This window comes from Prionailurus bengalensis, chromosome C2 (genome assembly GCF_016509475.1).
Source record: "Prionailurus bengalensis isolate Pbe53 chromosome C2, Fcat_Pben_1.1_paternal_pri, whole genome shotgun sequence".
In the NCBI taxonomy this organism is placed as follows: Eukaryota; Metazoa; Chordata; class Mammalia; order Carnivora; family Felidae; genus Prionailurus; species Prionailurus bengalensis.
In genome coordinates this window covers 66,615,349-66,759,527 of record NC_057350.1, presented here as the reverse complement: position 1 = coordinate 66,759,527, position 144,179 = coordinate 66,615,349, and the positions used below count along the sequence as shown (strand labels likewise).

Sequence of the window (144,179 nt, the reverse complement as noted above, 5' to 3'; positions counted from 1 at the left end):
GGGGGAAAAGTCAGAATTTTGTAAGTGCTTTAGAAAAGTGGAAGAGATTCAAGATGTTTATGCTAATTAAGGATTGGAAACTAATACTCTGATAGAATGGAGCCAGTCCAAAGGTCTTATGTGATTGGTTAAAACAAGTGCCATTGCTCAGTTAGTTAAGCGTCCAACTTCAGCTCAGGTCATGATCTCACCATTTGTGAGTTCAAGCCCTGCATTGGGCTCTGTGCTGACAGCTCAGAGCCTGGACCCTGCTTCGGGTTCTGTGTCTCCCTCTCTCTCTCTCCTCCCCTGTTCATGTTCTGTCTCTCTCTTTCTCTCAAAAATAAATAAACATTAAAAAAAATTAAAACAAGTGCCATTGTTCATTGGTCTGGAGAGCCTTCAGCTGGATCCAGTAAGGGTCTGGAAGGTGGGGGGGGGGGGGTGGTCACTAGAAGTTAATATTCCTTTTTCACCTTCAGCTGATCACAGTAGCTAAGCACAGCATTCAGTTTTGAGATCTCAAACTCCCAAACTCCTCAAACATTCATCAGAATCACACCAATGGCTTGCTGAAACATTGCTGGGCCCAACCCAAGTTTCTGATTCAGTAGGTTTGGCTTAAAGTCTTAGAACCTGTATTTCTAACAAGTTCCCAAATGAAGCTTTGCAGCTGGTCCAGGGTCCATGCTTTGAGAATGACTGTCCTACTAGATACATAATGCCGAAAGGGGGTAGTTTTAATTTTAAACCTCATTGACATCAACCTCCTCTTTAAGATCTAACTACCAGATGACTCTCTCACAGAGGTCTCTCCTGACAATGACTTTCATATTCTACTTATGGAAGACCTGCCTTTTCTTCCGACAGTAGTTCTCAAAGGAGGGAACTATTTTTATGGGGGAGGAGGGAATGAAGAAATTGTTCATGGAATCCAAAGTCAACACAACTTTTACCACAACTTCACACCCTGTATCTTTTCATTTCCCTTCCTTAGGAAGAATCAGTACTGAATTGTTTGACTCATCTTTTAAAAAAAAAAAGATAGCATTACATGCATTGAATGTGTCTCATGACATTTAGAGTTTGGTTTTCATTACCCCACCTTCCCTGATCAATAATCACATTTTTCTATGCTCATAACTTTATCCTGTCTCATTTTTGGTCAGTGTATAATCTGATTTATTTCTGCTATGACTCAGCCAGATAGTTTTCCAAGCTTACATTTCTCCTTGTAAAAATCCAATGTTCTCCAGTTATACCTTCTTTGTTCCTTTGTTGGGCATATATCTCTCAGTGCCCCATGGAAGTTATTTGTATACTGGTTTGTGTCTTCCAGTGGATTGGTGTCTGTGGAGAGAAGGGACTAATTATAAAGCTTTGTTTTTCTTATACCACCAATCCAGGCCCTGCTCATAATACATGCTCAACAAACATTAGTTTGGATTCGTTGGCAGTTTTATTTATTTTATTTTTTTTTTAATTTTTTTCAACGTTTTTTATTTACTTTTGGGACAGAGAGGGACAGAGCATGAACGGGGGAGGGGCAGAGAGAGAGTGAGACACAGAATCGGAAACAGGCTCCAGGCTCCGAGCCATCAGCCCAGAGCCCGACGCAGGGCTCGAACTCACGGATCACGAGATCGTGACCTGGCCGAAGTCGGACGCTCAACCGACTGTGCCACCCAGGCTCCCCTCGTTGGCAGTTTTAAATCAGATATGCCTTTACTGATTCTTTTTTATTCACATAAGTAAAATTTATATTTTTGGCATATTTCTGATTCATAGAGACAGATAACCACCACCACCATTAATATACAGAAGAGTTCCATAAACTTTTCACATATGCTTCCCCTTTGTATTCAGAACTCCCCTTTTGTGCCTGGGCTGCTCAGTTGGTTCAGTGTCCAACACTTGATTTCAGCTCAGGTCATGAGCCCAGGGTTGTGAGATCGAGCCCCATGTTGGGGTCTGTGCTGAGTATGGAGCCTGCTTGGGATTCTCTCTCTCTCTCTCTCTCTCTCTCTCTCTCTCTCCCTCTGCACATCTCCCCCATTCATGCTCTTGCTTTCTCTCTAAAACAACAAAAACAAACTCCCCTTTCCTTTATTCCTTGGCAACTACCAGTCAGCTCTTTGTCCCTATAGTTTTGCTCTTTTCTGAATGCCATATAAAGGTGATCATGCAGTATGTAGCCTTTGGATTTGGTTTGGTTTCACTTAGAAAAATGCATATGAAAGTCATCCATTTTGATGCATGTATCAGTAGTTCATTCTTTATTGCTGAGTTGTATTCCATTGTATAACTGCACAACGTTTGTTTATCCATTCACCAGCTGAAAGATACATGGGTTGTTTCCAATCTTTGGCAATTATGAATAAAGCCGTTGTGAATATTTGCATACAGGTTTTTATGTTAACATAAATTTTTCATTTCATTTCGATGAATACCTAAGAGGGGATTTCTTCATGTTATGATAAATGTATATATAATTTATATAATATATAATAAAGGAACTGTACCACTTCATAGTATTCTTATCAGCAATATTTAAAAGTTTCAGTTACTCTATATCCTCATTAGCTCTTGGAATTGTTTGTTTTTAGACATTCTAATAGGAATTTAGTGTTATTTTGTTGCAGTATTAATTGGCATTTCCATAATAATTAATGATATTGAGCATCTTTCCATGTGTTTATTGCCATCCATGTATTTTCTTCTATGACAAAGTATGTGTTCAAATCCTTCACCTATTTTTTTAATTGAGTTGTTTGTTTTCTTTCTGTTGAGTTTTGAGAGTTTTATATATTTTGGATAAAAGCCATTTGTCAGATATGTGATGTGCACATGTTTCCCCGCAGTCTGTAACTTATCTTTCATTCTTTTAACAGTGTCTGTGTAAAGCAAAGTTTTAAATTTTAATCAAGTCCCATTTATCAATTTTTTTCTTTAGGGATGATGCTTGTGTCGTTCTAAGAACTCTGCCTAACTCAAGCTCACAAAGATTTCCTCCTATTGTTTCTTCTAAAACCTTTATAGTTTTACATTTTATATTTAGTTCTGTGACCCATTTTGAGTTAATTTTTATATAAGGTTTGGAGTATAATTTGAAGTTCACTTTTTATGCTTGCTGGCATCCAAGTGTTCCTGTACCTTTTGTTGAAAAGACTGTCCCTTCTCCATTGAATTTCATTTGCACTTGTGTCAAAACTCAGTTGGCCAAATTTTGTGGGTCTATTTCTGGATTCTTTATTCTGTTCTACCAATCTATGTATCTGTCTTTTCATCAATACCACACAGTTGTGATTTCTGTACTTTTTTTTTTTACAACTTTATTGGAGATATAATTTATATACCATACAATTTACCCATTTAAAGTTTGGGGTGGGTTTTTTTGTATTTCTTATTATCTTTTTTTTAAATTGTTGAATTTAAAATTTTAAAATTTAAATCCAAGTTAACATATAGTATAGTATTGGTTTCAAGAGTAGAATTTAATGATTCATCACTTACATATAACACCTGGTGCTCACCCTAACATGTGCCCTCATTAATGCCCATCACCCATTCATGCCATCCCCCACTCAATACCCCTCTAGCAACCCTCAGTTTGTTCTCTGTATTTAGAAGTCTTTTATGGTTTGCCTCCCTCTCTGTTTTTACCATATTTTTACTCCCCTTCCTTTATGTTCGTCTGTTTTGTTTCTTAAATTACACATATGAGTGAAATCATATATTTATCTTTCTCTGAGTTATTTTGCTTAGCATAATATACTCTAGTTCCATCCACATTGTTGCAAATGGCAAGATTTGGTTCTTTTTGATCTCCAAGTAATATTCCACTGTGTGTGTGTGTGTGTGTGTGTGTGTGTGTGTGTGTCTGTGCGCGCGCGCACTGCATCTTCTTTATCCGTTCATTAGTCGATGGACATTGGAGCTCTTCCCATAATTTGGCTATTGTTGATAGTGCTGCTATAAACATTGGGGTGTATGTGCCCCTTCGAATCAGCATTTTTGTATCCTTCGGAAAAATACCTAATAGTGCAATTGCTGGGTCATAGGGTAGCTCTATTTTTAATTTTTTGAGGAAATTCCATAATGTTTTCCAGGATTACTGTACTTTTTTAGTAAGCTTTGAAGCCTCCAACCTTGTTCTTTTCCTGAATCATTTTGACTTTTCTAATTCCTTTGCCTTTTCAGATAAGTTTTAGAATCAGATTGTGAATGTCCACAAAAAGTTCTACCCTGGGTTGATTCTTAAACTGTTTACTTTGGCTAACCTGTGGTTCTCAAACTTCAGTGTGCTTAAGAATTATAAAAATGCATGTGCTTGGGCTTGATTCTGAATATTCTCATTCAGTTGTTCTGCCAGGGGCCTAACCATTTGCATTTTTGACACTATCCATAAGATGATCTGATGTGCATGGTCATGGACCATGATTTGGGAAACATGGTCCTGGCTTCCCAGAACGTAGGAAATGTTCCACAGGCTTTGAAGAATCATATAAATATTATATCCATGAACTTGGTGAAAGGACATTGCATTGACTTCACAATTAAGTCTAACAACTGATAACATACATTACACAATATTATGGCCAATCAGTATTGTCTAGCCTGTGCTGAAACACAAACCAGAACCTCAAAGATGTCTAACTGTCCTGCTTAAGGTGATGAAAACAATGATGTGTATTTCCATGTCCTATGAGTAGCTCTTCTGGATATTTATCCCATGGACCAATTCCATGAACATTTTCTTATACTCGGGACACAATTCTTAAACCATTTTCAAACAAGGAGAAACTAGATTGGAGAGATGTACAAGGTAAGTAAGAGAGTTACAAGGAAAAATATTAACCAAATGAATCGAGTCTCTAGAGAAAAATTAGATTAATGATCATAAATATTAACTTTGTTTTACGTTGAAATATGGATTGACCAGCTTGCTCCGGGAATTGGACATTCTTGTTAATTCACCTTTCTGGGTAATATGAGATGGAAGGTTAACTGGAAAAACCTTCCAGTAGAAAAATCTTTCTAAAACGAATTAGTGTACTTTCCATGTTAATTTATTACTAAGCATTCATTGCTTTGCTTGTTTCCTAAGGGTAGGAAGTAACAGTACATAAAAAAACCAAAGTGAATTTGAGACGCTTCTCACAGGCCCCTAGACTAAGAGGCTCACTAAATGAAGAGTCCTGACAAACAAGTGGAAAGAAATTAATAAATTATTCTAGAATGCTACTGAGGAAATAAGCTCCTTTCCAGGTGTTAATTGCTTTGCCAGGAGGCCATGGCTACATATAATGGGGAGTGGAGAATAACAATTTAAAGGGAGACCAAAGTTCAGACTGAAAAGAGCCATCTCAGAAGGACTAGAATTAGCAGCCTTCATGAGGAGGACTGACATATGGCATGTTGGTTCCCATTGGGAGAAACAAAAGGGTGATCCCTCCCAGCAAAGGACCTTCCTTTGGCTTAAATTTTATCAAGTGACCATCTAATCTTGATTCTTCCTGTAAGATTTCTTGAGGCACCATAGGGAGGCTTGAGGAATCTTTAAATGGGCAGTGTAGTCTAGGAGTTCCTAGGGGGACTTGGAGCCAGGCTGCTTTGATCTACACCTTGACCTCACTGCCTGCTCTCCATATGACCTTGGAAAAGTCACTCCACTTCTCTAGTCCTCAGTTTCACCATCTGCAAGATGGAAACAACAGTAAATGGATTAAACTCATTAATCAAAAGGCACAAAGTATCTGGCTGTATAAAAACCAATACGCACTATATTGCTGCCAGGAGGAGAGTCATTTCATCTCTAGAGACACACATAAAGTGAAAAGATGTCAGATGACATTCCAAGCAAACAGAAACAAAAAGAAGGTTACATGTAGCCATACTTAGACCAGACAAAACAGTCTTCCAGCCAAAAAGGGCAAAAAGAAACAAAGAAGGTCCTTATATAATGATAAAGAGGTCCATACATCAAGAAGACGTAACAGTAGTAAATACATACACTCCCAACACCTGAGCCCTGAAATATGTTAAGCAATTAATAACAGATATTAAGGGAGCAGTAGGCAATAGTACAATAATTGTAGAGGACTTCAGTACTCCACTATCAGCAATAGATAGGTTGTCTAGACAGAAAATCAACAAGAATTGATATAGAATTGAAACATACTTTAGAATAAATGGATTAATAGACATATACAGGACCTTACACCCAACAGCAGCAGAATACACATTCTTTTCAAGTGCACATGGAGTATTCTCCCAGGTAGGTCATATGATAGGCGATGAAACAAATCTTAGCAAATTTAAGATTGAAATCATACTAACTATCTTTTCTGACCACAATGGTATGAAACTAGAAATCAACAACAAGAGGAATGTGAGAAGATCTACAAATATATTGAAACTAAACAACACTCTTCTAAACAACCACCGGGTCAAAGCAAGAATCAAAAGGGAAATAAAAAATGATCTCAAAACACACAAAAATGAAAACATGACAAATCAAATATTGGGGGATGCCGCAAAAGCAGTTCTGAGAGGAAAGTTTAGAGGGATAAACACATACATTAAGACATTAGAGGGACACCTGGATGGCTCAGTCAGTTAAGCGTCCAACTCTCGGTTTCGGCTTAGGTCATGATCTCAAGGTTCATGAGTTTGAGCCCTGTGTTTGGCTCTGCACTGATAGCATGGAGCCTGCTTGGAATTCTCTCTCTCTCTCTCTCTCTCTCTCTCCCCCTTTCAGCTCTCTCTTTCTCTCTCTCTCTCTCTAAACTTAAAAAGAAAAGAAATTAGGAAGATCTCAGATAAACATTTAACTTTGCACCTCGAGGAACTAGAAAAAATAATAATAACGAATTAAGCCCAAAGCTAGCAGAAGGAAGGAAATAATAAGGCTTAGGAGAAGTGATTTAATAGAGACCAGAAAAACAATAGAAAGTTTCAACAAAACTAAGAGCCAGATCTTTGAAAAGATAAATAAAATTGACAAACCTTTAGCTAGACTTAACTAAGAAAAAAAGAGAGAAGACTCAAAATTAGAGATAAAAGAGGTGGGGTGCCTAGGTGACTCCACCAGTTAAACAGCTAAACATCCAACTTCAGATCATGATCTTGTGGTTTGTGGGCATTGGGCTCTGCGCTGACAGCTCAGAGTCTGGAGCCTGCTTCAGATTCTGCCTCCCCTCTCTCTCTCTACCCCTCCCCCACTCACACTCTGTCTCTCTCTAAAAAATAAACAGTAAAAAAAAAAAAAAAAAAAAAAGAAAGAGGAGACCTTACAACTGATACCATAGAAATATGTAGAATTGGGGTACCTGGGTGACTTAGTTGGTTAAGCACCCAACTTTGGCTGGTCATGATCTCGCAGTTTGGGGGTTTGAGCCCCACATTGGGCTCTGTGCTGACAGCTCAGAGTCTAGAGTCTGCTTCAGATTCTGTGTCTCCCTCTCTCTCTGCCCCTCCCCTGCTTGCTCTCTCGAAAAAAACAATTAAAAAAAATTTTTAAGAAATATGTAGAATCATAAGAGACTACTATAAGCCAACAAATTACATAACTTAGACAAAATGGATATGGTTCTAGAAACACACAATCTACCAAGACTGAATCAGGAATAGAAAATCTGAACAGATTGACAAGTAAAGAGATTGAATCTGTAATAAAAAAAAAAACAAAAAACAAAAAAAAACCCTCCAACACAGAAAACTTGAGGACCAGATGGCTTCACTGGAGAATTCTATCAACATTTAAAGAATTAATGTCAATCTTCCTCAAACTCTTCTAAAATAGAGGAGAAGGAAACACTTCCAAACTCATTCTATGAGGCCAGCATTACTCTGAAACCAAAACCAGATAAGGATACCACAAGAAAAAAAAGTATATAGACCAATATCCCTGATAAATACAGATGCAGAAATTCTCAGCAAAATATTAGTAAACAAAATTCAAGAGCACATTAAAAGGATTACAGACTATTATGACCAAGCAGAATTTATCCATGGGATGCAAGGATGATTTAACATAGGCAAATCAATACATGTAATACATCACGCCAATAAAATGAAAGACACAAATCACATGATTATCTCAATAGATGCAGAAAAAGCATTTGACAAAACACAATATCTTTTCATGATAAAAACCTTAACAGGGGCACCTGAGTGGTTCAGCCAGTTGAGAGTCCAATTCTAAGTTTCAGCTCAGGTCACAGTCTCACAGTAGTGGGATGGAGTCCTGTATCAGGCTCTGCAATGGGCATGGAGCCTGCTTAAGATTCCTATTCTCTCTCCTCCCTCCCTCTCTGCTTCTCCCCTGCTTGTGGTGTCTCTCTTTCAAAAGAAAGAAAGAAAGAAAGAAAGAAAGAAAGAAAGAAAGAAAGAAAGAAAGAAAGAAAGAAAGAAAGAAACAAGGAAGGAAGGAAGGAAGGAAGGAAGGAAGACAGACTTAAAAAAAAAACCCACCTTAAGATACAGGTATAGAAGGAACATACCTCAACATAACAAAGGCCATATAAGACAGACACACAGCTAACATTATACTCAATGGAGAGAAATTGAAAACATTTCCCCTAAGATCAGGAACAAGGCACAGGTGTACACTCTCACCACTCCTATTCATTATAGTACTGGAAGTCCTAGTAAGAGCAATTAGGCAAGACAAAGAAATAAAAAGCATCCAAGACAGAAAGGAAGAAGTAAAATTGTCATTATTTGCTGATGATATGATCTTGTATGTACAGAATTCCAAAGAATCAGCCAAGAAACTGTTAGAATTAATCAATGACTTCAGTAAAAATGCAGGATGCAAAATCAACATGGAGAAATCAATTGCATTCCTTTACACTATTTATGAAACATCAGAAAAAAAAATCATCCCATTCAAATAGCATAAAAAAACCCAAAATATTTAGGAATAAACTTAAGCAGGGATATGAAAGATCTGTACAATGAAAACCACAAAACTTTGCTGACAGAAATTGAGGAAGACACAAACAAACGGAAAGACATTCTGTGTTCATGGATCGGTAGAATTAATATTGTTAAAATGACCATAATACCCAAAGCCATCTACAGATTCAACACAATCCCATTCAAAATAACAAAGGCATTCTTAACAGTAAATAAGTTACAGAGATCTAATGTACAGTATTGTGAATATAGGCAATAACATTGTACTATAATTAGATAATGTGATAAATATCGCTACACTGGCAATCATATTACAATATACAAATATACCAAAGTAAGCGCTGGACACCTTAAGCTTATACAATGTTGAATGTCAAATTTATCACTTTTTTTAAAGAAAAAAAGCAACAGCAGGACATCCCACTCCACTAAAAACTGAGGAACACATGTTCTCTTCACGTCCTAGAAAGATAGCTTCCTCATAAGACTGAATGCTTTATTTTACAGACAAGAGCTTCCTCCCTCCACCTCAAACTAGACTTTTAGGCCCCCTGATGATACATTACCTTGTAAAACCATGGTCAAGCAGGATGTGTGACCATGCCATCAGAGGGGGGTGCGAGTTGGCTCCCCAATGCCTTGGGGCCTGCGTTAGCATGCTGGAGGGATGGCGGGGGGTGGGGAGGGATGGCACAGAGGCCTTCAGCTCAGATTCCTGCTTCAAGAAAGAACTTGCCACTGCCTGCAGCTGCCGTACCAAGGCGGTGCTCCTGCCAGGCAGCCCCGGTCAAGGGCTGAGCATTGAGGGGCCGGAGCCTGGCCACTCCCACCACATGCAAGGACTCCTGTAACAGATCATTTTTGGTGCAGAGCTCCCACTGGGCTGGCCAAGACTGTCAGATCCACGCCACAGCCTGATGGTCTTGCTCTTCAATCCTGCTTCCTTCCCTCTTTCCTTTCGCAGATGTCAGATCTGCATCATGGTTGAAAGGCTTGCTCTACCTTGTTCTTCCTCCTTCCCTTTATCTTTCTCAGGCATTGTTTCCCCCCTCCCACCTCCCATAAATGTCTTACACTCCTGGCTGTGTCTCAACATCTGCTTCCTGGAGGACCCAGTTGCCATAAGCAATGTAGACAATGGTTCAAGAAAGCAGATGATAAGATGAGGTGCTGTGCCTCTATCCTCACTGTCTCACTGGCAATGAGAACCCCATTCTGGATGGTATTGTGCACCATGTAGGCTGCATTTCTTCCACTAGCCCCCCTCTTCTACATTTGCCCTCAGGAAGAGGGGTCCACTGGAACCATGGAGGGACTGCTACCTGAATATGTGTAGAGAAGGAGACCCTAATGCCAGAGGGAGGACTATGGCAGCCATGGAGGTACACCACTTGGATCTCTCATCAAGAAACAAGTTACCAGTCAGATGCAAGGAGTGGTTCTCTGACGCTCTCCAGCTGTAGCACCTTTGGGATCTGCCTCAACATTGAAGCCCAGGCCATGCACTTCGCAGGCAGTCCCCAGTTAATGAGCACCCTGAGCAGGTGTGCTAGGGCCCAGCTACTTGTGCTCATTGCAGGACAACCCTAATAAGCAGTCTTTGCTGCAAATCTCCCCCACTGGACTGGCCGAGACTTTGCTAGATCTGTAGCACAATCTGGGGCTCTGCCCAATTCTGCATCTGTGCTACTTTCCTTTCACAGGTGTCAGAGTACTTCACAATCTGAAATCTTTCCCTGCCCCAGCCTGCTTCCTCCTTCTTTATCTTGACTCCTGACTCTGTCCCATCATGCTCCCCAGAGGACCCAAACTGACACACAGGGCTCATTGGCCCCCAAGAACCCCTCCAATGATGTGAGCCCACTGGACCCTTCCTTGACAGGGTGCCTCATGCTGAATCCTCTCAGTGGAAGACCCTCAGACAGAGAACTCTGCTGGTTAGGGAGGGTGACAGGCAGAGTACCAACTGCACCAGCACTATCTTGGCTCTTCCGGCTGAAAGCTGTGCCTTTGGAGGATTAAGAAAGTGAAAAGCAGGGTGCCTGAGTGGCTCAGTTGGCTAAACAACCGGCTTCAGCTCAGGTCATGATCTCACAGTCCATAGGTTCAAGCCCCGCATTGGGCTCTGCTGACAGCTCAGAGCCTGGAGCCTGCTTCAGATTCGTTGTCTCCCTCTCACTCTCTGCCCCTTCCCCACTCATGCTCTGTCTCTCGAAAATAAATGAACATTAAAAAAAAAAGAAAAGAAAACCTGGCTCATGTCAGTGTCATATCATCCAGGAATACTGGATAACACTTTAAGGCTCCAATATTCATGTTTCAACATACAAGATAATACAATGTAACTGAAACTTTAAAACAAGCAGATAGTCCCAGGTTGGGTTTCTCAGGAAGCAGACTGAGCTGGAGATAAGCTTGCAGGGAGTTTATTAGAGACTGCTCTTGGTGTTAACACCTGCGGATGGGAAGGAAGAAGCAGAACTGAACAGAGGGGGAAGTGGTGCTCTGATGCCGTCTCCATGGAATGCCTCAGCCAAACCTGCTGAGGAGTTCTGAGGATGTGATCACCCTCCAGAGCTGTCCTGAACTGGAGCAAGAGGGGCTGACCTTTCATCCCCACATTAATCAGTCATTGGATGCAGGCCACCCTGCAAGGGACTTGCCTTGGGAGATGAAGCAGCTGTCTTCAACTAAGGCAGTCCTAGAAGAGACCAACGGGCAAAGACCCGCTTCAGTGACACTCCCAGGAGCTGGAGTAATAATTTGTTAGTTTTTTAAATATACGTTTTTATTTTAGAATAGTTTGAGATTTACAGAAAAGTTGCAAAATTAATACAGAGTTCCTGTATATCCCACATCCAGGTGCCCCTGTGGTTAACATCTGTATCTCTATCATACATTTGTCACAACTAATGAAGGGATGTATAATACATTATTACTAAACTCCATACCTTATTTGGATTTCATTAGTTTTATTTTTTCTGTTCAAGGATCCTGTCTAAGATATCACATTAAGTTCCAATCATGTGTCCTTAAGGCCCTTCTGGCTGTGACAATTTCTCAGACTTTTCTTGTTTTTGATGAGCCTGACATTTTTGAGAAATTCTTCTCAGGTATGCTGTAGAATGTCTCTCAATTTGAGTTCAGTTGACTGGGGAATAATTCCTGTATTCCTGAAGGGAAATGGGTAATACATCATGTGTGGATACACCACACATATAAATACAATTTCCTAGATGTCCCTGAAACTTGGGGAAATAGAACTGGTTTAAGCAATGAAATGGTATATGTTTCTCAATATAAACAGATCTGATAAAAATAGATATATAGTACCACCATGTGTCAAAACTGCAAAGATATGGAATCCACAAGTACAGCATATGGAGAAGATTAAACACAAGTGAGAGATTTCTGCCATTTGTAGGAGCGTGCTAAGAAAGCCAGGCTAAGAGGAGGAGCTGGGGGATGCTTTCCTAAATCAAATGATAAAAATGTCACACAGGCAAGATGTAATATTGATGTGTTACTTCAAGTACTTAGACATCTGTTCAAAATCTCTGCAACAATCTTAGAATTTAATACATTCTTGACTTGCCTGCCTGATCATTTTATCTTTCAGAAAGTACAAGAAAGAAGGAAGGGAAGTGCTACCCTAGCCTCGATTCTGACCAGAAAAGAAGGCTTTGCTGGTGATGTTTATATGATGAAAATATTTCAACGAACATATGAAATAAAATGTAGTCCTTGCTTTCCTGGAGATGAAAGAAAGGAAGCAGGTCCTCCTAGAATCTGTAGTAGAAAAAAAAGAAGAACCTTTGGCTATAGTAGACATGTAATTGAGGCTTTAGGAAAACAAACTTCCAAAGGCTCATGGAAATATAAACATAACCCCAAGATCAGAGGCAATCAAAAGGAATATACTGGGTTTTTTAAATTGTGATATTCTGAAAAATTAAACTCTCTAGTATAATAATTACCTGCAGAAACTAATATGACCCACCATAGAGTTCTCTGATGAGTCTATATTTTGAAATGACACGTACAAACGATAAAAGAAGACACCAACCAAAGTGAATAAGAAAATTGTACAAACCCTGTAAGAAAGTGACAGAAGGCTGTGAAGAGTGCCAGATGATAAGAGCCACAGAGAAGGCTTTGAAAATACACACAGTTTGAAGCAAGAAGATGAAGAAAAGTATAAGCTAACTGCTTAGAGAAGATCCTGTTAAATGATAACAGAGAAAAGGCAGAGTTACTCAATTGCTTCTTTCTTCTCCAGCAAGGAACGTGATCTTCAAACTGAGGAGGGTATAACAGATACCACAGAGAATAAATTGGAGTCCTACCTAAATGAGGAGAGTCAGAGAGAACCCAGTATACAGGCTTTGCAGACTCAATCAAAGATTATAGGTCTCAGAAACACTGCCTCGTGTCTCAGTGAAACAGAAAATGGGACAGGTGCCAGAAATCTAAGCCAGGCAAAAAACACAGATTTTTCTAAAAACAGAAAAAAAAATGGATTATGGAATCCTTAGAGTGAGCAAGCTTGTATTACTTTCTGCAATACCCTGGGATGCATATTACATAAACATTGGTGAGCTAAGGATTAAAACAGGTTAAATTGACTTCATATTATTTTTTGATAGAGATAAAAGATAAGAGTACCAGGCACAATTTTTTAATCACAATATTTTGCAAAGATGCTCATAGTATTTATTTGAGCAAGATGAAAGGGTGTTGCCCAGTTTGTAAACGGCCTGCCAGACAATTGCATTCAAAAATCTGTTAGTGGATCAATATCCAATCATATAGAAGGCCTCTAAGGCTAATTATATGTCCTTGCTCTGTACATATCCTTGTCTTATTCAACAATTTTTATGAGGTGTATATATAGACAATATAAGACATAGTTGAGAAAGTATTATGAAAAGGATAAGAATAAACAATTGAGGGGATGCCTGGGTTGCTCAGTCAGTTAAGAGTCCAGCTTCGGCTCAGGTCATAATCTCATGGTTTGTGAGTTCAAGCCCCATATCAGGCTCTGTGCTGACAGCTCAGAGCCCAGAGCTTGCTTCACATTCTGTCTCCCTCCCTCTCTGTCCTCCCCCGCTGACACTCTGTCTCTCTCTCTCTTAAAAATAAACATTAAAAAAAAAAAGATTGGTCTAAGCTGGTTGACCAATTAGGAACAATGAAATATATCATACAGAAACATACCAGATTTCTCTGAACTTCTCTCCATTGAATGACAGCAATTAAGCATTTAATATTATGTCAATAATTTTCACTGCCATTTCCATTATATTGTAAGCTCTTTGAGAGTAAGCACTGCATAATATTTCTTCATTTCCCATAAAATGTGGAGAAGATCTAGGCATGCAAAAGGCATTAGTAATATTAAACATAATAAAACAATTTTTTGAGATCATAGATAATGTAGTTCCATCATCCATCATTCTGAAGACCCATGATCACATACATAACTCCAAGAGTAGATAAGGAAGGGGCACAGTTGAACCTATACTAACAGTTGATTTTTTATTTGTTACCTTTATTTGACCTTGTTTCTTTGGAAATTTTTGTAAGCCAAGTGGAGTAGAATTTCAATTGACTCATTATTATATCATATTAGTAAAGGTTTCAGGTGTAGAGGATTCTATGTTACAGGTGGCAGAAATGGCTAAGACATCTGTTAAAATGTGAGAGGAAATTATCCATCAATCAGAAGCAACCGGGGAAAACAGCTATTTCAGCAAGGAAGTCCTTTGTAGAGTTTTATGAGAATTCAGACACACAATTTTTCTCTCTGTAAAAGAAAATCCACTCAGGGTATTAATTTTAGCCTCCTCATAGTTGTGGTACTTTGAAGGAGGCAATATGTCCATTGGAATATGTGGAAAGGCAGGAGCAGTATCTATCATTTTGTATTTTTTCTGTGACTCCTTCATCTTTAACATCTTTGTGTTTGCCTCAGGACCAGCCAAAACACTTTTTAAAAAAGATATATATGACCCAGTCTCCCTCTTGGTCTGAAATGGAAACCCAAATTCATGATTTGGTTGGGGGTACTTTTTATGATGCATGGCCAGGTTATAGCTATAGAAAATAAATTTTGAAACCCTAATGACAGATTTTTCCTACTGTCATATTTTTAAAATATTATTTTCATAGAATTCAATTATCTGTGATTTGGGTTTGAGAAGAAAACAAAAGGAAATACATTCTAGCACTTTGGCGAGATGAGAAAATAAGATTCCCAGCATATGTCACATTGGGGATGGAGATATTATTCAGGATCCTGGCAAGGAACTGATAGAACATGCTAATAGGATAATTGAGGAGAGTTTAAGTGAAGCTATTTATAAGATGTGGAAAGGGGAAAGGGAAGCTACAAGGGTTGGATAAGTGCCCCAGGGCTAGCAATAGCAAGAACCTGAAGGGGCAGGAAAAAGGAGTGGTAGTCAGAACCGCAGCTGTAAAAGAGGATCACCCCACAGAGACCTTTCAGGAGAGGAACAACCTGCAGTCCAGCCAGGAGGGAATTGGAGGACTAAATACCCAAACCCCGCCCTTCTGCTACCTTTCCATTTCCTGCCAGCCCCTCCCACTGACCAAACCCAACAGGAAGCAGAGGGCAAGGAAGCTGGTTGATGCAGTCCCTGTAGATCAGCCTCCAGATGGCACAGGGCAGGGTGGAGAAGAGTGGAGAGTGATGTCAGAGGAGTAAATAGAGAATATTTAGCGCTGGTCTGGCCCCATATGCAACCCCATGAGCATTTCTTCTCCTTCATTTGTTTGGAAAGTGTATTTAATTAAATGTAGTACATGTTAGCAAACTTCCTAGTTGCCTGGTACCTGAACATGGTTGCTAAATTTGGAGACATTTCCATATTCAGAGCCAGGGCAGAAAGAAAACTTGCTTCCCAGGCCCCTCGTTTACAGCTAGCTTATTAGCATACAAGCCAGAGTACATCAATTAGACATATGCAAGCACAGCAGATTCCTACTTAAAAGAAGGAAGCTCTGCATAGAATCCATATTGCTGCAGAAAATGGTAAGAGGAGACTGGTTTTCAGGATCAGCAGGGTTACTGCTCAGCTCCCATGACTGCACAATTCCAGAGGTATCATTCACAGGATGGTATGCTCTGCACACCAATGGCATTGATGCTGGGGACAACTGTAAAGCCCAGTTCCTGTAAGCATCTGGTTCACTATGCCAACTAGTGTTCAGTTCTTCAGCACTAGTGATTGTCTCAGCAGACTGGCTCTACAGTTTGGGGCCCCATTTCTGAAAGCTTATCCCATGGCCTGATTTTTTTTTTTAATGTTTATTTATTTTTGAAGGAGAGAGAGAGACAGAGACAGAGACAGACAGTGAGCTGGGTAGGGGCAGAGAGAGAGGGAGACACAGAATCCAAAGCGGGCTTCAGGCTCTGAGCTGTCAGCACAGAGCCCCATGAAAGGCTCGAACTCACGAGTCATGAGATCATGACCTGAGCCTAAGTCTGACACTTAACCAATTGAGCCCCCAGGTGCCCCCATGGTCTGATTCTTTAGCCTTTCAACAATTTTATGAGCTACACAAAATCCTTGTAATAAGTTACTTTCTACCCAGAGTCATCTTCTGATGCTTGTAACTGTAGACCCTGAAATATTTTCATATCTATTCTTATTTTTTATTCCCATATTGATCTAAAATACTTCATGGGATATAGCCATGTGAAGGACAGAATAAGGAGTGTATTGGCTGACTCTTTTCTATTACTAAGAAATGCTGGTACACACATATTTTCATTTGAAAAACACACAGTAGATTGAAATTGAGACCTCTAGAAAGCTAGATGTGGTTTGTTCTGTAAAATGCCTCCACTTTGTAAATAATTAAGCATCGTAGTGGATGTCATTTATCAAGCAGCCTAGTTCTCTCACTTCTGATATATACTGTGGACAACTTTGTTGAAGAAATGCAAATCTAGGAGAACCCAATTATTCAAGTTCCAGCTTTGCTACCAGGTAACCTTGAGCAAGACCTTTAATTTCTCTGTCTCCTTTTCCAGGTCCAGAAATGAGGAGCTAATGATATATGATCTTTGATGTTCCTTTGAGCTGTAAAATCCTATGATTACATATCTTTTTAAGAATCTTAAGAGAATATCCTTAGCTTTTTCTGGATTTTAGGTCTTGGGGGACCACTGAATTTGCAAATTGACTCAGATATACAGTTCTTGATCCAGTAAGAACAATTTAACCTCGATAAGGAAAATCATGCCTTATTATTTTTATAGCCAGCAAGTTGTTCTAATGCTAAATATAAAATTCTCATTTAATCCTTAACATTACAAACCATGGCCAGTGTATTAATTAAAAGTTACTCATCTGTTACAGAAAAGTAAAATCATGGCAAGGTAAATGTTTAAAAAGAGCTGCTGGACTTTTTTTTTTAATGTTTTACCTTACTTTTGAAAGAAAGGACGTGAGCAGGGGAGCAGCAGAGAGAGAGGGAGACAGAGGATCTGAAGCAGGTTCTGAGCTGACAGCAGTGAGCCCGACGAGGGGCTCAAACTCATGAACTGTGAGATCATGACCCAAGCCAAAGTTGGACACTCAACCAACTGAGCCACCCAGGTGCCCCATGGACTTTTAATAAATGGGACACGAAGTTCACATTTTGGCATTGCTGTTCTTCCCCTAACATGTGGCAAATATAAACTATAAAAAACAAAAATGATATTACAGAGTTCCGGGGGAAAGAAAAGATTGCTATCTCTGTGGACAAGGAAAAGCAACAGAATTCCAAAGACTGAGTTGGGCTGAAGCCATGGATCTGCTGGTCTCCAGGCCCAGAATTAGGAAGTGGTGACTGCTAGACAGGGAGCCTACTCCACTTGCAACAAGGGACCTAAATTGGGGTGACCAACTGAAAGAGACTGCCTGAGCTGTGTATGAGTTAGGAGAGTCTGTGTACCTGGGGCGATGAAAAGCGATCTAGTCATGAAACCAGGAAAAGAACCAAGCCATGTGTTGGCCCAGTGACTGGACCCAAGTTATCTCTGTCATCACTTTGGCCAAGAGCCTTGACCTGCCTTTATAGCAGCTGGTTCTGAAATGGAATTCCAGGGGCCAAGTAAAGAGACAACTATAAAACTAAATGGATTTAGAGAAATAGAAGAGAGGGGGGGAAAGCAGATTAAAAACAAACAACAGTAAAAATATTCCAATTCAAAATAAGCTCACAGATCAAAATTCTAAAATCCATGAAATCCTAACCTAAAAACATACAGTCAATAAAGCATTAAATCAGAACATGAATTCTCTGCAGAAAAAAAATTAATTTTAATGGATAGCATAACAAATTGTTTAAAACAAGGAAGCTGAAAGAGATAAGAGACTAACAGTTATAAAAAGCCATACGGAACAAAATCAGGCATAAATGAAGCAAGAATAGATAGATGTGCAAAATAACCAATAGAACTCTTGAAAATGAAAAGGTAGCCCTTGGAATTTTAAAAACGACTTAATAGGTGTAATGAACTTTAGACTCAGTAAAGGAAGCACCGGTGACTGGCAAGATCAAACCTAAGGTGCTCACCCCAAATTCAACAGAGAGACAGAGAGTTTAAATATACAAAAGAGTGATTACATGCATATAACATGAGACCCCAAAAAAAGAGAATGGGAAGAATGACAGAGAAGCCATGTAAGTTGCTTTGCATAAAGCAATGGCTAAGAATTCCCCAGAGGGAAAGAAAGCCATAGGTCATCAGATTGAAAGTTTGCTCTTGGTGACAAAGGATAAATAAAAATAAATTCCCACCTTGTAATGAGACTTAGACCATAAAGAATAAAAGGAAATCTTAACGTGCCAGAAAGAAAATACAGATTCTCTCCCTCTCTCTCTTTCTCTCTCCCTCCCTCTCTCCCTCTCTCTCTATCTCTCTCTCTCTCTCTCACACACACACACACACACACACACACAGAATACTACCAGATTTCTCAGAAGCAACATTAAATGCCACAAAATGATGGAAAAAGCAGCTTCAAGGTGAACAAAACTGGATGAACAAAACTCTCAACTTAGACTGATCTATCCAGCTAAACCACCATTTGAGTGATGGAGAAAAATAAACATATTTTTCAAACACACAAAACTAAAACTATAATCCACAGATCCCTGTCCAAAGAACCTCTACTTTACCCACCAAGCCTCCCACCTGACCGTCTAGCAGTTCTTCACCCCGCCCCCTGCCCCGGGGCCACCCACCCACTCTCCTCCCCACCTCTGCGCTGCTTGGTGCCCCGACCTTGCCCACGTTATTAACCCCCTCTCTAGTCACCCTCTTTTCTTCCTCACTTTACTCCTCCGCTCCTCTGACCTAGATCTCCTTATCCCCATGGTAGGGGCACCCGGCCACTGCATCCTCCTGTACCCCACCACTCCACGCCACCCTGCCATGCCTCTGTGGCCTGGAGTTTCTGCTCTCTCCTTCCCTAGAGCATGCAACCAGGGCAACCTACGGCTGGAAGCACAGAGAAATGCTGCTCCATCATCCTTTTTGCATGTTGGAGTGCAACGTGGAGGTAGGAAACATGAAACATGACGCGCCGCCACAGGTCCTGGGCAGACAGCTGTGGTGGGAGGAGCACTAAGGACTAAGTATTGCTGAGTCGTGATTTTAGAATGCCCCTCTTTGTGCTGTTTGGGGGGGTGGGGGTGGGGATTGAGTAGTTTTTTTTGACACATGTGTCTCAAATCAAGAGCAGCTAATACAGTAACACTGTAGTTTCCCGACAATCTTGGATAATAGGGCTTAGTAGGATTTCCCATCTAACCAAGAGTCATTCACATTGTGCTGTGAAATTGTGCACAGGGATCCTCCCATACAAGAGTGGTTTAACCTAAGGCCTGATGTTCACCCAGATCGGTCTTATGGATTGAAGCCTCAATCCTGCATCTTCAACAAGTGGTTTCATCTGTGCTCTGCATGCAGAGGCACTCTGGCTTAGCATATATGTCTTCTTTTGAGTTTCTGGGGTTTGTATGTTGCTCCGAGGGTGGAGTTTATCCATGGAGGTTTTTGCAGTGATAAAAAACCATTTTATTTCAGTGCTGGTGGCCTCTTGACCAATCTAACAGCCAGCCTATTCACACCAGCTAACAACTTTTAAAGAGGTTTCACACAGAAACAAGATTAAGGCTTTTCTGATGACTTTGACAAGGTCAAATTTAATTTCCCCAGGGCATTGTGTAAATGGAGAGCAGAAAACTTCCAAATATGATAGGAAATGACAGATATTTTTAAACATTGATGAGAAATACAAAAGTAGATGAATCTCTAAAAAGCCACATAATTTGAGAGTTCTAGTTTAAAAATAAGAGATTAAAAGATTCACCACCTCTTGGCAGATTTTGCAAACAAAATATATTTTTGTGGCATTTATTTCTCTTTTCTTTGATTACAAAGGATTTATAGAAAAGGGCAGAGAGAAAAATTCAGCTTTTTTGGCATTGCCCTAGAGACAGCCACGATTAACTTTTGGAGTCTACTATTTTTTTAGCCTGCTTTTTTTTTTTCTCTCCATATATAAAAAGTAGCTTAATATATCCATAAAATTTTCTAGGGTGCCTGGGTGGCTCAGTTGGTTGAGCCTCCAACTCTTCTTGATTTCAGCTCAGGTCATGATCTCAGTTGGTGAGTTTGAGCCCTGCATCGGGATTCTCTCTCTGCCCTCCCCTGCTCATGCTGTCTCTCTCAAAATAAATAAATAAACTGAAAAAAAAATACTAATCATAAAATTTTCTTCTGAGTTTTAAAATTACAACATAACATTATTTTATGATTGTGTAGTATTCCATGGTGTAACTGTACCATAGTTTGTTTAACCAATCCCCTTTCTGGCTCTTTGGCTGTTTCCAGTTTCTCACTATGATAAATAATGTTGCAATAAACACCCTTCTACAAAAATTGTTTCTGTATATCTTGGATTATCTTTTAAGGTGACTTCTGAAACTTTTCTTCTTCCAGAAGGCTGGAGTAACTGACTGGAGAGAAAGAACTTATAACTGACAGTTTTTTCTAGCTCATACTCTCCCTGGAGTGTTAACCTGCTTCACAGTGGTGTCAAATTCTACAAGGCTTGATGTTCCTGGCTGAGATGGCTGCATCATTCTTAATAAATGGGCTCATGAATAGTAAACTCTTCATTTCCATCTCAAAACCCTAGAATTATTTTGCCATTCTATTCAAACCAATTAAAAAAAAAATCCTGGACTGACTTGCATGCCAGCTTTTTGATGCAGCTGAAATTAATTCTGATGTGTTTAATATGAGTTTGAGAACTGTTCTCTGAGAACTGTTATTTTTAGAGTTTTAGGAGCTGTTCCTGTGCCTTCCCAATGCCAATTTATTGTTAAGTTTATCAGATCTATAATGTACATTTTAATGAACTCCATGGTTGGGCCAAGTAGAATTCTGCAACACTTAATTGAAATGTTGGAGAAACTTGCTGTATCTTAACACACAGTTCAGTCCTATTTAACATGAGTCAGAAAAAAAAAGACATCTTTGGCTCACAAATCTGCCGCCCTTACATTAGCAGTCTCTTCGAAATCCCAGCAGGCAGAAAATGAAGTCACTTTGGACCAAAGCCCAAGAATACAATGACTTCAGAGCACAAATCTTCACTTAGGAAAGAATAGTCATCCTAACAAGAAGAATTTAAACTCCCCTGGACATTAATAAAACTGTTTATGTTCAAATAGCCAAAAAGGGGCATGGGGAGGAGAGGGGAATCGAGTTTTCTCCTATACGTTTCATTTCATTTCATTTCATTGTTTTTCTTCTGTTAGTGCACAATATCCAAATGCATAATCATGGGATATAATAGTTCTCATAATGTAATCACCACTAAAAAAGGGTGGGGGGATGCAGATTTATCCCAGCTGACCTAATTACCGGTAAAGTAAACCTGATTGATTACAATAAAAATTTTTCCTGAATATAAATAACAATGGTCTAAGTGTCTTAGGTTTCCAAGGTGCAGCAGCTAAAAATTAAGTTTATGGCCTATGGCAAAAGCAAGCAACTTAAGATATGTCAGATTTTCTGGCTGTAAACAAATAAACTGGGGAAAATGAACATAATGAAGTGTAGAGTTTTCAAGTCAATTCCTAATATTTTTAGCAGTCCTTACCCAGAAAAATTCTAATCAGTTTTTAATAAAACCTATTTCTAAAGCAGCAGTATGAGAACTTGATGTTCATGGTCTCTTTCACAACCAGGGCTTGCTTTCTTACAAACCTCTATCGTGGAGTTTATAAAAATCGGATAATGCTGCCTGGCTCATGAATAGTTTACATGAGTTCAGACTGAAAGGATGCCAGAGAAAGAAAGAGAAGCCTTCAGAAGGGCTGGGAAGGGGACTCAAAGGAGAAATAGAGGCTGTGTGGGAGAGCTGGGGGGTCTTGGGGCATGACTGCAACCACACCCTCCTCTCTGACACCTGAGCCAGAGCAATGTGTGGGGAGCAGGGAGGGACTGCGGGAATACATGCTCCCTCAAGTTCTCTCTTTATAATCAAACAGAAGAAAACTATGTGATCTCCCATCACCCGTGTTTAACTGAAGGTGAATCCAGGTTGGAAAATGAGAGAAAGTGCCTGGGGTCAATGTGCATGGGCCTCGCTAGGACTTTGAGGAGGAAAAGCACAATCAGGACCTAATGAGCCTGGGCCTCCTGCCAAGGCTGGCCAGGCTACAAGAACAGGATTGGGCTTCTCCTCAGGGAATATGAGCATATAAGTCACCAGCTGACAGGGCCCTGTTCCCTGACTCAGCACACAGAATATAGGGACCACCAGGGGAGCGTCCATGGGGTTTATATAGCAACAACAAATAAACAGCACCAGCACTTTAGAGTTTACAAATAACTTTCATCTTCTTTTGTTTTCATTTTTATTCCATGGACTCTTCACATTTCCAACCATGGGTAAACTCTTAAGAGAAATAATGCCTGAAATACTGTTTAATTTCCAAGTTGCAAGGGAAAGATTCAGTAAGGCGTTCTACATATAATCACGTGAGACCTGGGTTTTGAGGAAGTAAGTGGTCAGCACACACTGGGGACTTGCTGCACTGGTGGGCTCACTCAATAGGCTCAGTTTTGTTCTATACCCTTGCGGCTATTCAGAGAGCTAGAATGTTCCACCACGTATAGAGAAGAGCATGTGCAGGCTAGTCCTACTCGAAGTATGGCAAAAACCTGCCAGATGGGACTGGGCAAACCTTGCTGTCTACAAGCCTTCCTTCCTCTCTCAGGTGGACACGTGACATTTCCAGAAGAAAAGAACACTGTTCATCCATTTTCCAATCTAGTAAGGCTGACATTCCCAAATAGGTGAGTCAATAACCAAGACTAAACTCTCTCCCACACTTTAGACTCCCAGTGCATGATTTTTCCCTAGGGAAGAAGTTTCCATGTTGATACAGTCCCCTTCATGAAATTTTACAAGCAGCCTACAACTTTCAATATCTACTCTTGCCTTCAATGTCAAAGCTCTGTGTGTTGCTGACACAAATCTACTCCACCTATGCGAGGCATGAACTCCTGGAGAACCATCTCATCCAAAGCAGACAGCTCTTCAATGTTAGTACTTGCACCAAGGTGCTAGCATTTGCTTTGGCCTTGAAAAGCCTGTGACTCTAAATGGGTCCTGGACCATGAATGCAGCACCACCAGCTATGGGACCAACAATGTGAGCTATTTCAAGCATTAATTCCTTCATGGAGGCATAGAGGGATCCTTAGCTTTAGAGGATGAGAAGACATTTAATAGAGACACCTCACATCTCTCTCTCTCTCTCTCTCTCTCTCTCTCTCCCTCTCCTCAAGCTCAAGTAAACCCACATTTGGCCTCAAAGCCCTGAAGGTAAGTGAGGAAGCTCCTGGGTCTGCCAGAGGTGGGTTGGGAGTCCCCCCAGGCTTTGGGATTAAGCCTGAAAATTAGTCAATTGAATGCTAATTTGAGATTGGGTGATAAGGTAGCAATAACTGCTGGGGACCCTGTAAAGCCTGGCCTGTAATTTCTGTAAAGTGAGTGGCAAGCAGTGCTTCAGAAGCTCCCCCTCAGGTTGTCCTACACAGCTGGGCAGAACCTCTCTTAGCTTTCTGCTGCTCTAGGTGCCACCTCTGTCATCAATTAGCAGTGATAAAGAGAAGATCCATGAAGGTGATTCAGCAAGGGAGAAGAAATAAAAGCAAAGAAAAGCTGGAGGATAAGCAATTTAAGGGAATGTGGGGAAGAACAAGGAGGGATGGTTAAGAAAAGAGCAGTTACTGTAGCTGTACCCCCACTGTGGTCCTCAGTGTCTGATACACACTATTTGCATCCCATCTTTTGACTAAACCTCTTAAAAATTTTTGCATTAATGGGTTGGTGTTCGTATTTGCATTTCATAGATGGAGCCATGAAGGGTGGGGACTGAAGTGTCCTTACCCAACAACACATCATGAAACAGAGATCTCCCCAGCCCTTCATTTTTTGTCCTTTGGCCTTTGAAGAGTAAAATACCTGTTGAGTAAGCCGTATCCATTTTATGTTCTTTGAACCCCCTCCCTGAATGGGTTCAAGATGCAATTTGCCATTGCTGACCTGCACCCTTCTTAATTAGAAACTATCATATCATTGTATTTTCAGAATTGTACTGTAACATCAGAACAATGAAAACAATTACAGAACCTGAGATATGGAAGCAACTTTTGAGATCATTGAGCTCTATCTCCTCATTTTCTAGATTGAAACTGAGTGCAGTCCAGTGAGGTGAAGAGGTTTACTGAAGTCACAGGCTATGCAGAAAAAGCTGGGACTATGATCTAGATACCTTGATTCCAAGAGTCATAACAGACAAATTTGTTTCTTTTTTTATACAAAATCCGAAGTATTTAGCATTCCCAGAGCATTCCAAATGGGTGAACAATAGCAGAGAACTCAGTGTGATCCAAAGCAAGGATCTTCAAGAGTATTTTTGGCTTTTAATCTGTTAGCCATAAGGAATATTGAATTTAGCAAAGTACATCGAAGTTTTCTAGGCAGCATGTTAAGAACAGCTGAAACCAATTAAATGCTAATCTGTCTGATGCAGAGTGGAAAAAATGTTCCAGAGGTCTCTCCACCCTGAGATGTTCTTGGCAATGAGTTTCTGTGCTGTGGGCCCCCTCCCATCTCTCTTAGTCATATACACTCAGGAAGAGAAGACCCGGCCAACTCCCTTTAAATCTAAGAAGAGAACAGAACCAGCCCAAACTTTCCTCTTGAAATAAAAGTGCATCCTAGGAAGAGAAGGTTGTAGACTCTGGGACAACGTACAGCTCAGTTGTGAGAATACAAGAGACTAAAAAATGCAGTGAAGTCCAGCCACATCAGTCAGTCCTCTGTGGTCACTTCATAGACTGATTAAGCATCTCTGTTTCCTTATCTCCTAACACTACTTTCCCCAGAATCCCACCTTCTTCCATGAGAGATAGGTAGCAAAGCAGATTTTCAAATCCAACAAACTGAATTTGGGCTTTGCAATTATTAGATGTGGTCTTAGGCAAGCTATTTAACTTCTCTAAACCTCAATTTACTTATTTGTTAAAAGGGAGTAATAATACCAACCTTTAAAAATTAAATGAGATGGGGGCACCTGGGTGGCTCAGTCACTTGAGCATCTGATTTAGGCTCAGGTCATGATCTCATGATTTGTGAATTTGAGCCCCACATTGGGCTGTCTACTATCAGCATGGAGCCCACTTCAGATCCTCTGTCCCTCTCTCTCTGCCCCTCCCTGACTCATGCTCTCTCTTTCTCTCTCTCTCTTTGTCTCTCAAAATAAATTTTATTTTTTTTTTAATTTTTTTTTCAACGTTTTATTTATTTTTTGGGGGGACAGAGAGAGACAAAGCATGAATGGGGGAGGGGCAGAGAGAGAGGGAGACACAGAATCGGAAACAGGCTCCAGGCTCTGAGCCATCAGCCCAGAGCCTGACACGGGGCTCGAACTCACGGACCGTGAGATCGTGACCTGGCTGAAGTCAGACGTTTAACCGACTGCGCCACCCAGGCGCCCCTCTCAAAATAAATTTTTAAAAATTAAATGAGATAATACTTATAGAGTATCCAATTCATAGTATAATATCAACAAATGCTGGTGTTCCACACCGTGCTTCCTAATTTTTAAAAAATTTTTTTTCACTTTATTTATTTTTGAAACAGAAAGAGAGCATGAATGGGGGAGGGTCAGAGAGAGAGGGAGACACAGAATCTGAAACAGGCTCCAGGCTCTGAGCTGTTGGCACAGAGCCTGACACGGGGCTCAAACTCACGGACTGCAAGATCATGACCTGAGCTGAAGTCAGACGCTTAACTGACTGAGCCACCCAGGCGCCCCACCATGCTTCCTAATTAATTGTTCACATACTCTTTTCTTATATTAAAACCATTTTTAGTCACTTTTCTCTTAGTCTAGTTCAAGTGTGTCACAGTGAGTATGTGTTTTATCTGTGTGTCTGACTACCCTGCTGTGTCTGTCCTAGAAGAGAGATGGATAAGAATATGTGTATTAGGAAACTAAAAGGCAAAGTGCCCTGATCTACTGCCTGCATGCAGAATAGGGAACATATTACTCTTGATTCTGCCCAGGACTTTTGGCCAGTGTAACTATCAGCTTCTACCCCAAGGACTGAGAGCCTCTAGAAGATACCCACGGTTCACCAATTTGCAGCATCAGTGTATACATATTTTTGAATCTGCTAACTTTCATGTGATTACTTGTATAAAAATATCTATGTGGGTAGATAGACATGTATCTTAAATTATATCTTTATTTTATTTACTTTTTTCTTTAAACTGCCTTTTGATTAAATATATTTATATTATTAATTGATTAAAAATATATTACTAATTTGGTGCTTTTATTCTTTTGTCTTTGTGCGAAGGGGTAGGAGTAGAAAGGGAGGAAATGATAAACCCAAGTCAAATCACCAAGTGTTTATTAGCATTTAAAAGATACCTGTGACTTCTGCTTCCAGGAAGATGGAGGAGATGTACTTTTCCCTATTGCTCCCAGTAAGCACAACTGAAAACCCTGGACATAAAATATAAAACAAACATAAGAGTACTCTGAAAGATGGACAGAAGAAAGGACTTTGAGATCCAAGGAACAGCATGGTGGTGAACTCCCTGGGTTTTCTTTTTGCTTCATACAACTCAGAAATGGAGCTGAGGAAGCATGCAATGCTCAGAAATGCCAAACAGCTGCAGACAAAACAAAAACAAAAACAAAAAAACCCTCATCAAAAGCCTGTTCTCTTTAACCAAAGGACCAGGAAATGGGCATTGTAGCAAAACAGTTTTTAGGCAAAACACCCTCTACCTCAAGCAAGCACCAAAGGAAAAAAACATGCTTCAACCCCTCTCAAACCAGCAAACTCCAAGTGGGGAACTTAGACTTGTACATTTGGGTGGCTGTAATGAGACACCCAATCTCTCTGCTGGGGTGGTACAACAGTGTCAGTGGAGAGCATGTGGGGAGTCTGACTTCCATTCCCACCCAGCAGTAATGAGACATCCCTCAATCTCCTTGCTAGGATGCTATCTTAAGAGGCCTAGTGTAGAGTCAGGAATCTCACCATCACACTGCCTTGTGGTAAGCAAGACACCTCCAGCACAGTGATGGTGGAGAACTCATAAAGAATCAGAACTCCCATTTCTGTCCCACAGTAACAAAAGGCTCATTGCCTTGGGTATCATTGGAAACCGAGTGAGGAACCTGGATGTCTACATCCACCTGGCAGTAACAAGATGTCAGTCCCCTTCTCCTGCCAGAGCAGTGTCCTAAAAAGCCAGACAAAACAGAAGGTTTGAATAAGATCGAGAGACTCATAACATAATATGAAAATGTCTGGATATCAATAAAAAATCATTCATCATACCAAAAGCCCAGAATATCTCAATCTGAATGAAAAAAAAAAAAATAAATGTCAACGCTAGGATAACAGAGATGTTAGAATTATCTGAAGAAGATTTTTAGGTAGCCATGACAAAAATGCTTCAATGAGCAATTAGAAATGTTTAAAACAAATGAAAACTAGAAAATCTCCAGCCAGCAAGAGAAGGTCTCAGCAAAGAAACAGATTACATAAAGAACCAAATGGAAATTTTAGAACTGAAAATACAAAAACCAAAATAGACATCTCAGTCAATGGCCTTAATAGCATAATGGGAGCAGGGGGTGGGGCGGGTGACATAGGAAAGAAACAATGACATAAAATATAGAACAATAGAAATTACCCAATCTGAACAAAAGAGGAAAAAAAACATTCACTGGAAAAACTGAACAGAACCTTGGACTTGTGGAATCACAAGAAAAGATATAACATTTGGGTCATCAGAGTCCCAGAAGAGAATAAAAAGGATGGGGCTGAAAAATTATTCAAAGAAATAGTAATTGGAAACATCCCAAATTTAGCAAGGGACATATACCTCCAGATTCAAGAAGCTTAGCAAATTTCCAACAGGATAAACTCAAAGAAACCCATGCCAAGGCATATCATCATTAACCTTTGGAAAACTTAAGACAAAGAAAAGCTCTCAAAAGCAGTCAGAGAAAAATGACACCTCACCTATAACAGAAAAATAATTTGTATAGCAGTAGAATTTTCATCAGAAATCATGAAGGCCAAAAGGAAGTGGCACAATGTTTTTCAAGTTCTTAAAAGAAAAAACTTTCAGGGACGCCTGGGTGGTTCAGTTGGTTGAGTGTCCGACTTTGGCTCAGGTCATGATCTCGCAGTTCGTGAGTTCGAGCCCCGCGTCGCGCTCTGTGCTGACAGCTCAGAGCCTGGAACCTGCTTTGGATTCTGTGTCTCCCTCTCTCTCTGCCCCTCCCCCACTCATGCTCTCTCTCTGTCAAAAATAAATAAACGTTAAAAAAAAAAATTAAAAGAAAGAACTTTCAGTTCCAGAGTCCCATACCGAGCAAAAATATCCTTCAGGAATGAAGGGGAAATCAAGGTATTCTCCGGTGAAGGAAAACTAAGAAAATTAGTCATCAGAAGACCCACACTAAAAATGTCTAAACAAAGTTCTCTAAACAGAAAGGAAACAGTGAAAGAGGCAACGTTGGAACATCAGCAAAGAGGAACACAGTAAGCAAAAATATGGGTAAATACAATAGACTTTTTCTCCTCTTGAGTTTTTGAAATTATGTTTCATAAGTACAGCAAAAGTTATCACACTGATGTCTCAAATATAAAATATTTAAGACAATTATATTATAAATAGGAAAGGGTAAAGAGACATAAAGGGAGTTATGGCTTCCCTAAGATTACTCAAACTGGTAAAATGATGACACCAACAGACTGACAAGTTAGGTATATATAAGGTAATTGTTACAGCAACTACTAAAAAAGCTATGCAAAGAGATATACTCCAAATCACTACAGAAAAGTCAAAATGGAATTCTAAAAAATGTTCACATAGTCCATAGGAAGGCAAGTTAAAAAAAAAAAAAACCCAGAGAAATGAAAATCAGAGAGAGAAAACAGAAAATAGAAAACAAGAAGTGTTCAAGGTACACAGATGAATATACAAACCAGCACACAAATGCCAGGGCCACTAAGTCACCACTGCCACCTGACTGTTGGCCCAGTCTCACCACTGCCACACTCACAGGTTGGCCCCTGGCTTCACCCAAGTGCTGTCTACCACTTGTGGGGGGAGGGGAGGCATGTCTCACAAACTTAACTTGACTGCACAAATGACCATGGCTTCCTACAACAAGGCTAAAAGCATCCATTCACCTTTTACCTTCATGGCAATGTCCATACAGTACTGAATCACTAAAGGCCACCATCCCTGGGCTACACCCAGGAAACTGGGAATAGCCAGGTGCCTTAAAGCAATTATACAGAGTTGCTGGCCCTCATTGAAGAGTTGGGGAAAGTGATCAGACTCACCTCTGCTGAGGCATCATCCATGTGAGAGGACTCCTTTTGGCCTGGGCATTTCATGGAAATTTCTATCACTCCCTGTCGCAGGGCCCTTAACTCAAGCATTTCTAGTCTAAGTGGTCATGGATGATTCCTTTCATAGCCCTCAGAAGCCAGCACTTCCCTGTAGTTTTTCTTGCTGGAGTTTCTCCTGGCCACTCAGTGGAAATACCCAAGATGATCTGACTACACTCCAGCTGTTTTTCTCCCAAGTGGCCTACATCTGGTCCACAGGAATAGGTCACACCTCCTTTGTCCCCCAAACTCTAGGAGTATGGCCCAATCCTAACCAGTCTTTCTAACTTCCACCCTTTCTTAGATAGGGTCAGTTGCCATTCATTGTTCTATGTCCCCTAATTGCAGGGAACACCTTCTATAGCTTTCTGTGTGTTTCCAGCAAAGCTTGTCACAGTAGCTTGGAGGAGAAGGCAGTATGCCTTCTCTTGGGTCTCTGGCACCAGACCCCTCCTAAGAGATCCTTCACAGATCTTCCTCTCCCTCCACCCTCCGACTCATTTTATTTATTTTTTTTTAATTTTTTTTTCAACGTTTATTTATTTTTGGGACAGAGAGAGACAGAGCATGAACGGGGGAGGGGCAGAGAGAGAGGGAGACACAGAATCGGAAACAGGCTCCAGGCTCTGAGCCATCAGCCCAGAGCCTGACGCGGGGCTCGAACTCCCAGACCGCGAGATGGTGACCTGGCTGAAGTCGGACGCTTAACCGACTGCGCCACCCAGGCGCCCCCCTCCGACTCACTTTAAATATCACTGATCTGACTAAGGGATGCAAAAACCATGGAACCAGTTATCCCCATTTTCCTTTGTAAACTTACATGGGAGGAGTCCATCTATACTAACTCTGGTAATGTATCTATTGTATATTGCATTGGAGCCTCAGTCAAAATGGTGGTTAAAAGCCACATTCTAACATCCTGCTACATTTATTTGTATGATTAACTTCTACTTAAGGATAGAGATATTAGTTTTTCACTTATGGTAGAGACAGTTCATTTTTTAAATTAATGTATTTAATTATAGAGTGAGTTGATTTTTTCAAAATATTAAGTAATAAAATACAGGCGATACATAGATAAGGCTAAAAACACAGAAATTATGTATGAGTAATAATCATTGTAGATTATACATCAAAGGTATTTCATAGAGACTAATTAGGTGAAAGTAAGAAGAATAAATGGGAGGAAGGAGAAACTAGTTTTACCATGAATCCTGAAAATACAAACACATCATCATGAAGAAGAGTTACTAGATGGCATAGGGAGCATTTGGAAATAGAATGCCCTCTGAGAATTTAAGTACGACACAGACTGCAGGGGACAGTTATGTCCTTTGCCATACTACCCAACTTCCAATTTATCCTTCCCAAATGAGCATAAAATAAAAGCGGTATATTCAAAGGGGCTTCCTTCCCTAGACACAGTTGATTGTTCCACAGTAGGAAACTGACTTATTTATTTAGTTTTTGTTTTAAATGTTTATTTATTTTTGAGAGAGGGAGAGATAGAGTGTGAGCAGGGGAGGGGCAGAGAGAAGGGAAGACACAGAATCAGAAGCAGACTCCAGGCTCTGACCTGTCAGCACAAAGACCGAAGCAGGGCTCAAACCCACGAACCGTGAGATCATGGTCTGAACCAAAGTCGGACTCTTCACCGACTGTGCCATCCAGGTGCCCCAGATATTGACTTAAAAAAATTTAACTTCTTTCTTGGGAATTTGAAATTAGGACCAAGCTACTACTCCTCAGTTTGACTGCCCCTTCAGGGATGAATTTACTATTAGTGTGCTGGCAAATTATATTCACATGCACAGTGAGAAATATAATGATCCACAAACTAGATGCTTTGGTGTACAGATCAGCCCATTCTGTCACTGTTGGTTAATCTACATAAGCAGCCAAATTATTAGAAAGTTCCTTGAAATCAGAACAAGGGATGGTGGCTGGTGCCTGGACCAGGATAACATGATGTATCCATCTCCTCCAGGGGGCTATACCGACCTGGAGGGTCAGAACCTGTGTTCTTCATCCAATCTGGTGCTTTCACTGGCTCTGCCTTTCTTTACCATTCCACTGCCAGCTATCAGTGTTTTAAATTGGCATTTTGTTTTTTAACAAAATGTGGTAGGCTGAATGATGTTCCCCTGAAAGATATCCACATCCGAATCTGTAGAATCTGTGAATGTTACTTTATATGGCAAAAGGGGTCTTTGCAGATGGGATCACATTAAATATCTTGAGACAGAGAATTATCCTGGATTATCTGACAAGGCCTTAAATGCAATCACAGGCATCTTTACAAGAGGAGGCACATTCAGTGCACAGAGAGAAGACGACAGGCAGAGACTGAAGTGACCACAAGTCAAGGAATGGTAGCAACCGCTGGAGACTGGAAGAGGCAAGAAACAGATTCTCTCCTAGAGAAGGAAAGATCTCCTCTGTGGAAGGAGCATGGTCTTGGAGTGAGCATGGCCCTGCTGGCACGTTGGTTTCAGCGCAGCGATCCTGATTTTGGACCTCTGACTCCAGAACTGTAAGAAAATACATTTTTGTTGTTTTAAGCCACAAAGACTCTGGTCATTTTTTTTACAGTGGCCACAAGAAACCAATACCTAATTTCAGCTAGAAATTCACCTTTTTCTCTTGCAGGTGACTTTACACACCTGAATCCTGATTCATTATGTGTGTGAGGTAGCACCCGTACATATAATCGATACTGACTTTAGCTACCATAAGGGAAAAGGGAATTTGTCATTAGGGTCCAGGAGGGCCTCAAAGAGCCTGAAGGCAGGAAAGCAGCTGGACCTCAAGAATAGGTGGAACCAGGCAAACTGGGAATTTTCTTTGACCATCTCTCATCTCTGCCCCTTTCTGAGTATTTCTCTGCCTGATGGCCTCTCTTGCTGCAGTCAGGCTTTCTCTGTTGCTCAGCTTGCATAGCAGATAATGGCTTCCTCCAACAGCTCTCAGCTGTAAATTGTGTTTCCTCAGCTGTTAAATGAAGAAGTTGGATACCTTCCTCTGCAAACTCCTTCTAGCTCTGAATTTTTTGTTGTTGTTGAAGCATAATTGACATACAATATCCTATTAGTTCCAGGTATACACCATACTGATTCAATATTTTTATACATTACAAAATGATCACCATGATAAGTGTAGTTACCACCTGTCACCATACAAAGTTATTACAATATTATTGACTATATTTTCTGTGCTGTACATTATATCTCCATGACTTATTTTATAACTGAAAATATGCCTCTTAAATTTGATGGAATTCTATTAGGAGTCCCGTGTGGTGGCTGCTGAGAGGGATCCTGAGGCATGGAGGGCCAACCATGTAGGTGGGAGGGAACAGAAGTGCTACAGGCAAGGCAGCCGCAGGGTGAGGCTTAGAGTACTGAGTTGGGATTTCTTAAGGGGTCCAGTGAGATCACGGACTTGGCCAAACTGGAGAAGAGATTTTGACAGGTGGCATGGAGGAGGGCTCACCCTGACACTCTACCTTCAAGCTGGCACTATCCACTTATCCCTGATGGCCAACAGAAACTCCAGCTCAGTTGTCACTTACCTCTAATTAGCATCAATTATTTGTGAATTCCTTCCTCATTTGAAATGAATCATATTGTTTTATTCTACATATGTATTCCCTCAGAGTACTTCCTACCAACACTGGAGCAAAGTTCGGTCTGGCCCTGGAACTACAGTGTCACTAGACATATCTGTGCCTGTGCAGAGCTCAAGAAATCCAACTCCACCACCACCTGCCAAGACCAAAACCCCACTCTGGGCCTGCTAGCTACTTACTGAGCCTGTGGGTTGGAGTCAGCAGGAAGCCCAAGGGGCTTTCTTGCTAAAGCCATACCAGGCTCCAATGTTGGAGATACCCGTTTCTCTAGATCTGGCTTCCAGCTGGCTCCTGCTGCTAACCAAAGAATTTCTTACATAGATTCCTCCAAGCACACCTCCCTCGCCTCCTCTGCTAGCCTTCCACACCCCCAACAGTTGACACTGTCTACACCAGCCAAACTAAATTGCTTCTAGTCTTCATTCTCTCTCTACCCCCTGGGCCTCTGAATTGCCCTAGGCTTGGATCCTCACTCCCTGCCCATCCCAACAGCCACACCTTTACCTGGATAACTCCCACCTGCTTACATGATACCTCCTCTGGGACCCTTTCCTTGACCCCATCTCATCTACAGTACCCCTTACGTGTACCCAAAGCCCCCCCCCCCCTTACTTCTCCTTGAGATTATCATCCTGGCTGGCAGTCAGCTATTTACCAACCTGTGGTTCCAAATTGTATCTTTTCTACCTGCATCTACTGCGCCTAGCACACAGAATGGAACATAATAGAAGCTCCATAAATGTTGAATGATACACGGGTCAAGTGACCCATTTACCCACCTTCATTATGCTACTCTTTTGACAGAGACCACTGGCTCCTTCTGTGCTTTTTACTTTCATATTATGATCCCTTTCATGTTGTAATGAATATTTCATTATGAGACATAGTAGAAAATAAGATGCTTAGTACCATAAACAGAGAAGAAGCAGTGTTTTCTTAGACGAGCTTGATTTTCTTTTTCCCAAAGAGATCTAAATGAAGTTTTTCCCAACATGGCAAATGTTCTGGGAGATATAGGAAGGGATATAGGGAGAAAAGCCAGCCCTTCCTGCTCCCAACTAGACCCCGAAGGAAAGCCCTCCAAACATCCTACCAATATTGCTGTGAGATGACATACATCCACCCTCTCTGAATTGCCCTGTGTCTTTATTTCTCACGTTCCTATCGTTTAAGAAACAAAGTGAATTCATTTTGAGACTTCAATGTACGTGCAGCATTCCAATGATTAAATCTATCTTGGGAAACATCACTCACTGGCCTGACTGAGGCTACTGTGTGATTAGCTCAGCACATATTTCCAAGTGCGAAAGGAAAGGGTTGATGTGTGGAGCCTCAGAAGAAATATCTTATTTGGCACCTGCTCCAAACTACTTCCTCAGAACCACCGCACCTCCAGGCAGACCTACATTCTATCAGAAGTCTTGGCTTGTATCCAGGGGCCCAAGAGTTCAAAGTTGCTGTGTAGCACCTCAGATGGGGATCTCAATCTGGAAGGGGGCATTCTTCTTGCATGAAATGAGGGAAAGAGCCCCAGTTTTACAGGACTGAGATTATGACTTTGTTTTTGTTTTGTCTTTTCTATGTAGCATGGTCATAATTACTGCTTCTGGTGATGTCACATTGTTACTTCCATTATCAAAGTGAGTGTCTGGGCTGAAGAAACAGGATAGAAGCATGGATGAGATCATGAGGCAATGAGGAAGTGCCCCTCATTTGGCTCTACACAGCCAAGTGTTTGGGGACGTGCACACAAATAAGTGCTGCCCTCCCAATGCTTTTGTCATCCTGGACCAGGACCAATTTTACCCTCCAGGCAACATCTGAAAAAAATCTGACATTTTTGATTGTCACAAGTTGGGAGATGCTACTGGCATCCAGTGAGAAGAGTTTAAGCATGCTGCTAAACATTCTACAATGCATAGCACAGCCTTCCACAATGAAGAATTATCAAGCCCCATATGTCAATAACGTCCTATTCTAGACACTTTGACTTAGTGCCCTCATTCCTATCCAGGGCATCAACCACCTTCTCTAACTCCAGCTCAGAACAACCTCCTGAGCTTCTGTCTTACATACCTGCTGCTTAGCAGGTATCTTCACCTCAAGGTCTCATCTCAAAGGCTCCTCAAGCTCAACATGCCAAAAACTCATCCTCATTCTCAATCATTCAGCAAAGATAAATAAGAGCTTACTATGTGGTAGGCACTATACTCACAATGAAAATAAAAGAAGTAAAGAAGATAGAGTTCTCTGCCACCTTAAAAATTCTGGTTTGGTGGAGGGTTTAAACAGTTAAACAGGCAAGTATAATATTGAGTGAAAAGTGGTCACTAGTCCAATAGAAGACTGGGTTTTAGAATTGGTAAGAACCAACAGTCAGATAGATTATATGCAAATTTTACTTGGCTGCTGTAGGCTTAAAGGCTACGGCTGTCAGGAAAGGATACACTCTATCAACTAGAGATACTTGGTAGGCACAAATTTGGGATCTCCTCTAGGCCCTCCTGACACATGCTCTCTGATGGTGGCGATGGCCAGCCTGGGGTGGGAGTTGGGAGGTGAGGTCCTATCAGGGTATAGAAAGGCCCTTAGGCACATTACCCTGAACATTTAGCTTAATTACCTACATTGGTTGTAGTTCCTGTTTTCTTTTTTTTTTTTTTTTTTAACCTCAAGGTTCAATGCATGCTTTCCTACTCTGCCACAGATGCCATCTTTTTGCGCTATCCAGAGGCTATAGAATAATAAATAGACTCTACACAGGGGCCAATAGCATTGCCTTTACATAAATCACACTTAGCCTGAGGACATAGAGGATCATTTAACCACCATACCAGACGGAAGGATTAAACGTGGCAGTCTAGGAAGTGCTTTAAAAAGGAGGCTCTCGGGGCGCCTGGGTGGCACAGTCGGTTAAGCGTCCGACTTCAGCCAGGTCACGATCTCGCGGTCCGGGAGTTCGAGCCCCGCGTCAGGCTCTGGGCTGATGGCTCAGAGCCTGGAGCCTGTTTCCGATTCTGTGTCTTCCTCTCTCTCTGCCCCTCCCCCGTTCATGCTCTGTCTCTCTCTGTCCCAAAAATAAATAAACGTTGAAAAAAAAAATTTTTTTTTTAAAAATAAAAAGGAGGCTCTCTACTTTGAAATGACCAATAAATAAATAAATAAATAAATAAATAAATAAAAATAAAAGGGAGGCCCTAGGGGCATTTGGGTGGCTCAGTTGGTTAAGCATCTGACTTCAGCTTAGGTCATGATCTCATGGTTTGTGGGTTCGAGCCCCACGCTGGGCTCTGTGCTGACAGCTCAGAGCCTGGAGCCTGCTTCAGATTCTGTGTCTCCTTCTTTCTCTGCCCCTCTCCCACTCACACTGTTTCTCTCTGCCTCTCAAAAATAAATAAAAGTTAAAGAAATTAAAAATAAAAATAAAAGGGAGGCTGTAACTCAAACTTGGAGGTTAGGGGAGGATTCTGGAAGAAGTATCTCTCTAAGACATGCCCTGAAATACCAGGGAAAGTTATACTCATGAAGGCTCTGGTGGTTCATGGGTTCCTGGAGACTTTCCTTTGTTTTATTGATATTGACCTTGAGGCCAGCACAAGTTTATACTTAGAAATTATACCTAATTTCTAAGGATGCCATGATTTGGATACCTACCCTCACTCTCAGTCCTGGCCCTCAATATTCCCAGCTTTCTTCTCCTCCGATGCCCTGGCCTGCTGGTGAGGTGTCACCTACATAACACCTGCTTGCATCCGCATCCTTAGTCCACCACTTACTGGCTGTGGGACATCAGGTGGTACCATGTTTCTTACTCACGTTATTCTCCCCAAGAACATAGCCAAACCAAAGTACCAAAGGACTGTTATTCCCAAAACCAATTAATTTAGACTTCAGTGTATTTATTGGTCTGTTGCTCATCTGTTCATCTTCTAAGTGTGATGTCACATTGGAATCACATGAAGTTTTGAAAGCTACTTAAGTTCCCAGAGTTTTACTTAATTGGTATGAGATTCATACTGAACAGCAGGATTTTTTTAAGTCTTCCTAGGGATTCTAATGCGCAAAGTTTGAGGATGACAAAGCCCTATCCAAGCCCTCTGGGCCCATGACTCAGAAACAGTGAGCTGATGGTCTATAGTCCCCCATACAAAACACACCCAATGCACTCCACCCTAATCGGCCAGGCATATGCCTTGTCCATCTGTTCCCACTGGCCCTGCCTTGGTCCACATGGTATTGTCCAAAAATTACTCTCAACTTGGAACAATGTTATTAATTTCCTCCCAGTTCAGAGTCTGTTCAGCTTCCTCAGTCACCTTCCCATCCACTCCATTCCACCCAAGTGTGACGTTACAACAAAGGTTCTCCCACAACAAAGGACTGTTTACCTGTTTATCATGTTCCCCTGTGTATTAGTTTATTGCTGCTGTAGCATTGTACCACAAACTTGTTAGCCTAAAACAACACATATTCATTCTCTTAACACTTCTGAAGTTTCAAAATATGAAATGGGTTTCACTGGGCCATCATCAAGGTGTAGGCAAGGTTGCATTCCTTTTAGAGGCTTCTAGGAGAGAATCTGTTCCCTCTGACACTCCACCTTCTAGAAGCTGTCTGCATTGTGGACCCTTCTTCCATCTTCAAAGCCAAAAGCATAGCATCTTCTAATCTCTCTCTCTCTCTCTCTAGCCCTTCTTTCATCATTGCTTCTCCTATTCCCTAGTGATTACATTGGATCAACCTGGATAATCCAGAATTATTTCCTTATTTCAAGGTCTTTAACTTAATCATATCTGCACAGTCTCTTCTGCCATGTAAAGTAACATATGCACAAGTTTCAGGAACAGGACATGGACATCTTGGGAGGCAGGTATTATTCTACCTATCACAGTTCATTTGAGGGAGCTATCATCCTTGTGATCTGTCAGCTTTCAAATATCTAAAGATACTGAGATCCTTAGAAGATGGGGACATTGTAACAGAACTGCAGTTTCTAATAAAATGAGGAAGTTGGTTTAGACAAACTTGGTAGGGGGTAGTGGTAGCAGTGGTGATTTTGCCCCTCAGGAAAGATTTGACAATGTCCAGAGATACTTTCAGTTGTCACAACTGGTCCAGGGTAAGGGAGTGTGCTACTAGCATCTGGTAGAGGCCAGGGATGCTACTAAACATCTTTTACAACACACAGGATAGCCCCCCCAAAACAAAGAATTAGCTGGTCTAAAATTTCAATAATGCCAAGGTTGAGAAACCCTGAATTAGACCATTCCTACTCAAAATGTGGCTTGTGGACCAGCAGCCCTGAAGTGACATAGAAGTTTTTAGAAATGCAGAATCTCAGGCTCCAGGCTCAGAATCTGCATTTTAACAAGATTCCCAGGTGATTCCTATACATATTAAAGTTTTGAGAGGCCCTGAATGAGAGCAGTGACTTTCGAAAATGGCTGCACATTAAAATCACCTGGGATCACCTGTCTTTTAAAGAAAGACACTGATGCTTGAGTCTAGCCACAGACCAGTTAAATCAGTTAAACCTCTTGGAGTTGAGATCCAGGCATGAATATTTGTTAAAAGCACTCCAGATAATTCTAATGTGTAGCTAGTTGATAACCTCTGCATTATGATCCCTAAAGCTTCAGTATTCAGTGTGGTCAGTGGACAAACAGTATCAGTATCACCTAGGAACTTTTTAGAAGTGCAGGGTCTTAGTCCCCACCTCAGACCTCCTGAATCAGAATCTGCATTTTAACAAGATGCCATGTGATTTGTATTCACACTGAAGTTTGAGAAGAACTGCTGAAATTTTTTCTAGCCTGAACCAGTTTCTCCAGAAAACCGAACCAGTAGGATGTAAATATATATAGAAAGATTTAGTATAATGCATTGGTTTCACATGATTATGGAGACTGACAAGTTCCAAGGTCTGCAGGGTGAGTTGGCAAGCTACAGACCCAGGAGAGCCAATGGTATAGTTCTAGTAGGAGTCTGAAACCTGAAAAACAGCAGTTCCAATCTGAAGGTCAGCAGTCTCAAGGCCCAGAAAGAGCTGATGTTTCAGTTTGAGTGCAAAGACAGGAAAAAGTTGTAATCTCAGTTCAAAGACAGTCAGGCAAAAGGAATTCTCTTATTCAGGAAAAGGTCTGCCTTTTGGTTCTATGCAGGCCTTCAACTGATTGGATGAGGCCCACCCAAATTAGGAAGGGCAGTCTATCCAGTCTACTGATGTAAATGTTAATCCCATCCAAAAACACCTTCACAGAAACAACCAGAGTAGTGTTAGACCTGATATTTGGGCACCTTTTGGCCCAGTCATGTTGATACATAAAATTAACTGTCATACCACTCTAAAAATTCCATTTTTTTTTTTACAAAATGTCATATAATACAAACTCCACTGAGACCTCTCACTGTATCCCTACATGGTAGAAAACTATACATGATCTTGTTTAAACAATGCTCTTCTGTTTCAAAATATTACATTTTGCATGACTATATTTAGCTTTCCTGTTCATAGGTAATCATTACATTTTAAGAAACTCATAGCTTTTTAGCTTCCAGGAACAAGGATTTCTAAACAAAGTAGTGTGTGGAAAAGCACTCTCCCCTGAGACGTGGGGTATGATTTGCAGCAAGATACTTGGCCAAGACTTCTTTGGGAAAGTAGGGTCTCTACAGGGACATACCCAGATCGTGTTAAAGGGAGCAGAGAAACAAGTTATGGGGGGGGGGTGCACAAAAAGAAACCCTAGTAATAGCACTTGAGTTAGAATAAGTGTTGCAGAGAGCGGTTAGTGGAGGTGTGACTTTCCAATGCTCAGCACAACACTTGCTCTATCTTTTCATCCAAACAGGATGAGAATAATAGAGTGAGCAGGGGAAGGTGAAGGAGCAACATGTTTATCTTCTCCTAGGAAAATACAAAAAAAATGAAGAAAGGAAGGAAAGAAAGGAGAAAAAGAAAGAAGAAAGAAAGAAAGAAAGGAGAAGGAAGAAAGAAAGGGAGAGAGAAGAGAATTGAAATTTTTAAAAATATTATCTCACTTAATTTTTGAAGTAGGAATTACTGTATCCATTTCCTAAAGGATAAAAATTGAGGTTTTGAGAGACTAAGCTACTTGCCCAAGGACATAAAGCTAGAAGTGGACTAACCAAAAGTTAAACACACAATTTTCTCTAATTGCTACTCGTTATGCTAAAGGCCACTGTTAGGGGGCTGAACTGTGGCCTCCTGCCACGTCCTGCAATATCTGTGTGGTGAAGTCTTAACCCCCTGTACCTCAGAATGTAACTTTGTTTGGACATAGGATTTTTACAAAGGTAATCAAGTTAAAGCAAGGTCATTAGGGTGAGCTCTGATCTGACATGACTGGTGTCTGTAGAAGGGGAAATTTGAAGACAGACACACACAGAGCGAAGACAGAATAGCGACATAAAGATGGCCATTTACAAACTTCCCTCCCAGCCCTCAGAAGGAACGAACCCTGCCAACCTTGTTTCCAGACTTCTAGCCTCCAGAACTGTGAAACAATACATTTCTGTTGTTTAAGCCACCCAGTTTGGGGTAATTTGTTATAGCAACCCAGCAAATTAATGCAGTAACTCTATAGTAAGGATTTAATCAAGAAAGCAAAAAACACACTTGTGTTTTTGTTTTTTAATAGAAAGAATTAACCTGAAGAAACTGGCTAAGCAGGTGTTGGGGACTGGAAGATAAAGGGGGAATACTGAGGGAACATAGAATTGCAGGAAGCAGCGACCATCCCATCCGTAGGGCTAAGGGGGAAAGGGAAACGTTCGGGGTTGTCAGAGTCTAGAAACTTAAAGGACAGGCCTGCTGACCTGGGGCTGAGACCTGGGGGTTGCCTGTCAGTGTTGGTGTCTCCTGAGCTCACTGGAGGAACACTGACATCTCTAAGCAGAGGAGGCCAGCTGGCTAGGGCTGGTGTCTCCAAGGTTGGCTTGGAATTGTAAGAAAAAATGGGAACTAGAACCAATTATCATCGACAGGGTGAAGAACCTTTCTTAGGTGACACTGACAGGAACAGAAAGCAGAACAGTCCCAAGAATCTCTTACAGCCTGCCAGTCTCCCTTTAGCATCCTTCAATGTCACAGTGTCATAGGGAGCCAGCTGGCCAAGAAGAAATGACATCTCCCTTTTTATAAAGTTCTAGATGATCTTCCTTTAAAAGGACCCTGCTTACCACCCCTTCTTTCGTCCCATTACCAGTTACCCTAAAATTTGGCGAAGCTTACCTGCAACATCTAGCATACCAGCACTTTAAAAATGTCCTAAAATACATTTATTATCACATTCTTCTCCCCAAAAACCTTTAGTGACTCACAATTGTCTCTATAACCCTATTTTCTCTCAACCTTCATCTCAGCCCTCACTCGCAATGGTTTCACTCATCCCTATCAAATGCCCTTTCTCACTCTCCACATGCTCTCCATAAGCCCTTTCTCCAGCCCATCCCCCTCAATCTCAGCAGTTGAGATCATTTGTCACCAAGAAAATGAGCTATGAGACAGTAACCACTCAACCTCTCCCTCCTCTACCTCTAAACTTACTACTACGTCCGTGACTTTCCTCTTTTCCACCTGTCCCAGAGGAAAAGCTTGCAGCCCTCCTGCAGTCCCAGGCTAACTCATCACCTGTGTGAGCCTCAAACCCAATTCCTCTTCCTCCCCGAGTCCTTGCTCTCTTATCTATTTTTATCGTCTCACCCTCTCTGGGAGCTACTTCCTTCCACCTATAAGTACATCCAAGTCTGCTCCCGTACGAGAGAAGGCTTCCCCCAATCTGGCTCCCTTGCCACAGTCATCCACGTGTGTCTGTCTGGCTTTTCTGTCACTCCTCCACCCACGCACGCTGGCAACTGCCACTATCACTCACTTAAACGCCCTCCATCAAACCCAGCAATGACCAAACTACTAAATTCATCGTGGACTCTTACTTAACCCCTTGGTAGATTTTATGATGTAATTCTTTCCTGGTTAAAAATTAATACCTAGGCATTATAGACATTTTGGAAAATACCAGAAGAATAAAATAGAGTAAAAAGAAAGTTTTGAGGGGTTCTGACAAGCTATGAGTCACATGTGAGAGAACCAGGGTTCTTGGAGTGGAGCACTGAAAAAATAGGAATTAAAAACAGTTCAGAGTACACAAAATATTTACACCAAAATCTTGACTCTTGACAGTCTTTGGAGAACAGTTGTGGATAATCCAGCACTCTGAACACCTAATGCTCATCTTTTCAACCACCCAGACATTTGAATGTTAGCACATAGGGCTAAAAATCTATTTTAAAAATAACATGCTTCCCCCTGCTCTTTTCCAGCAGAGAATACCAAGGTCATGATAAGGTCATGATAAAGTGAGCAGAAATAGTAATAGAACTATATTTGTTTGCTTTCTGCCTATTACATGCCAGGTCCATGCTGGGTATTTTATATATGCAGCCTGAATGTAGTAACCTCATGTAATTTTCACAGCTCATCTGTATTATAGATAAGCAAACTGAGGCTCAGAAAAGTGACAATTTTAAACTGCAGCCCATCTTCTAGGTGGAAGAGCCTAGATTTACCAGAAGGCTTATGTTTTTTCTGCTATCCCAACCTGCCTGCCCAGAGAGAAGAGCACTGGGATCAAAGCTGTGTCTTCCTGCGGACCTTGGAAAATCTGCTGGACGACTCTGTGACTAAATTATAAAGCCTCAAGTGGGCTTTTTTTTTTTTCAGTATAATGAAGATAACAGAGAAGATGACTTTTGGCATTTGGGTTTCAAAATAGTCTTTGTACTACTTTTCTAGGGTCGCCATAACAGAATACCACAGACTGGGTGGCTTAAACCCCAGAAAGTTACGTTCTCATGCTTCTGGAGGCTGGAAATCCAAGGTCAAAGCATTGGCAGGTTGGGTTTCTTCTGAGGCCTCTCTCTTTGTCTCCCCAATGGCTCTCTTCTCACTGTCTCTCTGTGGCCTTCTCTGGATGTGTGCACACCCCTGGGTTTCCCTGTGTGTCCTAATCTCCTCTTAAAGGAACATCAGTCAGATTGGACTAGAGCCCACCTTAATAGCCTCATTTTAACTTAATCACCTCTTCACAGACTCTATCCCCAAATACAACTACATTCTGAGATTAGGGCTCTAACATATGAGTTTGGGGAGAGGGGATGCAATTCAGCTCATAACAGTCTTTGCAAAAAAAAAAAAAAAAAAAAGGAGTTTTGGGATCACAAAGCCTGACTTTTCCTTTTGTAAAGTTAATGACCCCAAAAGGCATAAAGTCATGTCACACTATTATTATTAAGTCACATGAGTAAATTATGAATCCCATATTTCATACTTGGATCAGACTCCTCTGAACTCTCGCTGAGCACTATGACACTTATCATTTACATACTGGTTACAGGAAGAAATGAGAAATTTAAGACACGTTATCTTTACACTAAAGTCTCCAGACGGCATTGACGTTTGAAATGTTTGTACCTGATTTTTGTTGTATTCTGACTCCTCTGTTGCTCTCACGCAACTGCAATCTTTCCTCCTGTTTGCAATATGCAATCAGATCCTTCTGTCACGTACTAACTCCAGCCCAGCCTATAAACTGGATAACAGAGGGTTTGAATATGTAAATAAAAGCAAATAGGCTTGCTTTGAGGGCTTGCAGACTTGCCTATGAATGAACTCTTTGATGTGTGGCTTATGTGAAATCTGTTTTGGTAACTTAGAGGTTTTGCTTGCTGCCTCCTGTCTCCAGTGGTGTTTAGGTTGTTGAGGCTGCCCCATCCAACCCAAGTTTCGGGGAAGATGACACGTTACCATATAGTAGAATGCTCAGCAAGGGGAAGTCTTTTACCTTTCCATAGAGGAAAACCTTGACATTGGCAAAGGAAACTCTGGGATCTACTTAAGTCCTCCAATTCACGAGTACCACATTGGCATATAGAATAGGTGGCATAACCTGATACGTTCTCCTCTTATCCACTCTCCACACTTTGTTATGTCCTTTAACCAGGCTCCATTTGACCTAGACCTGAAGTTGTCATTGCCTCAGGGTAGGTTTGTTTCAATAAAATGCAAATAACAAAGTCAGTTTTCAGCTTTTGTGTTTCACAACAGGCTTTGCAGGAAAAAAGCATTTTGAGATCCAAAAGCTTGGCCCTTAGATATCAAAAGCTAAAACCCAAAAAAGATTCAGGGCATAAAATCATGCCATATTATAAATTATTAAATTGTAAATTTCATGTTTCTAAAAGAGCAATATAGAAAGTCTTTCTTTGTTAGTTCTGGTTATTTTGTAATTAAAGAAAATATGCTATTTCTGTGCAGGTACTCTAGTAAGAATAAAAGACTAAGTCTTTTTTTATGATCTAGTCCCCCATCCCAGGGTCGCAGGACTCTAATCCTTTACAACCTGTAGCCTTAACCATCACTCTGTATGCAAAAGCGTCACCATGCCCTGAATGTTTAAGAAAGCTATTCATTTTCCCCTCCCCCTACAGAGAAGGAAAGCTTGAGCCCATTCTTAATAACAAAGGCTGGAAATAGCCCCAGTGCTAAAATTGGATAGTCTCAGACAACCCTTATCACTTTTACTCTAGGAAGATCACTAGGGAGCAATCATTCCAGGGTAAGTATTCTTGTGCCACTTAGCACTATCTCTGAACAGCCCCAAATACTTCAAGTACAACTAAAAGTCACATGCCAGATAGAGAGGTTATCCTTTCCTTAAGAAGGTGATGGTGTTGGAATGAAACCATCCTTTCTAATCACAATCCTGCCTCAGCCAAGGACATGTGAATGGAAATCTCTGAAGTGTTTAGCCAGATGGCAGATGGTGTGTTCTCCCACCCTAACTCTGTGTTCTCAGGGGCAGCCACAAGAACATCCTAGACTAAGCCTTGTCCATGGAGTACACTTCTGATTATCCTCATCCTTGCAGAGTCCCAAAATGTTGACTCAGGATATATTTAATTTATAGACAACCAGGACGCCTGGGTGATTCAGTCAGTTGGGTGTCCGACTTTGGCTCAGGTCACGATCTCACAGCTCATGAGTTCGAGCCCCACATTGGGCTCTGTGCTAACAGCTCAGAGCCTGGAGCCTGCTTTGGATTCTGTGTCTCCCTCTCTCTCTGCCCCTCCCCCCCATCTCTCTCTCTCTCTCGAAAATAAACATTAAAAAATTTTAATCTACAGACAACCTGATAAATATACTATACTCCCACCTCTGAGCCTGATTTGGAAGCTGAGGTTGAATATTGCCTCCCACTGAATCCATGATGATGCTTCAGCCCACCTTTCAAGTCTGGTTTGGGCCTCCCAGAGCTCAGATTTTCAGGGTCTATTCTCAACTTCACAGCCCCTGCTGGCAGTCTTGTCAAGAGGAAACCTTGCTCCAGACCACCCTGGGTTCACCCTGCCTGGCATTGTATGTGCCAAGGACATGAGAGTTATGTCATAAGAGATTATCACTCTCTTTCTTGACATCCATCTCATAGGAGAGGAAGTAGTCCCAACATATTGAATCTTTTCCGATAACACCTTGTGACTCAACCATGCAGATAGTTTTTGAAGTGTTTCTTAAGCTTACTTATGTTTTCTATTTTTGAGGGAGTGAGGTGTGTTCCGAAACTTCCTTTTTGCAATGTAAGGTACTACTTCCTGTTATTGACCTAAAATATACTCTTCCAAGTTTCCTTGGATGCATGTAGTACAACTATTGTCATTTCAGTTGCCAAATCCCTGTATAAAGGGAATATTTACCCTTGTGTTAGCTAGGCTCATCCAGACTGCTAGGAAAAGACACACTCCTATTAGTGAAGGAAATGTGTTCACTGCAAGGATACAATAGAATGTGTACCATCATCCATCTTGACCATAGACCTCCAAGACTGAGGAGCACACCAGGCTTCAGAGAGACCTGGAACAGTCACTCAACATTGTTCTCACTCAGTCTGAACATTAGTCACCCACTTTTCCTTTGTCCATCTAGCATCTATTATTCTAAGAACAGTGGCTTGGATCATTTCGTCACTACTGTGGAGTTCCTGTTACTGGTCAGACTCTGTGATCTTGGTCTCTATTATGTCTGACTATACCTCTTCCTTTTGACTCAAGGAGAAATCCCTTATTCCATTATTTATGGTCAGGATAGTAGGATAAACACATGGCACATAAGTACCATTTGAAAGAAAGCTGGGGGCATCAAAGACATTTGAGTCTGCATGGTATATCTCCTAATTTTTATTAATACGTTCTGTTTTATAATGTCATGTTTTCCGTAATGCAGAAAATGCTATGGCCACTGGTAAATTGTGGAGATTAAAGAGTTACCATAGCAAGTCTGAGACTTCTATCCTCAGAAATCCTTGACCACAAGGTTGGTCCATGGCTGGCTTCAGAACACTTGGATTTCAGGAGGAACCTCATCATCCCCAGAAATAATGAGAATGGTTCAAAGAGTTGGGCTATCCTGAACACTTGCTTTCCTTCTAAGAGTCTGGACTTCTAGTATGTACTAAGCAGAGAGTGCCTCCATGACTGCCCCAATAAAAACAGTAGGCACTGAGTCTCTAATGAGCTTTCCTGGTAGAAAACATGCCATACATATTGTCCTAAGGACCAACTGGAGGAATTAAGTGCATTCTGTGTGATTCCACTGGATGACTCCACTGGATGACTCCACAGGGACTCTTAGAAACTTGTACCTGGTTTCCTCTGGTTTCTTCCCCACATGTTCTTTACTTTTTACTGCTGTTGCTTTGTATTCTTTCCCTGTAACAAATCATAGCCATGAACACGCGTGTATGTTCTGTCCTATGAGTCCTTCTAGTGAATCATGAAATCTGAGAGTCAATCAGGTCAATCACAGTCAATCAGGTCCAGAGATTGTCATTCATTTTGGAGTAGAACCATTTCCTCACATAAAAAAGCCCATGGCGGGTACATAAAAAACATAGTCTCTTCTTTGCAGAGATATTGCATCCTTTTTCCCCATACATCCATTACAGCCATTTAAGTCAGTAAGTTGAAAGAGTCAGCTTTCTTTGGACATAGCCATAAGTGACTAAAAATTTAATGAAGGCAGAGAGGAGGCATTGAGGGGGCAGACCCAGCTGGAGGGGGTGTGCAAGTAACATCTCTGGTAGGCTCAATCTGAGTGGTATTCAGCAGGTTAATGGCAGCATTTCTATTTACTATGAAAAACCAGTAAAAGTAAGCATTTTCTGCCACGTTCACACATTCTTAATGAGCCAAATTATTCTACTGAATGACCTTCAGGTGCAGATCACTTCTTTTAAACAACTGCATTTATTCACTTCCATTTTTAGCTTTTGCTGGTACATTAAAAATAATACCTAAGGGTCTGAAAGAAGCCCAGCCATTGCTTAAAAGTGCTCAATTTACTCCTGGGGAGTAGCCCAGGCCCTGGGAGAATCTCAGTAGTGAGGTTTTATGATAAATGTCAGTGATTATGCTGATAATAGAGTGTTCCACCAAAACTAGGCAGGGGAAGGCAGTTTCTTTTCCAAAGCATTAAAAAAAAATTAAAAAGCATAAACTGCTTTCTACAAAGCCCATGGCTAGTGCATAAGCATCCTGTTCCTTCTCTCAAGAGTGGGAGATGAAGTAGAAGAGAGAAAGAAGAGAGAGGGAGGGAGTTGGAAGAGGAGGAGACTAACATGGAGAAAGAGAGGGACATGAAATGGCCAGAGAATGAGGAATGACTCTCTTCAGCCTTGGGCTCTGGCCATGAAAAACCCTATCCCCAGGGATCTTCTCCAGAGAGCCCCAACCATTCCATAACCTGATGCTGCCAATTAACTTCACGGTGCTTCATAGTGCCAGTGAGGCCACCCTCTTGTCCAGCCTAGACTGGTTGCACTCTGACTGGAACCTATGGGGGAGGGCCCATCATTCTGATCAAACACGCTGCTTTCCCATTCTCCACATAAATTCCAAAGGCAGTTGTTTACTTCTATATCTGGATTAGTGGAGGGAATATTCAATGCCCCACATCTCAGGGACAAGTCTGTTTTTCTGCCCACAGCCCTACATGTCCTCATAGTGTCCCAGGCTGGGAAAGACCCCAGGGATCTGGCCTTGCAGTAGGCATTTGTTGTTTTAGTCTTCCTGGTTCCCCTTCTTTGAAAAACCTCCCCCATACTATGTGGTTTGTGAAGTTACCAATCAGAGAGTGCTGCCTGCTATAGGGATGGTATCATGACTCAAATACAGCCAACCCCAGGACCTCCACCTTGTCAATGTCCTTTGTCCCAGAGGGAGAGGGCACATGACACAAACAGGACCAATCAGAATCCTTCTCTGGGTTGGGTGTATGGACCTTGGGAAAATAAATGCTCTCTTCTTGCCAAGGTTCCCAAGCTGAGAGGATGCAATTTTGGGACTTGCACTAGCCATCTCCTCAGCCATATGGAGAGACTAAAACTGCAGAATAAGCTGAGAGTCTAATGAGACAGAGAGAGAGAACTTACAGTATTGAGTCCTGTATTCATTTCCTGGGGCTGCTGTAAAATATTACCACAACCTCAGTGGCTTACAACAACAGAAATGTATTCTCTCCCAGTTCTGGAGTCCAGAAAACTCAAATTCAGGTGTCAGCAGGGCAGCGCTCCTTCTGCAGACTCAGGGAGAATCTGTTCCTTGCCTCTTCCTGCTTCTGGTGGCTGCCAGCATTCTCTGGTGTTCCTTGGCTTGTAGCTGCACCATTGCAATCTCTGCCTCAGTCTTCATGCTGCCTTCTGAGTGTGTCTCCTAATCTCCTATAAGGATGCATGGAATTGCATTTAGGGTCCACCTGGACAATCTAGGATAAGCTCCTCCTTTCAAGATCCTTATAAGGTGTGCCATGTAAAACTCTCTCTCTCTCTCTCTCTCTCTCTCTCTCTCTCTTTTTTTTTTTTTTCCATGTAAGGTAACATTTGCAGGTTCCAGAGATTAAGAAGTGAATATCTTGTTGAGGATGGAGGAGCATTTTTTTTCCTACCATAAATCCCATCCAAGTCCCTGAGACCTTAGTTCCAACACCACTTCCTGTAACCCCATGTATCCTCACCAGCCAATAAGTTTCCTCTTGGCTTAGGCTCGTATGAATTGAGTTTAGTAATTGCATTAAAGATGTCTTAAATAACCTACACGCCCATGTCTGCAGCAGGCTGGGAATGGAGGAGACAGCCCATTGCTGCCAGGGATTGTTTTCAACTGTGACCCAAAACAAACAAACAAACAACAAAAACACACAAAAACCCAGCTCAAGAGGCTTGAGCCAAAGCAAGCAGACAATAAAGCCAAAAGTTTGGGATTAAGGGTGCCTGGGTAGTTCAGTCAGTTAGTTAAGTGTCCAACTGTTGATTTCAGCTCAGGTTGTGATCTCATGGTTCGTGGGATGGAGCCCATGTTGGGCTCTGCACTGAGAATGCAGAGCCTGCTTGGGATTCTCTCTCTCCCTCTCTCTCTGCCCCTCCCCTGCTCTTCTCTCTCATTCACTCTCTCTCTCTCAGAAATATATATATATATATATATATATATATATATATATATATATATATTTAAAAAAAAAGTCTGGGACTAATCAGGTTTGGCTCAATTTGAGGCCCCAATGATATTATTGGGCCCCATCTCTAGGTTCTGCCACTTTCGGGTTGGCAGTATCTCAGGCTCCAGGAGGTGGCCTCCTGCAGCTTCAGACTCACATTGCCTTATGCTTGGGCCAGTGGAAGAGAGTGTTAGTAGAACAAAAATCTTTGAATTGTATCTCATTGGCCCATATGTCAATAAACACATAAATACTTAATAAACACTTTATTTCCCCAAGTTGCTAATGAAAACATCTTGTCACAGGTGTTCTCAATGATTAAACAAAACATCGCATGAATTTGATTAATGTCACAATAAATCTGAATTCCAATAATAACTACTGTACTCAATTCTAGAAGTTTCTTTTGGGACTAAGTATGAGATTTGGCATAACTTCTGTCAGATACCTACTCCTAAACTGTGATCAAGGGAATGAAATGCACTGACTGGTTTATTCTCCATCATTGCTTTACCTCTCAGGTGGAAGGTAAGTGGGAAGGTAAGAGGGGAAGAGAAGTGGTACTCTACAGAGACACTGTATGGGTACCTGACGTGGAGTGAAAACATGCTGGCTGCAAAAGGAATAGATGTGTGCTGAATATCATGACGATTTCACTATATAAAATTTTTGTGTTTAGCCAAATTAATAGGCCTGCCAAGATCATGACAAGTAGACTGATTATCATACATCATGGTTTTGTGAATAAAATATGAAATTTTATAGCATCAATTATGGAGTTTTCAGAAATTAACTTGAAGGAGATTGTGCAGATCTAGCACCTGTAGACAGGGTGGAATAGACACGCATTTAAATTACTCATTGCTCTGTATATGTCAATAAACACAAATATTTAATGAATACTTTATTTCCCTAAGTTGCCGATAAAAGCATCTTGTCACAGTTGTTCTCAATAAGTAAACAAAATGTCACAGTGAATTTGATTAGTGTCACAATGAATATGACTAAAAATAATAAATATTGGACTCAATTCTAGAATTGTTCTTTTGGCCTAAGTGTGTGATTTGGTTTTCTGTAGCAATGGTATGCAAATTTATGGTCATATAACTCCACAATAACAAAAAACATACACAAAATATAAAATAACAAAATGAGTTCAAGATAAAATAATCAACATTGAAAGAACAGTTCATTTTGCTTATTAATGTTCAAAAACCCTTTTGCTCTCACTGGAAAAAATATTTAGTGAGACTGATGTTTTCATTTCATTTAGAAATATTTGGTTAACATTAAGCAAATTAGAGACAGATCTAACTGAAGGTCTAAGTCAAGTTTATTTTGGTATTTGATTGTATGTCTGTCAGACGTGGGGCACCTGTGTGGCTTAGTTGGTTGAGCATCTGACTCTTGATTTCAACTCAGGTCATGATTTCAGGGTCGTGAGATCAAGCCCCACATTGGGCTCTGCTTGGAGCCTGCTTAAGATGCTCTCCACCTCTCTCTTCCCCTCCCCCATGAAATAAATAAATAAATACATAAATAAATAAATAAATAAATAAACAAATAACTGTCAGAGGTGACAAAGTTAACACTCTTTAATAGATTGAATTGCGTTTCCTCAAAAGTTGTATGTTGAAGCCCTAACCCCAATATGGCTGTATTTGGAAATAGGGCCTTTAAGGAAGTAATTAAGGCTAAATGAGGTCAGACGTTAGTCCTAATCCCATAGGACTGGTGTCCCTATGAGAAGAGGAAGAGGTACCAGAGATGGATGCACACAGAGAAAAGGCCATGTGATGACACCGTGAGGAGGTAGTCATCTGCAAGCCAAGGAGAGGGATTTCTCTAGAAGCCAACCTTGCCAGCACCTTGATCTTGGACTTCCAGCCTCCAGAGCTGCCTGAAAATAAATTGCTGTTGGTAGCCAAGCAGTCTGTGGTATTTGGTTGTAGCAGTCCTAGCACACCAATACACTCCAAATATACATAGAAATGTTGTCAAAATTTAATATTAAATGTGTAAGACTTTCTTGTAAGTTTCTGACTTAATGGCAAAGGACATGCCTTTAGGGGAAACAATTATCTTCTCGTTCTCATCAGGAATAGTAGAAATGGTACATGGAGGGGCACTCGGGTGGCTTCGTCCATTGAGCATCTGACTATTGATTTTGGCTCAGGTCATGATCCCAAGGTTGTGGGATCAAGCCCCATTTCAGGCTCCATGATCAGTATGTGGAGTCTGCTTAGGATTCTCTCTCCTTCTCTGCCCCTCTCCCCCACTCATGATCTCTCTCTCTCAAGTTAAAAAAAAATAGTCCGTAGAAAACAGTATGAGACAAATGTACTCTTTGGTCAGTGTACACCATTGGAATTAGCAAAAAATCCAATAAATAAATCCATATATATGTACAGATCAACAGGAAAAACAAGTATTCCAGCAAATTACTTCATGCAGATTTGCCAAAGAGAGAATGAAAATATAGATGTTTCAAATGTTTCTCATCGTCTCATATTGGCTACATTCTGCTTCAATAATGAAAGAAACCAAGAACTGATTTGTTGTGAGCAACTAAAGAAAGCGCTACTGGAAAAGATACATTCTAAATAATAAATGTCTCCTTGAGTGAAAGTATTTTCTGCAAGAACTGTGTGAGTGAAGGTGCAGAGGAATGGCTTCTTTGAATGCACAGAAGCATTCAGGTAAAGTTTCACTGCTATGCTCACACATGAAATCCTTTGCTGCACCATTCACAACTGAGCTACTGCAACACAGCCCTGGACCAGAGCTGTAAAGCATGCTACAGGAAGATCCTGATGTGGTTAATTTTATAAATTATATTTATATGTTATATGTTTATAACATATAGCAGATTATATGTAATACTTAGAAATGATATGGGAAGTGAAATGATATGGGATAGGAAAAAAATATTTTAGACCACACTGAGGCTCACAGACTATCTTGGAACAGACACGGTAAATGTTGAACTTGAAAACAAATCTTTGACATAAAACAGCACTTCCAAATTTGTTGTCTTTTTGTGTGATAAGCAGAATGCTAGCTATTCGATTTTTTTTAATCCATACACAATCTACCACTTCAAGGAAAATTTGTGATGCTAATAATGAGTGAGAATGCAATTGCTTTTGTTTTAAGTGTCTATTTATTTATTTTGAGAGAAAGAGAGAGACAGAGAGAGAGAGAACAAGCAGGGAAGGGACAGAGAGAAAGAGAAAGAGAATCCCAAGCAGGCTCTGCACTGTCAGCACAGAGCCCCACATGGGTCTCAATCTCATGAACCATGAGATCATGACCTGAGCTGAAATCAAGAGTCTGATGTTGAACTGACTGAGCCACCCAGGACCCCAGTAATTGTTTTTAAAAATAAACTTGTGCTATGGAGAAAATATTCTGAAATTGGATATTCAGAAATGTTTTATCATTAGGTGAATTTGTTATCTAAAACAGTAAAGATGCACATCCATAAAAACTCTCATATATGCACAGTTTAACAACTTCAACAGGGGTGCCTGGGTAGTTCAGTCTGTGAAGTGTCCAACTCAGTTTTCGTTCAGGTCATGATCTCATGGTTAGTGGGATGAAGATCCGCATCCGGCTCCACCTCTCTCAGGAGCCTCCTTGGAATCCTTTCTCTCCCTCTCTCTGCCCTCCCACCACACTCATGAGTGCCCATGTTCTCTCTCCCTCAAAATAAATAAATATACATTAAAAAAAGAAATACATAAATAAATTAAAGATTTCAACCAAGATTTCCAGTCTGTTCAAAAATCTTCCCACAAAGAGTTCCAGTGGTTTATTTACTTATTTGTGAAAAAGAGAGGGAAATTTTCTAAAGGACTGAATTGAGTATTGCATATCTTCAGATATCACCAGAAACAAAAAGGTACATATTTGTCTTTATATTCTGGATAGTTTCTGAAGTTCTTGTCAATCTTAAGTTTTTTTAAAAAAATTTTTTAATATTTATTTATTTTTGAGAGAAAGAGAGAGACAGAGTGTGAACGGGGGAGGGGCAGAGAGAGAGGGAGACACAGAATCCAAAGCAGGTTCCAGGCTGTCAGCACAGAGCCTGACATGGGGCTCAAACTCATGAACCATGAGACCATGATCTGAGCTGAAGTCAGATGCTTAACTGACTGAGCCACCAGGCATCTCCTAAGTATTTTTAACAGATATCTCAAAGCATACTTAGTATGAAGTTATTATCAGTAATAATGAATGTGAATCCATATTTCAAATAGCCTTATTTTTACTTCTGAGTTTGTTGACTGACTGATTGTCAGATTTGATCAGGTTATTGTTTTTACCTTGTTTATGTGGAAGACAGCTCTTCTCATATGTAGCAAACATGTCAGCTCTGCCCTTTTCTTATTAATAGGAAAAAGCTTTATCCTCAATTTATGGTTGCAAAGCCAAAATGTTTTTAATCTAGTTTAATTAAAACTGAATAGTATAATATGTAAATCCATTTAAGTGGGCACACTGCAGTGTATTACAATATGTTAAAAGGAACTAGCTGCTGTCAGTCCCTTTGTGTAGGAGAACGCCCACTCTCCTCATGGCACTTGGCAATGGAGTATAACTCATGACTGTCTGACATATGGATTAAATATGGGTGCCAGAGTCTATCTATTTGTTTGCAAAGTCAATTTCTATTTTTGGATTAGAAATAAGTAAAAATAGAAGTTCTAGTATTCTTTTCTCATGCCCTCTGGGGACCCTACACCCCACTTAGGAGAGTACTGGTTTCATAATGTGGGTTGGTGATTTGTTGCTGCGGTGGACATTATTTGGCTAGTTCCAGCATTCAATTCCTTCTTTTCCTGACATTAGCCTGATTTTCTTTTGGGTCAGTCCTCGTTGGCTTAAGCCTACCAGCCCAGCCCAGCCTCCCAGTCATAGTGATCAGCATGAGGATATCAAGAAACTGAACTACACTTTAAAAAGCATGGATTCTAGGACTTTTGTAGCAGCTCCCAAAAGAGGCTTTCTCCTTCATCCAGATGGTGAGATCCAAGGGTATGACGAGGCCAGCTCTATAGCCAGTTTACCACCCTCAGAGCATAGACAGGAACTCCAAGGAGCCACTCTGTGAAACCCAGGGATGGAATAAGATTGTTTTAAGGTAAAAGAGAGAAATGGCAAGATATTGGATCCTTAATGACCTTATTTGAGCTCCTGGATGAAATCCTTCCTGAAGCTTAACCTATCCCCTGGATCTCTCAGCTATATGGCCAATAAATTCCATGTAGTTGCATAAGTCTTTTATTTAAGTTAGCTTCTCTATTACCGGCAACCAAAAAAATTCCTCACTGATATAATTGTCAACTTCTTCATACAGTTTGTTTTGTTGTTACTATTTTGGTTTTTGTTTGTTTGCTTATTGTAGAGAGTTACATTAACCATGTATTGTGGCACAGAATTATCATCAGTACCTGCAAGGACCTTCTATTGAATTACTCCCTTAGTAGCACACAATACTTACACGCTTAGGTATGAGCCACAATTATAAGTAATTTACACATATTAACACATTTAATCTGTACAATCACCCTATGGAATCAGTACCATTATTATCCCCATTTTACAAATGGGGAAACTGAGATGCAGAGAGAGTACATAACTTGCCCGGGGTTACACAGTAAGTAGTAAAGCCAAGATTTACTACCAATGTACATTTGAGCCAAGACAATGTGGCTTCGAAACCCATGCTCTTAATCACAACAATACACCAGAAAGACTGCACTACCCACATGCTAACATTTAGCATTGTTCAACTTTCTAATTTTTGCCTCTGTGATGATTGTAAAGTAACATCTATCACTTAATGTATAACTTAGACAAATTACTTAAACCGTCTTTGTCTCAATTTCCTTACCTGTGAAATGAGGTAATAAAATAATATTGATTTCATAGGATTGTTGTGCAGTTTAAATAATACCAGTGATTTTGAGCATCTTTTTTCTACTTGTTGGCTATTTGAGATTCCTGGTTTGGGAACTGCCTGTTCATAACCTCTGCCCATTTCAAACTGAATTTCCAATCTTTTCCTTACTGATTTGCACGAGTGTGTATGTATGTGAATGTATATGTATATGTATATGCATATGTATTTGTATATGTATTTGTGTATGTATATGAATATGAATATGTAATGTATATGTACATTTCAGTTATGAGTTCCATGTCAGTTTTAGATATTGAATATCTCTTTCTAATCTTTCATTTTTTCTATAGTGCTGTTGATTGAACAGGAATTTGTAATTTTTATACAATCAAATCCATCAATTGTGCCCCAAACGTGGAGAGGTTAAAGATATGAAAAAAAAAAAACCTGTTTATGCCCTAAGTATCTTAAAATCTAGCTGGAGAATCAAGAACAATAACCACATGAACAAGTGTTAAACATCGTATAACAGTATGCAATAAAATGCCAAGTTGTAAGGCTATATAACCAACTTTTAACCTTGAAAAAATAAACAAATGTTCCTGTGCTTCAGTTTCCTTATTTGGAAAATGGAAGCAATAAAAAATACCTTTCAGTTTGTTGTGATAATTAAATGAGACATGTTGAATGGCTCAGTAGTACCTAGTATACAGCACCAACCGCAGCTCAGATACAAAGCAGCTCAATGAAATAATAATGGCTACCATCTGTAGAGGTCTACTACCTGCCAGGCACTTTCTATAACACACCGCATTTGCGTTGCTATCTGTCAGAGAAGGAAACCTCGATTCCTAGATTCCGAGAGCTTAAGTAATTTGAGGTCACACAGCTAGTAAGTGGTAGTCACCGCATAGAAAGCCAGGTTTGTTAGACCTCAAACCTCATATGCTCTCCCCTATGCCAAATTATTGTACGAAATGGTGCTAAAGAAACAAAGAAACTTCACTTGGGTCCTGGGGAGAGAGAGACAGACTTTGACTTTGAAAAGACACAAGGAGAAGGAGAGGAAAGGAGATCATGCCAGATTCTGAGGGGATGCAGTGCCTGTGCAAGGATAAAAAGTATTGTGAGTTATTAGAGGGCCAAAACCTTCTATGCTGCAGTTCCCTTCAATCCTAGCACAGAGACCAGGACAGAGGGTGGGGAGACATCTATTCCCTACATCTCCTATTTCCATACCAAGGAAGCAGGAATGAGTTATCTGACTAGTGAGCTTCAAAGAGGAATGATATATGTGTCGCCATGACCCCTCAAGTTGGGGGAGCTGGCCTGTCCTAGAAATCATGTGTTTTCTGCTTTTCCAGAAACTGTAAAACTGCAGTCAATTTTACAAAAGCAGTTTTTCACAAGAGGGGACTCTCTGCATGTCTGGCCCTCTATCAATCATTGAGGGGGTGTGGGGCACAGGTCTGGCTTCCCAAGGTTACACAAGCAAATTGTCCACTTCTGCTTATGACTGCCAGGTACTAAGAGAGCCATTTAACATATTTTATTTAATTCTGGGGTGAAGTACATGCAGGTCCATTGTCCTGGCAGATCTAAAGGCATGGCCACCATTCTAGTGCCTGCCCGGGACAAAGTTGATATTTTCCTCTCTTCAGTCTGACTCCAGTGACTACCTCAATGGATTGTGAACCTGTATGGGGAATATGGGTGTTATCTGAAACCTCCTAAAACCACAACAGTAGGCTCTCAACAAGCCATGGTAGAAGAAAGAATATGAACAGTTCAGAGGACAATGAGAATACTGGCCTGATTCCAGCAAAGGGAGTATAGGAAGTAGTTGAAGTAAGGTTACATAAATAGGTTGGTCCCACTAATGGAAGACCTACATGGAAGGGAGAGAGCTTGGATGCGATGTGGGTGAAGAGCGCTGAGAGTTTCTGAGGAGGGGAAGAGCCTAAGGAGGACAGAGTTTAAATCAGGTAGTGAAAATATGGCAACGCATTGCAGTGGAGACTAGGGGAGGAGAGCCTGGAGCTGGAAAGCAACCAGAGGTGGTTTCCAGATTTCCCCAGAGAGGGAAGAGGAGGTCTGGCCTAGGGAAGTGGCAATGTGAGTGGCAGTAAAGAGATGCACGTGAGATCTCAAAGGGAAAACTGCCAGATCTCGGGGAAACCGGGGTCTGGGAAGAGGGGAAACGTTTGGATGGCGCTGCTCTGAAACAGATAGATGAGCAGGCCTGGGAGCTGATAGGAAGTGGGGCTCAGCCTTGGGCACGTTAAAGCTGAGGCGTCGAGTGGATTTGCTTCTCAGCACCAGGGACACCAGACACAAGGTAGGAAAGGGGCCGCAGCTAAGAGTTTGGGGAGTCAACACCTTCAAGGAGGCAGTGTACATTTGAAGGCCCTTCGGAAGAAGTTGGTGGAGATGGGAAGTATGAACAGGGAGGGGACTTGGGATGACAGGGCTGGGAACAAGGGCACAGGTGTGGGAGCAAGGGGAGGGGGGCGGAAAAGAGGAGGGGGACACCACTCCTGGACCAGAGGGGAGGACGGGATGAGGCTGCTGGCAAACGCTGGATTAAGAATCTTTTTAGCAGAGCAGGGCGGCTGCCACCTCTCCCCCCAGGAAATCCACAGTTGAACCCAAAGCAGCCTTCCCCAGGCTGACCGTGTTCTGGGCCCTGCGTCCACTTCCTCGCACTCTCTCTGCCTGCCGCGAGTCCCTGGACCCCGGGCCCGTAAGGGTCCCTCCGCACCTCTGGCTCTCTCTCCATCAGTCGTGGGGCGGAGGGAGGGGGGCGGCTCCGGCTCCCCAGGCCGCAGGGCGCCTTTTCCTCCAGGTTCCCGCCCTGGAACCGGCCGTGAGCCTTCCGCAGCACCGCCCACCTGGCCACCGCCGCAGCCCGCGCCCACGGCCCGCCAGAGCTGCCGCAAGCCTACAGCCCCTCCCGGGGGTGGGGTTTCGGCCCCCCACCCCTCTCCGCCTTTGTTACAGCTTCCCCCCGGACGCCCCCTCTCTGCCTCTGGCCCCCACGTCCTGGGGGCCAGAGGGAGAGGGGTTCGGGTGGCGCCGGGACGCACGCGGGCTCCCCAGAGCGAGGGGCGGGGAGGACGGAGCGGAGCCGGGAGCAGCGAGCCGCGGGGGCAGCTGCTGCAGAAGGGGAGGAGAATGGGGAGGAGCTGGGGGGCAGGCAGTCGGGGAAGGAGGGGTCTTAAGGGGCGGCGAGCGCAGGTCGGATTTCCTCCGAGGCTGCCGATCGGCGGAGCTCCCACCTTCCCTTAGAGCTCTCTGCAGCCGCCCTGCCCCGCGCCCTCCGGAGACCGGGACCAGACCATGGTGAGAGCGGGGCGCGCGGCGCGGCGCGGGGCGCGGTGGCCCGACCCCTCCAGGCGCCCGAGGGTGGACGGGCGGAGGGGGCGAGTCTGCGGGACCCGGAGAAGTTTCCGGGGTGGGCGCGGGGCCCGGCGCCTTCAGCCTCGCTCTTCTCTCTTCCGCAGATGTGGACACGCTGGCTTGCGCTCGCGCTGGTGGCGGTCGCCTGGGTCCACGCCGAGGTAGGTGAGCGGCCGAGGAGGTCCGAACTCGGGATCCGGGGCCACTTGGGTGTGCGCGCCTGGCGGGCTGGGAGTGCGTCCTGGGTATGTTCTCCCGGGGTGGGACTGGGAGTTTCCATGCGTGGGGTGAGGGGGGCGCTCCGAGCAGAAATGCTACTTAACGAAACTTAAACCTCCAAATCAGGAAAAGTAGTTTGGGCCGTAAGCGGGAGCCCCACCGCGGCTAATATGGAGGGAGAGTGGGGAGGGGGGAGAGAGGACGAGCTGGGTGGATTGGGACGGAGGCGGCGACAAGAGCAGCAGCCGAGTTCAAAAAGGCGCCTTTGAGTTCTTTCCTTCACTTAAAAGGAAATTGAGAATAGTTGGGGGCTTTTTGCTTCCAAGGCTGACTCCTTGGGGAAAGGGGCGGGGGGAATCTCCAGAGATTTTTCTTTTAGGGAGGAGAGCCCCCCCCCCTTTTTTTTTTTAAATCTTTTTTATAAAGTAAGTTCATGATTACCAGCATTTTTTTTTTCTTTCTTTGTAAAGTCCTCTCGGATTTTGTGTTCATATCAGGGCTATATAACGGCCTTTAAAAGTCTCAATTTTCCCTTAATCCAGCGTTGCGCAAGTGTAAGAGATCCATTGCTCTGCTCTTTGGGGGCTCCGCGTTTCCAGTCAAAGTATTTCAGCACTTTTTTGGTAATGTTTTCCTTTCAACTCCAGTGACCTTCCTGAGACACTACAAACAAACCAACAAACCCTTCACTCACAAGCCCCTCCATTAACTCAAAGGTTTATGGACAGAAAATAAACAATTCCAAATTCCCTGGGCTCTAGTCTCTCAAACAGTGAGGTCAGAAACCAAACATTTGATAATTATGGCAGGAAATGTGGAAGGAATTAAAAAGCATGAGGGAGAAGAAATGGAATGTACATTACAAAAGAAATAGCTCCCTGGTGGGTGGTTATTCTCTCTCTTTGAATTTTTTTCTTCATATTACAGTTTAGCCCCACCCTTAGCATCATAACTTGAGTCTGCCCAGAAAAAAAATCATAAAAGTATGCAAGGTCTTCATGATTAAAAAAAAATACACATACATTAAACTCTCACTTGATTCACTATAGGTTGCACTGGAAACCCAAGCTGTTTTTACTCACAATGAAATAACAAAAAAAAAAATAATAATAATAACTCCTGTTTACTGGATATCTAATTTGTGTTATAATAAAACCCCATTTTAATGATGGGAAAACTGAGTCAGAGGTTACATAATTTATCCAGTGCCCTAAATTGTTAGATGGTAGGGATAGGGATTTGAACCCAGATAGTCTGGCATCATACCCCAGGTTCTTAACCTCTATCCCACAAAAGGAGTTCACATTTGGTGTGCCTCTTACACAGCACACACTGGGCTACATGCATCATTTCTTTTAAATCTTCCCCAACCTTAATAAGGTCAGCGTTGTTAACCCTATTTTATAGAGGAGGAAGCAGGTTTAGGAGATTAGGTAACCTACTCAAGGTCACATGGCTAGTTATTTCTGAAGAAGGATCTAAATCCAGTTCCGTCAATGTTTGGGGGCCCATCTTGAACACCAGATCTGCTTCTCCTGCATTTTGTCTTCCAGGGTTTGAATTTGAGGGAGGATCTGTCTTCACTGGCTGATTTAACCCTAGTTAAGGAACACCCTTCCATCCCTGCTGTGGCCCTCAAAAGGCAGCTGCAGCCCAATGATGGATGAAGTGAATCCCTGGTTGGTTTTATGGCCAGGCTTAGAATTGCCAGTTAGTGTGTGAAATCATTCAGTGAACTAGAATGCAGATGTGAGGTATGATGAGGCTGTTGGTTCCCAGACCACAAGACTGAAGGCTGAAGGCTGTGTGGCCCAAGGTCCAGGATCTATTCTAGGCAGCCTGTGCTACACCCCTCCCCCTCAGGAGCATTGCAAGGCAAAGCTTTGCTCTCATAGGAAGCTCCCCCAGCAGCAATTTCCTGCTTGAGGTGGAAGAGCAAAGAGTACTCCCACCAAATTCCCAGCTAAAATCAAGAAGTGCTGAGGCATGAAAACTGAGAGTTGGTGCAGAAAGCAGGCTGTGAACTCAGGGTACCTGAGCAGTGAGGAGTATGATCCAGTTTGCATTTCTTGGCTCCAGACTCTTAAGGATTATTTTTTAATCAATCCAATCTCTTGATGTCTGGCCTGAGTAACACATGGCAAGTTTTTAACCTGTGTTTAATAATAATATACCTTTAATTATTAATAAAAAGGTAAAATAACCCCAGCAATTTATTTATTATTTTAAGCATTTTACTGTGTAATTCTGCTTGCAGTAGAATTTTTTTCCTTGCTAGCTATAACAACATATAACAAACATATAGCAAATTAATGATATTTGCAGCCTTTGTTGACAAGAATCCACTTTAGTAGACTTTAGGGCTAACATTGTACAAATATTGTTGAATTTTTAAAAAATGACATTTAGAAAATAAACTTAGTTTCTTGGTGCTTTTTGGTGTAATACAAGTATAATTATTCAACTCAACATATATTTTTTTTAAATGTGATTACCTGACAAATCATGTTGATATTACAAAAAGCCAAGCCTTTGCAGCAGTAGACCTCCAGAACTAGAGGTGTCCCAGATTTGGGAAAAGGTGGTTGTCATCATTATTAATGCCAGTCTATAAATCCTGTTTGGCTAGATTCAAGAAACTATTAGCAAATCTCATTAAGGAAAGTGTTATATTTTGAATGTCTTCCATGGTTTCTTACTTGACACCACTTTTTTTTTTATTGCTTCCTCTCATTCTTACTTTCTTCTTGTCTTAATACCCTTATTCCTTTTAGCAGCCTCCCACAAAATTCTGCCCCATCCACATGAGCTCACTTCTGTGCTCCTTTATATTTCTGTTTGAGGGGATGGTGGGGAGTGTGGCACAAGTCTGTTGAAGACTATACGTTAACGTCTGTATGGATGAGGAATGGGGGGGATGGGTCGAAGCAGCTTGAGGGAGTGCTTCAACTGACAATTACACAGCTACCCCTTTTTTAGATTCTGTTGAGAGGGGGCTTTGTGGGCTCATTCATTCTTCCTCACCCATCCCCCTCCCACTGAGAATTCTAGCAGTTCAGAGAGGTGTTGATGGAGACTGGGAAAGTTTGACAATCCAGGCATTAGGGCATGTGCCCTTGACTCTGAATAGGTGGATCTGAGTATAACATGGCAGGCTGGAGGGAGTCCTGTGGCCCAACTGTCTGCTCCTGAAAGACAGCCTTGGTGAGCACCTAAGCACACTTCCACTCTCCCTTGGTGGTTGTCTCTGCTTGCACTCTGATTGCCAGCATTCCAGGTCTATAATTTCATCATGATAAGTCACATGTACGGGGGACTGATTCACAGATCAGAATGCTCATTTCAGTAAGGAAAAACTTGACCCATGAACTGCGAGTATATCACTTAAGATAATAGTAAAAATAATAACAATTACACAGATGGATGAGAAGATTGTTAGGTCATTGTCCCTCTGATGCCAGATTTCTCATTTACACCCTATTATCAAAATGCAAGTTAATCAACCACCAGGAGTTTTATTGGCTGATGTGGGATCTCCTCTGTATCCTTCAGAATTATCCTAATGGTGGATTTAGGGAGGCCTACAGTCTGGCCCACATCCTCTGACTGCTTCTTGGAGCTGCAGCAGAACTACGATTTTAATATCCATCTTGCACATTAAGCACTAAAATAATATCTTGTTTCCTTATTCATTGGCAAATAAACTACTTGTTGTGATTCTAAAGACCACTATTGGAAATTAGACTGTTAAAACATAGCAGGGACTCTGCTTGAATAGTCAAAACAGATGGGCAAGCACCCTGCAAACTGAGGCTCTGGCCACCGAAAATGTCTTTAGAAGGAGGACATATTCATTTCCCATAGAGGTCCCTGGATTGGGTGATGGAAAGCGCGAGTCCCTTCCCAGGCTCAGAGGAGCTAACTGGGGAGGAACTGTGAGGTAGAGATCAGGGGGCATGGGCTGCAGTGGATGTAATGTCCCAGAGAAGAAAATAAAGTCTTCAAAGTCAGTGAGTTAGAATGATGTGTTTCTAGGAGAATAGAGAAAGTAAAGGATGAACTGTAAATACCAGTGGTCGCATATCATGAATTGAAAATGTCAGTATTCGTTTTCCTACTCTTCAAATAACCGGACATCGAGACAGCATTTCTAGCAGCCACAAATAGAATTAACATAATGACACCAGATATTGTAGGGTTGAAAAATACCTTACACTTAGACGGATTCATTTTGTAAAGCAGGTTTTTAATGTCCTATAGGTCAAATGCATAATTTTCTGTAAGGTGCCATCTTCTGGTGCCTGTAATTTTGGTGTGGGGGGGGGGGGGCTCTCTAGAATTGAGTCATTGACAGCATCGGTCTTCTCTTCACAGGGCCCATCAGGCAGTATCCCCACAGGCCGAGCATGCCCTACACACATGCATAAAGTGCAAGACATGGTCTCTGCCCTCATTACAGTCTAATGATGGGCCAGATGCCTTAAACTGTGGCAGTTGTAATATTATTATAACTATATGATGAACAAGTATCTGTACAATGATAATTATTGCTTTTTTATATTAACATAGGGCTTCCCTTGATTTTTAAAGTATTTTTACATTAGCACAATGCACAAATCTTTAACATAGAGTTTGATGAACTCTTACATCTGGATATACCCATATAGCCAGGACCCAATCAAGGCTGAGGAAGTTGGTGCAGAGAGGAGGCTGTGAACTCCTGGTGTGGGGAAGTAGTTACAATGAAAAAAGTGAGGAGTAGATACCATCAGAGTTACATTTTATCACTCAGGGATCATCATTTAATTAGTGCATCTTCTTCATGTCTGGCCCAGTAACATTTGGCAAGCTTTTAATTTATGTTTCAACAATAAACCTTTAATAAGTAATGAAAAAGTAAATTAACCGTCTCCATATGATGATTACAATTTGGATATTATTTTAAGCATTTTAGCTTATAGTTAGCAGTGTTTATAGCAGAAAATTGATTTTCTTGTTAACTATAAGGACGTATAGCAAACACAGTTAAATACAGTCTTTTTTGACATTAATCCATTTTAGCAGACTTTGGATCAGCTTTAGGGGAGCTGACTTGACTATTTTGCAGATGGATATTCCAGGGCTCAATATAATCTACACTGAGAAACTAAATCAAGAAAAGAAACTCAAATAGTTCTTTTTGATCACTTTGCCCTGGCCATTATTACTTTCAAAGGGACTACATAAGATGTCTATTACATTATTTATGATGGCTAATACTTAAAATTTACTACATATCCAACAGTAGGGGAAGAGTTAAGAGTTAACAACAATATGTGCCACTAAAAGTTATGTTTACAAAAATTTTTAAAGCTCTGGCAAATGATTGTGATTTAATTTAAAAGGCAGAACACCCTCCACTCTGTGCCTTATTCTCACAACTGTGTACAGATTTGTATAGAAGTGTAACAAAATCTTAAAATCCATCTTGAGGATTCTTGTGATCCCTTTCCTTTTTTCAGGAGGAATTTACCGTCCTAGTATATGCTCTTTTATTTAAATAAAAATGTTGAGCTATTTTCTGATAAAATATGAAAAGATAATATGCTCATAAAAAGCTTAGAGAATATGGAAAAGATGAGAGCAAACAATAAAATCAACCATAATTCCACCACCTAAAGATAAATCAGCCCTGCATCCCTTCTTTCAGAGAAACTATCAAAATCAATCAACAAATGTATGTGGTGAGCCTACTAAACACTTGTAGGCAATAAAAATAAGTATGAGGTAACACTACGAGATAAACGGCATGCAGTAATGGGACAAGCATGGCAAACACATCACTACTACCCCCTCCTTCCCCATGACAGACATTGCTAATCAATCATAGGATTCTGTCCTGCTGAGTCTGGAGGAGGTTTGAAAATCCTCAGCAATGTTCTGGGTAGCCACTAGCAATTAGTCTGCATGTGAGATAAAAGATATTTGCCACTACTTCTGGAAAAGTCTATCCAATCTGACAAACACTGGTATATCTTTAAACAAAATTAAGGTGATTAAAAGGCAGAGTTCAGGACTATGTGAAACAAAGACAACATGGGGTAATGGGTGGTATGACTAGGGTAGCGAATAGATGAAATCACACACACACACACACACACACACACACAGCACTGTATTCCTGGCCCAAGCTTTTAACTTCTTTAGACAAATTCCAACACCTTAAAGTGAGCCAAACCCTCTAATGTTGGCCATCAACAAGAATATGATAATGAGAATTTTCTTGGCTGTTCTGATGGAGTAAACAGTTGTTCTTGCTAAGGCTCTCTAAGAGCTGCTGCTGTCATAGATAACAGTTCCTGCATTAGCAGCCATCTGGCAGTAACTTGCTAATAGAAAGCTCTTTGGGTAGTTGGAGTACAAAATATATCCTATAAATCTGCATTTTCTGCTGTGGTTGGAGGATTTCAATGAAATCATTCACAGACTTTTTATGTGCTCATTTGGAAGCCATCACCAATAAGCTATTCCCAGGATTAAGTCTGAAATTTATGACCCTTCAAATGTTCCCTGAATAATCCTGGACACTATTTTTGACCAGCTAAACTGTTGCCAAAACAAGTTGTGTGACACATGGCAAAAACCATGACATGTTGCAGGCTCAGATTTATACATATGTGTGTCATGGGATATTGGCTTGAATTGATAGAAGGAAAGTGGCTCTTTGTCTTTACTTTTTATGTCATTCAAGACTTAAAATTTTTGTGTCTGAGGCAAAATTTGTCTTTTCCGCACAGTCTTTCATTCTGCCCTTCGGTGATAGTCAATGAGTATAAATTATTGATCTACTGAAGTTCCAGACATTATCCCAATCCCTTTGCACATATGCTGCTATTGAGAATAGTGTGGAACTAAAAGGCAATACCATGGAGGTCCCTGTTCTTAAGGAGTCACTACCACCATAGCTCCTTTGCAGCTCAAAAGGACCTGGCCAACTTTAGGGCCCAGATTTATGGCTTTCACAGAAATTTTCACTCCCTTCCTCACCTCTTGCTGCTGGTTCAGAAAACCCTGAAATGCAGCATAGGGATGGATGCCTTCTCAGAACTTGAGACGCTCCACTTGAGTTGCTGGTGCCATTTTCAGCCTGCCTACCTTGACCACTCAACCAACCTATCCAGAAGGTGGCAGCTTTTTGTGTGGAAATTGTGTCTGTTCACGGAGTGCTGATGCTTTTCTCTTGTTTCCCATATTCAGGTCACTCAAACCTTCCACTGAGTTCCTTCATTCTCTTCTCTTGTTTGCCATATCTGGGTGTTTCCAAGTTTTATCTTTTACACAGACCCTGTTACAAGCACCTTCTCATTATTAAGAAAGATGTTATAAAATAATGAGAGTCCTTGACTTCAAAGTCTTGCTCCACCCCTTTCTTGATGATGTTACCTTTTTTAAGCCACCTACTGTCTCTGACTTGCAGCTTCAGTTAAGAGCAAGGGCTTTGGGTAATGGGCTGGGTTTGAATTCTGCCCTTGTCTAGCTTTGAGGCTTTGTGCAAGTAACTTAGCCTCCCTGAGCTTATTTTCCTCATCTGTAAAATGGGAATAATGGCCATCTCTCTGTCTATCTAACCAATGGAAACTGGAAAAGGTTTTCTCTACTCATGAAACATAGTCAACATGAAACACAATCAAGTGCCTCTTAGCAGCCCCTAGTAGGCACTGAGAAAGAATGTTTTTGACTCTGTAATGACTTCAACAAGAGAATTCTCAACTTACATACTAACATCTACTAGGCATTGTGTGTATTTGTACAACCTGTGTGCTGGCTCAGGCTGTTACTATGTTTATCCTTGAGAGGAGGTGTAGCATAATGGTTAAGTGCTAAGACCTTAGAGCTAGATTACCCAAATTTAAATCCTAGCACTACCATTACTAGCCCTGTGATCTTGAGAAACTTACTTAACCTCTCTGGGCCTGTATCCTTATCTATAAAATGGGCATACTACAGGGTATTTACTCCATAGGTTACTTGTGAGAATTGAATGACTTATTACATGTAAAGCAGTTAGAAGAGTGGCTCAGCACATAACAGTACAGTGTTAGCTATTATTATCATCCTAGTGGCATCTATTTATTGGAAGAGCTCCAAAACCCATGGGGTGTGGGTGTAGGTGTGCACATGCACGTCCGTGGCTTACAGAACTCTCCTTGCCTCTTTTACTCTCCAGAGATTAAGGATCACCTTTTTAAATGACACCTGGATGGCTCAGTCAGTTGAGTGTCTGACTCTTGATTTCAGCTCAGGTCATGATCTCATTTTCTTGAGATCAAGCCTCATGTAGGATTCCATGCTAAATGTCCAGACTGCTTGGGATTCTTTTTCTCTCTTCCTCTCTGCTCTCTCTCTTTCTCAAAAAAAAAAAAAAAAAAAAAAAAAAAAAAAAAAAAAGACAACTAGGCTATGGATATTTATTTCAGTGGAGGCTTTGACACCGAGAATTCATATCAGAACTCTTGCTTCTACTGAGCCAATCTTGCTTTCAAACTTCTAGATACTGTCAGTTCTGTGAAGTCAGAACCCTATCATTCCTGCAGAAAGAGAATTAGGTCCTCGTTGAGCCCCTCCCGTTGCACAGGCAGTGGGCTGTGCAAACTAGCATAAGTTCTCCCTAAAGACAGTAAATGAGGGAGAGAACCAAAAAGGGGAAAAGAGGGAGAAAAAGCAAAGAAAAGAGGGTATAAAGTTCTTGGAGGAGCGCCTGAGTGGTTCAGTTGGTTAAGCCTCTGACCAGCTCAGGTCATGATCTCACAGTTCATGGGGTTGAGGCCTGCATTTGGCTCTGTGCTGACAGCTCAGAGCCTGGAGCCTGCTTCAGATTCTGTGTCTTCCTCTCTCTCTGCCCCTCCTCTGCTCTCTCTCTCTCAAAAATAAATAAACATTTAAATAAATAGCTAGCTAGCTAGCTCTTGGAATTTTTCCACATTCAGTTTTTCTCTCCCCTCTGTCTCTCCTTCTTAGATATGGAGGTGGCCACCGGATATCTTGGGTTTTTTGGGGGGATGGTCATTTTTGTCTATTCTTGCTGTCATCCCCATAGCATGCCTGTTACTGGGCCATAAATTCTAAATTTGGGGTTTGGAACATATGATCACGCAAAGGAATAGAACCCTTTGCTTTCACTGTTTGAAAAATAAATACCTACTCTCAAAGACAGGGTAGGGAAGTATTCCTGGAGCAGGCTGGGATTTGTCCCTCTGGGAACCAAGGCAATGCTCTGGGTGTTTGGCACACAAACCTTGAGTCCTCCGCTGGGCACTGCTGTGTCTGGTGGCCAGCCCTGACTGCACCCTCACATGGCCACTGATCCCAGGCCCCAGAGCCAGGTCTTTGTTGCTCCCCGTGCTGCTTCTTGCTCTCCTCTGTGTCTTTCCCTTCTCCCTTCTTGTCTCTCTCAGCTTCCTCCTCCACCATTGAAGCGAGGTCATCCTGGAGTGTTGGCGCCACATTAGGAGCTGCCAACCCCCCGCCCGCCCCCTCCCCTACCACCAGGTTCACATTCTATGCGGAGAAAAAGCTCCCCAGAGTTTTCACACAGTATTTTGCTTCACCCATCTAGGATCAAGTAAAATTTCACAAAGTTAACTCAAGGAATGAAAGAACTGTCACAAACCTGTTCTCTGTCAGGCACTAAGTTAGTGCTGGTGACTAAGACATAGACCCTGTTCCTAAGGGGCCTGCAGTCCAGTGAGGGAGGGAGACAGGAGCAGAGGCTCAGAGTGATCCAGTGTGGTAAGTGCCAGGACAGGCCTGAGAACCCACGCCAGCCCTGGGGGGTCCGGGAAGGCCTCCAAGAGGCCTCCACAATCTGCGCCCTGAAAAATGAGTAGTAGCCAGACAACAGCAGGAGGAGAAGACAAGAGCCTTCTCGTATTTAATTCTCACAACCCGAGAATTTATTACAATCTTCATTTAAAAAAAATTTTTTTCTTAAGTTTATTTATTTTTGAGACAGAGAGAGACAGAGCATGAACGGGGGAGGGTCAGAGAGAGAGGGAGACACAGAATCGGAAGCAGGCTCCAGGCTCTGAGCCATCAGCCCAGAGCCCGACGCGGGGCTCGAACTCACGGACCGTGAGATCGTGACCTGGCTGAAGTCGGACGCTTAACCGACTGCGCCACCCAGGCGCCCCTACAATCTTCATTTTAGCAATGAAGAAACCAAAGCTGAGAGGATACAGTTAGTTACTCAAAATCAGCCACCTAGTAAAGATTAAAGCCAGGATACAAACCCAAACTTCAGCTCTCAAAGCAAAGACTGTGTGTTCCAGGCCCATTGTGTCTTATTTCTGAAAGTGACTTTGAAAACAACCCCCCCAAAAAATGACCAGGCCTAGTCATTTTGGCCACATAGATAGGCATCTGATCTCAACTTGGTTCAGGTTCAGCTGTTTCTCTGACATTACAGCACTTGGAGCTTTGTGTTCAGTGACTCGGGGGATGTTTTAAGGCAGTTTTTTTGTCCTTTGGATGCATTCAGATGTTCCACATTGAGTAAGACCAGATTGAAAGGCAGCTCTAAAAAAACTCCAGCTGAGTTGCTGTGTATGGTTGTTCAGACTGTCTACTGTACCAGTGCAGCTGGCCAAGGGGACCACTGGGGCTGACTGCATCCTGCACTCAATGAGCCCTGGCATGGAGCTTGTCTGTCCACCCAGACGACGGGCGCCTTCTTTCCAACTGAGACACAGAGTTCCCCAAACCCAACATTTGCTCTCAGATATGTGATGCTTATTGGACCACGGTGGCCAGTTCTCCGTCTGTACTTTTATACATATCATTCAGAGTCTTCTAAAATTTTCATAATAGGCCTCCATCAAAAGCCAGTTCTGTATTTTTGTGGGTTTTCCTCATGGATTTAGCTAATACAAATAGAAATGTAAAAAACCTGTTCTTTTGCACCCACAAATGTGCTACGTTGGGCTGTTGCCCAACTCCATCTAGTTTGGGAACTGTGATTCCCCAGGAATTAGGAAAAGCATTCCTAGCTTCTCCCTGATTGCTGGATTAGCACAGCCTCCCTCAGCCCACAGCTGAATTCCAGCCCTGAGGAAGAAATGTCTTATTAGACTGAGTGAACTCCCAGCCTGGAGCCTGTCAGAGGCGGTGTCATGTGTTTGCATTAGCTGAACAAAAAGCAAGCAGGCTTTCTGGCCTCACTCCCCCTCCTCCCGCACCCCCCTCTGGAGGGGCCGGTTAAAGTCTAGACAGTGTCTGCTTGGCACTATGCCTTTTTAGCACAATCTGCACGGTTCTGCAGCTCTCGCTTGGGTTGCCTTTCCTCACTCACTTCCCCGGTTTTCTTGGTCGGCCTCAAACTGTCTCGGGGAGACTGGCATGAGCCGCACACATAAGAAGCAAGTGAGTGAATTTATGAGACCATCAGGTTTCAGCTGTCTGGAGAGGTTCGCAGTTGAGGAAATACCAGCAGTGCTGGCTGAAGCTGTGTCTGAGCTTACAGAGATCCCTGATGTGAGCTGGCTTCAAACAAGCCTCCGCTTCTTGGCCAGACATGGGCTGGAGTGAACAACCCACGACAGACAGTGGCACCCAGGTCTTGAGCCTCTTGCCTTCCATTGGTAGTATGAACTTGGGCAAGTCACCGGCCGCCTCATCTTGAAAATACGGGGGTTAGAGCAGGTGAGCTCTGGAACCCAGCCCAGAAATCCTATCCATAGGAAAGGAGGCAGACATGTTAGGTTGGATTGTCAAAATTCTCTTAATGGAGTTAGGATATTTGATTAGCTCTTGTCTGAATTGATGGTCCCGAGGAGGAGCGGTTTGAAAAGAGAAGCTGGCCCAGGAGTGGGAAAAGAGTGACTAAAAGCAGTTGGCATTTTGTGTGTCTTACTGTCTCCTGCGTGTATGGAGTGCAATATAAATAGTACAGCATGTGGCACCCAAGCAGTCTGCATGCCCAGGAATCCCAAATGCTGTTTACTCTATAGAAAGGAACCACTTGATTTTCCACTTCAGAAACCAGCTGCTCAACAACACTGGGCAAGAAATGAAGGATGCTGGGTCTCTGGGGTTGAGTGAAGAATTTTTTAAAAAAGGAAGACAACCCAGAATTCTAAAGTGTGCAACTTGAGCTTTTATTGAACTGATTAAAAAAACAAAGACAAAACTTTCTTCTGACCTTTGTAAATATAAGTTAAAATAGAAATTAAATATAAATTAAAAATAACGACGCAGAGGTGCCTGGGTGGCCCAGTTGGTTTAGGCATCTGACTCTTGATTTCTGCTCAGGTCAGGATCTCACAACCATGGGATCGAGCCCCACATCAGGCTCTGCCACAGTGAGTGTGGAGCCTGCTTAAGATTCTCTCTCTCTCCCTCTGCCCCTCTCCCACTTGTGTGTATTCTCTGTCTCTAAAATTAAAATAATGATGATGGTGATGATGATGATGATGATGATGATGATGATGTAGTATTGAAATGGCTTATAAAAATAACTGTCTGAAAATGCTGTGTGGACCCTAATATTGCTTTCTGGGTCACCAGTGCTACCTGGCCCATGACCAGGATCCTGGGTTTCCTGAACAGGTATTGATGAAGTTGCTGCCCTGGCCCCCATGCCTTTCTCCAAATCAGTTCAGGGCTGTTATAGCTGAGGGCACTGCTCTTTGGCCTTGACCTCAGCAGTTAAATCAAGTGACTTGCAAGGGTGAACTCAGTAAGGAAACAGAGGCCAACACTGATGTTTTAGTTCCACTTAAATGCTTAGTATCTTAACTGCACTCCAATTCCTAAATACCAGTAGTGAAGCCCAGTATGCTACATTGTACCCACTGTCAGTTCTGCATGGGGCCGCCCAATGTTGCCTGTGGTTTTCTGCATAAATCTACTTGTACACAAGTGTCAGAATTGAATTAAAATTGTCTGTGCCCCAGAATAGCCTGTATACACAGACACACACATACATTTTGCTACTTAATTGACATTACTTGAGTTAGATTTCACTACTTGGAGAGTATGACTGTCTACCTTTAGCTCAAATACACTTCCCTCACAAAAACCTCCAAATTTCTATTGAAACTAATGAAGACAAGCATGTATGTTATTAAATTTCCCCTAATGCGACTGTTTCGTTTAATTTAGTTCAGTATTTGATCTGTGTTATACTGTCTTGATTCCTTTCTGAGCCAAGGCATATAGAAAATAGTGATAAGGAGGGCTTATTTTTGTGGTTGTGAAGCGTCTTAATGAGAGTTAACTTTATCAGTGCATGTTATTCATTTATTCATTTGTTCATTCATTCATTTCCTACCTCATTCCAAAACTAAGATGTATGTTTTTCCTTTCAAATCCCATAGCTAGCAGGTCCTGCTGTCTTCTGTTAGTGCTAGGCTAACTATTTTCGGTGCTGGGGAAGGACCCAAGTTTGTGGCATATTTGCAACAGAGAAAAATAAAATAAAGAACGCAAAGACAGAAAAATTTCTGGTGACTCTCACTAGGATACTTGGCTCATCTACATAAGAGACTGTTAAAAACTGAGAACAAACTGAGGGTTGATGGGGGATGGGAGGGAGGGGAGGGTGGGTGATGGGTATTGAGGAGGGCACCTTTTGGGATGAGCACTGGGTATTGTATGGAAACCAATTTGACAATAAATTTCATATATTAAAAAAAAAAGGATACTTGGCTCATCTAAACTTCAGTAAGAAATTGATGATGTGTAGAGTTTCTGTTAGAGCAGCTAAAAGCTATTAAACTGGGCACAGACTCAGACATACTTGAGTTCCCTTTATGGACAAGGTCCCTATAAGGAGGACCCAGGTGGGTTTCTGGGGTAGCCCGCCTCAGCTCACAAAAACCTGCTTTGGGATGCAGGCAGGTGTCACAAATGCTTGATATTCTTAGTTTCACTCCTCCAGGGACATCCTTATCCTTGGGTCTTCTCTGTATGCCAAAATTATGATGCTACAATTAATTGGGGTCAGGCTGAGGTCTATGTCAGAAGCAGGAGAATTCAGCTGACTTCTTTTCCCTTAGACTCTTAAGAATCTTTCAGGAGTGAGTCCATTTGTGCTTTGTCCCCCACCTCTCCTCTAGTCTTCTATCCTTGGCATTTTCTATTTTCTTTCCTTTCTTATCCTGTGTGGCCTTGGCCTTGCCAACAGCCACATGCAGAGAAGCAGACTTCCTGGTTTAGCTATTTATTTTTAGGGTAAAGCTTTCCACTCCATGCATTAATTGGTGTCTGCATCATGTTCAACACAAGAGTAATTTTCTGCATGGCACTAAGGGCTGGCTAATGATCAAAGAAAACTCCAGGACAAGGACACCTACTTCAGGTGTGAGTTCATTAGAGGTTTCTCAATTTCCTTTCTTGGGGGGATGGGACTAGAAGGGAGAATGGGGTTGGGAAGTATTTTGAGTAAAGAGGCCAGACATTGAAGTTTTCTTTGCTGAACATTGGGTATATTCAGTATTCAGTATTCACTGCAGTATTTCTTCCTTCCTTCTTTCTTTCTTTCTTTCTTTTTTCTTTCTTTCTTCCTTCCAAGAATGAACAGCAATCCTTTTTTTTTTTAATGTTTATATCTTTTGAGAGAGAAAGAGAGAGCATGAGCAGGGGTGGGGGGCAGAGAGGAGAGAGAACCTAAGCAAGTTCCACCCCATCAGCACAGAGCCCCATGTGTGGGGCTGCATTTCACAAACCATGAGATCATGACCTGAGCTGAAATCAAGAGTCATATGCTTAACTGAGCCACCCAGGCACCCCTAGATTTATTTCTTAATAAATTTCCTAAACTACTTGGGGGCCATATTGTTTAAAGGACAATTACTAAGTTAATGCTTTATCTCTGAGAGATACAACTGGACAACAGTCTGTGTTTTTCTTTGTTTTCTGCAAAAGAACGTGTATAGGTAACTAGACTTATGGGGATTATTTTGTAATACATAAAAAATATCAAATCACTATGATGTACACCTAAAACTACTAGTATGTGAATTATACTTCAGTAAATAAAATCAAAGAAAAAACCATGTGCAATACAACCTGGAGGATAATAAGAAACTATAAAAGTTGTTTTTTTGTGTTTGTCACTTGCCCTATTTAGGCTCTCTGTTTGCTCAGACAAAACTAAGAAAACTATGAAGATAATAAATCCTCTAAGAACAACCAATGCTTGAAGATTGTTAAGCCCACTGTGTTGGTCATTTTACAGCATAGGTCATTTCTCTCTAATTTTCTTTACATATTTGATCAAATAGAAGGCTCTTCATTTCTTGCTTAAGTTGCATCATTGAATTGCTGGTGGGTTAGAGAGCAAGCTGCGATCCTGCTGCGATCCTCCACAGTGGCTGTATTTCATTTGGTGATTGGGTTATTTTTCTACGTAATGCTACGATTATTTTGCCCAGTGTAAAATAAATCACATTGTCATTTAAGAGCCGTAATGACTCATGTTCCAGTAGCCTGGAATGTAAAGACCTCCTCATTCCCAGTGATCTATTGTTTCTCCAGGAGAAAATCTTCTCTCTGTTGAGGTTGGTGAAATGAGCCTGTGTGTGTGTGTGTGTGTGTGTGTGTGTGTGTGTGTATGTGTGTGTCTCCAGACAGCTGAGAATAATGAGCTCTAGATTACCAATCCCTAGGTTTAGATGTGACAATAGCCATATTCTGAATATCATGGTATTTTCTTTGAAAGGGAGACAGAAAGTAGGGAATTCTAAGCCCAAGAGTGTTCAAAGCATGTGAACTGCCCCCAAATAATTCTTGTTTTAGAAATAAGTGGAATAAATAGGAAGAAGGAAACTAGTGATGAGGAGGCCTGAAGGAAGAGGAGAGAGGCAGTGATGAGGGTAAGAAATTCTCACTGTTACTTGTAGTGGGGTAAGTAAATGAATATGAGGCGATAAAGTGGAGAATTTCTGGTCTTTATCTTATGTGCTGCATGAGGAAATACTATGAATGAACACTGCTGATCTATACAATCAGAGAAGATATGTCTGCTTTTGTGAAGTGAACATATGGTCTGTAGGCAAAACTCACAAGTACAAATGATAATGTAAAAGCTATAAATTAAAATGGCACCTGTATATAGAGTATATAGCAAGAGTGATAATGATATAAAGTACCTTACACAAGGTAAGTGCTCAGTAAATAGTAGCTGTTATTCTTGATGTTTTTGCTTGAATTCTAAGGCACAGGAAAACTGCAGGGAGAGACATACAGATTCTAGACCCATGTTTCTCAAATTGTCTTGAGTGATGCTAATATATGTGCTAGGTTAAGTGGTTCTTTAGTTGCAGGATTTTTTAGAACTTTACAATGTTCATGTGCATTATTTATTTTCTTTTCTAGGAGGAAAGTATCATAAGCAGTGTTTCCCAGGCATTTTGCCATTGAACACCATTTCCAATATTCCATTAGTATTTCAGTGCTGTGTTCCATGGAACAGTTTGGAAACATGGGTCAATTCTGAACAGATTTTCATAAGCAGAGTCCATTTACACCTGACTCCAGGTCTTAGTGGGTTGTTGAACCCACTTCCTAAACTAATGCAATTTCACTGAGAAGGCATGGGGAAGGCATGGGACCTACCTGGACCCCAGGGCCAGTCCAAGGGAAGATCCTTCTGGGAGTGACTCCATACTGGACGCTGGTATGGCCATGCCCATATCTATCTAAAACTGGCTGAGGTATTTTTTGATTATCAACTCAAAGTATCCAGGAGTCTTCTTCTGGAGTTTTCACTTTTCCTATCCATTCTCAGCCCATCAGCAAGTCCTGCTGGCTCTACTGTCAGAATATATTACCTCTTCTTTGACTGTTATTAGTCTCCATTGCCACCATCCTACTCCAGGCCACCATCATTTTGTGCCCGGACTATTGCAGTAGCCTCTTAGCTGCTCACCCCTTTTTCCTTCACGCCTCTCTCCATCTACTTCTTTATATAGCAATCTTTGTGAAACACGTATCTGATCACTGTGTAAAAATCCTCCAGTGTTCCCCATTTCATTAAGAATAAAATACAAAGTTGTTATCAGTGCGTACAAGGTCATACATGCACCATGCTTTGCCTGCTTTTCCCAGCTAATCTCTCACTGCTTTCCCTGCTAGACCCTATGTTGCAGCTACACTGGGCTTTTTCTGTTACAGGAACATAACAAATTTCGCCCTGCTTCACAACCTTTGCACTTTTTTTCCTGCTATCTGAACTGCTCCTTTCATTCTTAGGTCTCAGCTCAAGAGAGCGTTCCCTCACTCAGTCTAAGGGGTGCCCCCTCTCCTAGATGTCTGTCAAACATATCCTATGTTCTAAATAATCATCACAATCTGAAACGACCTTGTTCATTGTGTTTCTTTTCACTCTCCTCTCTCTAGAATATGTACTTCTTCCAGATACAGTCCTTCTCCATCTCATTTACCAATGAATCCCAAGCACCTAGAACTGAACTTAGCAGATACCAGGTGCTCAGTAAATATTTGTTGAATTGATCCACTGGTCAAATGGGTTAATTAATGAATCCAAATATCTCCTACATAATATAAGGAGATGCATGATATCCTGCCTGTAATTTTTGATCTCCGTGTCAGATTCTGTAAGTATTTGTGCAGCTGGGAAGATGGTTGATAGCATCTGCCCATCAACACTTTGCTTAACGTTGGACATGGTAGTAATGCTGGGCTTGCTTAGTCTGACACCTGGATTCTGATTCTCTCAGCTCCAGGTGAAGTTGGAATATAAGCAGAGGCTTACTGAATAGTAAGTATTTTTATTCTTTCCCTCCATGATCAGCAATTCTGATTTAACTGGGCATCGTTCCCAGAGTAAACTAATATCCCAAGGAATATAAAGTAAAGCATTAAATTAAATTCTGTTGTCAGTGGTTGTTTGCCCCAAAGCCTCTGGTCACTTTGTTTTCTGACCTCAACATTTGCTGAGACCTTTATTTTTTGGGATCCTTTCTGCTCTTGCTCTGTCTCCTGTTCATTTGAATGGCAACTGTGCCCTGTTCATTTGAATGGGCAAAACAGTGTCATTGGATTTGCACATTAGATCTCAGAGGATCTTTTATCCTGGGGAAGGCTCCACCAAGGGCACAGTGATCAGCAGTAGGTCGGGTCTTAGGGAGTAGACACTCCTACTTACCTGCACCTTATTCTGTAATCCCTTGCTCTTGACTGTAGACCAGTTTCTTGACTTCCAGAGTATGTTGGCCACTTTTCAGTGCAGTCAGGGTAACCAAAAGCAGTTAAATATGTGGCATTTCTCTCGTGTTTAATCAGTTAAAAATGAAGAACAGAGCTTTGAGAACTAAACTGCTACATAATACTTAGTGTTTTTATTGCAAATGATAATCTGTAGCAACTAAGCTACTAGGTTTTTGTGTAGAGTTTCTAATGTAGTCCTTGGGGGGACACAAATTGAACAGAAAAGGAGGTCTTTGTACATTGTGGGTACAGTTTGAAAGTCTAGCAGGATTTTAATCTTTGCAAAAATAGGGAGCTTTGCTACAGTGGAGTCGAATACCTGGCAGTCTCTCATTGGTGGGCCCCCTGCTTCAGATACAGCCTGATTGGCCAGCACAAGTAGGTTTTACAGCTCCTTCCCCCAAGCTGTGACTTCCCTGCTCCAGGGAAAGAATGCAAGGCAGGAATGTCTCAAGAAGAATAGAATGTGCATATTTTCGTTGACTTTAAAATTGTGTGTGTGTGTGTGTGTGTGTGTGTGTGTGTGTGTGTGTAAGTGTAATATTATTGAAAATTGGCAGCAAGAACATGTAGCAGTTGAGCCAAAAAACTAAAAATAAATAAATAAATAAATAAATAAATAAATAAATAAATAAAAGGTTTTGAGAAACATCCCTACATTGCCAAATTTATCCATGGTCTCTTATGCAAAAAAAAAAAAAAAAAGAAGAAGAAGAAAAGAAAAAAGAAGTAAGTATTAAGAGAAGTTTCAAAATACAAAGCCATACAAGGTACAAAAGGAGGTGGCACATACTTTATTTTATAAAAGAGGCTAGAAGGGTCGAGTGACTCATCCATAGGCATTAAAAGCAGAGTCAGTTAAGCTTAAGTAGCCATGAGGCCTGCCCGTTTTCAAAGGACTGGCTATTCACTACCTTTACTGTCCTGGTCCCAGATGTAGCCCAGCATGCTGTCTTACCCAGGTGTGCAGATATCCATTGACTTCAACTATATACACCACTTACAAGACATTCCTCGTTAAAGAGAGTCTTACTCTTTCTACCTAAACTCTCCTCAGTTCAGCCCTCAGTAATATGTCAGCTCTTGGAACTTATTAGAGCTGGGTTGTTCAGTAGGAAAAGCCACCAGCCACAAGTGGATGTTGAGCTCTTGCAGTGTGGCTAGTCCCATTAAGATGTGCTATAAGTATAAAATGTATGCCAGGTATCGAACTGCATATGAAATAAAGCATGTAAAACGTCTCCCTAATTGGTTACATGCTGAAATGGTAATATTTTGGCTATATTGGCTTAAGTAAAACCAATTATTAAAATAATTATTTCTTCTGACTTTCTAAAATTTTGCTCGAAATTTGCAAATCTTCTGTGAGACTGGTATTACATTTCTGTTGGACACTGCTGCTTTAGAGACTTGTCACTTAACTGTATATCACATGTAGTTCCACCAATGCCTGGAGTTGTTACTTATTAGATTGTGTTGTTATTAAAATTCCGTGTATTTGCGCCCCATCTCCTCATCTAAACTGTCAGCAGCTTAGGGACATGGGCTGTGCTACCATGTGACTTTCTTAAGGACATGTGGCTTTCTTCCTTGAGACCCCAGCATCCAACCTGATGTTTGGTATTTTGTCGTTCAGTTACTTGCTTGGAAATAGGTTTTGTCCAATTCTACTTTGGACAATGCTAAGGAAGTGCAGATTAATTTGTGTTTGCAGTGTTGCTTTTTTTCAAAGGCACTGATTTTATCTAGTTCTTAATTTGTTCCAGAAAGGTTAATATTCCTCTAAACTGGACTCTTAAAATCCAGGGGACCTGCAGTGGATGTCAAAACTTCCCGGCACACGTACCCAGCAGAGAGCAGTGCTGTTCATTGATGATTACAGGTAGTAAGGAGCTCCTTATTGCCTCCCAGAAATCTTGGGGAAGCTCCACATTAAGCTCAGAGATTTGCACCCTACTGTCTAGGACCTGTCTGCATTTAGGTCAGGCAAGTAAGACAAGATAGCCCCAGTGGCTCCCAGCCTTGAGCCAAGGTTGAGAGAAGAGGACCATTACTAGTCACGGTTGTCCTGTAACTGCCAGGAACTTCTTTAAAATAGCTGTGATTCCCAAAGTCCCTGAGAAACTACTAGGGGATGCACCCTGGGTGGGCCTTACACTCTAAACATTCCACAGTTTTGTAACTGAGCTGTCACTGAACCACATTCTCATAATTTCTGGGCTGGTTATATTCTGCCTAAAATACAGTCATTTCTGCTGGTTCCCTGGGAGAGTTTAAACCTTCTCTGGGTTTTGTGACCACAGAATCCTGAGCCACTGTTTTTGATTCAGTTGTTAAGGAATGTGTAAGAATGCACACCTGAAAACCTCCCCTCTTCAGGCAGAGATTTATGAGGTCTCTCTGCTGTGGAGTGATCCCAGTCTATTGACTACACTATTGCCATAAATCCATAGAGAATGATCTCTCTTTGGCAATAATGCGTGAAATGAATGTTTTTCTCTTTAGAGAAGCAGTTGGAAGGATTTGTAATGACCAAGATTTTGAAGGAAAGTGGTCCTGTTTGCCCAGGTTCCCCAGCTTTGCAGAGCAGAACCCCACGAACATCCTCATATGGCAGTTGAATCAAGGGAGATTAAGGTTGCAAGGGGGAAGCACATGCCCAAAGTAGTACTTTCTTTGAGTTTCTCATCTTTCCTAGGTTATGTCCTAGGAAAATCAAGTCCCCAAATCTGTAGCTGGGCTTCTGGGGGCTCATAGACACCAGGTTAGAATTTTCACTCTGTAAATAAAACTAGTAATTTTTCCCCTTAGGTAGCCTGTTAATTAAGGTGGCCAGATGTCACAGTTTATGCCTATTGTCCAAGTATGTCTGTTTTAAAGGTCCCATTTTGATTTCAGAAATATTCCAATTTGGCTGATAAAATGTTTGGTTGCCCTACTAAGAGCAGACATTCTTCTGCTCAAGCTCACATACCCCTACTTGTCCTGTGGTACCCACCCAGCATCCGCCGCATGCAGGAACTAGACTCCTTAGTGATATGTAAAGTAAGCTTGCAGCTTCCCCTGCTGATCCCCACACTAAGATCTAGAAAGCTCCTGGGACCAGAGACTGCCCAGAGAACAATATCACCTGTACACATCCTCCCAAGAATTGACTTCTCCTTAATTCCTTCCTTCAGATGCCATCTGAAGGGAGCGCTTCATCTGCATTTGGAATGGCTCTGGGTGTGTATCTGGGGTGTAGGAAGTGGGGGTGAGGAGGAATTGGATGGGGAGGGTCCTCAAGAGTGTAGGATTGGGCAAGGGGGAGAAACAGACCCTGCCCGTGGATCCTGAGGGTGATGAACACCACCTGCCTCTGGCATTTCCTTGGAAGACTGTATTCCTCGGACTCCAGGTTCTCCTGGCCGACAGTTGCCATGGCAACAGTGTCTTAAGAACTTCTAATTACATCTGTCTGCTTCTCCTAGAACCATACCAAGCCACACATATGGTGACTTCATTTAGCATGGAGTTTCTTGCTGGGTTTTAACCCCTTATGCATTCCACAGGCTGGAGAATAATTGCTGGGATGCTGGAAACTTGACAGCTGCTTTGCAGCCACACTGCCCCCAGAGTCCCAGGACTTTGTGTTTTTATTTATTTATTTTTTGTTTGTTTTTAAAAAAATTTTTTTAACGTTTATTTATTTTTGAGACAGAGAGAGACAGAGCATGAACAGGGGAGGGGCAGAGAGAGAGGGAGACACAGAATCGGAAGCAGGCTCTGGGCTCTGAGCCATCAGCCCAGAGCCCGACACAGGGCTCAAACTCACCGACCGCAAGATCGTGACCTGAGCTGAAGTCGGAGGCTTAACCGACTGAGCCACCCAGGCGCCCCTGTCTGTGTTTTTAAAATAGACTCCCACTGTTATGCTCTGCTGGGTCTCTGGGTTTCTCTGCTCCATTTTGTTCCCGTCAACCCTAACCTCCGTGCTATCTTCCCTCTTGCCCCCTCTGTCTGTCAAATGGTCTCAGCTCTTGGTTGGACATCACAGTTCTTTTTAAGATGCCCAGCACCCTGGGAACTAAAACAGTTGGGCACAGCAATAGCCTAGCCCTTCCAACTCACATTGCAGTGTATTCCAGGCTGCTGTAAGGTCAGCCTCATAGATGAGCCAGAAGGGAGTGGTTGGAAACCTCCAGAACATGCTGGCACACGGGGGAGGGGTAGAATAAGGCAATTTATTCTTTCTCATGTTTAGGGAGACTGACCACGTACCTTCTACCTCCCTTCTACTTCATACGACAACGTAGGAATAGGATTCCTTAGGAGAGAGAGCATAAAACAGCTGCCTTGCCTCATTTCACAATTAGGCCTATTTTCACAATTTCTCTTGGCCTGTCATCCTTGCTTATTTTTGTCTCTACTTCTCCCTTGTGTAGGTCATCAAGGTGTGAGGCTGCTCTGTGATGACCCCCACCCTACACTCTGAAGTCCCACACAATTTTGCCTTCCCACGAGGTACCCTGCATTGCCACATTGCCTCCTCTTCCATTCTCCCCCAAGCACGTTGTCATTCCTTCAGCATATCTGCTGGATTATACATTAATTGTGAACAAAGGAAATGACTGAAAGCCATTTCAGTCCCCCATTGCTCTCCTGTCCACCTCACCATCATGCACGCGCGCGCGCGCGCGCGCACACACACACACACACACACACACACACACACCAGTGTCTTTCTGTGGGTCTAAGATAATCTCTCATTAGGGAATTCCAGGCTGAATATTTATTGCCAGGTGAAGAAGGGTGGTGTCTTTAGGCTATTTCCCCAAAAAACCTGATCCTAAAAGGGGGCAGCCCCAGGAGAGGAATTGGCCCAGGGGCCTTTGTGACCCTGCCGTAGGGCCTTAGGGTTGTGTGTCTCAGTCACCCTTTGATACTTTCAACAAAGGTCGCTTGAGTGGCACAGGGCACTATGCCAGGACCAAGCCTTGTCCTCTAAGGGTTTAGCTGGGAAGCCAAACTCTGCATAATCAATTAAATTTTCTAAAAAGTGATCAAAATGAGTTCAGAGATGGATGGAGCAATTCATACCAGTCAAGAGGGAAAGGTCACCGAGGATGGAGTTGTGGAACTTGAGCTGAGCTTTGAAGGACAGGAAGAATTTGTGTAATTCAGACAATCAATCAGCCTTCCCAGATGGTGACATTATTTTTTTAGCTGGTCTTGTGGGACATTCTCTGCCCATTTGAAGGTTAAAGAAGCATCTGATAATCCCTCATGGTGCTGACATTTTCAAAGGGTAATGAGTTTTCATTTCAAAATGTAGGACCTCAGGTGCCCTGTACCCTTCAGTTTGGCCTGCCGCTGCTACCTGCTGTACTCACAGATAACCTCCTAAACCTTCCTGTAGCCAGAGGACTTTAGAAGTGAGGGTTACTGGAGGTGAGGAGGTCAAGGATCTTGAGCCCACATAAACAATGAAATCACCCAGGAGACAGGAAGAAGACTGAGTCACTGCCAAAGTTAATGTGGCAGTGTTAAATGAGGCCAAGTACATTTCAGTAGCCATCTGAATCAATGCCAGGTCATGCGGACCACCTTGGGGAATAGTGGGTTAACTGTCAGTTTTAGGGGGAGCCACATGCAGATTGGGATAATGGAAAGGAGCTGCAGATGTGGGGACTGTTCTCCGGCTTGAGGAAGGAACCCACGTTCCCTGCACACTGGATTCCTTCTCTAGTATGTGGTATCGGGAACTACCCAGAGTCTACCTAAATTCAGTAGAGCCCAGGGAAAAAGGAATGGAGAGGAGAACTTGTAGCTCTTAGCCTATATCCATACCTCTTTTGCTTTCTACCAAAGCAGGAATAAATCCTACATTCCACTCAGAAGTTCAAAGAATGTGAATCCTGTTTGGTTCAGTGCTTGGGGAACCTTGGGGAGGTGGAGAGTTGGCTTGGGATGGAGCGTCGGGAATGCTTGGGGATGTGCAGGGATGTTGATCCAGATGTGGTTAGCACTGCAGGGGACACTTCCAAAACCAGTTCTCTCGGAGCTCTCCCATAGCTGCCCTGGAGCTGTCTCCCCTCTTAGTGGAGGGTATTGGGATTTAGGTGTGGGGGTGTTTTTTTAACTTTTAATCAACCATTTGCCTTGAACTACATGTGGAAATAATTAGAGCATGGATGCTGAGTAAATGTGAGCCCTGGCAGTCCCAGACATACTTCAGTGACAGGTTCTTGGCAGGAATGAAGAATTGTGAATCTCATGTGAATTTCCTTTAGCCATTCTCTCCCTTTTATTCTTGCAAGGCAAACACAGAATAAAAATGTCATTTAATGGCATTCAGAGGGAGAAAAGGGTTCCAAGCAGTTAACCAAGAGTGAAATCAGGCCACTCAATTGGGGTCCCATTACTACTCCTCTGATTTCCTCTGTCATGACCCAGGAGAGAATGAAAAGGCATTGCTTACAAAAATTCTTTAATTCCTCCACTCAGACCAACTTTAATTGGTCAACTTTAATTCCTCCACTCAGACCAAACAAAGACTTGAAACACTCTCAGGAGACTATCCATAACCAGTCTCTAGTTTGGGTGTCTAGGTTAACTTCCTTGAGAGATTAAAGTTTGATACTCAGGAACATCTGAAATGGCAAATTTCTGTGATTTCTAGTTAAGAGAATCTTAACAGTTTAAGGGACATGGGCATCATCTACAATTCTTTCCTTTTATAGATGGGGAAATTGAGGCCCCTTTCTCCGGTGTCTTGCCCTAAGTCACACAGTGTTGGAAGCAGAGAGACATGTGTCCAGGGCCTCTCTCCAGGTTCCTGTATCAGTTCTCGTTACATAGGACCTCACTGCCTCTGTCTGGTCTGGCCTCTGGTTCAGGTTTCCACAGAGGTTTAAAGGTTGTGTTGTGTTGTGTTTTTTGCTGTCTCATTCCAACATTTGCCAAATCATTTCTCATACAATGGCATTCATCACCTGTTTCATCACCATCCAGCTCTCTAGATGTCCTGATTTTGCTTCCAGTTTTCTGAATGTGCTTGCTTTGCTTTCTTGGCTGCTTTGCCCTCAGAGCCCTCGTAACAGTTGTGCAGGCTGCTCACTGCATGGGGAGGTGAAGGGGGCTGAAGTCCAACCTGCACTGATTACTGAGCCCTGTAGCCTGGTATGGGGTCGCATCTGCCCAGAGGGGAAGGCACCTTCTCTGGCTTGCAGAGAGCCCCCATGTGGGCTGCTAGCAACCTGTTCTTCCTGCTTCTTGGCCACCCTCAGCCCTCCATTTCCACCCTTTCTTCCTGAGCTCATGTGTTCTCTTGGCCCTTTTCTTACTCCTACATGGATCATGACCAGATGTGCTTCTCTAATCCTTTATTTTCAACTGTCAGTGGGATGTTTTACTGTTGCCTTAGACTTAAAGTCCATGACTGACTCATCATCACTGACCCCCTCCCCGCTCAGCCTCTGCCTGGTCTCCATCTCTGGCAGACACACTAGCAAACTTCCAGACCCTCAAAGCCAATGATCTTGGTTCTCTGGTTTCTCACCTTCCTCTCTCCTATCTGGTATGTGGCCAGACCTCACTGTTCTTTAGGACTTTCTCCTGAATTTCCTCCTTTCTCTGTATCTATGCCACCACCATACACGAGACTTTCATCATCCCCGGCACTTGCTACCTTGTTTCCTTGTGCCCCCAAATTCTTCCTCACCCACTTCTCCCCATGTACCACTGCTGAACTGGTCTTAAGACCCTCCTGCTCAAAAACCTACAGTTTTCCTATCCAGATCCTACCACTTTTTAGGGCTCACTTGAGTCCCCCTCTCATCCATGAAGCTCCATCTCCTAGATTCAACCTCCTTTACTCAGGGCTGTGCTGATCTGCATTTCTGAGTTTCATCGCCCTGATGAGGTTAGAAACTCCTGTGAAGGTAGAGGCCATGTCCTGTCCTCCTTCAGGATTTATTGCATGGAGCTTGCATCACCCTGGTCACAGGCTGTTATCCTTCTTGTGTTTTCACAGGCATTTATCAAATAGGCTTTCTAATAGATTTTAGTTACTTGCCCTGGCCTTTACTGAAGAAGACTGAAGGACTATCCATACCACCTACATTATCCTTTAAAGTGGTCAAGTCTTGGGGCGCCTGGGTGGCTCAGTTGGTTAAGTGTCCAACTGTGATTTCAGCTCAGGTCATGATCTCACAGTTTGTGAATTGGAGCCCCACATCGGCCCTCTGTGCTGACAGTGCAGAGTCTGCTTCAGATTCTCTGCCCCCCCCCCCCCAGTCTCTGCCCCTCCCCCGTGCATGTGCACACATGCACACGTGCTCTCTCCGTCTCTCTCCCTCTCAAAAATAACATTTAAAAGGGGCGCCTGGGTGGCGCAGTCGGTTGGGCGTCCGACTTCAGCCAGGTCCCGATCTCGCGGTCCGTGAGTTTGAGCCCCGCGTCGGGCTCTGGGCTGATGGCTCGGAGCCTGGAGCCTGTTTCCGATTCTGTGTCTCCCTCTCTCTCTGCCCCTCCCCCGTTCATGCTCTGTCTCTCTCTGTCCCAAAAATAAAATAAAATAAAAAAATAAATAAAAAAAAAATAACATTTAAAAAACTTTTTTTAAATAAATAAATAGGGGAACCTGGGTGGCTCAGTCGGTTAAGCATCCAACTTTGGCTCAAGTTGTGATCTCACCATTCATGGGTTGGAGCCCCATGTTGTGCTCCGTGCTGACAGCTCAGAGCCTGGAGCCTGCTTCGGATTCTGTGTCTACCTCTCTCTCTCTCTGCCCCTCCCCTGCTCATACTTCCATCTCTCAAAAATAAATAAACATTAAACCAAAAAAAAATAAAGTGGACAAATCTTAAAGGCAGATGGTTGGAGGATGGAAAATGAATACCATGATCAAACTTATCAGACTAATTCAGGGCAAAAAGTGGTTTGGCTTGAAAGGTCTCACCAAGGAATTCTAAAGACACTGAAGTGTTCAATTGTAGAACTAGGGGCCTTACAAAAAGACAGGATATCTTGGGAGCTCCCAGGGATCACTCAGAACTGTAGACAGATGCTGGGGAGCCTGGTATACCCTGTCCGTCAGAGTGGAGTCCCTGGGTGTGCCTAAGTTGGAAAGACAGCATGGCGCTCCCCTGGGACACTCCAGCGCATCAGTGTGGCCCATGCTCTGAATGCATGAGACCAGAAGTGCCTTCCTGGGGTGCTGGAGGCAGAGGCTCCTCACTGCCAACGGGGATGAATCCTCAGATCTGGTAGACCCATGTGAGATTTTTCTCAGTCCTGTGTGAACGGGCTTAACATATTTCTAACTCATGTTTATTAAATGCTGCTATTCTTCTACTATGACTAGACAAGGCCATTACAGCAGACTTCACTCACCCTTATGTAGAAACCATCACCTTGTTTGCCATGCTGGGGCTGGGCTGCCTCAAGAAACGTCTATGTATAGGAGTGGGTGGCATTCCAGAGATAGTGAATATGCAGCTGGGAAAGTGACAGGGCTCCCCTAGGAAGATGGCAGTCTAGATCCTTCCCTTTGACAAGGCAAACACGTAGAGAGTGTGACAGCATCTGTAAGATAATAAATACAGTGGTTAAGGTAAACAGCCTTGTCCCATTTGAAATTTGAAAGTAGTAATTTCCAGACACAAAATACATTATCACGTAATGAGAAGAAAATGTCAAGAACATGTTATCCCATAAGCTGTGATAGAAGCTAAACATAGGAATTAATACAAGGGAGAATTAGGTAATTTTTTTTTAATGTTTATTTTTGAGAGACAGAGAGAATGGGGGAGGGGCAGAGAGAGGGGGAGACAGAGGATCTGAAGCAGGCTCTGTGTTGACACCAGTGAGCCCCATGTGGGGCTCAAACTCACCAACTGTGAGACCATGACCTGAGCCGAAATCAGACAACTGACTGAGCCACCCAAGTGCCCCAGAATTAGGTAATTCTTAAATGACAGGTCCATAATAGTTTTTTTTTTTTTTTATCTTAAAGCTAATACTCTTGGGGAGATGCATCCCTTATTTTGATGTCATAAAGACCAGCCACTCCTTCCCCCAGACATCCTGACATCCTGGCCACCGACATTGACACTAACTTGAGCAAATCACCAGTAAAATTTAATGTAAAAAACATTTACTGTGGATTTTCTTAGGCAGGGCACCGTGGTGAGTGTGTCAGAAGCCAAAATGTGCAGACACTTGGAGTTCAATTGAGATAAGTTATACATGTATAAAATATTAAAGAGGGCTCCAGTAGACTAAAAGCCCCAAAGCCTTCTTGTTTATGAAGAACATAATAGGGTTGATGGAGAGTCAGATTTACCGTGAGCTAATCAAGCTTTAGTTTCAGACATTACACACAAGGCCCCTTCCCAAGGCCCTGTGCCCAATTTTACAGTCATAATCGTGTGTTCTTTTTCTCATGGGGGCTGTCTCAAATTGTTTGAGCTTACCAGGCTCCTCAGAACCTGGGATCTGGCCGTGTTGCATTAACCTTGAGGTGAGGGCCTGGTTGTGAGCACAAATACACGAGGCACACCATTCCTGCAGATGCAGAGGCCTCTGCCACGTGCATCAGAACAGCTGCTAGAAATTGCTACTCCTTTCAGCTCTTTCCTTAGAATATGTGGGATGCAGCAACATGTTCCTTTTCAGAGAAAAAGAATTGGAGAGACTTGAACAGGGTCACGTGGTGCTCCAGCTAGATTTCAAGGTCCTGAAGAGGTTTGGCTTTCTCAAGCTCTCCAGCCTGTACTACTGGGTTCCATTCCAGAACACCGGCTAGGAGCAGCCAACGTCCCACCCTGTGCCCCACCCAGGCCTCCTCCTGCTCTCCCCAGTTCTGTGAATTCCTTTGTCCCAAGCTCCATGGTGCTCAGGGGCCCTGGTGTTCCTGTGAAGTTTCCATGACTAATTCTGGCAAAGCAAGGAGAGCCTTTCTCACGTCAACAAAGCCGCTCTGTCACAAAATAGTGGCAAGTGGAGCCAAAATTCCACCTTGGCATAAGTAGGACTGTTTTTTTTTGTTGTTGTTTGTTTTTTTTAAAGAAAGTTGGGAAGGAAGAAAAGGATTGGGGGTACACAGCTGACCCAGTTCACTTTAGTGAAATAATGATATATTAAGCTGACAGTTTTATGGTTTTGCTTACAAGCTTCCTCCCTTGCCAAAGCACAGTGTTCTTCCAGAAAATGATTTTTACTTTAGAAGACTTTTTTTCTTTAAACATTCAAAGTGTAGTTTATGTTCAGCCTTAATGCTAGTCGGCCCGGAGACGCAGGCACACCATCACCTCTACTGGTGGTTTTGCAAATAACTTGCTTTGCTCTTTGTTTGCAAAGGATCTTTTTAAATTGCAAAACTAATTGATTTTTTTAGACCTTGGATCCATGACAATATCTTTTCTAGCTTTGATTTGTAATGAGGCAAAGTGGTTTGTGGAAAGAGGGCTGGAATTAGGGCCTGGACACCTAGGCCAGGACCCAGCTCTGCAACTGAGAGGTCTTGGACCAGTCACATGTAGCCCTGAGCCTCAGTTTCTTCTTCATCGTTGGATGTTAAGTCTGGCAGTGTCTTAAGAGCTAACCCCTGCCTGCCTATCCTAAAGAGTTTTGAGAATCAAAAATGATAGTAAAAATTACAGATGAATCAAACTTGCTGTGCAAGTATCAAGTATCATTATTACCATGCAATGACTGACAGTTGCTCAGGGAGGAAGTTTTTCCTCAGTAAAAGTTAGCAATGTTCCCAGGCCGTCTTTTACCAAGGGGAGTTTGCATTATGAACAAAGCATGACTGGCGACGCATAATGAAAATAGCACAGCAGCAGGTCAGGAAGATGATGCAGAAAGTCAAAGCTAGAAACCCAATGTTTCTCCATTGGAAGCAAGTATACAGTTGACTTTTATCAACATGTCAGTGTTCACACCCTCAGAACATGCCCCCTGACCCCATTCAGTCAATCACGTTTTCATAAGTACACTCAGACTTAGAGATTCATACACTGTGACCTCACACTCCTAGAGCATATCCATATGACAGTGTGGTTGTCTATACATAGATGAAATTCTAATACAGGCTTGGGACCTCATTCTTAAAAGAACTGCATTGTGCTGTGCAGCCTCTACCTATGCTAGCCCTTGTAGCTGTCCCCTCTGCCCATACCTTATTCCCTTGACTGTTCCCTCCCTGCGAGGGAATATCGAGGCTTCTGATTCAGGCTGACCTGTCTTCCAGTCCTGACTCAGTCTCTCCCTCATCATGTGGCCTCTGTATGTCACCGAGCTTTTCTGAATCTGTTAGATAGGAGTAAAACTATGGAAACTTGTACTGATGTTGTGAGGACAGAGATATCTGTGAAGAGCCTCACTCAGTTGTAGGTGCTCTAATTAATATTAGCATTGGACCCTAGGTCCTTGTCACCCCCACTAGTTCACTGTCTTTCACCTGGTGGGTTCCCTTGCCTCCAGCCTCCATCCAGGCTGCCCTGCACTTTAGTTAAAATTTCTGAGTTGGAAGGGACCAGACACAAATTAATATTCCAAAGCACCACCTTCACCATGTCACCTGCTGCCCTGCCTCTTTTCTGCCTTACTCACCACACCCCTGCCCACCAGACAGCCATTGATTGCCCTGTTCCATGAGCGTGTTTACGCCATGTGCATGTTCTTGCAAGATGTTCTCCACTCAGCAGAGGGGTAAGACCATCTACCATGCTCAGGAACATTCTGGGAGCCCCAGGGTTGCTCCTGACCTCCCATTCCCCGAGAAAGGGCTTGGATAAGGGCTTTCAATGCCACACAGAGGCCACCTCTAGGTAGAAAATTTTCATTGTTTTTTTCTGCATTATAGCACACCTGTGAATGGTAAGAACTGGGGAGGATTGGGAGGTTTGGGTAGGACACTCTTTCCCAAGTCGGCAAAAATTTGTTTTTCTGTACCGCTGCCTGTGCCTGTGGGGTGCTTGCCTCACCCCGCTGTCCCACCTCCTGCTCCACATCTCCTGGGCTGGGAGGGTAGAACTGCAGGAGCCAAGGCTGCATCTCTGCATTGCGGCTTTGAGTTCTCCAAGACAAAGAGAGAGATTGCCACCTATTGACAGATGTGCCACCTGCAAAGAGGAATGCTTGTGTGACTGGCGCTGCCCCCTTTCTCTTTGGTCTCAAACGGGAAGGAATCTGGGTTTTTTCCATTCACTCAGTCCTTGTGCTCTCAGTAGTATCGTTTCTGGGTAACAGAGGCTGGGTGGGGACCTGACCACCAAGGTGGTATCAGGCGCTCCATGAGGAAATTGAGAATCAGTGACAACGGCAGCTTTCAGCTGTACAGCAGGCAGTTCATCTCCTTTAATGCTCACACACCCCTCGCAGGGATTAGTGTTCCCATTTCACACATGAGGAAACTGAGGTTTAAAGAAAGTACGTTGCCCACGGCCATGACAAATAAGGAGCAGAGGCGGGATGTGGGAGCTCAAATCCAGCTCTCTAGCTACTCTTAAGCACTTTCTCATATTTGCTAATTATGTAAATCACCTTCCTGTCCTAATCTCTTTAAACCTTTAATTTTCTGGATATGAAAGTAAATCAAATATAAAGGAGCTGCTTTCCCTTTGGTTGGGTAGAATCCTAGCACTATCATTTTCTAGTTATTTAACCTCAAAGGCTTAAGTTCCATCATTGGTAAAATGGGGAGAGTTATGATGTCTAACTTGTGGTATTATCATAGGGCTTACGTAAGATAACATAGAATCAAAATCACTTAGAATGCCAGGTATTTATAAATGGGAACTTAATCACCTGTTGTCTAGATCCAGGTTGGAATACTGGCTCCTCTCATTTTTAGCATTAGGACCTTTGGGCAAGTTACTTGACCTTCCTGATCTTCAGTTTCCTCATCTATAAAATGAGGTTAATAATATACATTTCCTCGCAATGTTGTTCGTACAGTAAGATGAAATCATAAGTGTGAAACATTTTGCAAATTTTAATTGTACTATTCAAATATTAGATTTTACGTTTTAAATAAGAGTGTTTCTTCAAATGATTTTTGAGAACTATTGACTTGGTTTGAATTCAACCTGGAAGTCAAAGCTTTACTCTTTAATACTCACTAAAAACAACAACATAAGATAAAAGGAACTCTCTACATGCCACGGGCTACTGTGCAGGAAGCTCTCTGCTTGCTTTTCAGTTTATGATGCCCTTCCAAATATACTATTTCATCTTCACGAGGCAGGGCTGGTATTTACCCCTATTTTACAGATGAGGAAACTGAGGTTCAAAGAATTAAAGTGGCTATGGACAGACATATAGCTAAGTGGTAAAGGTCTGCTGGTGGAGCTGTATACTGGTGTGTTGTTTGAGTGTAGATGTATGTCTGAGCATGCCTTTTTAGGAATGTATTTGTTGTATCTCTTGGTTCGAGTGTTGTTTCATGAGGGGGAGAGGACAAGGTAGTCTTATCTGAGATTTTGTTACACTGGTCAGCAGCAGCCTTTTCCTCTTCCTTTTTAGAGCTGCTTTCCCTTCCCAGGCACAGTTATGAGCGCCCTGATCAGAGAATATATGCTTGATTTTATCTCCACGCCCAGTTTAGGAAACAACAGCTATCCAGTCACCCCAGCCTTTTGGGGATTACTTCCTCTTTTTTTTTCCCCTGCCTGCCAGCTTTATTGAATTTTCCTTAGCAACACCCCCAAAAAAGAATGGGTTTAGCAACAGCATATGAACCAATGAAATGTGAGCATGGCAAGAGTTTCTCGACCAATAGGATCCCTGCATGACAGGCAAGATGGCTCAGCAGAGAAAATAATACCCTGGAGTTTGCAAAGCAGCCTCCAGGTGGCAGCAGACTAGCTGTATTGGGTGCAGTCCTCAGCTTTCAGCATCTACTTTGTTTTTTGTTTTCTTTGACCTATTCTTAGATATGAAACATTTACGGACTACAAGAATTTTAGTATTACAAGCTTTGTGTGTGTAAGTTCTCTGCATGACATGGTAGACATGGTCTGAGGGGTGGGATCTGAGGTTCCATCTCTGCCTTTACTGACCCCGCCACAGCTCTTGTCATTTTTGTTGGTTTTGTCACAGCTAGTGCTACCCCAGTGGGTGGGAGCCCGGAGGCCTTTCGTGACTGCCTGCTCAGCAGTCAGACAGAGGCTGGAAGAATCACATTCTCCTTTGTTCAACCACCACTGCTGCTGGCCTGTGTGACAAATGAGGTGGGGCTGCCTTTTAGCCACTAATTAACGTGAGGGAAGGAATGTGTCACTGACAGATTAGTGTCTACATACGCTCTCCTTTTCAGTGGCATAGACTGGGACTGTTCCCTGCCTGTAGGTTCTGCTGAGCAGGAATGACTGACCTTAAGTGGTTTGAGGATAATTCTACTGGCTCTCCAATGGTTTGGCCCTCTTGGTCTTGAAGCCAGAGGCAGACGTGGACAGGGTCTGAACAAGACCATACTGAATAATAGCAAAGGCATGTTTCTGATGGTTACTTATCCTTTTGCCTTTTGAAATGATATTACCTTTAATATCACTCACTACTCAGTGAGATTTTGGTCCTTCAGATATCCATATTTCTCTCCATGTTTCTATTTCTCCCTGGCTTACTCTTCTCATTCTTTAGGAATTAGTCAAGGCAGCCTATCTTCAGAAAGTCTCATTTGGGTCTTGCCCTCCTTTCCTTCTCTGGCTGCTGGTGTTCCTGTTGCTGCACTTCTCTGTTCCTTGCTAAATGTCTCTTGATTTGTGAGTTTCCTCAGAGAGTCATGGAGCTTCTTGAGGACAGAGTCTGTGCCTGTGTAGCTATATACTGTAGTGTTGACGTTTAAGGACTGTTCGATGACCATTTTTAAAAGAAAGGAAACACATAAGAAAGAGTCTCTTGCTCTTTAAGAAACAATCTGAGGGACTCAGAGGTAGCTGGGCCTGAGCTGGAGCAGTGCCAGCAAGTCTGGTGCTGGCTGTTGGGGACAGTTTCTAGCAATTTCAGAACTCTTCAGTAACCATGAGCTGCAACTCCAGACCAAGACCTGAGACTGAAAGATAATCGCCACCAGTGGCTTATGCCATGAAGCCCTCATCTCAGTGACCTGGTTTCCATTATGATTTTGTGTTTTAGGAAGAACTCAGAAGCAAATCCAAGATCTGTGCCAATGTGTTTTGTGGAGCTGGCCGGGAATGTGCAGTCACAGAGAAGGGAGAGCCCACCTGCCTCTGCATTGAGGTAAGTTCTGAGGCCAGGAGCCAGAGGGCAATAGCCAAGGCCAATATAGCTACCTTGCTGGAGCTGCTAGTCAGCAGAGCAGTGCCAACCATGTCATCATCTTTATAAAAGCCTACCTTGGGGCGCCTGGGTGGCTCAGTCGGTTGAGCGTCCGACTTCGGCTCAGGTCATGATCTCGCGGTCCGTGGGTTCGAGCCCTGCATCGGGCTCTGGGCTGATGGCTTCCGATTCTGTGTCTCCCTCTCTCTCTGCCCCTCCGCCATTCATGCTCTGTCTCTCTCTGTCTCAAAAATAAATAAAACGTTAAAAAAAAATTTAAAAAAAAAAAGCCTACCTTGTCTATATGAAAGACAAGGGATTTTCATCCCAGACATTAAAAACAATCTGTAAATGCAGGGATATTTTTTCTTTTTTTAAAAAATGTTTAGTTTTATAAGAATTTTAAGTTACAAATTTAACAATTGCTTTATAGATGTCAAATAATACAGGTATTTGTATAAACATAAAATTAATAATCTTCCCCATAACCCTCAAATCCAATTAGTCTGAGATGACCAGTGTTAGTGGTTTGGTATAAGTTTCTCCACTCTTTTTTTCTGTGCTACTATACACATACAGGGTTGGCCCCTTTTTTATACAAAAATGGAGTCATAATAAATATTTTGTAATAAAATCATATTCATGTAATAATTTTCCCATAGATGGACATTTAGGTTGTTTCATGGATCATTTACCACTGCAAAAAATAACATCCTTGTGAAAATATCCTTATGTACTGCTGCCTTTATTTCTAGAAGATTGATTCCCACTAGGGCTTGCCAAGTCAAAGGATATGCAAGTTTTTAGAAAAATACTAGATGAAATGAAGACTTTACAAGGTTGTGGGTTGTTTTTTTTTTTAATGAAGTTTAAAAAGCAGTGTGAGCTTTCGAGAAATACTTCTTTTGTAACCAGGATTCTGACAAGTTCTCCCTCTTCAGCAAACATAAATACCCTGTATATGTGTCCTTCCTTCTCCTTTCTACCATGCCAACACAAGCCTAGGAATATATCTGTCTTTCTGCAAATAAATACACCCGCTTTAGTCCCCAGGTGAAGAATCCTGATTCATTGTCCCGGAAAGGAAGTCTCCCCAGCTCAGACACCTGAAAAACAGATCCATTGGGAACCCTAGGTGGACCTCACTAGAGGAGTGCCTGGCCACTGTGTGGTAACACGAGCCTGTACTTAGAGTTAGGAGACCTAGTATCTAGTCTTGCTTTGACCACATGTATTTCTGTGATTTTGAGCAAATTAGTTGCCACTGGATGCTGTGAAGGCAAGGGACCATGTTTGTCCAGCATGTAGGATACTTAGTAAGAACTCAGTAATAAATACTAGTTAAATGATGTTTGTCTTCTGGGGCTTTGGTATTCTCCTCTAAAGTTGGAGACGGAGGCTACCTTCCAGCTCCAGTGTTCTGTGTTTCTTCTCACTACATCTACTCTTTCTTGCTTTCGTGCCTTTATTAGGGCTGAGCTGAACTGGCTTCCTCCTTCCCCCCTTTCAAAAACCACACAAAAAACTAAAGACACTGAGCTTGCCTGTGACCATGGCCCTTTAAATAGCCAAAGTAAAACTGGGTTGCCAGGTGAACTTTACTCCATTTCCTTGTCCATAATGATTCTCTGTGGTACTTCACAAAGACCCAGGCATCCCCACCCCAGCCTCATAAGAGGCATTGTGAGATCGGGAGAAAAACAAAATGGCTCTGAAATACTATACAAAGCAAGAAAGCAAAGATCTTTCTAGTTAAACCCCAGAAGAACTGAAGAATTCGTGTGTGTGTGTGTGTGTGTGTGTGTGCGCGCGCCTGCTTTTCGATTTGCACATTCCCCACTCTCAGCTCTGGCTCTTTTGTGTCATAGAATGTTGGCATTTTAAGGGATCTTAGAGTGTCCAGAGACATTGAGTGACTTTCTCCAAAGTGACAGAGAATCCAAATTTCTGACTTCCAATAAAATGCCCTCCGTGCTAACTTGATAGGGTCAGGACGGTCTATTTCTTCACTGAATAGAAGAGATGACCCGAAGCCAGGATCAACACGGGGCCATGCAGGGCTACAAAGACCCTAGACCCTAGTAGGGAGGCTCCCCACAGGATGCACGTGTGGATGCATATGTGTGCTGGTGCCCCGACTGCACAGACCTCCTCCTCGGGTCTGTTTCAGCAATGCAAACCTCACAAGAGGCCTGTGTGCGGCAGCAATGGCAAGACCTACCTCAACCACTGTGAGTTACATCGAGACGCCTGCCTCACTGGATCCAAAATCCAGGTTGATTATGATGGACACTGCAAAGGTAAGAAGTGCCTCCCAACTCCAGCCAGAGGAGCCAGAGGACAGAGCAGTGTGGCCTGGTTGCCCAGAGTCCTCTCCACTTGACCACAGCACCCGATGCCACAGAGACCACCCAGCTACTTGAAGAGGCAGCCTCTTGGTGCTCATGAGCCTACTGGGTTTGCACTGGATAGCCCAGGCCTCTGCCCAGGGTTTCCTGTGTCAGCCTCCCAAGGGGGGTTCCAGTACTTTCTGCAGTAGATAGGGGACCATGTCAATAGTCAATAATAATAAGGAAGTGTTTATATGAATTCTATACCTTTTTAAAAAGTAGGTGAATTTCACTTTTTAAATTTGGGCACCTCTCAGCCCTGCTATATATATTTCCTCTATTTTGCACTCAAACCACTGCCATTCAGATAAGATTGGAGGGGGTCTCAACCTCCTTGCTAATTAGATACCAGTTCCTTACCAAACAGCAGCCCTACTCAGCCCCTCTCAGCCTTGAATTGCCCTGGAGAAACAAGCTGTTTCCTATGTGTGGGTCTCCACTCCATTTCCCTCTCTATAATAATTCCATATGAATTCTCAAAGTCCCAGCAACGCAACCCTACCCCGCAAACCTAATAGGAGGAGGTATGAGACTACAGGGCAACTCAGTGGCCTAAAAATGTGAAACAAAGCAGGGAAGAAAAGATCCCCATTCATAGGCCCTGGAAGAAGGAAAGGAGACAGGAACCCAGGACCAAATGATGAAAATGTTGCAAGTGGCCCCTGTAGTGTGGGATGATTTTAAACCTAGCAAAACACAGACATGTTCTTTTGTCTTCATTCTGCATTATGCATTTTCTCCTTTTGTCTTGCAGAGAAGAAATCTGTAAGTCCATCTGCCAGCCCAGGTGAGTGTCTATTTTTCCTACAGTGTGCATTTTAGGGAGGAAATTCTTTTCATGAAGGAATTTTGTGTTTCACATTCCCTACTGAAGCCCATAAGATCTGTGTGTTAGAACTTGTGAGCCAGAACTGGTCATTCCTCAACACAGCTCAGAAAAGCTGCAAAACTGCATTTTTTTTGTGCTTGACATTTGAAGCAGCTGGTTAGGTTGGAATGTTGGCTGTGTTGCCCATTTTTGCTAAGTAGTGATTGCATTAAAAGGACAGGAAAGCCACTGAGTTTTTCTTTCAATGATCTGTAAGACATGCTGATGTCACAGGACTAACAGAATCAGAAGGCACAACTTGTTTGAAAGGGGATCATTGGAAATGCAAGTAGGACTTTTTCTATGATTTTCTATGAATAAAAATTAAAATTTCATTGTTACAGTTATAGAAGATTTAGCATATACTTTTCTTCAGATCTTTGCAATAATCTTGTGAGGTAGACCTTATTGTAATGACCTCATAGGTGAGGAAATTGATGCTCAGAGAGGTTAAGTGAATTTCCTGAATTACACAGCTTAGAAGTGGCAGAGTGGGGAAAATTGCCCAGATTTACATTCCTCTGGCTCAGGGCCCTTTTCACATCCCAACATGTGTTGTCTTCCAGAAATTTCCTTTTGTCAAGGCTTTCCTTTCTCTTTTACCTCATCTACCCAACTCAGTCCCACCTGTTATTGCCATGTGTCTTAGAACAGCTGTCCAGAGCAGGGTTTCAGCATGGCCCTTTCTTGACCTTGTGTTCTGTGGTTTAGAACAAAGGATAATGCAGACAGTGTAAAATTTTAAGTGGGAGAAAGATTTGATAGACCCAGTTGGTAAAAGGAAAAAGCTATAGAGAGAGAATTTAAAATCTTGTGGCATAAAAAATTGTCATATGCTCCTTCATTCACTTATTATTTCAGCTCATCTTTGAGCCAAGAGAGCTATTTATTGATTGATTGATTGATTTTCTCCCCCTCAGCTTCCTTAGTTAATGAAAATGGTCCTTTATTTTTCCGCTCTGCGTTTTTCTCACCTAAGCAACATAGTTTCTCTGTTTCAATATTCTCAATTCTTATAAATTTTTTAGAAACATAAGCTTGAATCCTTGCTTAGATACTTTCTAATTGTGTACCCTGGGCTGACTCCTGTAAAATGTGTGTGATAATCTCGTGTCCCTGGAGTACTGTAAAAATTCAATGAGATGTCACATGCAGAGCCCCAGGCACTGAACCTCCCATGCAGTGGATGCTGGGTGACATTGGGGTCTCACTGCTCAGCTGACCTCACTCCCTTTTCCTGCAGTCGTTTGCTATCAGTCCAACCGGGATGAGCTCCGGCGTCGCATCATCCAGTGGCTGGAAGCAGAGATCATTCCAGATGGCTGGTTCTCTAAAGGCAGCAACTACAGTGAAATCCTAGACAAGTACTTTAAGGTAATCCAGAATTGGGGTCAAAGACTCTTCAGCTCCAGGGGCACCTGGGTGGTTCAGTCGGTTAAGCATCTGACTCTTGATTTCAGCTCAGGTCATGACCTTGTGGTTTTATGAGTTTGAGCCTCATATTGGCTCTGCTCTGACAGAATAGAGCCTGCTTGAGATTCTCCCTCTCTCTCTGCCCCTCCCCTGCTCGCACTCTCTCTGTCTCAAAAATAAATAATAAAATAAAATAAAATAAAATAAAATAAAATAAAATAAAATAAAAAGACTCTTCAGCCCCAAAGAGATACTTCCTCTCCCATCACCAGATCACATCTCCCCATTGTTCCATGAAGCTGTGACAGTTGCTTTCTGGCCTGCTTGATCAGTGGGATTCCAGCAGTAGAGCCCTTGGGATCTAATGTACATGTATGTGGCCAGGTTCTATCCCCCTACCCTGTATGTATCCCCCTACCCTTTACCTTATAGAGCTGGCTGTTGATACAGTATACCTTTTGATCTCACCTATACCTAAGCCACTTCAGCCTCTTTCCCACCTGGTCTGACATTTCTCTAAATCATTAACTTGACTGTCCCTGGCCTGTAGAGTGCTTCATCATCTAGGAAGAGTCAACGGACTGGCATTTCATGGTTCCAGGATTCTTCACTAACCTAGATATTGCTTGTCCCATTATTTAGTTTAAGAGACAGGTTGTTCCAATTGGAGATAGGAGAGATTCTGCTTTGGAAAAGATTGGAAATAGTATTTAGCAATGAGTGGAGCTCCCATGGCATGGATATTTCTCAGAGAGCTTGAGACAGTTGTTGGAAGAATCAGTGAAGGGTGCTCTTCCAGCTGATTGACAAGAACACAGATACACACATACATACATCACACCCAGAGATAAAAATACCACAAGCAGAAGCATGCGCGCGCGTACACACACACACACACACACACACACACACACACACACATCCCACATACAGAGATGCACACCCCAGACAGAGACACAGCTACTCACAGACACACATTCAGATACCCACATTCCCACATAAGCAAAAAGCTCCCTTTACTTACAGACACACATCTCTGGGTGGATGCCCTCAGATGCTCATCTGCAGATGTACATGTTCCCAGGTGCCTCCAGGGCCTGCCATCTCAAGCCCTAACCTGCCTGCATTCAGGAGCAACCCCAGGCACATGAAGGATTTCTTGGCAGCTCTGTGTCAACACCAGCCTAGTCTGTGGATTCCTCTTTCTCACTAACATTAATGGACCCTACAGATAGAAAAATACTGAATGTTTGGTCATTTCAGACTTTGCTTGTGTTCCTGTCTTTAGAGAGCTCTCTCTCCTGTGGCAGAAGGTATGTCTCTCTGGGTTCCAAGTGTTTGAAGAAACAAGCTCCCTTGGCTCTTGTTCATGTGGACAAGAAAGCACAGCCCTTCTCAGTCTATCCTCTATGTCAACCCCCCAACATTACAGGGCCCTTGGGGCAAGGGTGGTTCCTCATCTACACAGAAAAGCATTATAGTACTGAGCCAGGAGAGTCACACAGGAGCAGAAAGAAACTTGAAGAAATTGATTTTTCAGAAGCCGAGTGAGCAGCACCTGCCAGGTCATTGTATACAGTGACTTTGCCATGGCCATTAAGGCCCAGGAGGCCACTGGTTCCAAGGGGCCCCTTGGGACCTTGTAATCATTCTTAGTGGCCTCTTGGTGGCACCCTGCCTCAGGCATCAGTGACACCTGCTATTAGTTTGATTCTCAAGTGCTTGGGCCCCACACCCCCCTTGACACCTGTCCACCTGTCCTGGCAGTAACTTCTCTAACAGGCCCCTATGTGAGACCCCTTGAGAAAGTGGCTTTCCTCTAGGGCATTCTCACTCCCGACCAATAAAGCTTCATCATGACTGACACAACGCTCGCTTCTCCCAGACACTCTGGGAGTGTCTTCTAAGAAAACAGGGATTTTACTATCTATTTTTTGATGATTATCGGAGTCCTGTGTGGTGCAGTCTTCAAAGAGAGACTCCTTCCCTCTAGGCAAACAGCTGTCTCTTGGTGAGAGATCTGATATCTCACAGAAACTGTTTCTGAACCAGTGAACTGCCCTCTAACCCAGCTGGCATTCCTTACGTCAAAATTAGTTGAAAAGAAAATCTAATCAGAATTTGGATAAGATGAAAACCAGACTCTCACTTCACCTAGTAATTCATTAATGATTTCTTAAGTGAAAGTGTAGCAGAATGAAGAGGGCAGGCAGGTGGAGAGAGCCTTTCATGGCCATGTCATACACACGCCCCCTCTCGGTGGTGGACTCCTGGTGGCCAGAGTCAGAATGGGAGCCAGACTTCTTATCTCCTTGACTCTGGTATCATGTTCCCCATGTCACCACAGATGCTGTGTGTGAGTGAGTGTCTGGCCTAGCTCATCCTCTGAACAGTCTCCAAACTTGCAGTAAGCCCCAAGCATGGGTTTCGTATCACACATCTTCCCGCCTTTCTACAACCCTACAGTTACATAGAAGAAAAGGGTGCTACATCACATACAGAGCTGGGAATTGCAGGCATACAGAGGTACTATGCCTTTTGTAAGTGGTTAGCTGAATAGAGGCTGAGTGAATTAGGTTGGTTCATGATCCAAGATCAAAACCCCCTAAGTATGCCCCCCCCCCCCCAGGCAGTCCAGGCTGTTTCTGGGGTGGGTACCAGACCTCTTTTCCTATGGATTCCACATACAGCGCTGGCCTGGGGAGGCCTGGCTGGGCCCTTGTGAGATGAGCGTGCACACAGGCTGGCCCTCCCCTCGGCTTCAGGCCTGGATCGTGGCCTGAGTGAACTGTGTGCACTCAGCACTGCCTTTTGGGAGCTGGCTGGGCTGTAGCCACCAGGTTCCTGGTGCCCCCAGGCACTGCCTGGCACTGGGTCTGCAGCCATGGCTGCATGGCTCCTCTTCAGACTCTCACTCTCAACAAGCTGTGATGGTGTTGGGGTGTGTGAGGGCTGCTCCTGTCTGTCCAGCACTTGCAACGTTTGTATTCAAGAAAGTCCTGTACTGCTAAGAATGACTCCTGCCCAAGCTTATTTCATTTCTCTCCATTAATTAATCAAGACTTCACAAGGTGAAGGGCAGTTTCCTCAGGGGGAACATCTGAGACCTGTTCCTAGAAAATTTGTCAAGAATGATAAAAAGGTACTAAGCAAGGGCTGACATAGTTGTTTTGTACATGCCTGTCATTATGTATATCATGGAAAGATTTACAACCTTATAGCAGAGTACATGTGACACATGACAGGCATGGAAGGAGAGTCCCTTCTACCGGGAAGCCTGGACAGACTTTTCTTCAGAATCCCTTATATCATCTGGTGAGCCACCTTCAACGTAACATGGGAATGCTGATAATTTCCCAGGGCAGCAGTCTGAGGCAGCCTATGGGAAGAATTTTTTCTAAAAACATTTTTCCTCCATTGGAACTATCTAGGAGGGCAGCAACATCCAACTTAGAATTTGATGGAAACTTGAAATCGACACCCTCTTCCAGCAGCTAGGGCCTGGGCATTTTGAATGGTCCCAAATGGCTATGGTCTAGGTTTAGCACCTTGCCAAGAGGGGATAATGCCTGAGCTCACTATACCCTCACCTTGTGCTCGTGGGATGTCAGGTAGGTCATAAGGACAGCCTGTGCTCGATAAGCCGAGGACCCCTACACATGTCTGCGGTGGGGCCCAGAGCAGAGGGGTGGAGGGCTTTGTACCACCTCTGCCTGCAGGTTATCAATTTGGGGCCTTTGCTTGCGACTTCTCACTGCTGTGCTTGGTTAGGGGCACCAGTGTGAATGTGAAGCATGACAGCAAGCCAGGGAAATAAGCAGCAAGAAGTGGTCATGTGACTCCCAGAGTGAGCTCTGAGGGTTGCCTGCATTGTTGTTCCCAAGTAGCTTGTTAGAAATATATACCCAGGGGCACCTGGGTGGCTCAGTCAGTTAAGCATCCAATTCTTGATTTCGTCTCAGGTCATGATCTCATGGTTCATGAGATCAAGCCCCAAGTTGGGCTCTGTGTTGACAGCATAGAGCTTGCTTGGGATTCTCTCCCTGCCTCTCTGCCCTTTCCCTGCTCATGTGTGCATGTGCTCACACTCTCTCCCTGTCTCTCAAAATAAATAAGCTTAAAAAAAAGAAAAAAGAAATAGACATCCTCGGCTCTGCCACAGAATCTGATTCATAATGTTCATCAAGGTTTGAGAACAGGGTATGGTGGCTGGCTTGAACCCAGATGTTAAAGAGGAGAATGTCTGCGGGACGGTGTCAGGGATGAGGCTGCAGGGGGTTCTCCAGCACCCCAGGTGCGTGGGTAACACAGGTCTGTGTTCCCACTGCCCTTCTGAGCAGGGTGTGGGTTTGAAAGGCCCCCAGTGGCCTCTGCCCACACACTTTCAGTCTCTCATCTTGGGGTGCTGGTACCTTCTCTGGGGGCCCCAAGTCTTCAGGCCTTTGTTGCAGTAGGTGTGAGGCCAAGGCAGGGTTGGAATGGGTCAAGAGCCAAAGATGGGTCAAGCTGAGAGGGAGACAGATCTACAAAATGTTCCTGAAAGTGCTCTTTATCCCCTTTCCAGAACGTTGATAATGGTGACTCTCGCTTGGACTCCAGTGAGTTACTGAAATTTGTGGAGCAGAATGAAACTGCCATCAACATCACTACCTATGCCGACCAGGAGAACAACAAGCTGCTTAGGTGAGTGCAGTTGAGGGGTCAGGGAGGGGCCCATGAGGGGAAGGCTGGATAGGATAGGGGATTTGAACCCCTTCCTACCTGCAGAGGGGCCACCAGTGCCAGTGAGAAGTAAAAAGCAAAACAGGAATTCTGTCCTGTTCTATTTTGTGAACATTATGAACTAATATATTGAGCACCACTGGTATCTGATCAAATAGTTGTTGTTTTGCCAGAACTTACAAGGAATAGAAGAATGTAATTTCAAAGTAAATTATCAAGGTCACATCAGAGCAAATGTGTTTCTGAGTGTCATGATAATGTTTTAATGGTTGATTTTTGGAAGGAATTATATCACCGTATTATTCAACTATAAGTCTAAAATAGCTTTAGTTCTGACTTTTAAGATAATTGGTGCTATTTCATATAGAGAACCCTAACTGTCACAAATGTAAGCATGTCCCTGTCCTTTTCTGATATTATTCCAGAGCAAATATTAATAAAAATTAACCCCTAAGAAACTTCTGCTGTGGCTCCAGTACATCAGCAAGAATTAAAAATAGGAATAGCACCTCTTTTGTTCAGAAGAAATATAAAGCATGAAGCCCAGATTCTAGAATGATTCTCCCTTAGTAATATGCCATGGCCTTAGAATATAGTATCTGAAAATCCTTCATATTTTGATAACTTGAAATTAGATAATATTTTATTTTAAAGATCAATGTTTGATCTTCATAACATTCCAGTTAAGGAGGGCTCCCTGTCCTCATTTTACAGATGAGAAAACAGGCTCAGAAAAGTTGAAGAACTAGCTCAAGGCCATTTGGGTAATAAGTGATTGAACCAAGGCTCACATCCAAGCCAAGGGGAGAGTGAGGGAACTAGGATTCCATAAAACTTTTCTAAACATTTCTCTTTCTAGATAGTGATAGTGATAATGCCTGCTTGAACTCCATAGTCTTTCAGATCCCATATCCCATTCCTATCATCTATTTGTCTCCCTTCTGTTTTGATTTTCCTAGTCTGGTTGACTTGACCAGTACCATGGGGAAAGGGAATTGCTCACAGAAGGTGCACAGGTAGTGAAAACATATGCCAATCAAAGTGAACACAACCATTCAGGAAACTTTAGTCTTCTTGGAAGAACATTTGAACAATGTAAATGATCTGACATCAAGTATAACCAAGTAAAGTCTGGATGCTCACAGGAGTCAGGTTGGATGATAGTTGTGGGAAGGCGTGTAGAAAGTTCCTCAGTTAGCAGTTGTCTCCTTGGCCTCCTCTGGAGGCCCCACATGTATGTGATCCCAATGCTTAGGTCCTTTCTGCGGGAGTGAAATCAGGGTCTTACTGACATGTTTCTCCTGTGTTTTGTTTCAGAGGACTCTGTGTTGATGCTCTCATTGAACTGTCTGACGAAAATGCTGACTGGAAACTCAGCTTCCAAGAGTTCCTCAAGTGCCTCAACCCGACCTTCAATCCTCCAGAGAGGAGTATGCTTAACCTAAGAAATATGTGGAGTTGAAGGGAATGAGGGCATTTGGCAGGGGACGGGGGGAGGGGCAAGATGGAATTGATGGAACTTTCCAGAGCTTGCTAAGAAAATTCCCTTTCACAATTCCAGACTGGGCCCCGGCCCATCAACTCTGTGCTGAGGTTAGGATCCAACAATCTTTGGATCAGTGGCATCATTTACTCAGATATGGTGCCTCTGAAGGTTAAGCAGAAGCAGGTCTTGTCTGGGAAAAGGGTAAGGTGCACAGACGATGGCCAAGATGTCCTGTTCCACTCTCACCCTAAACTATTGCCCCTTATTTCTGGTCCCAACAGAGTGTGCCCTGGAGGATGAGACATATGCAGATGGAGCAGAGACCGAGGTGGACTGTAACCGTTGTGTCTGTGCCTGTGGAAACTGGGTCTGCACAGCCATGACCTGTGATGGTGAGCTGTGCCCCAGGCAGAAAGAAGGGACGGCAGGGAGAGGGCTTCCTTTGTGAACTCACCATGAGAGAAGTCAGGGTGGGGATGATGTAGAAGAGGGTAGTGGCCAGGAGCAAGGAAACTGGGGAGCAAGTGACAGACTCCAACCTGTAACGTTGGAGCACCCAGTGGGCAGCACTGGGCAAAGCACTTAGGCCAGACGCATTACGTTTCCAAATCACTCCAGAGGCTTGGCATAAGAGAGGTTTAAGATGCAGGGCAAGATCAAATGTTGATGTGAGATTGGAATCATCATAATAATAATGAAAGCAAATACTTAGTGAGAACTATGTGCCAGGCACTCCACTAAGCACTCTACATATTAACCCACTTGATCCTTATGACAGCTTGGGAAATCTTATATGTAAAAGACTTAGGTGGTTTGAAAACAAAATGACTCCTGCTTGCCACCTATATCCAGCAGAGAAAGGAAAAATGTTCATAGACCCTCTTTGAATTAACAGAATTGGATAACGCCTAAAAAAAGAAAGTTGAGACATGGTTAGGGTGGATTAGAGAGATAGAGGTGTCAGAGAGTTTGGGGGACCAGTGCAGAAACCAAATGGCCCCTAGTCTGGGGGCCATCTGAGCCAAAGATCAAAAGAAACTCTTGAATCAAAGCCAGGTTATAGGGAAAAAACAGGCATAATTCGGAGTAGAGGAAAGACAGAAAAGGGTGAGATCAGGTCTAGAATAGAGAGTTACATTGGGTTTGAGAAGAAAAGTCAGTAGGAACCAAGCCCCAATCTGGAACCACCAGATGGGATGAACTTAAAATTATACCTTAAAGAAACTGAGACAAGAAAGAACGGGATGGTCTTAGGATCATGTTCAGGAAGGTCAGGTAAGATGGAAACTGGGAGACAGACATCAAGGACCCAGAAGATGTTTTTCTAGATAAGAAGCTTACAAATGGAACGCAATTGTACCAGGGGATCCCTAGTCTTTTACTGCCCAGGACCAAGTCTCTTCTCAAAGTGGGAAGGCAGGAAGCCAACACAATTCCAGAGACAATTGAAGAGTAGGAAGAGGCTGTTTAGAGACAGAAATCCTAGAAATTTCTGGAAGTCAAAACTAAGGGTATCCAGACCAAGCACACAGCAGCTACTGAAGCCAAGAGAGAACATTTCAAAATACTACTCCAGCCTGCCTCCATCAGGAAGCATCTTACATTCATCTTCCCCAAACCCCCTGCAGTAGCTCCCCACATCTAACTGCTCCTGGCCTGGCTTTGTAAAGGTAGCCATCCATTTCTAAGACAGGCAATTGTTAAACATCTGCCTTATGGAATAAGCCTGATCACCTGGATAATAAGCCCCATCAGATGCATCAGACAAAACCCAAATGATCACCTCCATGGGACAATGCCCACTTCCACAGCCACACTGGACAGCTCGTCCTCCCTCTCTGGATGGCCAGGTTTAGAGCCCTGTGGGTATAAAGAGCACCACAGATGGTGGTGCCCCAAGGTGAGCATGTCTTGGTATGTGGGCCACGGAGCTGAGAGGACGTTGTAGAGGCAGCACTCCAGAGTCAGTACCTGAACGTTAGTCTGGTCTTAGATCAGAAATCTCAATGGGGCAAAGAAAAAGTGACATCAAGATATAAAGCCAGGTAGAGCCACAGCTGAGGGAAACTGCTGTGATTAATGCCAAACTCAAGAAGGCATGGCGGAGCAGTGTTTCCTGACGGCAAACACTATACTTGGTAAATGTACAGAGTCTATCCCAAACCTATTGAATCAAACCCACAAAAGAGCAGCTTGGGAACCTCCACTTTTAAGATATATTCTATGGTTTTTTTTTTTAATCACCACATAAGTTTGGGAAACACTGCTAGATACAGTGGCTATCAACCCTGCCTGCACATTGCAATCACCTAGAAACTTTACAAAATCCTGGTGCCCAACAATAATTAAATAAGAGTCTAAAAGTGGAATTTAAACACGTGTATTTTGAAAAGTTCTCCATGTGAATGGTTGAGAATCCCTAGCCCAGAGGAACGTCCTGAGTCAAGACCCAGATATTCCCCATAGATTTTATGGCAGGGCCAGTGCCTGGCATGGATATACGTGCTGGAGCAGTCGGAGACACTAGGAACAGAGGCTGGGGTGGGGGGGTGGAAGAGATTGCTTGGTTCACAGTGTTACTTTGGAGGTGTCAGTTGAACTGGGATACTTCATATTCAGAGATATGCAGGCAGTTCGCCTCTCCTTCCATAGATTAAATGGGAGATGAAATTGAGAGCCTAAAAGGTAGATATTGGTAGGATCCCTAACTAGCTTCTATCAGTGAGCACTGCCCTGAGCTTTGGTTCTTCTTCCAGGAAAGAATCAGAAGGGGGCCCAGGCCCAGACAGAGGAGGAGATGACCAGATATGTCCAGGAGCTCCAGAAGCACCAGGTGAGTTGCAGACTCCATGCTGGCTCAGGTATTGCTGCTGCCACTAAGCCCTTCTGCCATTCAGATATCGCCTAATGCTCCAGATGTCCAAGGAGCCACTCTGTTCCATACAGTAGGTCCTGAATGATAAACCTATGCTATCAAACCATGATACAGACAGTTCCCTAGTGGAGTCCTGTGTGGTCCAGCAGGTCCCAACAGATGTAGGTTACAACTTGGTAAATTGCTTTAGAAGCAAGAATTAGCCAGGTGGTGATTTGCAAATATGTTGGAAGTGGTTTGCAAATGAGCATGGTCTATGGAAGTGTCACTGCTTCCTGTCACGACCAGTGCCCGGACCTGAAGACTGTGAGCTCCTTGAGGGCAACAAGCAGGAAATAAGTGAATGTGGACCACAATAAAAGATATTTCAGTTAAATGCCAAGCTGGTTAGAAAACAGCCTGGGATTTTCAAACCCGAGAGAACTTAGAGTTTCCTGGAGACTTGAGAAGATAATAAATAAGAATTCTGTTCAGGTTCTGTGTCATCAAATTGAAGATCTTCTTGGGGAAAAGGGTCTTGGCAGAATAGCGATTCACTGACATAGATGGTAAAGGCCTGGAGAGAAAACATGGATGTGCTCGATTCTTGGGCCTGTCTTGCCCCTGATTTACCATGTAGTTAACAAAGGACATTGTGCCTCAGATCACCTGTCTGTACACTGGGTCTGTTATACAAGCCTTCTCTCTGACTTAAGTTTTGAGAGAATCTAACAGTCACAAGAGCTGCTAAACTATTGAGATGAAATATTTGATTTCAAAATAATTATTAATATTAATAATGCTCAAAAATAAAATTGCTCATATTTATTGATGGTTTTTATATGCATTTTGTCATTATTGTCACTCATAATATAGAAACCTCATGTCAGTTTTGTTTTGTTTTTTAATTTATTTATTTTGAGAGAGAGACAGAGAGCGTGAGTAGAGGAGGGGCAGAGACACAGAATCCAGAGCAGGCTCCAGGCTCTGAGCTGTCAGCACAGAGCCCAATGTGGGGCTCGAACCCACAAGCCATGAGATCATGACCTGAGTCGAAGTCGGATGCTTAACTGACTAAGCCACCCACGCACCCCCCTCATGTCAGTTTTTTAAGCAGAAGCCTTTTGTTTTTCCATACTTCATCAGTCTTGAGTCTCCAGATGAGTGCAACCACATAAAAGAAGAAAAAAAAAACTTAATAGGAATTCCTTTCCTCTGGGGTGGGGAAATGATCAGAGTAGACAGTGAGGAGTGCATTATAATAGCTAACATTTTTACATGTCTGTTTTATGTGAGTTCCCTTAGAAAGAAGACGCTAAGTCAAGGACTTGAGTACAAATAGTTTATTTGGGAAGCAATCCTAGGAGACACTAGACAGGGAGCTGGGAAGCCAGCCCAGGAAGGGAAGGAAGCAATAAAGAGCGTCTACCAAGGCATGTTACCACTGTGGGCGTGTGGAGCTTAGTCCTATTGTGGATCTCTGGGAACAGAGTTCCCATTCCTGAGGGGGAAGGGAGAAGGCACGTTCCTACACAAACTCTCATCAGCCATTGGCAAGGGCTGCCACCAGCGACATGAATTCCCTGGCATTTCTGGCCTGCCAACATGTGTGGGCAGAGCAGGCTCCAGCAGCCAGAGAAAGCCTCAGGCAGAGAGGTGCAGGTGCTGGCAGTAAGAAGCCGTACCCATGTACTGAACTGCTAAAGGCAAGGGGCTATGGATGGAGAACCAACCGTGTCTGCTAGATGCCAGGCACTGTTGTTTTTTATTTCCTAATTAGTTTTTTTATTGAGATCTAATTTATATACCATAAAATTCACCCTTTTAAATATACAATCCAGTGGTTTTTATATATTCACAAGATCATCAACCATCACTACTACCTAATTCCAGAACATTTTCATTATCCCACAAAGACACCCTAGGCCCATTAGAAGTCATTCCCCATTCTGTCTTCTCCCAGCCCCTGGCGGCCACTCATCTACTTTCTAACTCTATTTCGATTTGCCTATTCTGGACATACACAAATGGAATCATACAGTATTTGGCATTTTCTGTTTGACTTCTTTGATCTAGCATTATGTTTTCAAGGTGTATCCTTGTTATAGCATAGGTTGGCACTTCATTCCTTTTTATGGCTACATAACATTCCATTGTATGGATATACCACATTTTGTGTATCCAGTCGTCAGCTGATATTTAGGTTGTTTCCCCTGTTTTGCTATGATGAATGATGCTGCTAGGAACATTCTTGTTCCAGTTTTTGTGTGGACTTATGTTTTCAGGTCTCTTGGGTATATACCTAAGAGTGCACTTGCTGGGTCCTATGGTAACTCAGTGATTAATCTTTTGAGGGCTGCCAGACTGTTTTGCAAAGTGGCTGTACCATTTCACATCCTTGCCAGCAGTGTTGCTCTTTTTTCACAAACTCACCACATTTGTCATTGTCCATTATGTTTTATTTTAGCCATTGTACTGGGTGTGAAGTGGCATCTCATTGTAGTTTTGACTTGTATTTCCCTAATGACTAATGACATTGAACATTTTCTCATGTGCCTACTGGCCGTAAGTAAGAAAGGCTTCTTTGGAGAAATGTGACACTGTTGTAAGAGGTGGCACTTTATTACCCTCATTTTGTAGTTGAGGATATTGAGGCACAGAAGTTTTTATAACATGGCCAAAGTCCCCCAGAAAATAGCATGTCCGCGATTCAAGTTCAGACAGTCTGCCTCCAGAACCTTTGTTCTTAACACCTCTCTGGACTGGGATCCAGAATATCTTGTAGCACTTGCATCTAGTATCCTTTTCTTCATTTCTAAAATGAGGATAATCATGTTTGACCTGTTGTGTCACAGGCGTTCAAGTGGGGCCAGCTACTAATTCAGTGACAGCCCCTATGTGACCATGTCAAAAATAAGACCTGATCTTTGCCCTCAGGTTCTTCTCATCCACGGAGGAGACAGACAAGTAAACAGAATGAAAATTTAGCACAAGCATGTATCTGTCAATGCTATATAAAGTCTTGAGGACTAGATAGATACCAATGATTCTTTTTTTTTTTTAATTCACAATGCTTATTTTCTCCTGCATCTCAAAGGAAACAGCTGAAAAGACCAAAAAAGTGAGCACCAAAGAGATCTAAAGAGGAGGCATCTGGGAAGGGCGTCCAGAGCCTGGCACCTTCTTTCACTTCAGCGCTGAGTTCAGTATATCCAAGTGTCTGCTACAATTGCCGAATCACCAGTATTTGCTTGTATAGCAATGAGTTTTATTTTGTCTATTTGTTTTGCAGTAAAGGAAATGGGGGTGGCTGGCGAGGAGGGGAAGGGCCATAGCCTTCATTTCTAGGAGTGCTTTGAGAGAAACTATAAATGGTGCTCAGGGGCTGGAGACAAGTAAGGAAACTGCATCAGGGTTGGGAGAGGAGCAGATCTGAACCACGGTCGGCCACGGCTATAAACGTCCTGCAGGGAGTGCGAATGATGCCAGAGAGAACTTTGCAGGCTGCCCCAGAGGAGGGGTCTGGCAGAAGCCCAGTGGAGAGGAACACATTCTGCGTCCAGCCCTTCCTGTCGCCATCAGCATAATAGACGTCCAGCATCTGTGCTTCTCATGGTCCCAACCACTGCCTCTAGATACACAGCCACCCTTCTCGTTACCCAGTGGTCCCTTAGGCTTGGAGTTTCTGGGAGGGTGCACACAAATGATGCAGATACTTGTATAACTTTGAGCCCCTTAGAGACCTAACCAAATTTTTAAGATACTTTTTACCAAAGGTGCTATTTTTCTGTAAAACTTTTTTTGGCAAGTTGACTTCATTCTTCAATTATTATCATTATATTATTGTTGTGTTTTAATATTTTATTTTCTTGACTAGAAACTGAGCTTTTGTAATTATTTTTCAGTAGTCCTGCCATTTCAAAGGAGGGAGAGTTTGGGGTTCTTTTCTGGTGCAGGGACCGCTATAACCAAGACTCCTCCCGCCCTGCCACATACTAGATGCAGCCCAGAGTTGTGTCCCCCTGGCTTCCAGTGGATCAGCAGTCTGCCAGCAGGTGCCTCAAACAGAAGCCAGGGAATACAAAGCATCTCCATACAAAGCTTTTTTAAGATCTAAAAAGCTAATTTGTTTCCATTTATTATGATAAGTTCATGCAAATCAGTATTCCAAAGAATGGAGACAAGTGCAGCCAAGCAAGGCTTAGATATCTGTGCTTAGATGTCAATATGTTTGTTGGTTCACCACTAGGAGAGTGATTTGGCCCTATCTCTTCCTATTTCTGGGCCTCAGTCTCCTCAGTGAGCAAGTAGGAATGCATTAATCTCAATTTGATAAATTACAAATTCTCTGGTTCTGATCATTGGTCCAGAAGGATACAGTTCCTATGGCTTTCCTTCTCCTTAGGATAAATGAAACCTTACTGTTGCAACAAAAGAGTCAGGTGGCCAAAATCCAGATGACCAAACCTGACCTCAGTCTGCACGGCTGCACTGGTTGTGCGGTGATGTAGTACCCTCTCGGGTAATGTCTGCCTAGGAAGAGAATGGGAAGGAGAACTACTCCACTTTGTTGAAACTTTTGCATTCCATCTTTAACCTTCTTGGAAACAGAAATAGCTTTCCCTTTCAAGATGAGGACAAAAGGTGGTTTCACCTTTTAAGAGGGGGGAGGGAATGGAAATTGAGTCTTAAAACTGTGATTGGGGAGAAGACCATTGTTCCTGTGTTTTGGACTCTGTGATGATTAACCCCACTATTTACCATGTATAAGATGCATTTGGAATAACGAAGATTAAAAACTTGACAAAAGCACTCATCTTCAGAAAGCAGATGGGAAATTATATAGATTGCACTGCATGGGCAGTACTGAGAACGTTGTGCTGAATGTGGAATTGCCTCTAAACAAGTTTCCTTGTTCTCCTTTGAAAGGAGAGCATTCTGTTTTGTTTAGAATTCTGACCTTTTAGATACATCCCATTTGAAAGCTCTCTTTGAGCCCTACTTGTGCACTCTGAAATGCACCTCCCTGTCCAGTTGTCTTGGAGAGCTCCCACAGCACACCTTGATCAAGTTTTGCCAGCTCTTGGACACAGAGGGCAGGCGTGCCAGTTTGTTTAAAGCTAGAATCCAGAGTGTCTCCTCACCAGTTACATTTAGGACAGTGGCTGCCATTTAAGATTACCCTACCCTGCACCACGGAATTCCCAAGAGCAAATCTGCATTCCTCCTGTAAATACGGACGCTATTGTCTACACCACAGAATCACATGATCTGATGACCATTCATGGAAAGCTGCTAAATAGCCTAGTTTGGGGAGTCTTGCATGGAGCTTTGTATGGAGCAAATAGGATTAAATCGGGTTCAGTTCCTCCAGCTCTCTACAAGCACAGGGCTTAGACTGCAAGCTTCCTTGGGCTTTCTCAATGTGTATATGATTTTATTAATATATTACAGTGTCTGTTAAGATTCAGTGTTCATGGAAACCTTCTCACATGCCATGACTCTGGACTCCATCACTGTTTTGGGAAAGCAGGGCTTCTCCACCTGCTAATAAGCCCATGTGAACAAGTCTGAATGTCTTTCCTTTACACTTAAGTTTTTAATCAAATGTCAAGCAGCAATTTGAACAGGTTTCTGTTGCCTATGTGTTTGTGAAATGTATTTGTATTTAGTAGGCTTCCATATTGCATTTAACTTGTTTTTGTAACTCCTGATTCTTTTTTTCTTCCCTTTTTTTTTTTGGATACTATTGATAAATAAAGAAATTAAAATAGTAATTGTGTTGTTTTCCTTCCCCTGAATTAAGACTAAATAAAGTTGTGAGAACATTAACCATTTACCTCATAAAAGTCGATTTGGCTTTCAGGAGCCTTAAAAGAGGTGTGAAGAGTGTCTCCTAATAAAATCTTGGGACTGCAGCTGGGAGGGCAAATTTACTCAGGGACTGATAGAACAAGTTTATTTAAAAGGATCCTGGGGGCGCCTGGGTGGCTCAGTCAGTTGAGCATCCAACTTTGGATTCAGGTCATGAATCCAGGTTCATGGATTCAAGCCCCACATTGGAGCTTGCATTCTGTCTCTCAAAAATAAACATTAAAAATTTTATATTAAAAAATAAAAGGATCTTGGATGGTGGGTCTGGAATAGGAAATGATGAGAAGTCAGAGAGCATTCCTTTTTTTTTTTTTTAATTTTTTTAATGTTTATTTGAGAGAGAGAGAGAGACAGCATGAATGGGGAAGGGGAGAGAGAGAGGGAGATACAGAATCCAAAGCAGGCTCCAGTCTCTGAGCTGTCAGCAGAGAGCCCAACGTGGGGCTTGAAGTCACGAACCCCAAGATCATGACCTGAGCCGAAGTCAGAGGCTCAACCGACTGAGCCACCCAGATGCTCCCAGATAACATTCTTATATTGGGCAGAGGTTAAACTAACTGGCTCCTAAAGCCCCTGAAGGTCCTATGAGACTGGAATGAAACCAGGTAAGGCTGGCTGCAGGTGAACCTGCATAAGAAGCCAAGTCAACCTGGAGATGTGGCACAGGATGCCAAGGTCTAACTGGACAGCCTTAATGGCTTTCACCTGATACATACCCCATAAGGACAAACATTTCCAAGTGAAGTGAATGTTGGCTGGTTAAAACCTATTCTGCTCCACCTTGGAGACACATGACCATTACTTGCTTTCTGCCTCCCTACCCGAGTCTTACAGATACCATGCACTCCACACCCCCAATAATTATGTCTTCCAAAAGTGCTCATTCCAGTTGATTGAGGTTTACGCTTTCTTAATTTTAATCTTCTGTGGAGAAGTCTTGCTTCTCTAAAATTATAGCCAAGTCCCTTGATTGGATTTGGGGTATTACTCAAATATTAATCAAATATTAAAAGGCAAACTCTGGTTATGTTATTGCAATAGACTACTGGTCTCATTAATCAGTTTGATTCTTCAAATCTTTATTCTCAGAAGGAATTTTAAACCAAATTTGAAGAGTACCTTGTCCACAGTCACTTTTAAATTCTGGCTAGCCTCCCCCAATCTTCCATGCTCTGGGAACACTGCTATTACAATATTTATGTGTTAAGAAGTGAAAATGAATTAAAAATAGCCTCAAAGAAGCTTAATTCAGATGGTATGTTTCCTATAATCAAATGTGTTATTATGAATTGTGCAAATTAATACAAATTACTTTGATTAGCTTTAGTTTTAGAGTCCCTGTGTCAAATTCCCATCAGTCCTCTTGAATTATCTCTGAAATAAGGGGGAGGAGGGAGGAAGGAAAAAGAATGAATGGGTGGATAGCTCCAAGCAGATGCCATCAGAACCCTGGAGTAAATGTAGCAAGGATGTGTGATGTGAAGAGGAAATCAGGACCACTGCTGGAGAAGGCTATTCCATGCTGGACCACAGGAGGCATCATGTTGCTGCCCTAATGAGACGGTCTTGCTGTCAACAGGAGGTAACTGAGTTCATTTTTAAAAATTTAACACATTTCTTATTGAAAAGTAATATATGCACATGGTAAAAAAAAACTGTCAAAATACAACTAAAAAATCCATCCTTTTGGGGCACCTGGGTGGCTTGGTTAGTGAAGTGTCCGACTTTGGCTCAGGTCATGATCTCAAGGTTCAGTTTGTGGGTTTGAGCCCCGCATTGGGTTCTGTGCTGACCGCTCAGAGCCTAGAAACTGCTTTGAATTCTGTGACTCCCTCTCTCTCCCCATCCCCCTGCTGGCACATGCTCTCTCTCGCTCAAAAATAAATAAACATTAAAAAAATGTTTTCTAAATCCATCCTCTTAGAGGGTGTGTATATTGATAAAGTTGCTTATAATTACTGATTGTCCTTCAAAGAAATTATACCTATTTACATTCACACCAAAAATATACAACTTAGCGTCTATTTCCTACATTTTTGCAAGCACTGTGTCCTTAAACTTTTGGGCCTCTGATAGAGAAAAAATGGTAATTCATTTTGCTTTATTTCAAATTTATTTTATTACTCCCTTTGTGAGATTGAGCATCTTTCTATAAATTATTGGTTCTTGCCCGTTTCTTTCTTTCTTTCTTTCTTTTTCTATTGGTTCTTAGTCTTTTTCTAATTGGCTTGTAATGGTTCTTCATATATTGTCATTAGCCCTTTGTCTGTCATGACGGTGGCTAGACCTAGCAGTAGAAGCTTGGTTAGGAGGTGATTTCAGGAATGAGGTGAGAAATATGGTGATCTGAATTAAGATAATGGCAGTGAGGATTCACGGAAGGTTTAGGAGGTAGCAGGGACAGGAGTTGGCTATTGACTGTCTATGGGAGTTAAGGAGGAGGTAACAGTCCAGAATGACCCCAAGCTTCCAGCTTGGATAACTTGGTAGATAGTCATGCCATTTCCTGTGATTGGTAAGAGAACAGAAGATACTGCTTGGCTGGGGAAGGAAGGAAGGGAGGGATGGCGGGAGGGAGTAATGAAGGAAGGAAGGAAGGGAAAGAAGGAAGGGAGGGAGGAAAAAATGAATTACATTTTCCACAAATTGAATATGAGTTACTTCAAGACATCCAAATGGAGATACCTTGTGAGCAGTTGGATAGAGTTCTGGAAGAGTTTCTGGAAGAGCTCTCAGCTCTGGAGGTACAGATCTGGGAATACACGGTGTAGAGATAGTATTCCTTTGTGTAGACAAGATGGCTATGGAAAATGTATCAAGTGAGGAAAAAAAGAAAAAAATGTTGAGTTGAGAAGGTCCATCATAAAGAAAGAAAACTCTTTGGAAAAACTCTGGGCTTGTATAGTTCTCCTGCTTCCTCATGGCATCATTAACAAAAAGTGCACACAGAAAAAAGGTATAATGGGTTGAGTTCATATATGAGATTCATATACACAGCACGTAGAGAATTCACATGGGAAATGATACTGTGGATTCTATAGAGAGGTCAAAACTTAGAGCACGTATGGAATGGAGTAATACAACTTGCTGGAAAACAGGCTAAATGAACATGGGAGAAAACAGGAAATGCACCCTGATGGTTATCACTGGAATACAGAGGTCTTATCTGACCTACTGTGGTCAGATATGAAACACCCAGAAACTGGATAAAATGAGGGCCTATAAAAAGAATGTATTGCCAGGAAAATAAGAGACAAGATTGTTAATGGATAAGAATGCAATATTTAACTGGGAAACTTGTATAAAATTGTCAAAAGGATGAAACATGTTTGAAAGGAAATTTTTGCCTTTAAAAGAAAAGGGACTTTATCTTTCTAATTCCTAGCCTAGTTTTAAATTATACAAAGTTAGCAGAATTTGTCATTTTCCAAGGAGCAGGGACAACTCAAAACAAAATGATCCAAAATTCTTCCGCCAGACTCCACAGTAAAGCTGGTAGCCAGTCATATTTATATTCTCACATATTCTTTGTGTTTTGTAAATGCCAGTCATCCCTAGTCTCATGTTTCAACTTCTTTCTAATTGACCTGTATCGTAACAAGATTCTTGTGATTGATACTTTATGGAGAGACAACATTATGTTTAACAACCAGGCTTCCTAGGTTTAAATCCTGGCTCTGCCTGACCCTGCCCTTTATACTTCTGGAAGTTATTTAACCTTTCTGTGTCTGGTTCCTCTTTAAAGAGGCATAATAACAGTACTTAACTCATCCTTTTTCTTTTCTTTTTTTGAGGATTCAGTGAGCTAATGTATACAAATTTTTTTGAATAGTCTGTGGCACAAAAAGAGTCCTATGTGTCAAGTATCATTTATTATTATCAATTATTTTAACCTATTATATTTTCTTATAAGTCTCACAATGAGCCTATGAAAAAAATATTTTACAGATAAGGAACATACAGTTCATAAAATTTCGGGAACTTGTCTAAGACCATACAACTAGTGAGGAATAGAGTCAAGATTCACTGGGTGGGTCCCTCTCATACTCATTCTATCTTGCTGCAATGTTTCCCTTTATTTTATTTTATCTTTTTTAACCTTCAAGATTTTAATTTATAATTTAAATTGTAAATCATACATAATGTGTTTCCCTTTATTTTAAAAATCATCACATCAATGTGAATCACTAATTCCTAATTAATGTTCTCTATTATGTAGTTGCTGAGCACATATAAGTAATTCGTAAGTTCCTTCATTTAGTTCTAATAACTATGTAAATCCTTTCACTTTTTTATTTCAAGTAGATATGTGAGTACAGTTCAGGCCAGGCCTCTAACGTTCCCTGAAATGTGATCCCTGGTCCAACTTGGTCTCCCCATAGAGGATACATCCAAGAATCATGCCAGCCATTGTGGGTCCCCCACAACTTCTAGCACACATCTCAAAGTTCTGTCCTGGTGAAAACTTACCTTCAGAATGCAGCTATCAATCTCCCTGGTGTGCCTTCTTCCTGTGACATTCTACATGGAGGTTTCAGAAGCAGATATACATCTTATCTCCACTGAAATTATTTCATCACCCGAATCCACTGATTCAAAAAATTCAGGTTGTCAACCAATTAACATCTCTGGTTCTTAGACAATTTTCTGTGTTGGCTTTTGTCTGACATGACTTTTCCTTGTCTCTCCCATAACCTAATCTTGATTCCTACAGGGCCCAGGACAGATGTCATCCTCCAACCCCCACCATTTCCAAAGGGAACAAAGGAGGAGAATCTGCGCAAAGAGCATTGAAAGGAGAGATTTGGAAGGTGACGTTTAGGAATATAAGGACTGAAATCAACTGGACAAATCAGAAGAGTTTAAGAGTTAGTCTCACTTTCTTTGACTTTCCAAGATTTCTGTAGCCTTTGTCCAATAATGCCCAGAGAAGGCTTTTACAAATATAATGATCCCCTCTATAGTCAGTTTTAGGAAGATGTCCCTTAGGTCTCCTTTTGTGTTGGCAAAGTGCCCATGTAATCTCAATACCAAAAGCAAAAAAGTGGCTTAGAGGAAACCTGATCTGCCCTGACTCTCCAACAAATCATCACTGAAGCACCACATCAATGAAACATACACAATGTAGATAGTACATCAGGCTTTCAATCGTCTTTTCATTTTGCAGTTAAGGTTGTTAAATTCTACTCAGAGCATTTAACATGAGAGAGGCATAAGGTCAAATGAAAGTAAATCTTATAAATGAAACAATTAAAGACGAAGAAATAAGACTTAAACATGCAGGCCTGAGAGAGACAAGATAGGGGAGCTCTATAGTTTCAGGCAGCATCCAACACACTGGACTTATTACCTCATTACTTTTTCTTGGTTTATGACAGATAAGTGCTGAGAACAAAAACGAATATCATCCACAGGAGAAAAACAGGAGCTCCACTGGCTAAAGGCAAGACAGTTTGCTCTTTGGGTAGATGTTATTCAAATCTCTTAATAGTAGACATACATGTGGGGATACTTTATCCCTGTAAAAAAAGAAAACATGGTAGGCTAGGGTTCTGTACCAGAGGCAACCCCTGCAATCAGCTACAATGCATCTCTGAAAGTCCCACAGGAAAGAACAGTTGAGAAAAATGAATCGTCTCTGTTCTCTGTTCCCTAAGAGCAGTAACACTCAACCCTCAGCACTAGCAGTTCTCCATCTGTGAGGCAAAATTCTGATTTACTCACTCATCAATTCAACAATATTGTTGAGGGAACAATTAGAGAAGCAAAAAGAGAAAAAGGAAGTGAATGGATATTTCCTACCAACTTTCAGAGACAGAAGGGAAACAGAAGCCAAACAGGTCCATGGCCTTGAAATAGCACTACTGCGTCTATTAGGTTTGTAGGGCTGAGACACATGCAAGAGGAATTGATGTCACCAGTCAGCAAATCCCACCACATTTCAGTATTTTCTGAAAGGAAGTAATCCCAGGCCAAGGAACAACTGCAGAGTCTGTTTATTAGCTTGTGAGTCCACAGAGGGAGAAAGGAGGAGGGTGCTCCTGGTGTGACCTAAGAAAAGGAATAGAGAGGTCATGCATTTCCATATCAAGGTTCCAAGTTATTTTGCACCTCTGGAGCCGTGATGATAAGACTCAGGAATTAAGAGCTAACGAGGCCTATTCTAAAAGTCTACTATGTTTCAGAGGCCAGAAAAGAGAGATAGGGCAACGTGGTTTCTCTTTGTGAGGGATTCACACAGCCTTGTGACAAGATGAATAATGAATCTCAGCAATGTTAAAAGTTTACGAATATAATAATATTTCAGGTGTTGTGGAGAGTGTGTTTTTCCAGGGTGGTTACATTAGAGTGTATGTAAATGAAACACCCTTGACTTGTAATATGCACAACCTGAGCTACTGTACGTGGCTGTCTTGCTTTTCTTTCTCCAGCTTCCATGCTGTCACCCACAAGAATCAAAAGGGAGTCCCAGATTTCCACATGATCCAGATAAGTCTGCTCCATCCTGGCTTCCACTCCTTCATCAGAGAGTAAAGAGAGGACCTGAAAATTCTGTGTGCTCCTGACAAAACCCTCACCCTCTTTCCCCTCAACAACATTCACAGCTTTGCCATTATGTTCTGTCTTGAGATAACCGTATCTAATCTCACCGTGTCTTTTTCCCTTTTCAAGCTTAACATGACAAGAAGCACAAGACTCCCAGTATATCCTTAATCCCGTGGACTCTGATCTCCCTATGGCTCTTACCCTTCCTTTTCGGATCCTATTTACAACCCATTCCCAAATTCTGAAACCCTTCTACTGTGCCCTTTGGAACCTGCTATCAATCATCAGCAAACCCCTTCTATTCTCAATTTCTGTTAACATTTCCCTTACCTTCTTGCTCTAACTGAAATTTGACTTTCCTCTGAGGACACTTCTTCCCCTATAGCCCTTTCAAGTTTTCTTTCTAACATCCTCCATACATTTGACATAAGTGAATTCCTTACTTCTCATTATGGCTTCCAGATCATTCTCTCTCCCTCCTCTCTGCACACTTCAAGCTTAAAATCTCATCCCATTAGACTTTTCCATTCACTACCTTCCATGTTACATTCTTCTATTGCTCCCCACCACCATTCCTTGATTTTAGGTGCTGGTCCTGCCAAGCCATTCAACATTACTTCTGTCATAATTCTTGGTGTATGATCTACCCATTGAGCTTCTTTGGACCTGGACCTTCTTTCCTTTAAGGATCTTGTTTCCCATTTTACCTTAGTCACCCGCTCCATGGTTGGAACTTAGATTTTGTCATTAGCATTAACCACAACCACTCCATTATCTCAATTCCAAGCATTGAAACTCTCCAACCACTACCTTCTACCCCTCCAGCTCACTATCTCTAGTACCTGACTCTAAGAACTCTTTGGCTGCCATTAGGACCTGGACACCAATGATCCTACTGCTTCCTCACTGTCCTTTCCCCTGCTTTACATCCCTTACCCTTTCTAACACAGCTTAGATCCCATGGGTGGTTACATCATCACTTTCTAGCACATATCTGTCTTCCTTTGTCACACCTATATGGCCAAACCCCAACATCTGGCTAACCCTACTCTCCTCCCATTCTGTGCCTATACACAAGCAATTGAATGTGGCTGGAGAAAAACACACAACCATACTAAGTATTCTCAGTTTAGATTTACAACCATAAACCTCAAATATGCCTTCTGTGCTACCCAGGAAGACTGTCATGTTTATTTAGTTATTCTCCTCTCCTCTCCTAGATGACCGTTTCATCCTTTCTCCTCAAACCCCCAATACCATCATACCCAGCCTCACTTTCAGCTGATAAACCTCCCATTTCACTAAGAAAATTAGAAGCAAGCAGAAGAGAATTTCTACAAGCTCCCCAAACCACACTATTCACTTTTGTCATCAGTGCCTACATACTCTGACTTACCTCTTTTGCATAATCTTACCTAGGCAAACCCTTCTACCTGTGCATTAGACCCCATCCTTTTGCCTACCAAGAGACATTACTCAGCAATTCTTCCCCCATTCTACTTCAACTTTACCCTCTCCATTTGTTCATTATCAACATACAAACAAGCTGTTATTCCTCTCATCTAAACAAAGACAAAGAAAAGTGAAACCCTAATTTTCTCAGCTAACACACATTTCTCTGCTGCTCCCCTTTGAAACAAACTGTCTTCTGTGTTACCTCTCCAGTGATCTATTCTTAGTCTCCCAAAACTGCCTGTGTTCTTTCTCTCAAATGATCTCATCTCAGTCCTCCTCTTATTGACTTGTGTGCAGCTTTTGGCACAAGTGATCACTCCTTCCTCCCTGAAACATTTCCTTTGTTTGGCTTCCAGGTCACAACACATTCCTCTTTTCCACTCTACTTTACTGTCCTTTCCTTCTCATTTACCTTTGCTGGTTTCTCTTAATCTCTCTGACCTATAAATGTTGGAGGGTCCCAGGGTTCAGTTCCTGGACCTCTAATCTTTTCCATCTATGACTGCTCCCTTGTAAGCACATTTAGTCTTACAATTTGAAACACTCAGTTGCATGTTTCAAGCCTGGACTTCTCAACTCCAATTTCATATCCAACCATCAATTCAACATGGCCCCTCAAATGTCTGAAATGGGCCTCTCTAACTTAACACATTCAAACCAAATTTCAGACTTTTGGATCAGAATAAATGGTGACTCCACTGTCTCAGGTGACTCCACTCTCTTTTCTGCACACCCGTCATCTAATCTGTCAGTAAATCCTATCTGCTCTGCCTCCATAACCCACTCTCCTCTCACCATTTCCACTACTACCATCTTAGACAAGTCATCATCTTTTCTTACCTGGATTATTATAACAATCTCCCAACTGGCCACCCTGCTCTCATCCTCATCTCTCTTGGCTCTTTTCTCAAAAGTCACCAGAAAGATACTTTTAAAATATAAGTGAGGTAATTTTACTCCTCTGTTGAAAACTTTCTAATAGTTTTCCATCTTTTCTCAGAGTATGAGCAAAAGTCAAAACCCTTACAATGGCCTATAAAGCACAATGCATTCCAGTCTCTTGTTATCTTTCTGATACCATCTCTTACACTCTCCTCATATTCTCTTCATTCCAACCAGTGGTCTCCTTGCTGTTACTCAAATCCACCAGCCCTTGTCCATCCCAGCGCCTGGCATCCTCACCTCCTACAATTCTTCTTAAAATTTAGCTTCTCAGTAAGGTTTTTCTCTGGACAGCCTATTTAAAATCACAACCTTCCTTCCCTTCCCCTCCACTCTTTTTCCAATCTGCCTTCCCTGCTTTATTTTTCTCTACAACTCTTGACCATTTGATACACTACCTATAAACTAAATATTTAGTTTACATTGAAATATAATATACACACAGAAAAGTACATGTAAGTGTTCAGCTCAATTAATTTTCACAAACTGAATGCAATCATGTAACTAGCACCCAGACCAAGAAACAGAGTATTACCAACACCTGCAGATTTTCCTCATGCTCCCTCCTAGCCACTGTGCCCTCTTCACACTCTAAGGGTAAGCATGACTCTAACTTCTGACAGCATAGATTAATTTTGCTTGTTTTTGTATTTCATGTAAATGGACCCATACAGTGGCATACTACATATTTTAATGATCTGTTTATTTACTGCCTATTTTACCCAACTACTATCATATAAGTTCCAAGACAGAAGGAATTCGTTTTGTTTATTTCTGTATACCCAATGCCTAAAAGAGGATCTGGCACAGAGTTGTAGCCCAACAAATATTTGATGAATGAATGAAATATTGAACAAATAGAAATGAGAGTAGGAGATTTAGGAAAGGCTTAACGTCTGAGCCAAATCCTTCAGGATGATTAGGAGTCCATGAAGCAGTCCCAAAAAAGAAAGGCAACCTAAGCATAGGCAGGGCCTCTGTGGTGGCTTGGCAGAATGAAAAAATAAGCACAGTCTAGAACCATGAGAAGTCAGCTGAAAGTAACGGCAATAGCCATGTGTTGAAAAACAGTGAGTTATGAGGGTGGAAAAATAGGCAGATGCCCGATCTCAAAGGGCTTTATATAAATAAGTCCATGCACAGAGTTAGAAAGGGAGAAAAGTAAAATATAGGGGACTCTAGGCACTTCCAGGACACCAGGCATTTTTAGGTGTTGACCTTTTGGAGCATTTCAGAGGACATGAAACAGGAATTTCCTTGAAGTCAATTTATTAATAACTTTTTGTAGTGTCTCAGAAAAGAGTCTGTGGCCCCTATGGTAATGGTGAGAGACCTCTAACTACTTCTGAATATGTGAGAAAGGCTTCTGAATATGTGAGAATAATCTGAGGAATAAGTAACCTCCATTTTTTTTTCCTTTAAAGGAATGGACAACGCAAAATAAATCTCTGAGTCTAATTATCTTTGTTTTACTGGAATGGGACAAGGAGCCAGGAGCTCTGCTTTCCTCACCTGCTGCCCATGACTTTGAGGAGATGGCACCCCATCTCATGGGGAGGGATAGGCCAGAGATGCTGTGTCTTCATTACCCCTGAGGGCTGATGCCCTACATCAGTGGTTCTTGAACTTGACAGTGGGTCAGAATCACCTGAAGGCCTTGTTAAAACACAAATTGTTAGGCCTACCCCCAGAATTCTTGATTTAGTAGGTCTTGGGTGGGGCCTGAAAATCATTTCCAACAAGCTCCCCAGGTAGTGCCAATGTTGCTCATCTGAGAGTGCTGCTTGAGAACCACCACCCTACCCAATGCTATCCTCCTAAACCAAGTGAGGAGGCCCTCTGCATGCTCCTGCTGGACCCGATTTCTCTCCAACATAACTCCCCTCACCCTGCAGAGTTCCCTCATTTAATCAGTGTCTTCCCCACTAACCTGTCCACTGCATGAGGACAGGAACTACTTCAATCTTGGTTATCTTTCATGGTGCAGTGCCAACGTCTGGCACCAACTAAACATTCTTCCAATGTTTGTTGAATTAATAGATGAATGACCCTAACTGGCTTACCAAAAACACAAAAAAATAGAAGAAAAAGAGGCCTCCAAAGAACATGGTTCCAGCCCCCTCTCCTCTACAGATAAGCATAGAAAGCATGAAAGAGTAATTGTTCTTTAGTTTCTTCTTTCTGTTCTTCCAGTGAAGTTTGAATGCTCCCTCCCAATTGTCTCTGAGCTTCAGTTTCCCCATCTATTAGATAGAGGTTTTCCAAATAAAATATAGGACACTCCGTTAAATTAGAATTTTACATAAATAACAAGTAATTTTTTGGCATACATATGTGGTAATGTTTGTTGTTTATCTGAAATTCAAATTTAACTGAGCACCCTCTATTTTTATTTACTAAATCTGATAAACATACTTATATGTGGATATTATTTTTCTCATCTGATTCCCACGATTAAATAAGTACCTATATATAAAGCCCTAGAACAGCAACAGAAGCCAAGTAAGAGTTCTATTTAAGTATTTACTATTATTTTTATTGTACCCATAGAACACACACACACACACACACACACATACACCTGGCTAGAGATTCAACACCTTTTTTCCATTAACCTACTCCAGTTTTGTTTTTTTTTTTTAGTTTAAATTCAAGTTAGCTAGCATATAGTGTAGTACTGGTTTTAGGAGTAGAATTTAGTGACTCATCACTTACATAAAACACCCAATGCTTATCCCAACAAGTGCCCTCTTTAATGCCCATCACCCATTTAGCCCATCCCCCCAACCACCTCCCCTCCAGCAATCCTCAGTTCATTCTCTATATTTAAGAGTTTCTAAGGATTTGCCTCCCTCTCTGTTTTTATTTTATTTCATTTTTTCCTTCTCTTCTCTTATGTTCATCTGTATTATTTCTTAAATTCCACATATGAGTTAAATCATGTATTTGTCTTCGGTGAACTGACTTATTTCACTTAGCATAATATACTCTAGTTCCATCTCTCTCTCTCTATATATATATATGTATGTATGTATATATGCTTGCCACATCTTTTTTATCCATTCATCAGTTGATGGACATTTAGGCTCTTTTCATAATTTGGCTATTGTTGATAACGCTGGTAAACATTGGGGTGCATGTGTCCCTTCAAATCAGCATTTTTGTATCCTATCGGTAAATACCTAGTAGTGTAATTGCTAGGTCATAACCTACTCCAGTTTTGAAAAAATTTTAAGGGATATTTTAAAATCTTGAGGTTTTAATTTATGACTATCCTATTTTATTATCTCCTTCATAAATCTCATGAACAAATCAGTATCTATTTTTATAAAGGTGCTTTAAATAGTTAAGGCCAAAATAAAGTAATCTCCTAATCTTTTCTTCTTAGGATAAGGTTCTAATTATTTGATCTTTTACTATAAGAATCTGTTCTTCTTCTCTGAAGTCTGTCCAGTTCCTCCACAGTATATTTTTTCTTTGGTTAGGAAAATATACATTTATTATTATAAACTCACAGGAAGGAAAAAATTATTCTTCCTTCTTGCATTATTGTCTGAATTTTCCATAATCAGTACATATGTAAAATAAAATAAGCATATGCTTTTTGGCGGGAGTTTTATTTTCTTGTTTTTGTCTTTTTATGCTCAGACAATTATGCCTTTCAGCTTATTTAAGCAGATTTTTATGATTTTTATTTTAAATTTTGCCCATTATTAGTGATTTTATGACTCTAGAGCCTACCCTCTTAAAAACAAACATTCTTAAGATGTTGAAGTAATAAAAATAAAAACAAGAACATACTTAATGACAATACCACCTAACATTTATTGTTAGTGTACTATGTCCAGGAACTATGCTAGGAAATTTTTACTTTATTAAATCTTTTAATTCTCATAAGTAGTGTCACGAAAAAGATACAATTATCAATTCTCAGTCTTTTCGGCTCTGGTTGCTGGACAATTGCTCCACTGAACATTTCTTGGTAAGGTCATGAAAAGATGATCTGCAAGACACTAAATGGGGTAAACATTTTCTGTCTTTATGTAACCTGCCAATACATATTGCACGCTCTACCTCCATGCCTCTGTCCCTCTCTCTTGTCTTCCCCTTCTTTCCTCTCTTTCTCATCCTCATTTTCCCCCTTCTCTTTCTTCCTTGCAGTAGGGTTTGAGCCATTACACCCTTCAACAAGAAAACAGCAGCAAAATTATTCTAAAGTGGGCTTCATTTCTCTAGTGTGTCATGTACTGGTCTTTTTTCCCTCCAAATTCATTTAGGGCCTCTAAAATTTATTTTACATTTTTTATTTTTTTAATTTTTGTTTATGTTTTGAGAAAGAGAGTGAGCAGGCAGGGAAGGGACAGAGAGAGAAGGAAAGAGAAAGAATCCCAAGCAGTCTCCATGCTGTCAGCACAGAGCCTGATGCAGGGCTCGAACCCACAAATGATGGGATCATGACCTATGCCAAAACCAAAAGTTGGGTACTTAACTGACTGAGCCACTCAGGTGCCCCTTTTACATTAAAAAAAAAATCATATCTTTAAACAAATGGAAAGGTATCAATGTTCATGGGTCAAAATCTTAATATGGCAATGCTATCCAAATTGACCTACAGATTCATAGCTATCCCTATCAAAATCCCACATTGCTTTTGATCAGAAGTTGGCAAGCTGATCATAACATTCATATGGAAATGCAAGGGGTACAGAATAGCCAAAACAATTTTGAAAACAAAGAACAAAGTTACAAACAAACAAAGGAAAAAAAAAGACAAAAATATCAGAACAAACTGGTGATTTCCAGAGGAGAGGTAAGTCAGAAAATGGGTAAAAAAAAAAAAGAAAAAGAAAAGAAAAAAGAAAGAACAAAGTTGGAGAACTCACACTTCACATTTCAAAGCTTGTTGAAATATGATGAAATTGGGGCGCCTGGGTGGCGCAGTCGGTTAAGCGTCCGACTTCAGCCAGGTCACGATCTCGCGGCCCGTGAGTTCGAGCCCCGCGTCAGGCTCTGGGCTGATGGCTCAGAGCCTGGAGCCTGTTTCCGATTCTGTGTCTCCCTCTCTCTCTGCCCCTCCCCCGTTCATGCTGTGTCTCTGTCCCAAAAATAAATAAATGTTGAAAAAAAAAATTAAAAAAAATATGATGAAATTAGAACTCAATAACAATGCAATTTAGGAAATAAAAAGAATGTGGAAATTAAACAACACAATCCTAAATAACCAAGGTCAAAGAAGACATCTCAAGGGAAATTAGAAAATACTCTGAGATGAATGAAAATGAAAGCATAACATACCAAAATATCTGAGATGCAGCTAAATCAGTGCATTTACTACTCTAAATGCCCATATTAAAAAAAGAAGAAAGATCTTTCTCAATTCTAAATATTTTCTGGCACAAAAACACACACTCAGATCAATGGAACAGAATAGAGAACCCAGAAATGGACCCACAAATCCACTAATCTTTGACAAAGCAGGAAAAACTATCCAATGGAAAAAGACAATGCTGGGAAAACTGGACAGCACCATGCAGAAAAATGAACCTGGGCCACTTTCTTATGCCAGACACAAAAATAAACTCAAGAGGGATGAAAGACCTAAACATAAGACAGGAAGCCATCAAAATCCTAGAGGAAAAAGCAGGCAGAAACCTCTTTGACCTCAGCCGCAGCAACTTCTTACTCAACACATCTCTGGAGGCAAGGGAAACAAAAGCAAAACTGAACTATTGGGGTCTCATCAAAATAAAAAGTTTCTGCATAGTGAAAGAAACAATCAACAAAACTAAAAGCCAACCAACAGAATGGGAGAAGATATTTGCACATGACATATCAGATAAAGGGGTAGTATCCAAAATCTATAAAGAACTTATCAAACTCAACACCCAAAAAACAAATAATCCACTGAAGAAATGGGCAAAAGACATGAATAAATGGGCAAAAGACATGAATAGAACTTCTCCAAAGACGACATCCAGATGGCCAATAGGCACATGAAAAAATTCTCAACATCACTTATCATCAGGGAAATACAAATCAAAACCACAATGAGATACCACCTCACACTTCTCAGAATGGCTAACATTAACAACACAGGCAACGACAGATGTTGGCAAGGATGCGGAGAAAGAGGATCTCTTTTGCACTGTTGCTGGGAATGCAAACTGGTGCAGACCCTCTGGAAAACAGTGTGGAGGTTCCTCAAAAAATTAAAAATAGAACTACCCTACAACCCAGCAGTTGCACTACTAGGTATTTACCAAGGGATAGAGGTGTGCTGTTCCAAAGGGGCACATGCACCCCAATGTTTTTAGCAGCGCCATCAACAATAGCCAAAGTATGGAAAGAGCCCAAATGTCCATCAACAGATGAATGGATAAAGAAGATGTGGTATATATATACAATAGAGTATTACTCAGCAATCAAAAAGAATGAAATCTTGCTATTTGCAGCTACATGGATGGAACTAGGGTATTATGCTAAGCGAAATTAGTCAGAGAAAGATAAATATCGTAAGACCTCACTCATGAGGAATTTAAGATACAAAACAGATGAACATAAGGAAAGGGAAGCAAAAATAATATAAAAACAAAGAGGGGGACAAAACATAAGAGACTCTTACTACAGAGAACAAACTGAGGGTTGCTGGAGGGGTTGTGGGTGGGGGGATGGGTTAAATGGGTATGGGGCATCAGGGAGGAAACTTGTTGGGATGGGCACTAGGTGTTATACATAGGGGATGAATCACTGGAATCTACTCCTGAAATCCTTATAGAACTATATGCTAACAAATTTGGATACAAATTAAAAAATTGTAAATAAGTAAATATTTTCTAATTTTGTATTATATGTTTTACTCATTAATTTTGAATCTTTTTTCTACTGTAAGTATTTAAACCTATGTTTCTTTCTAAAAATGCTTTAGCTGTATCCCTCAAGTTTTGATATGTAGTTTTTCTGAAATATTATATAATAATCTGATTTCCATTATGATTTCCTTCTGGTTATGAACTTTTTAAAATGTATTTTTAAATTTATAATGGATAGATTTTTATTTTGTTATTTTTGAAAAAGTTGTATTTATTACTTGTTACTTGCTGAGGTGGTCTATAGAGAGTCTTTGAAATTTATTAGATTTGTTCTATAGCTTAATCCATGGTTAATTTTTGTAAATAGCCCTGTGTGTTCAGCAAGTAGTTGGATGCAGTGTTCTATAATATGTCCTTTAGATTAGGCTTGTTATTTGTGTTCAAATCTATATCCTTGTTGTTCTTAGTTTGCCTGATCTATCAATTACAGAAAAAAGTATGTTAAAGTTTTTGAACATACACATTTTTCTTAAAGATATCTCAATTTTGTATTCATATATTTTGAAGTTATAACATATACCTAAGAGTTTAACATTGTTATATGTTCCTGCTGAATTGAAGTTTTATTATTATGTAGTGACCATTCTGATTTCTTAAATGCTTTTTACCTTAAAGTCAATTTTGTTTTGTCCCCCTCCCTGTTTTTATATTGATTAAAAAAAAAAAGATGAAAGATCCTAGATCAACCTTAAGTTACTAGGAAAAGAAAACCAGGGGCGCCTGGGTGGCGCAGTCGGTTAAGCGTCCGACTTCAGCCAGGTCACGATCTCGCGGTCCGTGAGTTCGAGCCCCGCGTCAGGCTCTGGGCTGATGCCTCAGAGCCTGGAGCCTGTTTCCGATTCTGTGTCTCCCTCTCTCTCTGCCCCTCCCCCGTTCATGCTCTGTCTCTCTCTGTCCCAAAAATAAATAAACGTTGAAAAAAAAAAAAAACACACCAAATTAACCCAAAGCCAACAGAAGGAAGGAAATAATAAAGACCAGAGTGAAATAAATGAACAGAGAACAGGAAAGCAATAGAGAAAATAAAGAAACCTAAAAGCTGAAGAATTAAAGAATTAACACCAATCTTTCACCAACTCTCCACAGAGAGAAAATTTCCCTTTCCTTCTCAACACAGAAGAAAAGGGAATACATTTCAACTTATTCCCTGTGGCCAGTATTATCCTGATAACCAAAACCAGACAAAGACATCACAAGAAAACTATAGATCAATATCTCTTATAAATATGGATGCAAAACTTTTCAGCAAAATACCTACAAACACAACCCGATAACACATTAAAAGGATTATGTACTATGGTCAAATGTGATATATTCCAGGAATACAAGGTTAGTTCAATATACAAAAATCAGTGTAATATACTGTATCAACAGAATAAAGGACAAAGATAACATCATCTGAATACATACAAGAAAAGCATTTGGCAAAATCATAAATTCATTCATGATAAAAACACTTAGCAAACTGGTAATAGAAGACAAGATTCTCAATCTGCTAAATTCCATCTACAATAAGTCCACATCTACCGCCATACTTAATAATTAAAGAATGAATGCTTTGTCATTGAGATCAGGAACAAAATAAGAATGTTTACTCTCACTTCTGTTTAGCATTGTACTGGAGGTTCTAGTCAGGCCACTTAAATAAGAAAATGAAATATAAGTAATCAAGATTGGAAAGGAAAAAATAAAAATTATATTCACAGATAACATGATTTGTACACAGAAAATACTAAGGAATCCACAGAAAATACTATTACAATTAGTAAATGAATTTAACAAGGTTGCAAGAATCAAAATCAATATGCAAAAATCAACTGTATTTTTTTAATGTTTTTATTTATTTTTGAGAGAAAGAGAGAGAGAGAGCACAACTGGGGAAGGGGCAGAGAGCGAGAAGGAGATGCAGAATCTGAAACAGGCTCCAGGCTCTGAGCTGTCAGCACAGAGCCCAACACGGGGCTTGAACTTGCGAACCGTGAGACCATGGCCTGAGCTGAAGTCAGACGCTAACCGACTGAGCCACCCATGTGCCCCCAACTGTATTTTTTTATGAGTAAAGAACATTCAAAAAAAAAAATTCGGAAAACAACTGCATTTGCAAAGCATCAAAAAGAATAAAATACTTATGACTAAATTTAACAAAATAAGTATGGAATTTATAAATTGAAAACTATAAAACATCATTGAAAGAAATTAAGGAAGACCTAAATAAATGGAAAGACATTCATGTTCATAGATTAGAAGACAATATTGTTAGATGGCAGTACTCCAAAAACTGATATATAGATTCAACACATTCCCTGTCAAAATCCCAGATGCCCTTTTTTTTTGCAGAAATTAAGAAATAGTCCTAAAGTTCATATGGAAATGTCAAAACAAGGATAGCCAAAACAATCTTGAAAAAGAAGTTGGAGGACTGACACTTTCCTGTGTTAAAACTGACTAAAAAGCTATACCAAGCTTTTCATTCTATGTGGCTCTAGGATATGGACAGATACATAGTTCAATGGAACAGAATTGAGAGACCACCCTATATTTATGGACATGTGATTTTTGATAAGGAAGTCAAGACAATTCAATGGAGAAAGAATAGCCTTTTCAAGAAGTGGTCCTGGGAAGACTGAATATCTCTACATAAAAAATGTTGGACCCCTATCTCATATCATACACAAAAATTAACTTAAAATAGATCATATACCTGAATGTAAGAGCTAAAAAATCATAAGACCTTTAGGGTGCCTGAGTGGCTTATCAGTTGAGCATCAGACTCCTGATTTCAGCTCAAGTCATGATCTTGCAGCTCATGGGATTGAGCCCCACGCTGGGCTCTGCAGTGGCAGCACCAAGCCTGCTTGGGATCTCTCTCTCCTTCTCTCTCTCTCTCTGCCCCTCCACTGCTCGCACATGCATGCTTACTGTCTCTCTCTCAAAATAAATAAACTTAAAAAAAATCATAAGATCCTTAGAAGAAAACATAGGAGTAAATTTTTGTGATCTTGGAATAGGCAATTACTTCTTAAATATGACATCAAAAGCACAAGTGACAATAAAAATAGATAGATGGGGGTGCCTGGGGGGCTCAGTCAGTTGAGCATCTGACTCCTGATTTAAGCTCAGGTCATGATCTCAGAGTTGTGAGATAAAGCCCCGCACTGGGCTCTGTGCTGAGCATGGAACCTGCTTAGAGTTCTCTCTCTCTCTCTCTCTCTCTCTCTCTCTCATGTTCTACCCTTCTCCTCTGCTTGCTCTCTCTAAAAAAAAAAATAGATAAATTGTACTTCATAAAAATTAGAAACCTTACTGCTACAAAAGACATCATCAAGAAGTAAAAAGAGAACCACAGAAGGGGAGGAAGTATTTGCAAATATACATTGGATAAGGGACTGGTATCCAAAATATATAGTTTTACAACTTAATAATTAAAAAATAATTCACTTTTGAGTTATTGAAATAACTCATAATAATGGAAAATAACTCATTTTTTAATGGGCAAAGGATGTGAATGGATATTTCTTCAAAGAAGATATACAAGGGGCGCCTGGGTGGTTCAGTTGGTTGAGCTCCCGACTTCGGCTCAAGTCATAATCTCATGGTCTGTGGGTTCGAGCCCCATGTTCGGCTCTGTGCTGACAGCTCAGAGCCTGGATCCTGCTTTGGATTCTGTGCCTCCCTCTTTCTCTATTCTTCCCCTGTTCACACTGTCTCTCTCTGTTTCTCAAAAAAAAATGAATAAATGTTAAAAATTTTTTAATTAAAAATTAAAAAAAATAAGATATGTAAATCACCAATAAGCACATGGAAAGATCCTCAACATCATTAGCCATCAGGGAAATGCAAATCAAAATGACAATGAGATACTATCATATTCACTAGAATGACTAAAATTTTAAAAACAGATAATAATGAGTGCTGACAAGGATATTGAGAAATCGGAACCTTCATAGCCTGCTGGTGGGAGTGTAATAGGGTGCACCCACTTTGGAAAGCAGCCTGGAAATTCCTCAAAAGGTTAAAAATAGCTACCAAGCGATCCAGCAATTCCACTCCTAGATATATACCAAGATAAATTAAAACATATATTAGTACAAAAATTTGCACACCAATGTTCATAGCAGCATCATTCATTGTAGCCAATAGATGGAAACGACACAAATTTCCATTAACTGATTAATGGATAAATAAAATATGGTATATCCATACAATGGAATAAAAATAAATGAAGTGCCAGTACATGCTACAAAACGATGAACCCTGAAAACCTTATGCTAAGTGAAAGATACCAGTTACCACATGTCGTATGATTCCATTTATATGAAAGGTCCAAATAGGCAAACTTGCACAATCAGAAAGTAGATTAGTGTTTGCCTAGGACTAAGGGACATGATGGTAGGAATGGAGAGTGGCTGATACTGGATATGGGGTTTCTTTTTAGGGTATGAAAATGTTCTAAAATTAGATAGTGGTGATGGATGAACATTTCTCTGAATATACTAAAACAATGAATTGTGCATTTCAAATGGGTAAATTTTATGGCATGTAAATTATATTTCATAAAGATGCTTAAAAATATTTTTTAAAGTATAGTTTTTTTGGAGTAAAAACATAATATATGTTCATTATAGAATGTTGCATAAGACAGACAGGTACAAAGAAGAAAATAATATGTATTTTTATATGTCTATAATCCCATCATCCAGAAATAATTGTTAATAATAATCATACTTCCTTTTTTTGTGATGAAATACACCCTGCTTTCACTCACTCACTTGGGTACTTGTGGATGATTCTGAAGGGCTGGTTGTTCACATCTGTCTCTGTTACGTAGCAGACATATTTCTCATTTAACTTGACAGGGTATTTCAGGACAGGGAACACCCTGTAGAAGCCATTCATCTGCTCCTCTGGGACCTATGGTACTGTGATTGCTCAGGTCCCTCTCTGCTGTGTCAAGCCAGGTCACGTTGGGCATGAGGTACCAGCCCTTAGAGATGCACATTGTCATGTCCTCATCATCAATCCTATCAAACTGCACCTGGGGCATTTCAAAGTCTGGCTAGAAAAAATAACAAAACAATTAGTTTCTTTTTTATTTTGGCCTCAGGAAGCTCAAGCTAGCAGAAATCTTGCCCTTAGTGTTTACATTAAGCCTTATGGAGGTAACATATCTTAAGATTCACTGTGGTTAAACTTTTGATGTAGGCACTGAGAGAAAATCATGCTATACATATGCTCCTACCCTGCAGGTCTCACCTACCACTGCTGTATTTACTTTTGGAATCTTCCCCTCTCCAGGGGTTCATTGCAGACCCTCTGCTGACCTCAGACACCCTGCTGGAGTCACAGAAGATAACAAATGATTTTCACCACCACCTTCTTATCTCTACCAGCACTTGCCCTGGAGGGATTCTACTATGCCTCCCTCCACCCACAGGAGATCTCTGGTGAGAAGAAGACCACTCTCCTATAATCCTGAGAAGGGTGAGCATCCCTGGGGCATTACAAAGATCAACTGGTCCAATCCTGTATTTTAACAGTGAGAAAATGAAGCCTAGAAAAGCTAAACAAGTTATCCAGAGTCTTCCAGAATTAGAACTTAGGCCTCCTAATACCCAGTGCAGGACTGCTCTCGCTAAACCATAGGACATAGGTCAGGGTTTTCATGTAGGAGAATTATATTATATAACATTTTGGGCTTTCAGTGTTACAATTTGTTTGGTGAGTCTGGGATAATGTCTGTGGTTTTTGGTTTTGTATATATATTTTGTTTGCTTGTTTGAAAAGAATGGGTAATATAGACAGGTGCAGATACAGCAATTTTGGTTCAGAGCAGTATTTTCAGCTAAGATGAATTACATGATGGGTATGAGAGGAGCCTATAAAAATTTGAGTAGAAGAGGAAAACTGACAACACCAGAAGAGGAAGCTTACAATTTATCCCTATAAACAGAGATAGAACTTAAAACCAAGTTCATTCAATAAATGCCCTTACCTTCTACTATTAGCTTAATTGTACTTTCACCTCTTCCATTTGGTGTGATGGCTGAGCACTTGTAGCTTATCCATGAAATACACATATCTTAGTAAAAGTGATAGAGTCCCCTCAGAAATTTCAGCCCAATCCACAGAGACTCTTCCCTCATACAAGAAGTTTTGATCCTCTAGTTGCTCTGTGTTATTGTGAAACTTATAGACCAACTTTGAGAAAACTTCAAAAAAAATCATAATACCTGAGAAAGTGGTAATATTCTTTATCATCCTCTACTTCATATTCCCCCTTTGATGTCTTCTCTTTCCCAAGAAAACTCAATATTTTCTGTGCCCTCCACAAAGGAGAAGTGGCAGGAGAGGGGAAACTCAGTGAACGGGTGGACCCGTAACTCTTCTATAGACACTGAGAATGTCAAAGAAGAAATGAAGTTAGTAAAGTATTTATAAAGGCTAGTGAATGCTGCATCAGGTCGGGTTTAATAACAGATAAAATGAATAATTCTAGCTTTTTCGAGCAGAAAGGAATTTAGTATAGACAATTAGATGTTTACAGAATTACTGGAAGGTTGGAGGAATAAGCCCAAAGTAGGGCATAGAAGGTAAGACCTGCAGTGCGTGTGTTCTGTCCTTCCTCACATTACGTTAGGCTCAGAACAACACTTCAGAGCTGGTCTGCCAGTGGAACTGCTGCCTCTGCCATATCAGGAAGCTGGTAAATCAGGAAGTCATCACTGCAAGTACTGACTCCAGAACCAAACCGCACCTGCTAGATTCACACGGGCAAAAGAAAGGATGCCTCGTGCAATATCACCTCTCTCCCATTCAAATCAATTGGTGATTCAATCTGTGAGCAAATGTATCTGATTAGCAGAGTTTATGTCATTCCCAGAACCCAAACTGTAAAGCAATCTTAGAAATGTAGTTTTTTGTTTGTTTGTTTGTTTGTTTGTTTGTTTTACTCTCTAGTCTCAGCAAGGTACGAAGGCAAATTAGAAAGGCAGAAACAGATTTTTAGTAAGTCAGTCTATTCTACTTGTCACAAATACCTACTGGTCTGGGCAGAATTAACAACAGGAGGAGCTGAGGGCTGGGAAGAATACAGCCATGCACTCTGTACTATTCATTGAATCATGACATGGAAATGATTCCTGATCTGTTAGAGCTGGAAGAAGGCTTAGAGATCATCTGATTCAATCTTTGAAACCATTTTTTCCAGAGCCCATCCCAGAAGTTGTCACTGACAGCCAAGAGAAGATCAAATCAGTGAGACCTCCTTTCTTTTACCAACTCAATCAAAACAATCCCTCTCTAATTTACTTTATAAATTGGGCTTCCAAGTTGGAATTCTTCTGTCAATTATTTTGGCTACTGAAAGACAAAATTGAAACTCAGGAAGCAGAGTTGCTCGGGATCACAAAGTAAGATACTGGTAGCAATGCAGAAAGAAACGAGACATTTCAGAGTTTAAAAAGAAAGTTTCAGGTCACAGTTACCACACTTTTGAGCCTATAAAACTAAGCTCCCAATTTGAGTAAGACAGAATAATGAAACTTAAGAATTATGAAAGTAGGGACTCTGCTAAGAAGGCAATCTTTTTTTCTCCTAGGGACACTGTGCAGGTAACAGGCATCAGAAAGGAGGAAGAACCAGTCAGTGTGATATAATAAAGTGAGACTAAATAGAAGGGAAACATAGGGTCACCTGGGTGACTTAGTCGGTTGAGCATCCGACTCAGTTTTGGCTCAGGTCATGATCTCACCGCTCATGAGATCGAGCCCCATGTTGGGCTCTGTGCTGACAGTGTGAAGCCTGCTTGGAATTCTCTCTCTCCCTCTCTCTCTCTGCCCCTCCTCCGTTCACTCTATCAAAATGAAGAAATAAACTTAAAAAAAGAAAGAAGAAAAACATAGGTGAAACACCAAGGGGAAATCCAAATTTTAAATGTTCATAGGCAAGGAAGCTTCTGAGCCATCAGCCCAGCAAAGAGCAGCCAGAGAGATATCCAGTAGGGTACATTCCAGCTAAACAATAGTTGCAATCTGCTCATTCATCAGTGGCAATCATGTGGCTATTGGTGGGGTTGGGCATAAACTGTCCACAGAGTACAGAGACCATATCTTAACCATCCTGTTTCACCAGTGCCTAGCACAGGACTTGATGCAGTTAAAAACTATCCAGTGTGATTTTATGTGTCAACTTGACTGGGTCACAGGGTGCCTAGGTATTTGGTCAAACATTATTTTTGGCACGTCTTGGAAGGTGTTTTAGATGATATCAACATTTGAGTTGGTAAACTAAGCTGACTGCCCTGTATAATGTGGGTGGCCCTCCTCCAATCAGTTGAAGGCCTGAATAGAACAAAAAGGCTGACCGTGTCTTGAGTAACAGGGAACTTCTGTTTGACTGTTTGAGCTGAGACTTCAAACAGAAAAAAAAGGCTCTTTTTGGGTCTTAAGCCTTCAGACTTGGCAATCACTTTGCTGGATTTCCAGCTTGCACACTGCAGTTCTTGGGACTTCTTACCTCCATAATCACATGATCTCTTTATATAGATTTTGTTTGTTCTGTTTCTCTGGAGAATTCTGATTAATACATCTGGTGGCATGTATCAAGTGTTTATATTGTGTTAGACATATTCTAATAGATTTTCATAAATTTAATTCATTTAATCTGTACACTAACATGGAGGTAGTTACTGTTATTATCCCCAATTTACTACTGAGGAAACCAAAGCACAAGTGAGGTGAAGTTGCTCAGGGACACATAGCTAGTAAGTAGTAGAACTATGACTCAAACCCAGGTAGTCTGGCTCCACAGACCTCCATCTGAACTGTGTTCTTCTGTCTACCAGTAAACACTCATCTTAAAACTGATGAATGAATCAACAACTAATTAAATAAATGAATGAATATAAAGGAAGACAGATGAGGATGGAAAGAAGGAGGCAAGGAGAAATAATCTGTAAAACCCTTAGAAGGATAGATACACATATAAACACTGAAATGTTTTCTTCTTCAAATTGTTATTTGTCTAATGTGGTCACAATCAAGAAGCAGTGGATTGTGGTTATAAGAAAAATCCTAATCTGAAGAGGTGTAAATCTAAGTTCTAGTTCTAAGCCCCCCTTACTAGTCATTTGGCAATGGGCAAGTCACTTATTCTCTCTGGGTTATAGTTTTCTAATGTATAATTATGATGAAATACCTGCCCTGGGCTTGTTACAAAATACCTCGGGATCTTAGGGCTGTTTTTATATGACATGGCTCAGTCATTTTTCAGAGAGACAGAAAGAGTGGACCAGATGGGTGGATGCCTTAGTAAGCTGCCCTTCTTGCTAATTTCTTATAAAAATATATAGCTTACTCATGAGAGGGCCTTAATTCTAGCTTCTCAGGTTACACCCAGGAAGTCTTGCTACCGCTGTACCCCTTCTGGTCCCAAGGGAAAAGGTCTCAGACTCAGGAATCCAAAGCCTCTAGCCAAAGAATGACGAAAACACAATCTACTGATGAGTAATTGGTGATGTGTCTGATGTGTCTACAGATGATCCTACTTGAATCTGAATAACTCTTTTGTCTATTTCAACCTGTGCTATATTTCTAGCCCATTGTGTCTTTAGCTTCCCAAGGCTTGAGAAACTGAGCAAAAGCTCAGCAAACAGCTAATAATGTGAGAAAACACTTTGAAAGCTGTAGAAGGATACTATGTCTGAAGCACTTACTATATACCTAGCACACAGTATGAGGCTATCAATATTGCTATATTATTAGAACTAATGCACCTTTCTCTTTCTCACCTATATACATATTCTTTCCTTTATCTGGTTGGGTTATTCTTGACTGTGAGTGGACTGCCTCCCTACACACACACACACACACACACACACACAGAGTAACCAAGCATCAAAAGAAAAGAGGTAGTAAATGCAATCTGGATGAACCAGGCCTTACACTAACTCCTGAGTGGATCTCTGGAACCTAATGATGCCTTCAAGCTGCTGCCATCTTTGAGACTGACAGAACGGCTGCAGGTCCCTGAGAGATGGCCTGTGTCTGACAACTATAAAAATGTCTGATCATTTTGTGCAGTAACTATATTGGACGTTTTGGACACGTGCGTTTCTATAAAGTCTTTTTGCATATATACTTTTGGTTAGTTGAGTTACATTAACATTTTCAACATATGTATACTGTTCATCCCAACATTTTTGAGGAATTGAGAAAAAAGAATTATAAAAACCCTGCATTGACCACCTATCCAGATTTTTCAGGACAGGTCTGGTCTCAAATATTCTGTGATACTATACCCGAAATCAACACTTGTCAGAGTTATTTGAAGTGGGGAAGAATGTCTAGATATTTTTGTTTCAGTTAGAGAAGTTCAAAGCATAGGTGTGAATAAGTGTAATTATCTAATATAGACTCTAATGGACAAGCCAAATTGGGGGTGGGTGTAGGGGTTCTCATTTAAAAAGTAAACAATTCTTTACAATTTGTGTCTGTTAGATTTTCCCATCTGTTCTTCAACATTACCTGTGAAACAAATACAACATTGTTATTCCCATCCAACAAATGAAAAGACTGAGGTTCAGGGAGATAAAATCATTTGCTGGTTTTTCCTCAAATCTCCAAATCACTATTTTCCTCACTGTTCCCAACGCTGTTTCAGAAATACCCACAAAGGTTTTTTGAAAAGTGACTCACCTGCATCATGAACGAGCAGCAATATGTTCACGATCACCAAAAAGCAAGACATTCTGTAAGGAACAAAAAGAAAGGCAGAAATTTTGTCTCAGCCAAGAAAGAGTGTGGGCCAGCATAGCCTAGCCACACCCTCCTGGGTCTGAAGAAGGCCTCATAAATACCCGCTCCAGGCTGCACCCCCACTACATGTACTTTGAGCAGACAGGTTTCCAACACCTCAGCATTCTGTGTGGGATGCCCAATGAATTAAGTTCACTCAGGCTGACCCTGTACCTATTTGTTGGATTTGCTATATGAACCTGGAACTCTATTCCTATAATGTGAAAATCTGTCTCTCTAGATGAGTCACATTTGAATACATTTGGATCAAAGTCAGTCCTGGATGATATTTGACGGTCAGTGACAGCTTCCAAAACAACTGCTGCTGAGCTTCTGGATGTGGCTGGGAGAGAGTTAGCAGTAGAGGAGGTATAACAGTAGATATGCAGGCATGTCTGGGAAGTTATGAAGCAATGCTTCCCAAACACAGAAAAATAACCAAAAGATAGTACTGTGTAGCCAGGGCTGCACTTTATGGAATTAACAAGCCTGGGACACCTCTGAAACAGGTAGGAGAAAGGGGGGCTCAGGGCATGCTCAGTCCCTTTGAGAAGCCCTTACACATACAGGTGAAGTCAATCTTACTGTCTGGATCCACTCTCTCTCTCTGGTCTCATCTCTCAAGACTCCTCCACACTCCAAGGTCTACCAGGAGTACCATGCCTAAGTTATGGTGATGTCCAGACCCTCCTCACCTGGCATGTCCCCCCTCACCACCACCCTCACCTGCCCCCCTCTACTCACTTATCATTCAAAACTCTGCCCTAGAATCACTTCTTCTCAAAGCCCTCCCAGATCCCAGTCCAGTTCAACATTTCCCCTTTTGTATTTTGAATATACTTTGTCATTGCATTAGATCACATTGTATAACAATTATTTCTTTACATGTTCTTTTGTTCCTTACGATTTCAGAGAAGGAAAGAAAGGTAAGGTTATGATATCCTCTCAGCATATTTTCCTGCTTCCTCTTCTTCCTGTAATCTATTCAGGAGAAAAAAAATCTGCCACAATCCTCCAGGCTATGATACACCATACGAATAGCAACTATATATCAAATGCCTATGAATGACAATCTTAATCTTAAAAATAAGCCTACGAAGTAAATATTGTTTCCATTAAAAAATTCTTTTTAGGGGCGCCTGGGTGGCTCAGTCGGTTAAACGTCTGACTTTGGCTCAGGTCATGATCTCGCGGTCCGTGGGTTCATGCCCCGTGTCGGGCTCTGTGCTGACAGCTCAGAGCCTGGAGCCTGTTTCAGATTCTGTGTCTCCCTCTTTCTCTGACCCTCCCCTGGTCATGCTCTCTCTCTCTCTGTCTCAAAAATAAATAAACGTTAAAAAAAATTCTTTTTAACCTTTATTTATTTTTGAGAGAGAGAAAGACAGGGTGTGTGTGGCGGAAGGGCAGAGAGAGAGGGAGACACAGAATCCGAAGCAGGCTCCAGGCTCTGAGCCGTCAGCACAGAGCCCGATGTGGGGCTTGAACTCACGGACCGTGAGACCATGACCTGAGCCTAAGTCAGAAGCTTAACCGACTGAGCCATCCAAGTACCCTGATATTGTGTCCATTTTACAAGTGAGGAAACTAAAGCATACAGAGGGTAAATAATTCACTCAAGGCCATCCAGAATCAAGACTCACCTTTCAAGTTAGCTGAAGCCTATGCATGTCACCTAAATTCTGTCCTGACAAACCTCTACAACTTCACCACACGCTGTGGGAAGTCCCATCACCCAGGGCATCCAGCAACAGAACAGGAAGCTCATCAGCTGATGAAGCAGCACAGGTGACTTGTGGAATATTACAAGAAGACTCTTTCCTAGAGGTCTATTAGACCCTGAAGAGTATGCACTCTATGGGTTGACTATTTACAGATACAGAGGTCTACAGAAGAACAGGAGCATAAAAGAGCAGACTCTGCCTGCCAATAACCAAATAAAACATTTCTGTGGTCAGTGGGACAAGTGGAAAGACTCTTTGCCAAGCTTGTATATTCAAACTAGGAATATGACTAGTGAATGACAATAACCATTAACTCAGAAAATATCTCCCTGTGGTAAATGTAGTAAAGAATTTGAAAGATATATCTCAAATAATATAAAATTTAAAAGGCAATATGCAAGCTAGCGGCTACTAGAGCTATAGGCAAAAGAGAGGTGTGTGGGGGGTGTGTAGAAACGAGAGAAAGAGAGACTGTAGTCAAATGTCATAGAGACAAAAAAGTTGTAGGAAGGCAATATGCCTTTTCAACTGGATAAAATTTCATTATCTATTTCTAAGGTATTTATTTCCAAGGAAAGTTTTTCATCATTAGGAAAGATATATATCTTAAAGCCTTCCCAATTCCCCAACCCTAGGAGATACAATCTTTGCTCCTCCCTACTTCTACCATACTTTGTACTTTTATATAGTACTCACTCAATTAACAAAGCATATTTTTAGTGCTTCTAATAGTAATACAGATTCATTGTAAAAACAAGTTTGAAAAAATAGAAAAGAATAAAGAAGAACATTAAAATCTCTTTTAAGTCCATCACCCAGACAACCACCATTAACATTTTGGAATTTTTCTCCTTTAGCCTTTTATATGTGTACTTTTTAAGGAGAACTCGGTTTGCATATACAGTTTAGTGCCCAGTTTAGTTTTCTCATGGCATTGTTTTGTGAGCATTTCTACATCACTAAAAATATTCTTACAACCTGGTCTACTTTGTTTTATAGTTATTTGTATGTATATCTTATCACCCCCACTGGACTATAAGCTCCCTAGGGGCAAGCCTAAGTCCTCTTTGTCTTCCGTATGTCCATCATGGTGTTCCATATGTTGTAGGCATCCATAAGTCTTTCTAACAAATTAACAAAATTAAATCAGATGCAGTGTTACAAAGTTTTACCATATAACAGGAAAGAGAAAAAAAGGAAAAAAGAAATTTATACACTACTAAAGATGAGATTTAACTAAATCAAAACAGACAACTCCAGCAATGTACCCAGGTATTGCCTCTAGGGCTTGTACCATTTTCACCTCACATTTATAGAAAAACTATGAGAAGTCTATGAGCAAGCTCTATGCAGACACTAAATGTAAGGGGACCAGATACAGTTGAGGTGGATACCTAAATGTTTCAGTCACATTACCTTTCATTTGGCTCTCCAGTTCACCATCACAGCCAACAATTTCTCTAAACAGTCTTTTTTTTTTTTAATTTTTTTTAATGTTTATTTATTTCTTTTTTTTAATTTTTTTTTCAACTTTTATTTATTTTTGGGACAGAGAGAGAGAGAGAGAGAGCATGAACGGGGGAGGGGCAGAGAGAGAGGGAGACACAGAATCGGAAGCAGGCTCCAGGCTCTGAGCTGTCAGCACAGAGCCCAACGCGGGGCGTGAACCCACAGACTGTGAGATCATGACCTGAGCCGGAGTCGGAAGCTCAACCAACTGAGCCACCCAGGCACCCCTCTAAACAGTCTCTTTATTGAAAGAGCTTACCTGTGTGGCAGCTGGTGCCTCTTATCAACCAGGTGAGAAGAAAAGTGAGGAGGTAGCATGTCTTTGAAGGGACAGTTGTGTGGCAGTCCCCAGCGAGAAGGCTCAGTGATACTGTTATTACCAAGCTGTTGCAGCAAAAGCTCAGTAAAGAACTCCATGAGACTTAATATTTCTAATAGCTGCATTTGTTGGCTAAAAAAGGAAGTGTTTGCAAGGCATTATGGTTGAAGAGCAAAACCAAAAGAATACCATAATGTCCAATATCAGGGAATCATACTGTGCTATTTTTTAAATCATATTTTTGAAAAATAATTAAATGGCACAGAAAGTGCTCATTGTAC

The 144,179-nt window shown here is 41.7% G+C and overlaps 1 protein-coding gene across 1 annotated transcript; it reads left to right on the top strand.

Annotated features, from left to right (window-relative positions):
* Positions 1-58,750: 58,750 nt before the first annotated feature.
* FSTL1 (follistatin like 1) lies at positions 58,751-113,647 on the top strand. Its single transcript, XM_043594265.1, has 11 exons — positions 58,751-59,385; positions 59,547-59,603; positions 93,994-94,098; positions 96,308-96,437; positions 97,282-97,314; positions 98,639-98,769; positions 103,373-103,491; positions 104,848-104,960; positions 105,298-105,408; positions 107,773-107,849; positions 110,968-113,647. The coding sequence occupies exons 1-11, from the start codon at positions 59,383-59,385 to the stop codon at positions 111,010-111,012; spliced, it is 924 nt and encodes a 307-aa protein (XP_043450200.1). The 5' UTR covers positions 58,751-59,382; the 3' UTR covers positions 111,013-113,647.
* Positions 113,648-144,179: the final 30,532 nt, after the last annotated feature.

Coding starts and splice junctions, on each gene's coding strand:
- FSTL1 (XM_043594265.1), top strand. Junction 94,099..96,307: donor CCACCTGCCTCTGCATTGAG/GTAAGTTCTGAG, acceptor GGTCTGTTTCAG/CAATGCAAACCTCACAAGAG. Junction 103,492..104,847: donor GAGAACAACAAGCTGCTTAG/GTGAGTGCAGTT, acceptor GTTTTGTTTCAG/AGGACTCTGTGTTGATGCTC.